The 144,179-nt window shown below is 45.3% G+C and overlaps 3 protein-coding genes across 3 annotated transcripts in view; 1 reads left to right on the forward strand and 2 right to left on the reverse strand.

Moving 5' to 3' along the window:
- LOC124034932 (dedicator of cytokinesis protein 8-like) overlaps positions 1-3,983 on the reverse strand; it is an 80,788-nt gene extending 76,805 nt beyond the window's left edge. The window contains exons 1-3 of the mRNA XM_046348326.1: positions 3,918-3,983; positions 2,628-2,896; positions 2,240-2,246 (exon numbers count right to left, since the gene is read on the reverse strand). Coding sequence (XP_046204282.1) covers positions 2,240-2,246; positions 2,628-2,896; positions 3,918-3,983 — 342 coding nt within the window. The remainder of the gene's footprint in view (positions 1-2,239; positions 2,247-2,627; positions 2,897-3,917) is intronic.
- Positions 3,984-20,056: 16,073 nt separating this feature from the next.
- LOC124036527 (zinc finger SWIM domain-containing protein 6-like) lies at positions 20,057-100,115 on the reverse strand. The gene is made up of 14 exons (XM_046351222.1): positions 99,327-100,115; positions 44,087-44,443; positions 43,402-43,550; positions 42,464-42,614; positions 38,784-38,963; positions 37,525-37,695; positions 36,564-36,710; positions 36,199-36,345; positions 35,197-35,457; positions 31,559-31,694; positions 26,876-27,033; positions 26,612-26,775; positions 26,450-26,531; positions 20,057-24,816 (listed from the first exon to the last, which is right to left on the reverse strand). The coding sequence occupies exons 1-14, from the start codon at positions 99,751-99,753 to the stop codon at positions 23,951-23,953; spliced, it is 3,396 nt and encodes a 1,131-aa protein (XP_046207178.1). The 5' UTR covers positions 99,754-100,115; the 3' UTR covers positions 20,057-23,950.
- A 3,409-nt stretch (positions 100,116-103,524) lies between these two features.
- LOC124035259 (small integral membrane protein 15-like) lies at positions 103,525-105,383 on the forward strand. Its single transcript, XM_046348706.1, has 2 exons — positions 103,525-103,707; positions 104,543-105,383. The coding sequence occupies exon 2, from the start codon at positions 104,575-104,577 to the stop codon at positions 104,797-104,799; it is 225 nt and encodes a 74-aa protein (XP_046204662.1). The 5' UTR covers positions 103,525-103,707; positions 104,543-104,574; the 3' UTR covers positions 104,800-105,383.
- Positions 105,384-144,179: the final 38,796 nt, after the last annotated feature.

The raw sequence follows: 144,179 nt of genomic DNA on the forward strand, positions 1-144,179 counted from the left end.
TGATATAGAGTACAATATATACGTATGCATATGAGATGAATAATGTAGGGTAAGTATCATTATGTAAGGTAGCATTGATTCAAGTGGCAATTGATAGATTTACATCATTTCCCATCAATTCCCATTATTAAAGTGGCTGGAGTTGAGTCAGTGTCAGTGTCAGTGTGTTGGCAGTAGCCACTCAATGTTAGTGGTGGCTGTTTAACAGTCTGATGGCCTTGAGATAGAAGCTGTTTTTCAGTCTCTCGGTCCCAGCTTTGATGCACCTGTACTGACCTCGCCTTCTGGATGATAGCGGGGTGAACAGGCAGTGGCTCGGTGGTTGATGTCCTTGATGATCTTTATGGCCTTCCTGTAACATCGGGTGGTGTAGGTGTCCTGGAGGGCAGGTAGTTTGCCCCCGGTGATGCGTTGTGCAGACCTCACTACCCTCAGGAGAGCCTTACGGTTGAGGGCGGAGCAGTTGCCGTACCAGGCAGTGATACAGCCCGCCAAGATGCTCTCTTGTGCATCTGTAGAAGTTTGTGAGTGCTTTTGGTGACAAGCCAAATTTCTTCAGCCTCCTGAGGTTGAAGAGGCGCTGCTGCGCCTTCTTCACGATGCTGTCTGTGTGAGTGGACCAATTCAGTTTGTCTGTGATGTGTATGCCGAGGAACTTAAAACTTGCTACCCTCTCCACTACTGTTCCATCGATGTGGATAGGGTGGTGTTCCCTCTGCTGTTTCCTGAAGTCCACAATCATCTCCTTAGTTTTTTTGACGTTGTGTGTGAGGTTATTTTCCTGACACCACACTCCGAGGGCCCTCACCTCCTCCCTGTAGGCCGTCGTTGTTGGTAATCAAGCCTACCACTGTTGTGTCGTCCGCAAACTTGATGATTGAGTTGGAGGCGTGCGTGGCCACGCAGTCGTGGGTGAACAGGGAGTACAGGAGAGGGCTCAGAACACACCCTTGTGGGGCCCCAGTGTTGAGGATCAGCGGGGAGGAGATGTTGTTGCCTACCCTCACCACCTGGGGGCGGCCCGTCAGGAAGTCCAGTACCCAGTTGCACAGGGCAGGGTCGAGACCCAGGGTCTCGAGCTTGATGACGAGCTTGGAGGGTACTATGGTGTTGAATGCCGAGCTGTAGTCAATGAACAGCATTCTCACATAGGTATTCCTCTTGTCCAGATGGGTTAGGGCAGTGTGCAGTGTGGTTGAGATTGCATCGTCTGTGGACCTATTTGGGCGGTAAGCAAATTGGAGTGGGTCTAGGGTGTCAGGTAGGGTGGAGGTGATATGGTCCTTGACTAGTCTCTCAAAGCACTTCATGATGACGGAAGTGAGTGCTACGGGGCGGTAGTCGTTTAGCTTAGTTACCTTAGCTTTCTTGGGAACAGGAACAATGGTGTCCCTCTTGAAGCATGTAGGAACAGCAGACTGGTATAGGGATTGATTGAATATGTCCGTAAACACACCGGCCAGCTGGTCTGCGCATGCTCTGAGGGCGCGGCTGGGGATGCCGTCTGGGCCTGCAGCCTTGCATGGGTTAACACGTTTAAATGTCTTACTCACCTCTAGTGTCAAATACAGGTAGCCGAGTCAAATAATTGACATCCAATCACATGAACCGTTATTCTCTCGTGGGAAATCCACTTATGTAGCCTAACGTAGCTGCTGCTCATTCCCTTTGCTCACAAAATTATAAATGGGTTTTAAAAAGTAAGGCCATAGAGACACATACCAGCTCTACTGGTAGTACTGTACTACACCTGCACCTGTCGACGACACAAGTTGTTCTGCTTCCAGGAACACATCCAATAGTAGCATCAGTAATTCTACATTTGTTGTTAGCCCAGCTAGCATCGACACTGACAGTTATGAATCTGATGCAGCCGAAGAGCTGCACCCTTACCTGGGAAAGCACTGAACAACAGACAGGGACGTTGGACCATCGAAGAGGTGCAAATATGATGAGAACTACATTGATTTGATGTTCATTTACAGTATATTGGGAATAGTGCCTTTCCTCAGCCACAGTGTGTTATATGTGCAAAAGTACTATCTCACAACTCAGTGAAACCTTCACTCTTGCGTAGACATTTAGAAACAAAACATGACAATTTGAAAAATAAGCCACAAGGTTTTTTTTAGGGAGAACCACTGATCTAGACGGTCCCTGTTAGGTGGAGGCAGGAGCAGTAGAGAATCAACGTGGAGATCGGTGGAATCCCAGGGAGTCCTAATAGTCCTGCTACTACTCTCCATCTGGTCCATACACAAACATACACACCCACACACATACACACTCAGCAGGGGGCTCAGCAGACAGATGTCACACACTGGGTTCTCTATTGACACTTTTCATGACACCCTGCAACATTCTATACCACAGTGGTTTACATTAACATGTGCATTTGTAAGGGTAGGGTATTAAAGTCTAAATGTTTGTCGCCAATGCTTTAAGTCTGTTGCTCCTTACTCAGCTACGTATCTCAAAAAAGTATCCTTGGATGTTCTCTGATCAGTCATACATACCATTGAGGTGAAGATATGTATAGTTACTACACCTGGGCTGCTTCCTAAATGGCACCCTATTCCCTGTACAGTGCACTATTTAGAGAATATGGTGCCATCTGAGAGACTGACCTGGCAAGGGCTGAGTCTGAAGCTAAGGCTGAGGCTGGGGGATGGCTGGGGCTGAGACTGAAGCTGAGGCTGGGGATGGCTGAGGCTTGTGCTGAGGGATGGTGGGTCTGGGGGGGGATGGCTGAGGCGGATGGCTGAGGCTGGGGGATGGCTGAGGCGGATGGCTGAGGCTGGGGCTGGGGGATGGCTGAGGCGGATGGCTTAGGCTGAGGGGGTTGGCTGCGGCTGAGGAGGATAGCTAAGGCTGAGGGGGATGGCTGAGGCTGGGGCTAGAGGGGGATGGCTTTGGCTGAGGGGGATGGGGATGGCTAAGGCTGAGGGGGATGGCTGAGGCTGAGGCTGGGGCTAGAGGGTGTGGCTTAGGCTAGGGCTGGGGAAGGTAATAATCACATTGTATAACTCAGGTTAATGAACAAAGGACCAGTTGATCAACCATAAAGAATGATAGGGAGTCACTAGGAACCAGCTCATGAATTTGATCTACTTTGGCAGGACTCCATGTAGTATAAATCTGTAGTGACTCAAGTTCAGGCTGAGAGACAGTGAGAGCGAGTGAGTGAGTGATTTTCTCAGGTGATGAGTACATGCCATCATAGAATTGGAGTTTAGACAGAGAATTAGGATTAAATCTAGTGCATTTGGCTAGGTATTATCAGTATTTCCACTAGGATAAAAACAATACACTTTATTCCTCTACAGGGTAACACGCACATGGAAGCACACAAACACAGACGGAAGCGCGCACACACACACACACACACACACACACACACACACACACACACACACACACACACACACACACACACACACACACACACACACACACACACACACACACACACACACACACACACACACACACACACACGCGTGTAACTCCATTGTTCTCCTATTGAGTGGCTATTCTCTCTTCCCCTCTCTCAGTCTGTTCATCGGTATGCAGGCAGGGTCTTGCTGTAGCAGTGAGGGCAGTGGGGGCAGACTTGGCTGTTCTGTACCCTCTACATGTCTGCTAAATGACAGTAATTCTTTTCCTGGGCTGCAGACGACTCGTGCATGTTTTATTCCCACCTCCACCATCTGCCTGGCCACAGAACACTGTAGTGGATTCAAAAACAGACCAGTTCTCCTGTCCACATCTCTCCCTATTGGGATTCTCTATCCCCCAGTCACTTACTGAGGGGGCCCAGTCTTTATTACCAGTAACACTCGGATGTATGGAGAAATAGACAGATGATGAGATGTCTCACTGTGGTCAATTGCGATAGCTAACAATGGCTCACTCACACGTGATGCGGAGAACATTCTGGCACTAAATGGCTGCCGTGCATCCTCCAGGTGGGTGCTACACATCACCGATTGGTGAGGTGAGTTACTCCTCTTTCCAATGTAAAGCACTTTCAGGTCTGGGTGGTCTGGGTTCTTGCACAAAATGGCTGCTGTTTGTGATGCTTCACCAGACCAGGATGCTATCGAACACATCAATGGTGGGAGGGTGAGTTATTCACCCTTCTCACAGAATGCAAATCTACGTCGAAGCAAAAGGAAAGGTACTGGATAAATACCATCCATTAAAACTAGGGGATATTGTAGATTTTTTATTCTGGCATTAGCAGATGGTTCGTTGGGTGGCATCTCTTTTCCAGCCATCCAAAGACAGGCTGTGCAGGCTTTTGTACTAGCCCAGCCATAACAAACCAGATTCAACTAGTCAACGAATCATCAAGCCCTTGATGAGCTGAATTTCCCCAGGACCAGGCATGATTGAAGGTCATTGTTCTTCTGTGAATGGTTTTACTGTATTGCCCAGTGTTTCCTTTGGGTTTAGTGTGTGAAACGGGGACAGTCGAGCCCATACACTGCAACATGCAGGGCAGCCAGAACTGACATTTCAATAGTCAAAGAAATGTCATTGAGGGGATTGAAATCAAAATGATCTGAAATATAATACCATCAATTCAATAGTTTTAAGTTTGGATTGTTGAGTTGCATGCACACACACACACACACACACACACACACACACACACACACACACACACACACACACACACACACACACACACACACACACACACACACACACACACACACACACACACACACACACACACACACACACACACACACACACACCTCTGCAACTCATCCTTGTTATTGCTCTCTAACACTCATTCATCAGTGAAGGTGTTAGGGACACCATGGCAACAGTATAATGGGGTTACCCTAATCCAATCCCTGGGGCATGTGCGGCCCTGACGGAGAATGGTTCTGGGCCTGAGTCCTATTCAAGTCAAGACAATGTGTCAGAGAGCACAGACACTGGAGAAAGCCGACGCTGTCTTGATTGCTCTGTTTACTCTGCCCCTCTCGCCTCGATTCAATACCCCACTTTATGTTCTCCTCCTCTCTCCTCTATTCAATACCCCACGTTATGTTCTCCTCCTCTCTCCTCTATTCAATACCCCACTTTATGTTTTCCTCCTCTCTCCTCTATTCAATACCCCACTTTATGTTCTCCTCCTCTCTCCTCTATTCAATACCCCACTTTATGTTCTCCTCCTCTCGCCTCTATTCAATACCCCACTTTATGTTCTCCTCCTCTCTCCTCTATTCAATACCCCACTTTATGTTATCCTCCTCTCTCTATTCAATACCCCACTTTATGTTCTCCTCCTCTCTCCTCTATTCAATACCCCACTTTATGTTCTCCTCCTCTATTCAATACCCCACTTTATGTTCTCCTCCTCTCTCCTCTATTCAATACCCCACTTTATGTTCTCCTCTATTCCCTCTCTCTTTCTCCTCTATTCAATACCCCACTTTATGTTCTCATACTCTCTCTCCTCTATTCAATACCCCACTTTATGTTCTCCTACTCTCTCTCCTCTATGCAATACCCCACTTTATGTTCTCCTCCTCTCTCTCCTCTATTCAATACCCCACTTTATGGGCTATTTTTCTTCCCCCTTCCCTCTCTCGTTCTACTTGTCCTTTTCTTCCCCCTTCCCTCTCTCATTATACTTGTCCTTTTCTCCCCCCTTCCCTCTCTCAATCTACTTGTCCTTTTCTCCCCCTTCCCTCTCTCATTCTACTTGTCCTTTTCTTTCCCCTTCCCTCTCTCATTCTACTTGTCCTTTTCTCCCCCTTCCCTCTCTCATTCTATTTGTCCTTTTCTTCCCCCTTCCCTCTCTCATTCTACTTGTCCTTTTCTCCCCCTTCCCTCTCTCATTCTACTTGTCCTTTTCTTTCCCCTTCCCTCTCTCATTCTACTTGTCCTTTCTTTCCCCTTCCCTCTCTCATTCTACTTGTCCTTTTCTTTCCCCTTCCCTCTCTCATTCTACTTGTCATTTTCTCCCCCTTCCCTCTCTCATTCTACTTGTCCTTTTCTTTCCCCTTCCCTCTCTCATTCTACTTGTCCTTTTCTTTCCCCTTCCCTCTCTCATTCTACTTGTCATTTTCTCCCCCTTCCCTCTCTCAATCTACTTGTCCTTTTCTCCCCCTTCCCTCTCTCATTCTACTTGTCCTTTTCTCCCCCTTCCCTCTCTCATTCTATTTGTCCTTTTCTTCCCCCTTCCCTCTCTCATTCTACTTGTCCTTTTCTCCCCCCTTCCCTCTCTCATTCTACTTGTCCTTTTCTTTCCCCTTCCCTATCTCATTCTACATGTCCTTTTCTTCCCCCGTCCCTCTCTCATTCTACTTGTCCTTTTCTTCCCCCTTCCCTTTCTCATTCTACTTGTCCTTTTCTTCCCCCTTCCCTCACTCATTCTACTTGTCCTTTTCTCCCCCTTCCCTCTCTCATTCTACTTGTCCTTTTCTTTCCCCTTCCCTCTCTCATTCTACTTGTCCTTTTCTTTCCCCTTCCCTCTCTCATTCTACTTGTCATTTTCTCCCCCCTTCCCTCTCTCATTCTACTTGTCCGTTTCTTTCCCCTTCCCTCTCTCATTCTACTTGTCCTTTTCTTTCCCCTTCCCTCTCTCATTCTACTTGTCCTTTTCTCCCCCCTTCTCTCTCTTTCTACTTGTCCTTTTCTTCCCCCTTCTCTCTCATTCTACTTGTCCTTTTCTTTTCTAGTGGTGTGGGGGCTGTGCTTTGGCAACGTGGGTGGGGTTATATCCTTCCTGTTTGGCCCTGTCCGGGGGTGTCCTCGGATGGGGCCACAGTGTCTCCTGACCCCTCCTGTCTCAGCCTCCAGTATTTATGCTGCAGTAGTTTGTGTCGGGGGGCTAGGGTCAGTTTGTTATATCTGTAGTACTTCTCCTGTCCTATTCGGTGTCCTGTGTGAATCTAAGTGTGCGTTCTCTAATTCTCTCCCTCTTTCTTTCTCTCTCTCGGAGGACCTGAGCCCTAGGACCATGCCCCAGGACTACCTGACATGATGACTCCTTGCTGTCCCCAGTCCACCTGGCCATGCTGCTGCTCCAGTTTCAACTGTTCTGCCTTATTATTATTCAACCTGGTCATTTATGAACACTTGAACATCTTGGCCATGTTCTGTTATAATCTCCACCCGGCACAGCCAGAAGAGGACTGGCCACCCCACATAGCCTGGTTCCTCTCTAGGTTTCTTCCTAGGTTTTGGCCTTTCTAGGGAGTTTTTCCTAGCCACCGTGCTTCTACACCTGCATTGCTTGCTGTTTGGGGTTTTAGGCTGGGTTTCTGTACAGCACTTTGAGATATCAGCTGATGTACGAAGGGCTATATAAATAAATTTGATTTGATTTGATTTCCATCTCCCACCTAGGATTGAATTAGTACGTTTGGATATCTTCCTGTAGAAGACCTGGCCCAGAGACAACCTAAAGTAATAGACCTGGAACTGGCATCGGGCGCACTCACACACGTACACTGGCACAACCTTGCATCGACACACTCATTCACACAAACACATGGTCACCTTATCTCTCAGTGAAAATAAAAGGAGAGGAGAAGAGGATAGGGAAGTTTAAAAATAGGGATGAGTGATAGAGAATCAATGAGAATTAGAGGGAGGAGTAGAAGAAATGAAATGTAGTATCTACATATAGGGTTTGTTCATAAATTCCTTCTGGAGTGCCAGAGTGCACTCAGAGTGCACTCTGGGCCTTCATAAATTCAGAGCATTGTTCATAAATTCAGAGGTTTTGCTCTCGGGGCATTCAGAGCGCACATTGGATGCTCTGGCCGAGGAGTAGGGTTGATCAAAGCGTTCTGACCTCACAACGGCAGTCAAGCACCCAAGCTAACTGGCTAAAGTTGGCTAGCTTGCTATCTAGCTACTTCCAGACTCAAATGAGAGAACAAATGAGAGTTACAGAACAAATGAGAGTTATTCTTTTGTTTCCTCACAGTCAATAAATGTCCATTAATTGAATGACAGACTGAAATTACAGGAAATATTCAGCCACCATTAAAAACATGTTCCCTCATTAAAAGCCTTCTTCAGGGTGCCTGGTCCAATCACAACCCTCCATACTGAGTGAGTGACTTCCATAGGGACACAGTGGCAGCTTGTTAAGGGTAACCGTTTTTAACAGTGGGGGGAAATGGTGTGTAACTCCTGTCACTGGTTCTGCATAAAAGAGAAGCAAGGGACTAGCCTGGGGCCATCTGCATTTGCGAGTGGGGGAAGGGGTAGTGATGAAATTTGCATCCCTTTGACTCCGTATCTCTGTACAGCAGAGAAAGAAAAGACGGTGACTGGTAGGGAGGCACAGCATGTCAGCGGTATAGGATATCCAAATTTGGGTTAGTACATAGTGTGAAAAGCATGTGAACCATGCAAGTTCTAAATTCTTTACTATGTGTCATATCTGTAGAACAGCAACAGACCCATGCATTTCATACATACATTTCATACATATCATACATCATTTGCCTCAAAGTACTGAGCAGCGTAGGCCAGCACGCTCAAAAGACCTAGCAACAGGTGATAGTTAAGTCCTACCGGTGGGAATTTCCCTACCACCAACCTAACACCAGTAGTTTTGTCTTTACACCGAAATACAAAGATGTTCAGTCCCCAGATGATATAGCATAAGGAAATATTGTTAATGACCATGGTTTGTTATTCTGTAGTCTTCATGACTATTCTACATTGTGCGGAAATCTTGCTGACTGAAAATATATGCTCTTGTTTATTTCTCACTCTTTCCTTCCTGTTTTTTCTGTTAATTGGACACAGAAAGCTGCAGAGGAGAGAAGGCTGGCTAACCGCAGAGCCGATCTCAGTTTCTTATTTAGCCCTGTTGTCACACATATCTCCAGCTCACGTTAAGAACACCTGCTCTTTCCATGATATTGACTGACCAGGTGAAAGCTACGATCCCTTATTGATACCACTTGATAAACCCACTTCAATCAGTGTAGATGAAGTGGAGGAGACAGGTTAAAGAAGGATTTTTAAGCCTTGAGACATGGATGATGTACTATGTGTGCCATTCAGAAAGTGAATGAGCAAGACAAAAGATTTAATAGCCTTAATAGCCAACAATTTCTCATTTACAACTGTGACCTGGCCAAGATAAAGCAAAGCAGTGCGACACAAACAACAACACAGAGTTACACATGTAATAAACAAGCGTACAGTCAATAACACAATAGAAAAAAATAGTCTATATACAGTGTGCAAATGGTGTGAGGAGGTAGGCAATAAATAGGCCGTAGTAGCGAAGTAATTACAATTTAGCAGATTAACACTGGAGTGATAAATGAGCAGATGATGACGTGCAAGTAAAGATACTGGTGTGCAAAATAGCAAAAAAGTAAATAAAAACAATTATGGGATGAGGTAGGTAGATTGGGTGGGCTATTTACAGATGGACTATGTACAGCTGCAGCGATCGGTTAGCTGCTCAGATAGCTGATGTTTAAAGTTAGTGAGGGAAATATAAGTCTCCAGCTTCAGCGATTTTTGCAATTCGTTCCAGTCACTGGCAGCAGAGAACTGGAAAGAAAGGCGGCCAAATGAGGTGTTGGCTTTGGGGATGACCAGTGAGATATCCCTGCTGGAGGGCGTGCTACGGGTGGGTGTTATCTTGACCAGTGAGCTGAGATAAGGCAGCGCTTTACCCAGCATAGACTTATAGATGACCTGGAGCCAGTGGGTCTGGCAACGAATATGTAGCGAGGGCCAACCGACTAACGCATACAGGCCGCAGTGGTGGGTGGTATAAGGGGATTTGGTAACAAAACGGGTGGCACTGTGATAGACTGCATCCAGTTTGCTGAGTAGAGTATTGGAAGCTATTTTATAGATGACATGATCACTGAGATCCTGATTGAAAGCAGAGGTGTATTTGGAGGGCAAGTTGGTCAGGATAATATCTATAAGGGTGCCCATGTTTACGGATTTAGGGTTGTACCTGGTGGGTTCCTTGTTGATTTGTGTGAGATTGAGGACATCTAGCTTAGATTGTAGGACTGCCAGGGTGTTAAGCATATCCCAGTGTATGGCACCTAACAGAACAAAATTCTGAAGATGGATGAGGGGCAATCAATTCACATATGGTGTCCAGGGCACAGCTGGGAGCTGAGGGGGGTCGATAACAGGCGGCAACAGTGAGAGACTTATTTCTGGAGAGAGTAATTTTTAAAATTAGAAGTTTGAACTGTTTGGGCATAGACCTGGAAAGTATGACAGAACTTTGCAGGCTATCTCTGCAGTAGATTGCAACTCCTCCCCCGTTGGCAGTTCTATCGTGACGGAAAAGGTTGTAGTTGGGTATGGAAATCTCCAAATGTTTGGTGGCCTTCCTAGGCCAGGATTCAGACACGGCAAGGACATCAGGGTTGGCGGAGTGTGCTAAAGCAGTGAGTAAAACAAACTTAGGGAGGAGGCTTCTGATGTTAACATGAAACCAAGGCTTTTTCGATCACAGAAGTCAACAAATGAGAGTGGCTGGGGACACGCAGGGCCTGGGTTAACCTCGACATCACCCGAGGAACAGAGGAATAGGATGAGGGTACGGCTAAAGGCTATCAAAACTGGTCGTCTAGTGCGTTGGGGACAGAGAATAAAAGGTGCCGATTTCTGGGTGTGGTAGAATATATTCAGGGCATAATATGCAGACAGGGGTATGGTGTGGTGCGGGTACAGTGGAGGTAAGCACAGGCACTGAGTGACGATAAGAGAGTTTGCATCTCTGGACGTGCTGGTTATACTGGGTGAGACAGATAAACAAAAAAATTAACAAAATGGAGTACCGTGATAAATGAACAGTCCAGCAGGCATCAGCTATGTAGCCAAGTGATCACATGGTCCAGTGAACAGCAAAAGATAGAGCAGGGACACCCTAGAGCACTATTTACATTTGAATGCTTAACAGGACAGGAAAATTGTCAAATTCACTCACTTATCAAGAGAACATCCCTGGTCATCCTTACTGACTCTGATCTGGTGGACTCACTTATTAACACAAATGCTTTGTTTGTAAAGATGTTGGAGTGTTCCCTTTGCTATCCGTATATAAAAGTAAACAAGATAATGTTGCCGTCTGGTTTGCTTAATATAAGGAATTTGAAATGATTTATACTTTTACTTTTGATACTTAAGTATATTTTAGCAGTTACATTTACTTTTGACACTTAAGTATATTTAAAACAAAATTGTTTTAGACTTTTACTCAAGTAGTATTTTACTGGGTGACTTTCACTTTTACTTTTTTACTCAAGTATGACAATTGGGTACTTTTTCCACCACTGGGTAGGAGGGTCCAGGCGCACCAGTTTGTGGCAAGAACTGCAACACTGCTGGGTTTTTCACGCTCAACAGTTCCTGTTTGTATCTAGAGTGGTCCGACACCAAAAGGACATCCACCACCCAAAGGACACAACTTTGGGAAGCATTGGATTCATCACGGGCCAGCATCTCTGTGGAAAGCTTTCAACACCTTGTAAGTCCTTGGCCTGACAATTTGAGGCTGTTCTGAAGGCAAATGGGGTGCAACTCAATATTAGGAAGGTGTTCTTCATGTTGGGTATACTCAGTGTATTTTCCACTGTGTTATTTATCATGCCTTTGGCCAATCACCATACTACTCAGTGTATTTTCCACTGTGTTATTTATCATGCCTTTGGCCAATCACCATACTATTCAGTGTATTTTCCACTGTGTTATTTATCATGCCTTTGGCCAATCACCATACTACTCAGTGTATTATTCACTGTGTTATTTACCATGCCTTTGGCCAATCACCATACTACTCAGTGTATTTTCCACTGTGTTATTTATCATGCCTTTGGCCAATCACCATACTACTCAGTGTATTATTCACTGTGTTATTTACCATGCCGTTGGCCAATCACCATACTACTCAGTGTATTATTCATTGTGTTATTTATCATGCCTGTGGCCAATCACCATACTACTCAGTGTATTATTCACTGTGTTATTTATCATGCCTTTGGCCAATCACCATACTACTCAGTGTATTATTCACTGTGTTACTCTGTGGAAAGGGTTCTACATGGAACCCAAAGGGGATTTACCTAGAACCAAAAGGGTTCTTCAAAGGGTTCTCCTATGGGGACAGCCGAAGAACACTGAGGTTCTAGATATCACCTCTGCAACTCAGCGTATGTATCACATTGTTTGAAAACACACGTTGTTTGAGAAAGAACACATTTTCTAATGAAAATCTATCTAGTCAATAACTGAACACAGCATAACTTCTATACATTTTCTTTTGAAACATTCTTTACTGTGAACAGTAGGACTAGTAGGGCCAAGTAGCAGAAAGGCATTGAGAAGAGTGTTTTTACTCTATTTATCCCTTTCCGAATAACACAATTTCCTCTTGTCAAAATGACCATCCTGGGGATGTTGAAACTGCACTTGGTTGCCCTGTTACTATGCATAACCATTCTGACTAGCTCTAATGGAACAGGTTTGACCTTTGTGACCCAATGATTGTAAAAGTATAAAAATAAATGCTACGTGTAACACTGTTCTGTCAAGTTTATAGGCCTCTAAATGTTATCCTGGCTTTTTAAAAGGTTTATTTGTCAAATGAATAAAAAGATGAGTCTGTTGTGTTTCCATTGAGTTTAACTTATGGTGTTTCCATTGGGTATAACTTATGGTGTTTCCATTGGGTATAACTTATGGTGTTTCCATTGGGTTTAACTTATGGTGTTTCCATTGGGTATAACTTATGGTGTTTCCATTGGGTATAACTTATGGTGTTTCCATTGGGTATAGCTTATGGTGTTTCCATTGGGTATAACTTATGGTGTTTCCATTGGGTATAGCTTATGGTGTTTCCATTGGGTATAACTTATGGTGTTTCCATTGGGTTTAACTTATGGTGTTTCCATTGGGTTTAACTTATGGTGTTTCCATTGGGTATAACTTATGGTGTTTCCATTGGGTATAACTTATGGTGTTTCCATTGGGTTTAACTTATGGTGTTTCCATTGGGTATAACTTATGGTGTTTCCATTGGGTATAACTTATGGTGTTTCCATTGGGTATAACTTATGGTGTTTCCATTGGGTATAACTTATGGTGTTTCCATTGGGTATAACTTATGGTGTTTCCATTGGGTATAACTTATGGTGTTTCCATTGGGTATAACTTATGGTGTTTCCATTGGGTATAACTTATGGTGTTTCCATTGGGTATAACTTATGGTGTTTCCATTGGGTATAACTTATGGTGTTTCCATTGGGTATAACTTATGGTGTTTCCATTGGGTATAACTTATGGTGTTTCCATTGGGTATAACTTATGGTGTTTCCATTGGGTATAACTTATGGTGTTTCCATTGGGTATAACTTATGGTGTTTCCATTGGGTATAACTTATGGTGTTTCCATTGGGTATAACTTATGGTGTTTCCATTGGGTATAACTTATGGTGTTTCCATTGGGTATAACTTATGGTGTTTCCATTGGGTATAACTTATGGACAACTTTCTCACTGTGTCATGCGCTTTAACTCTCTGTCCTGGAGGACATATTCATTTGGTACCTTAAATAAAGTCCTTTATATAAAGCTGGAGTTAAATAATGAGAGCTGCTCCCGCCCCGAAGTCCCCCCTTCGGCTTGAAATTAACTTCTCACTTTTATTAATGTCCCCTTATCGCTCATCGCGCTCACTGACCCGTCTCGCCCCTTCCCACTCAACCAGAGAGAGCGCTCTAGCAAGTGGTCGCTCTCTGCAAATGTAATTGAGGGCAATTTTCAAATTAAATTTTCAAAACCCTCCTCGATCTCCGTGAGGCAGGTGGCGGGAGGGGAGTGGAGAGTGGGGAGCGGATGTCTTGATCGGGTTTTGTGGGCAGGTACCCCGGGTCGAAGAGGTGGAATGATGAACGAGGGGCATTAATCTCCATGACAGGGAGAGGAGTTAGCGCCAGTGATAGCACGGCTAACGGCTTTAATTAGCATTTAATCAGATGCCCCGGGGCCGTTGGAGGGGAGAGGAGAAGATCAAACTGTAACAGCCATAGAAGAAGAGAAAGAAGACAGTCCCACTGGTGACCAAACTGCTGGCAGCACTGCTCGCTAGCATATCACGAAGAGGCCTATGATCTCTCCTCATGTATGGTGGTTTAGATTAGTACAATGACTAGGTAACTATTCTCTTGTGCCATAAAGATCCCGACCTAATATAAAGGTCTATCAAATATAAACAGCCAGAGAAGAGGAGATCCCACTGGTGATCAGAACACTACGCACTGCTGCGGAGTAGCCCTAGTGAGCATGCACACTTGCTTTTCATAGGTTGTTGTATGCTGTCCTTGGGTAGGTTCCTGGTTCAAATCTGTCTCAAAGGACCATGAAAAACTGATGCCACTTTGAAACCATCGACACCTCTTTCGGAGTCCCCCGATTAACAGGTCTTCATATATACAGTCATTGTACAAGGGGCCACTCATTTCCAGAGAGGATAGACTCAAATACATGCATCAAGACTCACCATATACCTTTTCCCATTCTAATTTAGTATCCTTGATTTCACCCTGACACTTGTGACAAGATGCATTAGGTATGTCTGTCTCTGCAAAATGTTTCTAGTGTAGAACTAATGGTTCTCCCCACTAGACATGTAGGATTAGGGTGATATCTGAAAGTGATTTGGCAGATGAGTGAGTGAGTGAGTGAGTGAGTGAGTGAGTGAGTGAGTGAGTGAGTGAGTGAGTGAGTGAGTGAGTGAGTGAGTGAGTGAGTGAGTGAGTGAGTGAGTGAGTGAGTGAGTGAGAGAGAGAGGTGTGAGTTGATGGTGATGGGGATGAAAAGGGCTTTTGGCACAATGTCATTAGAAGTATACAGTGAGACCAGTCTGTTCAGGCTGCCGTACTGTAGGGACATCATTAACACCGGTTACTGAACAGGGTCCTATGCTATGGTCAGTACCACATACACACATGGACATAGGCACAGACACAAGAACACAGCTGACCGACAATCCATTTTCTCTCAACGCCGTCAATGTTACATGCATCAAGACAACACAACAATTGGACAGGTCTAACTTCTCTTTGATTGATGTTTGTAAAGTGTACACTGGGAGTCGGGAAGCTCGTTCAGGGAGTGAATCATTTAACAAACTAACATTGACAAAACAAAAAACACGAGCAATGCACAGACATGAAACACTGAAAAGGAAACAATGCCTGGGGACAGACCTAAAGGGAGTGACATATATAGGGAAGGTAATAAAGGAGTTGGTGGAGTCCAGGTGAGTCTGGTTAAGCGCTGGTGCGTGTAACGATGGTGACAGGTGTGCGTAATAATGAGCAGCCTGGTGACCTAGAGCGCCAGGGAGAGAGTATACGTGACAATGTTATTTTCATCAGGAAGATATACATTCTGAGTATCCATGTGCACTGCCAACAAATTAACCTAATTACAGTACCAACACACACACACACAGAGAGTAGGCCTACATTCGGAAAGTATTCAGACCCCTTCACCGTTTCCACATTGTTAAGTTACAACTTTATTCTAAAATCGATTCAATCTACACACAATACCCCATAATGACAAAGCGCAAACAGGTTTTTAGAAATGTACCTTATTTACATAAGTATTCAGACCCTTTGCTATGAGACTCGAAATTGAGCTCAGGTGCATCCTGTTTCAATTGATCATCCTTGAGATGTTTCTACAACTTGATTGGAGTCCATCTGTGTTAAATTCAATTAATAGGACATGATTTGGAAAGGTCCCACAGTTGACAGTACATATCAGAGCAAAAACCAAGCAATGAGGTTGAAGGAATTGTCCGTAGAGCTCCGAGACAGGATGGTGTCGAGACACAGATCTGGGGAAGGGTACCAAAACACATTTCTGCAGCATTGAAGGTCCCCAAGAACACAGTGGCCTCCATCATTCTTAAATGGGAAGAAGTTTGGAACCACCAAGACTCTTCCTAGAGCTGGCCGCCCGGCCAAACTGAGCAATCAAGGGAGAAAAGTACAGAGAGATCCTCGATGAAAACTTGCTCCAGAGCACTCAGGACCTCAGACTGGGGTGAAGGTTCACCTTCCAACAGGAAAACGACTCTAAACACACAGCCAAGACACCGAAGGAGTGGCATCGGCCAAAGTCTCTGAATGTCCTTGAGTGGCCCAGCCAGAGCCCAGACATGAACCTTATCAAACATCTCTGTAGAGATCTGAAAATAGTTGTGCAGCGACGCTCCCCATCCAACCTAATAGAACTTGAGAGGATCCGCAGAGAATTGTAGTAACTCCCCAAATACAGGTGTGCCAAGCTTGCAGCATCATACCCAAGACGAATCAAGGCTGTAATCGCTACTAAAGGTGCTTCAACAACACTGAGTAATAAGTCTGAATACTTAAACTGTTTTTGCTTTGTCATTATTGATGAGGGGAAAAATGACTTAATCCATTTTAGAATAAGGCTGTATCGTACCAATGTGGAAAAAGGGAAGCGGTCTGAATACTTTCCGAATGCACTGGTTACACACACACACACACACACACACACACACACACACACACACACACACACACACACACACACACACACACACACACACACACACACACACACACACACACACACACACACACACACACACACACACACATAGCTTGTGCTGCTGTGTTGCTGTACCCACCTCTGTGTGTTTGTGCCTTATTACTGTTCACACACAGACAGTTTCAGTGTTTGTGTCAATATTTAATGAGTGACGGGAGTCTGGGGACCCCACGGCTGTCAGGAGTCTGTCTGGAAGTACCACCTGTTCCCAAATCCCCAAACACACACACACTAACTAATAAACAATGTTCTCTCAACACTGTGGGGAATTGGGGATGCTGTGGCAACATTGTCCATGTTACATACCTGTAAACAGGTGTTTGGTATAGACTGGTCCAGATTTGATTCACAAACTATGGATGTCATTGAATACTATTGTGATAGAGTTGAAAACTGCATACAGAACAACTGGATCCAGTGAGTGATTCTTAGTGATTTTCCTGATTGAGTTGCACTCGCTGGTCTGTTTCTATGCCGACCATCCTTTCGAGCAACCTTGTGTATCAGAATGAGATGTACTGTAACCACACAAATACAAAACCAAGGAGCCCAAAATGTACCTTTAAAAAAACTAACTTTAATTAAGACAAACAAAAAAAAGATTATAAAACAGTGATTTTAGTTACATAAATAAATTGATATCGGTGAATCAAATCTTAATTTCATAAGCATGTATACACCATGTATACATGGATCATTATAATAAATAAAGTGTGAAAACAGAAGATTCCATTTCCTACACGAACAGAAGAAAAAAAAACAGCTAGAGTGAAAGAGGAAATCCATTCATTAGAGGACGAGACACACAGGACAAAGTTTTCCACCAAACACACGAGGAAATGCTTCGTTAAAAGCACAGTGTTTACAGAGCCATTCAGTTACTAATTAAGGACACTAAAGCTGGGACCAAGGTGGCTTGGCTTTCACTTCTTGGAACGTGTTTGGTTGTTAGAACTCCTGTTTGGTTACTTCAAAACAAGGCAAGAGAGAAGGCCGTTTATTCTTGTACAAAGAACAAAAGAGAAAGCACTTCAACAAAAACCAGAAAAATAAAGAAACAAGACAAGTTATTAGTACAATAGCCGGACCTCGTACAGGAAGACACACACACTGGTCTGGTCTGTGGCGTGTTCAGAAGCATGCGGACATTTCAGCGGAGCACAACTCTTGTCCTGAAGGGTGACAGCCCTGCTGGTTTTAATAGATCACTTAGTATCACTGACTGACCTAGCTTTCACACCACTGATTAGCCAGATAGAACTCTAAAGTCTGGGAGTACCAGATAAGGAAGAGAACCAGCAGACCCCATGGCCTTCGAGGACCAGAGTTATACACAACTGGATGTTGGTCATTTCTCAACAGCTGATCAATGTTATGATGCCACGTAATGAAAAATCAATGCTCGGGTCATCATATGGTCATCATATGACATTTCAATGGAATACTGTACATCAGTCAAATACATAAATCTGTTCATTGTGTTACGTAACCCTTGAGAGAACAAGATAATATTTTCACTGTGCTCCTTGAATAGACACCAAATCAAACTGTTGATAGCAGTTCAATAATCTGAACCAATGTCTTAGTACTGACACTACCCTTGTGAGCCTACAGTAACCCTCCATTAGCAAGGCCAATGTGACGTGTTCTGTGGTAAAAAAAAAATGAAATTGAAAGAAAAAACACTAAGAGAAAAAGAGCAAGCTACAGCGGCTTCAAGTATTTCACATTACATAGAATACTCTGTATAAATGAGTTAACATATACGTTTGAATCGTCCATACACAGTACAATACATGCTTGCTCGTATCATTGTTTCCTGTACTCATTCCTTCTTCCTTTTTCCTGTTAGTTTTAGAGAAATCCCTGAGAAGGTCTTTTGACAGTTGCTGAAGGTTATACACATAGAATAGGCCTATTAAAACTGTATTATAATGGAATTCTAATTATTCTATGGTTCCACGTGCACAGAAGTATTGACACTGGCCCATTCTGGAGCTACACTCACCAATTCTGCAGATGTGTGATCATAATTTGAGCCTGTTTGCTACAGCAGGAAAATAATCCTGCAGCAACAGGAAATTTGAACTGTGTATAAAATAAATTGACATTTTTGTAGGGGTTGATACATTTTTCATAAGGGAAAATCAAGTCAGAAATTGTGGAAAAGTGGAAATGAAACCACTTTAAACACCAAAATACAACTAAAATATTTCCTGTATTTTTTATTTTTACCTTTATTTATGACGGCCTAGGAACAGTGGGTTAACTGCCTGTTGCAGGTGATCCAATTAAGATCCTACATCTGTACAACTAGAACCCTGGTAACTTTGGCACTGTAATTAGTTACCCAGCCTGTATTCTTGTGAACACAGAAACAGCCAGGTCACCAGGTTAGTTTTGTGAATACATAAACAGTCAGGTAACCCGGCTAGTCTTGTGAATACAGAAACAGTCAGGTAACCCGGCTAGTCTTCTGAAGGTTAGTCTTGTGAATACAGAAACAGTCAGGTAACCCGGCTAGTCTTCTGAAGGTTAGTCTTGTGAACACAGAAACAGTCAGGTAACCCGGCTAGTCTTCTGAAGGTTAGTCTTGTGAACACAGAAACAGTCAGGTAACCCGGCTAGTCTTGTGAAGGTTAGTCTTGTGAATACATAAACAGTCAGGTAACCCGGCTAGTCTTGTGAATACAGAAACAGTCAGGTAACCCGGCTAGTCTTGTGAAGGTTAGTCTTGTGAATACAGAAACAGTCAGGTAACCCGGCTAGTCTTGTGAATACAGAAACAGTCAGGTAACCCGGCTAGTCTTCTGAAGGTTAGTCTTGTGAATACATAAACAGTCAGGTAACCCGGCTAGTCTTGTGAATACAGAAACAGTCAGGTAACCCGGCTAGTCTTGTGAAGGTTAGTCTTGTGAACACAGAAACAGCCAGGTCACCAGGTTAGTTTTGTGAAGGTTAGTCTTGTGAATACATAAACAGTCAGGTAACCCAGCTAGTCTTGTGAAGGTTAGTCTTGTGAACACAGAAACAGTCAGGTAACCCGGCTAGTCTTGTGAAGGTTAGTCTTGTGAATACAGAAACAGTCAGGTAACCCAGCTAGTCTTGTGAAGGTTAGTCTTGTGAACACAGAAACAGTCAGGTAACCCGGCTAGTCTTGTGAAGGTTAGTCTTGTGAACACAGAAACAGCCAGGTCACCAGGTTAGTCTTGTGAACACAGAAACAGTCAGGTAACCCGGCTAGTCTTGTGAAGGTTAGTCTTGTGAATACATAAACAGTCAGGTAACCCGGCTAGTCTTGTGAAGGTTAGTCTTGTGAACACAGAAACAGCCAGGTCACCAGGTTAGTCTTGTGAACACAGAAACAGTCAGGTAACCCTGAAGGGCTAGTCTTGTGAAGGCTAGTCTTGTGAATATATAAACAGTCAGGTAACCCGGCTAGTCTTGTGAAGGTTAGTCTTGTGAATACAGAAACAGTCAGGTAACCCGGCTAGTCTTGTGAATACAGAAACAGCCAGGTCACCAGGTTAGTCTTGTGAACACAGAAACAGTCAGGTAACCCGGCTAGTCTTGTGAAGGCTAGTCTTGTGAATATATAAACAGTCAGGTAACCCGGCTAGTCTTGTGAAGGTTAGTCTTGTGAATACAGAAACAGTCAGGTAACCCGGCTAGTCTTGTGAAGGTTAGTCTTGTGAATACAGAAACAGTCAGGTAACCCGGCTAGTCTTGTGAAGGTTAGTCTTGTGAATACAGAAACAGTCAGGTAACCCGGGTAGTCTTGTGAAGGTTAGTCTTGTGAATACAGAAACAGTCAGGTAACCCGGCTAGTCTTGTGAATACAGAAACAGCCAGGTCACCAGGTTAGTCTTGTGAACACAGAAACAGTCAGGTAACCCGGCTAGTCTTCTTAAGGTTAGTCTTGTGAATACAGAAACAGTCAGGTAACCCGGCTAGTCTTGTGAAGGTTAGTCTTGTGAACACAGAAACAGCCAGGTCACCAGGTTAGTTTTGTGAAGGTTAGTCTTGTGAATACATAAACAGTCAGGTAACCCAGCTAGTCTTGTGAAGGTTAGTCTTGTGAACACAGAAACAGTCAGGTAACCCGGCTAGTCTTGTGAAGGTTAGTCTTGTGAATACAGAAACAGTCAGGTAACCCAGCTAGTCTTGTGAAGGTTAGTCTTGTGAACACAGAAACAGTCTGGTAACCCGGCTAGTCTTGTGAAGGTTAGTTTTGTGAATACATAAACTGTCAGGTAACCCGGCTAGTCTTGTGAAGGTTAGTCTTGTGAACACAGAAACAGCCAGGTCACCAGGTTAGTCTTGTGAACACAGAAACAGTCAGGTAACCCGGCTAGTCTTGTGAAGGTTAGTCTTGTGAATACATAAACAGTCAGGTAACCCGGCTAGTCTTGTGAAGGTTAGTCTTGTGAACACAGAAACAGCCAGGTCACCAGGTTAGTCTTGTGAACACAGAAACAGTCAGGTAACCCGGCTAGTCTTGTGAAGGCTAGTCTTGTGAATATATAAACAGTCAGGTAACCCGGCTAGTCTTGTGAAGGTTAGTCTTGTGAATACAGAAACAGTCAGGTAACCCGGCTAGTCTTGTGAATACAGAAACAGCCAGGTCACCAGGTTAGTCTTGTGAACACAGAAACAGTCAGGTAACCCGGCTAGTCTTGTGAAGGCTAGTCTTGTGAATATATAAACAGTCAGGTAACCCGGCTAGTCTTGTGAAGGTTAGTCTTGTGAATACAGAAACAGTCAGGTAACCCGGCTAGTCTTGTGAAGGTTAGTCTTGTGAATACAGAAACAGTCAGGTAACCCGGCTAGTCTTGTGAAGGTTAGTCTTGTGAATACAGAAACAGTCAGGTAACCCGGGTAGTCTTGTGAAGGTTAGTCTTGTGAATACAGAAACAGTCAGGTAACCCGGCTAGTCTTGTGAATACAGAAACAGCCAGGTCACCAGGTTAGTCTTGTGAACACAGAAACAGTCAGGTAACCCGGCTAGTCTTCTTAAGGTTAGTCTTGTGAATACAGAAACAGTCAGGTAACCCGGTTAGTCTCGTGAAGGTTAGTCTTGTGAATACATAAACAGTCAGGTAACCCGGCTAGTCTTGTGAAGGTTAGTCTTGTGAATACAGAAACAGTCAGGTAACCCGGGTAGTCTTGTGAAGGTTAGTCTTGTGAATACAGAAACAGTCAGGTAACCCGGTTAGTCTCGTGAAGGTTAGTCTTGTGAATACATAAACAGTCAGGTAACCCGGTTAGTCTCGTGAAGGTTAGTCTTGTGAATACATAAACAGTCAGGTAACCCGGCTAGTCTTGTGAAGGTTAGTCTTGTGAACACAGAAACAGCCAGGTCACCAGGTTAGTTTTGTGAAGGTTAGTCTTGTGAATACATAAACAGTCAGGTAACCCGGCTAGTCTTGTGAAGGTTAGTCTTGTGAACACAGAAACAGCCAGGTCACCAGGTTAGTTTTGTGAAGGTTAGTCTTGTGAATACATAAACAGTCAGGTAACCCGGCTAGTCTTGTGAAGGTTAGTCTTGTGAACACAGAAACAGCCAGGTCACCAGGTTAGTTTTGTGAAGGTTAGTCTTGTGAATACATAAACAGTCAGGTAACCCGGCTAGTCTTGTGAAGGTTAGTCTTGTGAACACAGAAACAGCCAGGTCACCAGGTTAGTCTTGTGAAGGTTAGTTTTGTGAATACATAAACAGTCAGGTAACCCGGCTAGTCTTGTGAAGGTTAGTTTTGTGAATACAGAAACAGTCAGGTAACCCGGCTAGTCTTGTGAAGGTTAGTTTTGTGAATACATAAACAGTCAGGTAACCCGGCTAGTCTTGTGAAGGTTAGTCTTGTCAAGTCCTAAGACTTGAACCAGTAACTAACCCACAATTACAGGTTTGTTGGTTTTAAGTAAATTGTGCACTGTAAAAAAAAAAATATATATATACTGTTGTTTTTACGGTAACTTACTGGCAGCCAGTTAGTTACCTGTAAGTTACTGTAAAAAAGGTTACCATGAATTCCAAAGAAACTTTTGTTTAACGGTACATTACTCTAAACTTTACTGTAAACATGATTTGTTGTTACAGTGTGGGATATTTCTGGCATAATACATACAATGCTGGTACTCTTGATAATACTCCATATCCTCATCTTACGGCCCATGTGCCATTACTGTAGTCCTGCATTGTTGTTCTTAATCTAACACAGATAGTTATGATTACTGCATCTGAAACAACACCAGTCTGTTAAGACTATTTTTCCAAAACTAGAATCTAACTAATACCTATGACACAGAGAAAACACAAGTGACGAGTCAACAGAAATACTAAATGGTGGTTTTCTCATGGAGCCGAGCTGTGCAGTGCTTCCAATAGTCAGGTCTGTGTGGTTTTAAAGCCATAGTGCCTCTTTGAGGCTGCCAATGTGTTTTTACACAAGCGCTTTCGCACAAGGGACTTTAAGCCACTTGACATATACTCAGTATAAAACCAAGATATAAAACAGGGGGATGCTAATAATAATAAACATTTCTGTTATCTGCTTTTTCCTCTCGCACACACATGGAAAAACACACGCAACATTCACAACGTGACATTTCCTCTTCTGAAAATAAAACACATAGTACTGTACACAGTAATAATAATAATAGTAATAATGTTTATAACAATAACAGCAAGAATGATAATACTGTGTGGCTCTGGAAAGAGTTTTTTCCTTCTTCTTTTGCTTTGTCTTCCAACTCTTTACTTGTCCATGTTTAAGTCCAAAGAAGTTCAAAAGGCAGACTCAAGTTAATATAAAAGTACTAGGGGCCGACCCTGGTCAGCCGAACCTCCCCCTCGGGGCCGACCCTGGTCAGCCGAACCTCCCCCTCGGGGCCGACCCTGGTCAGCCGAACCTCCCCCTCGGGGCCGACCCTGGTCAGCCGAACCTCCCCCTCGGGGCCGACCCTGGTCAGCCGAACCTCCCCCTCGGGGCCGACCCTGGTCAGCCGAACCTCCCCCTCGGGGCCGACCCTGGTCAGCCGAACCTGTCCCTAGGGGCCGACCCTGGTCAGCCGAACCTGTCCCTAGGGGCCGACCCTGGTCAGCCGAACCTGTCCCTAGGGGCCGACCCTGGTCAGCCGAACCTATCCCTAGGGGCCGACCCTGGTCAGCCGAACCTATCCGTAGGGGCCGACCCTGGTCAGCCGAACCTATCCGTAGGGGCCGACCCTGGTCAGCCGAACCTATCCGTAGGGGCCGACCCTGGTCAGCCAAACCTATCCCTAGAGGCCGACCCTGGTCAGCCGAACCTATCCCTAGAGGCCGACCCTGGTCAGCCGAACCTCTCCCTCACCAGCATCATGAGTTTCTTCTTTCCCTTATAGATCTGTTTGAGGTTGTCTATGAACTGTGTGAACTGGATGTGTCCATCTTGGGCCATGAGGAACGTCTCCCGGGTCTTCCCCAGGAACTCTATGAACTCGCTGTAGTGGCGTGGGCTGATGTGCGTGAGGCGAGAGTGCGTGGTGTTGATGTAGGCCCCGATGGTAGCATCCAGCAGCTGCCTGAGAGGAGCTTTGTCCAGTGACATCAGCTTCCCAGAGTTCCTACGGCTGTGCAGTGAGGACACCAGCCCCGGTGTGGTCAGTGTGCACCGCCGCAAAATATCCGACAGCACCGTGGCACACTTCACACTCTTCACCACCAGGGGGATGACGGCGGCCAGCTCGTTCTTTCCTAGCGAGTGACTCAGATTGCAGGCCCACAGCACGTCGTTGATGGCTGGGTGGGTATCCTGGTTGTAGCTGAGGTTTAGATGAGCCATGGCTAGCGTGGCTAGCTTGTACGCCCTCATAGGGTACCCCCTGTGCTCCATGTACCTGGCTATCGTGAACAGCTGTGTGTAGCTCATCCCCGTGGCGGCCGCATCCAGAACAATCTGGTAGGCCGTCTCGAAGGCTATGTGGTCCTTCTCGCAGAGCGTGAGGGCGGAGAGGGCACAGTTCTGGGGGTCCTTCATGGCACACTGCAGGGCCAGGGTCCGGGCGGAAGAGGCCAGGTTCTCCTGCTGGTGACAGTCCAGGTGCAGCCGGACGATGGTGGTGTTGGACATGACGGTGGTGGCCACGATGCTGGTGGCCTCAGTCGGGGTGAAGAGGGTGAACCAACTCTGCATGATGCTGTCCAACGCATACACCCCTGACACACAGACACACACACAAACACACACCACACACAAGAACGAGAAGTCAGAGATTTAGCAGAGTAATTTGAATAACAATATTTATTTTGAAGCTCTCATACTGAACTAAATATGAACTAAATACAGTGAGCTCCAGAAGTATTGGGACAGTGACACATCTGATGTTGTTTTGGCTCTGTACTCCAGCACTTTGGATTTGAAATAATAAAAAGGGGGTTCTACTAAAGTAATGTACGGAATTGTTTTAAGATGGCCATAGCAAGGATCATTCAGCTATTTGATATTGAAATGGAAGACCCCTTAAGGGGTTTATTTGATGATTGGCTGTACCGACTTCAGACCAGTCCCAAGACGCTTGTGGGGGATCGTAGAGCAAAACACCAAGTTCGCGAGAGTCTTATCTTTGATTGTAGGCCAAACCGTTTGGATACTACAGACATTTTCGTGAGAAGACCGATATTCGGGATGTCTCATGGTCTGACGAACACCGCTCTAGCTCTGCCACCTTTCACCACAGATGTCTCATGGTCTGATGAACACTGCTCTAGCTCTGCCACCTTTCACCACAGATGTCTCATGGTCTGACGAACACCGCTCTAGCTCTGCCACCTTTCACCACAGATGTCTCGCGGTCTGACGAACACCGCTCTAGCTCTGCCACCTTTCACCACAGATGTCTCATGGTCTGACGAACACCGCTCTAGTTCTGCCACCTTTCACCACAGATGTCTCATGGTCTGACGAACACCGCTCTAGCTCTGCCACCTTTCACCACAGATGTCTCCCGGTCTGACGAACACCGCTCTAGCTCTGCCACCTTTCACCACAGATGTCTCATGGTCTGACGAACACCGCTCTAGTTCTGCCACCTTTCACCACAGATGTCTCATGGTCTGACGAACACCGCTCTAGCTCTGCCACCTTTCACCACAGATGTCTCATGGTCTGACGAACACCGCTCTAGCTCTGCCACCTTTCACCACAGATGTCTCATGGTCTGACGAACACCGCTCTAGCTCTGCCACCTTTCAACACAGATGTCTCGCGGTCTGACGAACACCGCTCTAGCTCTGCCACCTTTCACCACAGATGTCTCATGGTCTGACGAACACCGCTCTAGTTCTGCCACCTTTCACCACAGATGTCTCATGGTCTGACGAACACCGCTCTAGCTCTGCCACCTTTCACCACAGATGTGTTTTACGCCCAATAGAATTAATTAATGTTAAATAATGTATTGTGTAATTTTGGAGTCACTTTTATTGTAAATAAGAATAGAACATGTATCTGAACACTTCTACATTAATGTGGATGTTACCATGATTACGGATAATCCTGAATTAATTGTGAATAATGATGAGGGAGAAAGTTAGAAGCACAAATATCATACCCCCAAGACATGCTAACCTCTCACCATTACAATAACAGGGGAGGTTAGCATTTTTGGGGTGTATGATATTTATGCCTCTAACTTTTCATACATTTGTTTAGTAGAACTCCCCTTGTATTATTTCAAATCCAAAGTTCTGGAGTAGAGAGCCAAAACAATCCAACATGTGTCACTGTCCTGACCATTCTGGAGCTCACGCTTTGTGGTATATCATAGGAAGGGAAACGTTGTCCACTTACCTACTTCAGTGGCACAGGTAACTAACCACCGTACCATCTCCCTCCTCCTCCAGTTTAACGTAGACAAGGTTATCCTCATCACCTGTGAATGAGAGACAGTTAGGGATGGTAGAGAGGTGTAAGTATGTGTGTGTGTGTGTGTGTGTGTGTGTGTGTGTGTACCTGCAGCCCCAGCTCCAGTGAGACTTTGAGCAGTGTGATGTCTGGCAGGCTGTCCATCAGAGTAGCGATCTTGAAGGCATCCTGGCCCAGTTTAAAGATGTGAGATGAGGAATGGATGTTCTTCTGGATGGACTCTAGTACAGTCTCCAGCTTACGACTATCACCTGGACCAACAGAACAACCACATACAGTGCAATGACAAAGGGACCAAAATGTATGTATGTGTGTGTTTGTGTGTGTGTGTGTGTGTGTGTGTGTGTATACCTTTGGCTGCAGTGAGCATGGTGGAGGCCAGTTCACACTGCTGGGACTCTATGTGGGTGAGTGTGAACCAGCGAGGGTAACGGTTAGGGACCACAGACACCATGTGATGGGGTCGCGACAGGTCACCTGACGAGGCTGTGGACTCCAACACAGGCAACCTGAGGAGCACAGAAAAACCACAAGGCTGATGTGGATCAAACACACACAAACACAAGCACGTGTACAAAGTATAATCAGCAAGATTGTGTCAGTGTTCTGGAGTACATTAAAGGTGTTGGCATACTGAAATTGACTTCCAACCAAGTCCTTCATTACAGAACTGAAGCAACAGTAGCATAATGACTGTTTTCTTGACTTGAATTACTGGTAATTAAGAACATAGGTCTGCTATACCTGCTGGCCAAAATATATCACAATATTTTTCTTATTTTTGAATGCATTTTCTGTTTCCGAATAATAAAAGTCTAAATATGTTATGAGTAGTGCATGACCCTAGGATGGCAGTAAGTTCATTATAAGTTGTTTTAATGTCTTTCTTTATTCTTATGGTTTTATACTCAACCAAACTGACAGATAAGTAGTCCAATTTGTAGAACTTTTAATTTACTTAGCACTTTATACAAATACCATTATAGACAGTATTGTAAATATCCATACCAGTATGTGGATCCATACCAGTGTACATTAAAAGACGATGCATCACCCAGCCCTAGTGTAAACAGGCTTTATAGGTCTTACGCATCTGCAGACAGACAGACATTGAAGTATACAATATTCTTGTCTTTATGTGTGCTACTGTGGGCAGCTCATCTCAGTTTCAAACCTCATCTTCCAGCCCAGTTGCAAAGGTCTCTCTTGCTGCCTTGGAAAGAGAAGAGAACCTGGGCAGATCTCAACCAATCACAAAGCTAATTGAGTCCATGGGGAAATGAGCGGATTCACCTTCCAGCCCTCTATGCCTGGACACACATCAAACCCATATGCACCCACCCACCCACCCACCCACCCACCCACACACATAGAAGCAACGTTACAAGACTATGCTAAATGGCAGTTTGATTTCAGAGAAAAGGGCCAGAGATACTATTGCTACGTGAGGAATACCTCCAAGTCTGGTTCTAATGTTGGTTATTAGCTGAAGTATGTCAGGCCCAGACAAGGTAAACGCCTGGCCAACAGTCTGACTAGATAAAGGTGAGCGAAAGCAAGACGAGACTTGGTGTGAAATGGAGACGTGCCGATGCAAAAGGGTCCGTTCCAAACACATCTAAAGATCTGATAAAACACTGGGGGATTCTGGACCATTGCTGGGGTGGAACTAAGCAAAATGTCTCTCCATAAAGATGGAACCCTCGTCAACACCTACCTTTGTGTCCCTTACAGAGACACACTGGTGTGGACTGATTGTGGAGATTTTATAAGCCAAGCTTGGAAAGTACTTCATGTTTGAGTCAAAATCTGAACTGTCTGGGCTATTGGCCATCATATCTGCCACCAATTCTCCTTATAGGACACATCACTGCTCTCTATACTCCTCTGTAAACTGGTCATCTCTGTATACCCGTTGCAAGAACCACTGGCTGATGCTTATTTATAAAACCCTTTTAGGCCTCATTCCCCCCTATCTGAGATATCTACTGCAGCCCTCAACCTCCTCACACAACACCCGTTCTGCCAGTCACATTCTGTTAAAGGTCCCCAAAGCGCACACATCCCTGGGTCGCTCGTCTTTTCAGTTCGCTGCAGCTAGTGACTGGAACGAGCTGCAACAGACACTCAAACTGGACAGTTTTATCTCAATCTCTTCATTCAAAGACTCAGTCATGGACACTCTTACTGACAGTTGTGGCTGCTTTGTGTGATGTATTGTTGTCTCTACCTTCTTGCCCTTTGTGCTGCTGTCTGTGCCCAACAATGTTACTACCCTGTTTTGTGTTGCTACCATGTTGTTATTGTGATGCTACCATGCTGTGTTGTCATGTGTTGCTGCCTTGCTATGTTGTCATGTGTTGCTGCCTTGCTATGTTGTTGTCTTATAGGTCTCTCTTTGTAGTGTTGAGTTGTCTCTCTTGTTGTGATGTGTGTTTTGTCCTATATTTATATTGTATTTATTTATTTGAATCCCAGGCCCCCGTCCCCGCAGGAGGCCTTTTGCCTTTGGGAGGCCGTCATTGTAAATAACAATTTGTTCTTAACTGACTTGCCTAGTTAAATAAAGGTTCAATACATTTAAAAAATATATTGTTGTTCAATGCAATGACACAGAAGCGGCATCATCTATTCCACATCAAAACGAATCCATTGCTAGTGTAAAGTACGTCACACTGCTCACTTCCTCCCATACCTAGAGCAAACTTGGGACCTCTGCCTTGTTAGCACACGTGACCGCCCTCCTGATGCGTTTTACCAGTCGGCGTCCGACGAAAAGCTAGCTATTCACTGGCACAAGTGGGAACACACATACTTTCATGAAGACACTTAGCCTTGACTTGAATCCATTTAACAGTAAGCCATAACACACCATCAGTCCCAAGCGACTGATGAGGGCAGCTCTGGTGTCAGATTGGTCCTGAGGCACTATTGCGCCCTGTCACAGCAGGGTGGGATGCTTTGAGAGAGAGGGGGAGAGGAACATATATTGTCCCGAAGCCACTCCTGCGTTGTCTTGGCTGTGTGCTTAGGGTAGTTGTCCTGTTGGAATGTGAACCTTCACCCCACTCTGAGGTCCTGAGTGCTCTGGAGCAGGTTTTCATCAAGGATCTCTCTGTACTTTGCCCCGTTAATCTTTCCCTCGATCCTGACTAGTCTCCAAGTCCTCGCTGCTGAAAAATACCCCAACAGCATGATGCTGCCACCACCATTCCATCTCTGCAAGCGGGCTGTCATGTGCCTTTTACTGAGGAGTGGCTTCCGTCTGGCCTGATTGGTGGAGTGCTGCAGAGATGGTTGTCCTTCTGCAAGGTTCTCCCACTTCCATAGAGGAACTCTGCTCTGTCAGTGACCATAGGGTTCTTGGTAACCTCCCTGACCAGGGCCCTTCTCCCCCGATTGCTCAGTTTGGCCAGGCGGACAGCTCTAGGAAGAGTCTTGGTGGTTCCAAACTTCTTCCATTTAAGAATGATGGAGGCCACTGTGTTCTTGCTGACCTTCATTGCTGCAAACATTCTTTGTTACCTTTCCCCATATCTGTGCCGACAATCCTGTCTCAGAGCTCTACGGACATATCCTTCGACCTCATGCCTTGGTTTTTGCTCTGACATGTACTGTCAACTGTGGGACCTTATGTAGACAGGTGTGGGCCTTTCCAAATCATGTCCAATCACTTGAAGTTACCACTGGTGGACTCCAATCAAGTTGTAGAAACATCTCAAGGATGATCAGTCGAAACAGGATGAACCTGAATTCAATATCGAGTCTCATAGCAAAGGGTCTGAATACTTATGGAAATAAGGTTTCTGTTTTTTACATTTGCAACCATTTAAAAAAAAAAACTGTTTTTGCTTTGTCATTATGGGGTATTGTGATGTCATTATGGGATATTGTGTGTAGGTAGATTGATGAGGAAAAACATGTATTTAATCTATTTTAGAATGAGGCTGTAACGTAACAACATGTGGGAAAAGGGAAGGGGTCAGAATACTTTCCAAATGCAAAATAGATAGAAGTGAAAGAGAGCAACTATATATCCAGTTCTTTCATAGTCTGGTCCCGGTTTCTGGTGAACATCAGTGAGACTACTGAACTCTTTACCTCCTGGTTTTCACCCTCAGACAAAGTAAACACTTCACAAACGTCATTTCACTTCCCCAATCTATCCATCACAGGAGCCGCTAGAAACCTCTTCCTGATATACAAAAGCTCCCGAAGCCACCGCAGACTATCAGAGGAGGCTACATGGAACAGTCATTTCACACTAGCTGGATACCAATCTTCATAAATTCAGGTGATATTCCAACACCCCTGCACTAGTGAAATCAGCAGGGTGTGTGTTCAGTACATACACACTACTTCCTTGAGCTGAATAGAACTCCTTAGCACTAAGCAGTGGTTTGAATAAGGAGAGGCTGTGTAAGTCTATCATAGTGTTCTAATGGGTTGATAAAAGCCAGTCTTTTTACCTGGCCTCTATATTTAACCAGCAGCCCCTGTCCCGTGGGAGAGGGAAGGTATACGCTGCTATCATATTAAACCAGCACCACATAATGAACACATTTATTATGTGACAGACAGACACCCAGGTCCCTGGAGTAGCTAGACGTGGCCACAATATTCTTCCTCACCCTGCCCTTACACAGGGCTGGGTGGGGAGAGAGGCGGGTTGGGAGGGCGGGAGGCGAGGGCTGACTAAGGTATAGTTTGGGCACTACTCAAGCCAAAGTTTTTCGGCTTGCATATTTCAGTGCCCAATGATACGTGACGTAGCTCTCATTCATTGACAATCATTAAGCGTCGCCAATGTTAGCAGTGTTCACAAAGCATCTCAATGCGAAGCCAATGGCAGAGAGGTTTTGGTATTAGCCATGTAGCTGTCCTGACACTGTTGACCAGGTGTGTGAGAGCCATCTCATAACACAGTCATTAAAATCTCGTTAACATCATTCATATTCACTGATCCAGCTCCCCCTTCCAAAAACAATATCAAAACAGAGCCACTCTGCAACTAATAATAAAAGAGAGCCTCACCGCATGGCTCTGAGTGCAATCTTGTACGCCAGTTCAGCGTCGTGAGGTAGGAGAGAGGTGAAGAGGTAGCGGGTGAAGGTGTGCATGGGAACACTCTCTCTGTGGACAATCTCTCCGTGGCCGCTGTACGGCCCACCTGGAGGGACAAGGAGAGAAGAAGAACACGGGACAGAAGACACGTGGTTCAGACAGGAAGTCAGGGTGAAACAGTTTGCTGATGGAACAAAGACAGAAATATCAGTTGCAAAAACAGGAAATGCATTTAACATTGGTGGAGTTAAGGAGAATGTTTAAATGGCTAAATTGTAATTACTTCGCCACAACGGCCTATTTATTGCCTTACCTCCCTAATCTTACCTCTTTTGCACAAACTGTATGTAGATTGTTTTTCCCTATTGACTGTATGTTTGTTTATTCCATGTGTAACTCTGTGTTGTTGTTTGTGTCGCACTGCTTTGCTTTATCTTGGCCAGATCGCAGTTGTAAATGAGAAATTGTTCTCAACTGGCCTACCTGGTTAAATAGAGGTGAAATATATATACAGTACATCACAAAAGTGAGTACACCCCTCACATTTTGTAAATATTTGAGTATATATATTTTCATGTGTCAACACTGAAGAAATGACACTTTGCTACAATGTAAAGTAGTGAGTGTACAGCTTGTATAACAGTGTAAATTTGCTGTCCCCTCAAAATAACTCAACACACAGCCATTAATGTCTAAACCGCTGGCAACAAAAGTGAGTACACCCCTAAGTGAAAATGTCCAAATTGGGCCCAAAGTGCCACCTTCCGTTTGAGGATGCCCCACAGATGCTCAATAGGGTTTAGGTCTGGAGACATGCTTGGCCAGTCCATCACCTTTACCCTCAGCTTCTTTAGCACAGCAGTGGTCGTCTTGGAGGTGTGTTTGGGGTCGTTATCATGTTGGAATACTGCCCTGCGACCCAGTCTCCGAAGGGAGGGGATCATGCTCTGTTCCAGTATGTCACAGTACATGTTGGTATTCATGGTTCCCTCAATGAACTGTAGCTCCCCAGTGCCGGCAGCACCCAGGTCCCTGGAGTAGCTAGACGTGGCCACAATATTCTTCCTCACCCTGTCCTTACACAGGGCTGGGTGGGGAGAGAGGCGGGTTGGGACATTTTCACTTAGGGGTGTACTCACTTTTGTTGCCAGCGGTTTAGACATTAATGGCTGTGTGTTGAGTTATTTTGAGGGGACAGCAAATTTACACTGTTATACAAGCTGTACACTCACTACTTTACATTGAAGCAAGGTGTCATTTCTTCAGTGTTGACACATAAAAAGATATACTCAAATATTTACAATATGTGAGGGTGTACTCACTTTTGTGATATACTGTATATACACTGCTCAAAAAAATAAAGGGAACACTTAAACAACACAATGTAACTCCAAGTCAAATCACACTTCTGTGAAATCAAACTGTCCACTTAGGAAGCAACACTGATTGACAATACATTTCACATGCTGTTGTGCAAATGGAATAGACAACAGGTGGAAATTATAGGCAATTAGCAAGACACCCCCAATAAAGGAGTGGTTCTGCAGGTGGTGACCACAGACCCTTCTCAGTTACTATGCTTCCTGGCTGATGTTTTGGTCACTTTTGAATGCTGGCGGTGCTTTCACTCTAGTGGTAGCATGAGACGGAGTCTACAACCCACACAAGTGGCTCAGGTAGTGCAGCTCATCCAGGATGGCACATCAATGCGAGCTGTGGCAAGAAGGTTTGCTGTGTCTGTCAGCGTAGTGTCCAGAGCATGGAGGCGCTACCAGGAGACAGGCCAGTACATCAGGAGACGTGGAGGAGGCCGTAGGAGGGCAACAACCCAGCAGCAGGACCGCTACCTCCGCCTTTGTGCAAGGAGGAGCAGGAGGAGCACTGCCAGAGCCCTGCAAAATGACCTCCAGCAGGCAACAAATGTGCATGTGTCTGCTCAAATGGTCAGAAACAGACTCCATGAGGGTGGTATGAGGGCCGTTTGGCATTTGCCTGAGAAGACCAAGATTGGCAAATTCGCCACTGGTGCCCTGTGCTCTTCACAGATGAAAGCATGTTCACACTGATCACATGTGACAGACGTGACAGAGTCTGGAGACGCCGTAGAGAACGTTCTGCTGCCTGCAACATCCTCCAGCATGACCGGTTTGGCGGTGGGTCAGTCATGGTGTGGGGTGGCATTTCTTTGGGGGGCCGCACAGCCCTCCATGTGCTCGCCAGAGGTAGCCTGACTGCCATTAGGTACCGAGATGAGATCCTCAGACCCCTTGTGAGACCATATGCTGGTGTGGTTGGCCCTGGGTTCCTCTTAATGCAAGACCATGCTAGACCTCATGTGGCTGGAGTGTGTCAGCAGTTCCTGCAAGAGGAAGGCATTGATGCTCTGGACTGGCCTGCCCGTTCCCCAGACCTGAATCCAATTGAGCACTTCTGAGACATCATGTCTCGCTCCATCTACCAACGCCACATTGCACCACAGACTGTCCAGGAGTTGGCGGATGCTTTAGTCCAGGTCTGGGAGGAGATCCCTCAGGAGACCATCCTCCACCTCATCAGGAGCATGCCCAGGCTTTGTAGGGAGGTCATACAGGCACGTGGAGGCCACACACACTACTGAGCCTCATTTTGACTTGTTTTAAGGACATTACATCAAAGTTGGGTCAGCCTGTAGTGTGGTTTTCCACTTTAAGTTTGAGTGTGACTCCAAATCCAGACCTCCATGGGTTGATACATTTGATTTCCATTGATCATTTTTGTGTGATTTTGTTGTCAGCACATTCAACCATGTAAAGAAAAAAAGTATTTAATAAGAATATTTCATTCATTCAGATCTAGGATGTGTTATTTTAGTGTTCCCTTTATTTTTTTGAGCAGTGTATATATATTTTTAAATGTGTTTAAAAAGAATGGAAAATGAATGCGTACAGTATACTTGTGTGTTTTTAAGTAGCTAAGACGGTGGCTTTCATAGTTTCCTCCTCCTAGTCCAGATGAGAAAGGGTCACGCATCACAAAGCGCTCTCCATGGAGTGTTGAATGGGAGACTATAGGCCTCCCTCCCCTTGCCTCCGCGGGGTTATTTTACACTGAACAGGCCCCCCAACCACAACACACCCACTAGTCTCTCTTAGGCTTTACAGCCTGGGACTCAATTACCAACCAGGCCAAAGGTAGTTGGTTGTCCTAGGCAGAGGCAGAAGTTAGGGTGGGACTGGCAGTTTGAGTGCTGGGTCTCCGAGATGGCCACCATCTCTCCCACAACCAAACCCCATCAGTCACATTCTGTCCCAGTACAAGATTATAGTACAATCTGTCTGTGTCAACACAATGTCCCCGGTGTTACTTTGTGAGGCGAGGGAAGGAGAAACTATGGAGAGAGGAGAGAGTCTTGGAGAGAGGGAAGGATAAGCTATGGAGAGACTAGGAGAGAAGAGAGACTAGGACTGGAGAGAGGGAAGGAGAAACTATGGAGAGAGGAGAGGAGAGACTATGAGAGAGAGGAAGGAAAGAGAAAAAGCCCTTTCTGCTTTCACAGCTACAGTAACACACATATCCAACGCAACCCTATGGAAGATTATTGTACACTTTAACCAATAGTGTGTCCTCACTCTCTAACAGGAAGACTGCTTGCTTGCGGAAGATCTTGACCAGCATGTCATCCAGCTCCACTTCCTGCAGCTTGGCTAATAGCTGCTCTTCATTGCGACACACCTTCTCCTGGGCATACAGCCCGTCAGGCATCACCCTCTGCTGGCCTAAGCCAATCAGAGCAGTCTCTACGGCCAGCGCCACGTATGATTCCCCCTCGCCTAGCAAACGCTGCACTGGAAACCGCTGCAGCTCCGCATGACTCACCACGCTGGAACAGTCTGAGAGAGAAGAGAAAGAGAAAAACAAGAGAAAGAGGGGAGAGAGAGGTCAATGATCAATAGTCAGTTTATCTGTTCTTTGATGTTTGGAGGCTCCCTCCTATTCCACACCACTGAGGGTCAGGCCGTCCCAAATAGAATCCTATTTCACACCACTGAGGGTCAGGCCGTCCCAAATAGAACCCTATTCCACACCACTGAGGGTCAGGCCGTCCCAAATAGAACCCTATTCCACACCACTGAGGGTCAGGCCGTCCCAAATAGAACCCTATTCCACACCACTGAGGGTCAGGCCGTCCCAAATAGAACCCTATTCCACACCACTGAGGGTCAGGCCGTCCCAAATAGAACCCTATTCCACACCACTGAGGGTCAGGCCGTCCCAAATAGAACCCTATTTCACACCACTGAGGGTCAGGCTGTCCCAAATAGAACCCTATTCCACACCACTGAGGGTCAGGCTGTCCCAAATAGAACCATATTCCATATATAGTGCTTTGACCACAGTATTTGGGACAGGCCCGAGATCTCCAGATACTTTTTTCCCATATCACTGGGCCAAGCTTAGGGTATGTCTTGACTATGTTTTACTAGGAGAGGGGAAAAGAGAAAGACAAGAGGAATGTGAGCGAATGGTGAGGGGTGAGAGGTGGAGGGACCATCTGAGTGAGGGAGATGAGAAGAAAACATTCAAAGAAAAGTAGAGAGAGAGACAGAAGACTAGATGAATATGTTTAGTACCTGAAAGGTCAAGGCATGTGTTGGCCCCCTCCTCTGCCCCCCGTCCCGTCTCAGTGAGGGTGCTGAACAGGGTGCCGATGGGATCTAGAGGGTGACCCACCCAGCCCTCCATGTTGGTTATGGAGGTGATACCTTTATGGAGCAGCTCTGTCACGAACAGGACAACACATGTAAACTACCGCTCACAACCCTATTAGGCTGCAGCAACGTCCCAATTAGCAACACTGTGTGCCTCAACTATTTATTGTAGAAACGTTTTCAGCAGGTAAAAGTCCCATTAAATTGGTGGACATCGCTTTAGTACTTAATGGGGGTATAGAACAGTGGTATAATATTCATATTCGGTCACTTAAGGGCAGTCTGACCTTTCTTATGTCTGCGGAAATGCTCCAGCTGCCTCTGCTGCTGCCGCCGTAGTGTATTCACCACGGCAATGGCCAATCGCAGCGCTTCACGGGGGTAACCATGGGAACGCAGGGCGTCCACCCGAGCACACGCCGTCGGAACGTGTTCTGAGAGCGAAAGAGACAGATGCTACGTGTCTTGATCACATTCTATAAGGATTTTGGCTTGTGACCACTCATATTGACAAAGGGCAACAGACACACACACACACACAGACGCACCGTCCACACAGACAGTCACAACGTCCAACCACACACACAGTCACAACATCCACACACACACAGTCACAACGTCCACACACACAATGTCACACACACACACACACACAGTCACAACACACACACACACACACACACACACACACACACACACACACACACACACACACACACACACACACACACACACACACACACACACACACACACACACACACACAACGTCCACACACACACACAGCCACAACGTCCACAGCCCTGCCCCACACACACACCGCCCCCACACCCCACACATACACCCCGCCCCCCACACACATACATACACCCCCCCACACACACACCCCCCCCACACACACACATACACCACCGCCCCCCTGCCCCACACAGACACCGCCCCCACACCCCACACATACACCTGCCCCACACCCCACACATACACCTGCCTCTGCCCCACACAGACACCGCCCCCACACCCCACACACACACACACACACACACACACACACACACACACACACACACACACACACACACACACACACACACCCCCACACCCCCACACCCCACCCCTACACCGCCCCCACATACACGCACACTGCCCCCCACACAAACACCACCACCCCACACAAACACCATCCACACTGTCCTCTTTACACACCCATCATCCCGATACACACCCCCCAAAAAAAACACACACACTCACCGTGCCACATGGGCCATCCGCGTGTGTCGAAGAGCGAGCCGTCCTGGTTGTCGTGGTAACAATAGTTGGCGTAGAGGCCACTGGCGATAATGTGCTGCAGGTGGCGGTCCTGCCAATGGAGGTCACACGCCTCGATGGCCCGCGTGAACACCGTCCTGTGGGGACGCAACTCTGACAGGAGAGAAACTAGCATTAGATTGAGGGGAGGGAGAGAGAGAGAAACTAGCATCCGATTGAGTGGAGGGAGGGAGGGAGGGAGGGAGGGAGGAGGGAGGGAGGGAGGGAGGGAGGGAGGGAGGGGAGGGAGGGAGGGAGGAAACATTAGATTAGCATTAGATTGAGGGGAGGGAGAGAGAAACTATCATTAGATTGAGGGGGGAGGGAGAGAGAAACTATCATTAGATTGAGGGGAGGGAGAGAGAGAGAAACTATCATTAGATTGAGGGGAGGGAGAGAGAGAGAGAAACTAGCATCCGATTGAGTGGAGGGAGGGAGATAGATTGAGTGGAGGGAGAGGGAAACTAGCAATAGATTGAGGGGAGGGAGGGAGAGACAAACTAGCATTAGATGGGAGGGAGGGAGAGACAAACTAGCATTAGATGGGAGGGAGGGAGGTAGAAACTAGCATTAGATTGAGGGGGGGAGGGAGGGAGGGAGGGAGGGAGAAACTAGCATTAGAATGAGGGGAGGGAGAGAGAGACAATAGCATTAGAATGAGAGGCGGTAGGGAGGGAGAAAATAGCATTCGATTAAGGGGAGGGAGAGAGAGAGACACTAGCATTCGATTGAGGGGAGGGAGGGAGAGAGAAACTAGCATTCGATTGAGGGGAGGGAGGGAGAGAGAAACTAGCATTCGATTGAGTGGAGGGAGGGAGAGAGAAACTAGCATTCGATTGAGTGGAGGGAGGGAGAGAGAAACTAGCATTCGATTGAGGGGAGGGAGGGAGAGAGAAACTAGCATTCGATTGAGGGGAGGGAGGGAGAGAGAAACTAGCATTAGAATGAGGGGAGGGAGGGAGGGAGAAACTAGCATTCGATTGAGGGGAGGGAGGGAGAGAGAGACACTAGCATTAGAATGAGGGGTGGGAGGGAGAGAGAAACTAGCATTCGATTGAGGGGAGGGAGGGAGAGAGAAACTAGCATTAGATTGAGGGGAGGGAGAGAGAGAGTTCAAACATTAGCTGCAGGCTAACAACAGAGAGAGAGAGAAACACAGGGGAGGGGGAGAGATCGAAAGAGAAAAGAGACCTGTCTCGCACCTTGGTTGCCATGGGCACCCTGAGGCAGGGAGTGGGTGAGGTTGGGCAGATCGTTGCCATGGTTACCGTCCTCCCAGGGACACACGTCCACGCTGTTCCACCTCCTCAGCTGTTTTAGCCACCAACACTTCTGCTCAGTCTTACAGTGGGGGTTTAGCACGATGCACATCCACAGAGCACCTGTACACACACACACACACACACACACACACACACACACACACACACACACACACACACACACACACACACACACACACACACACACACACACACACACACACACACACACACACACACACACACACACAATGTGTCCAGCGTTGTTATTTAGCGACACTAAAGAAATGGGTTTTAAAGTTCATCCAACTTTTCAATGTCTAGGGTTTAGAAAGTTATCCGATCAATTCTTTCACTCCAAACAATTTGAAGGTAGTCGCATACTTAGTAGATGCAGTCTGGAACTGACACACAATACAACTGTTCACGTACTGTCACAGACACACATCAATACTAGATTAGGTAAACAGAAACAAACTAAAGACTAAAAGTGAAGAAGTCTCAGAGGATATCACAACACATTCAGGGATATATATATATATACCTCCCTTCTCACCTCATTTGCTCACATTGTATATAGACTTGTTTATACTGTATTATTGACTGTATGTTTGTTTTTGTTTGTTTTACTCCATGTGTAACTCTGTGTCGTTGTATCTGTCGAACTGCTTTGCTTTATCTTGGCCAGGTCGCAATTGTAAATGAGAACTTGTTCTCAACTTGCCTACCTGGTTAAATAAAGGTGAAATAAAAATAAAAATAAAATAAATAAAGGACGATGGTGTCACAAAGACCAACCAAAAACACATGCACGTGTACACACACACAGCTATTACAACTACAATTGGACATTAGGCAGCGATTGATGGACGAAAGGGGGAGAAAAATGTTGAGAAACGCAGAGAGGGACAAGGAGGGAGGGAGAGAAAAAAGAAATGGAGATGAAGTAGAGAAGGAATGAAGGAAGGCTTTGTGTCTGGAGGAGAGAAGTAACGGCCCTGAGGTGGAGGGAAAAACAAAAGAAGAAAGCAGCCGAGAGGCAGCATTTGCCACACATCAAGCAGTCAGAGAAGGACTCTGGGAGAGACTGATGTCTGGACTTCAAAGCATCGTTACACTTCCAAAAACACAAACTAAAGCAGACAAACTTCCATAATGTGGGTGTGTGTTCATCTGTCTGACGAAGCCATCCCTAAAAAGCAGAGAACAAGGCCCGAAGCAAAAGAGACAACTAAAACAAAACAACAAAGGCTGGAGACAAAACAGCAGTCATTGTCATGGTAACAGACCAGTGGGATTCTGAGTTCTGACTGTCCGTCTAGTGATTAGGAGTAAACAACCAGTAATCCATTCAAAGACCGGCGCTTAGTCTCTGCGCCTACCCGCTGGGGCGGACCTCATTCACACATGACAGGAGAGCAGAACCAACATAACACAGGCTACACACACACGTGTGTGTGATCTGTACTAACGTGGGTACTTCCTATCCACAGTAGTATGGTGGATAGCATGTGTCGGTGACAGTGGCATAGGTTCATAATAAAAACAACAGCAGGCAAGGAAGATTGTTTGTTGTACAGTACATACAATTTGCCTCCAGGACAGCCTGAATTCTTCAGGGCATTCTATAAGTTGTTGGAAACGTCAAGCTGACGCAATGGCATCACGCAGTTGCTGCAGATTGGACGACGGAGCATTCATGCTGCGAACAGCCCGTTCCATCTCATCCCAACGTTGCGAACAGCCCGTTCCATCTCATCCCAAAGATATTGGGTTGAGGTCTGGGGACTGACCAGGCCACTCAAATAAACTGAACTCACCGTCATGTTCCAGGCAACGTTTTCCCCTCCTCAATTGTCCAGTGTTGGTGATCGCATGCCCACTGGAGACGCTTCTTCCTGTTTTAGCTGATAGGAGTGGAACCCGGTGTGGGCGTCAGCTGCAATAGCCCATCCGTGACAAGGACCGATATGTTGTGTGTGTTCTGAGATGCCAATCTGCACACCACTGTTGTACTGCGCCATTATTTGCCTGTTAGCTTGCTGCACGATTCTTGTCATCATCTTCAACCTCTCATCAAAAAGCTGTTTTTGTCCACAGGACTGCCGCTGACTGGATGTTTTTCGTTTGTTGCACCATTCTCTGTAAACACTAGACACTGTTGTGCGTGAAAAGCCCAGGAGGCAGGCTGTTTCTGAGATACTGGAACAGGTGCGGCTGGCACCAACGATCATACCACTCTCAAAGTCACCTAGGTCCCTCGTTTTGCCCATTCTAACGTTCAATCAAACAGTAACTGAATGCCTCGATATCCGTCTGCCTGCTATATATAGCAAGCTAAGGCCATGTGGCTCACTGTCTGTAGGAGTGATCCATTTTCGTAAACGGGGTTGTGTACCTAATAAACTGTCCGGTGAGTGTGTGTGTACTCACCGGCCAGGAAACACCCGTGCTCAGGTCTTTTCAACGCAGGTCTGACCAATCGGATTCCACGCTTCAAAATTGCTTCGATCACGTGGACTGGGATATGTTCCGGATAGCCTCAGACAACAACATTGATGTATACGCTGACTCGGTGAGTGAGTTTATTAGCAAGTGCATCGGTGATGTTATACCCACGGTGACTATTAAAACCTTCCCTAACTAGAAACCGTGGCAGCATTCGAGCAAAACAAAGCTCGAACCGCTACTTTTAATCATGGCAAGGCGACCGGAAACATGGCCGAATACAAACAGTGTAGCTATTCCCTCTGCAAGGCAATCAAACAAGCTAAGCGTCAGAATAAAGACAAAGTAGAGTCGCAATTCAACGGCTCAAACAAGAGATGCATGTGGCAGGGTCTACAGTTAATCATGGATTACACACAGTAAATCAGCCCCGTCGCGGACATCAACGTCTTGCTTCCAGACAAATTAAACAACTTCTTTGCTCGCTTTGAGGACAGTGCCACTGACACGGCCCGCAACCAAAAGCTGTGGGCTCTCCTTCACCGCAGCCAATGTGAGTAAAACCCTGCCGGCCCAGACGGCATCCCTAGCCGCGTCCTCAGAGCATGCGCGGACCAGCTGGCTGGTGTGTTTACGGACATATTCTGCAGTCTGCTGTGCCCACATGCTTCAAGGGGGCACCATTGTTCCAGCAACCTAAGAAAGCTAAAGTAACGGAGCTAAACGACTATCGCCCCGTAGCACTCACTTCCGTCATCATGAAGTTCTTTGAGACTAGTCAATGATCATATCACCTCCACCCTACCGGACACCCTAGACCCACTGCAATTTGCTTACCCAATAGGCCCACAGACGACACAATCACAATCACATTGCACACTGCCCTAACCCATCTGGACAGGAGGAATACCTATGTAAGAATGCTGTTCATCGACTCCAGCTCAGCATTTAACACCATAGTACCCTCCAAACTAATCATTAAATTTGAGACCCTGGGTCTCGACCCCACCCTGTGCAACTGGGTCCAGGACTTCCTGACGTGCAACTAGATGCACAAGCATTTCGCTACACTCGCATTAACATCTGCAAACCATGTGTACGTGAATATTAACATTTGATTTGAATGCACTCAATCTGAATTAATTATGCTGCTCATTAGTGTGTGTGCTCACCTAGTTCATCCCAAAGCTGTCTGTACTTGTCTGTCATGGTGGTGCCCTGCTGTCTCCACAGTGCCAGGCGAGGGTCGGCCATGAACTGTTCTGTGATCAGTGTTAACATCCTGGCACCGTTGGAGTCACGCATACGAAGCATCTCCCTCACCTATGGGACAAGGAGGGCAACATCCATGTGTGTAAAGGAATCAGAAAGCAGGCAGATATTAAAACCAGGGGTGTTAATGGTCAGCCAGTCTTTACATAACGGTCAAGACATTAGTGCTAACGAAATATTTCCCATTAGCCCTAGGGTTTAGGCTTGTGTCCCTAATGGCACCCTATCCCTATGTAATGCACTACTTCTGACCAGAGTCCATAACATATTCATTATGTAATGCACTACTTCTGACCAGAGTCCATAACATATTCATTATGTAATGCACTACTTCTGACCAGAGTCCATAACATATTCATTATGTAATGCACTACTTCTGACCAGAGTCCATAACATATTCATTATGTAATGCACTACTTCTGACCAGATGGGTCCAGATCAAAAGTAGGGAATTGAGTTTCAGGCTAAATATTTGACATTAGGTTAAATCTACACTAGAAGTGCATATGACAATGCAGAAGTTGACACAGCATTTAGTCTTCTCTACACAAGGAGTGTAAGTGTACATCAAGGACTAAAAACAACGTCAAACCTCAACAATGGCACTGTTTAATGTACATGCCAACTGCCATGGTAATAGGCCTTCAGACGAACAGAGGCTTTGATATGAACAGAAACAATGCAGCATTTTGATGTTAATGAGTTTGTATATGAAAGGAGTTGTGTTTCAGCTAGTAATAGTCGTCGTTTTAAAGTTGTACATAGAGAAGCTGTGAGGAGGAGAGTACTCTGTACTAGACTGAAAATATTCAGTGTCTAAAGGAGGAGGGGGGGTTACCTTACTGAACAGCAGGTTGAGTTGTTTCCCAGAGCCGTGGTATCCTCCCTGAGAGAGGAAGAGTTTCACCTGCTCCTGGACCTGCTCCTCATCCAAGTGCCAACAGTTCTCATCATCTACACTGGCTCCTGCCGTGGGATCCGGGGCCCCTGCACACAGAGATATGACACAATTTATTCATTCAATAAATAACTCTAACATAATATATCTACTTCAGGCAACTTGTGGAGCTGGGTAAACCTGAGACAGGAGTCATATTCCTCTGTATATGTGTTCTATTGTCTTCCTCTCTGCCTTGTTGGGAAGGGCCTGTGAGTAACCATTTCACCAGCTACATCGGGTGTTCACCAAGCATGTGACAAATACAATTTGATTATATCCCTCCCTCGACTTCTCCCTCCTTTCTAAGGTAAATAAAACCCAGGACTATAGTGTTGTTTAGAGATGGACAGAGTGTTTCGTTTGCAGGCAGCATCAGATTAATGAGCAGCATTGAGCTGTCTTTACCTTTAGCTCACAATCAATGTCCTCAGTGGGGCCTACGCACATACACACACACACACACACACACACACACACACACACACACACACACACACACACACACACACACACACACACACACACACACACACACACACACACACACACACACACACACACACACACACACACACACACACACCGTGGACCTGGTTGATCTCGGAGTTAGTTGACAGTATCTCATCAGCCAGTTTCTGTGCGGTGGGCAACACCTCAGTATGATGCACGGATATCAGGTACTGGACAAACTTCTGCAGCTGATCTCGGCTCATCTGGAACAGTGTCTCTGAGATGGGCAGGTGCAGTTTGACCTGATCGGGCTTCCGTACGCGGTACAGGGCCAGCGCTACAACGTGGGCGCAGTAGAAGATGTCCTTGTTGCCGCAGCTACAGGTTACTGCGGTGATCTTACAGCGGTCGAAGCTGACGCTCACGCTGCAGATTATCTCAGGCTGAGAGGACGTGGCCGGGTCTGTTACCGTGCCACTCAGATGAAACCCTGGGAAGGAAACAAAAAGAGTAAGTTTTAACAAGCCTTTATTGTACAAGCCTTCAACGTGGCATTGACTATAAAATAAAAGTGAAGGAGGGAGGGAAAGAGGAGAAAGGAGGGAGGACATAGAGGGAGAGAAAGAGGAGAGAGGGAGGATATAGAGGGAGCGAGAAAAAGAGGAGAGAGTGAGGATATAGAGGGAGGATATGGAGGGAGAGGGAGGATATAAAGGGAGAGAAAGAGGGAGGGAGAGGATATCGAGGGAGGATATAGAGGGAGAGAAAGTGGGAGGGAGGATATAGAGGGAGAGAAAGAGGGAGGATATAGAGGGAGAGAGAGGAGAGAGGGAGGATATAGAGGGAGAGAGAGGAGAGAGGGAGGATACAGAGGGAGAGGGAGGATATAGAGGGAGAGAAAGAGGGAGGGAGAGGATATCGAGGGAGGATATAGAGGGAGAGAAAGTGGGAGGGAGGATATAGAGGGAGAGAAAGAGGGAGAGAGAGGAGAGAGGGAGGATATAGAGGGAGAGAGAGGAGAGAGGGAGGATATAGAGGGAGGATATAGAGGGAGAGAAAGAGGAGAGAGGGAGGATATAGAGGGAGAGACAGAGGAGAGAGGGAGGATAGAGGGAGAGAGAGGAGAGAGGGTGGATATAGAGGGAGAGAGAGGAGAGAGGGTGGATATAGAGGGAGAGAGAGGATACAGAGGGAGAGAAAGGAGGGAGGATAGAGGGAGAGAGGATACAGAGGGAGAGAAAGAGGGAGAAAAGGAGGAGAGGGGGGATGGAGGGAGAGAGAGAGGAGAGAGAGGGGGATGGAGGGAGAGAGAGAGGAGGGAGGATATAGAGGGAGAGAGAGAGGATATAGAGGGAGAGAGAGAGAGAGAGGATATAGCGGGAGAGAGAGAGAGGAGAGAGTGAGGATATAGAAGGAGAGAAAGAGGAGAGAGGGAGGATAGAGGGAGAGAAAGAGGAGAGAGGGAGGATATAGAGGGAGAGAGAGGAGAGAGGGGAGATAGAGGGAGAGAGTGGGGAGAGGGAGGATATAGAGGAAGAGAGTGGGGAGAGGGAGGATATAGAGGAAGAGAGTGGGGAGAGGGAGGATATAGAGGAAGAGAGTGGGGAGAGGGAGGATATAGAGGGAGAGAAAGGAGGGAGGATATAGAGGGAGAGAAAGGAGGGAGGATATAGAGGGAGAGAAAGAGGGAGAAAAAGAGGAGAGAGGGGGGATAGAGGGAGAGAGAGAGAGGAGAGAGGGAGAGAAAGAGGAGAGAGGGAGGATAGAGGGAGGATATAGAGGGAGAGACAGAGGAGAGAGGGGGGATAGAGGGATAGAAAGAGGAGAGAGGGAGGATATAGAGGGAGAGAAAGAGGAGAGAGGGAGGATATAGAGGGAGAGAAAGAGGAGAGAGGGAGGATATAGAGGGAGGATATAGAGGGAGGATATAGAGGGAGAGAAAGAGGGAGGGAGGATATAGAGGGAGAGAAAGAGGAGAGAGGGAGGATATAGAGGGAGAGAAAGAGGAGAGAGGGAGGATATAGAGTGAGCAGAGAGTGAGGATATAGAGGGAGAGAAAGAGGAGAGAGGGGGGATATAGAGGGAGAGAAAGAGGAGAGAGGGAGAGAAAGAGGAGAGAGGGAGGATATAGAGGGAGAGAAAGAGGGGGGAGGCAGGATATAGAGGGAGAGAAAGAGGAGAGAGAGAGGATAGAGGGAGAGAGGATACAGAGGGAGAGAAAGAGGGAGAAAAAGAGGAGAAAGGGGGGATAGAGAGGAGAGAGTGAGGATATAGAGGGAGAGAAAGAGGAGAGAGGGAGAGAACGAGGAGAGAGGGAGGATATAGAGGGAGAGAAAGAGGGGGGAGGCAGGATATAGAGGGAGAGAAAGAGGAGAGAGGGAGGATAGAGGGAGAGAGGATACAGAGGGAGAGAAAGAGGGAGAAAAAGAGGAGAAAGGGGGGATAGAGAGGGAGAGAGAGAGGAGAGAGTGAGGATATAGAGGGAGAGAAAGAGGAGAGAGGGAGGATATAGAGGGAGAGAACGAGGAGAGAGGCAGGATATAGTGGGAGAGAGGATATAGAGGGAGAGAAAGAGGGAGAAAGAGGAGGTGGAGAGGATAGAGGGAGAGAACGAGGGAGGGGGGAGGATATAGAGGGAGAGAAAGAGGAGAGAGGGAGGATAGAGGAAGAGACAGCAGAGAGAGGGAGGAAAGAGGGAGAGAGGATAATTTTTTTTATACCTTTATTTAATCTTTATTTAACTAGGCAAGTCAGTTAAGAACAAATTCTTATTTTCAATGACGGCCTAGTGAGTTAACTGCCTCGTTCAGGGGTAGAAAGACAGATTTTCACCTTGTCAGCTCGGGGGACCCAATCTTGCAACCTTACAGTTCTGTAGCTCAGTTGGTAGAGCATGGCGCTTGTAACGCCAGGGTAGTGGGTTCGATCCCCGGGACCACCCATACGTAGAATGTATGCACACATGACTGTAAGTCGCTTTGGATAAAAGCGTCTGCTAAATGGCATATATTATTATTATTATTATTAACTAGTCCAACGCAATAACGACCTGCCTCTCTCTCATTGCACTCCACAAGGAGACTGCCTGTTACGCAAATGCAGTAAGCCAAGGTAAGTTGCTAGCTAGCATTAAAGTTATCTTATAAAAAACAATCAATCATAATCACTAGTTAACTACACATGGTTGATGATATTACTAGATATTATCTAGCGTGTCCTGTGTTGCATATAATCTGACTGAGCATACAAGCATACAAGTATCTAAGTATCTGACTGAGCGGTGGTAGGCAGAAGCAGGTGTGTAGACATTCATTCAAACAGCACTTTATTGCGTTTTGCCAGCAGCTCTTCGTTGTGCGTCAAGCATTGCGCTGTTTATGACTTCAAACCTATCAACTCCCGAGATGAGGCTGGTGTGACCGAAGTGAAATGGCTGGCTAGTTAGCACGCTAATAGCGTTTCAAACTTCACTCGCTCTGAGCCTTGGGGTGGTTGTTTCCCTTGCTCTGCATGGGTAACGCTGCTTCGATGTGGTGGCTGTTGTCGTTGTGTTGCAGGTTCGAGCCCAGGGAGGAGCGAGGAGAGGGACGGAAGCTATACTGTTACACTGGAAATACTAAAAAAGTGCCTATAAGAACATCCAATAGTCAAAGGTTAATGAAATACAAATGGTATAGAGGGAAATGGTCCTCTAATAACTACAACCTAAAACTTCTTACCTGGGAATATTGAAGACTCATGTTAAAAAAGGAACCACCAGCTTTCATATGTTCTCATGTTCTGAGCAAGGAACTGAAACGTTAGCTTTCTTACATGGCACATATTGCACTTTTACGTTCTTCTCCAACACTTTGTTTTTGCATTATTTAAACCAAATTGAACATGTTTCATTATCTACTTGAGGCTACATTTATTTTATTGATGTATTATATTAAGTTAAAATAAGTGTTAATTCAGTATTGTTGTAATTGTCATTATTACAAATACATTTTTATTTATTATTATTATAAATATGAATTAATTAAAAAAACGGCCGATTAATCGGTATTGGCTTTTTTGGTCCTCCAATAATCGGGATCGGTGTTAAAAAAATCATAAATCGGTCGCCCTCTAGAGGACGTAGAAGCCCAAACCTCTAAAACCTTTAAACAACACACACAAAAACATCAGGCATGTGAGATGTATATTAAATGAAACAATTCATTACAAAGCCATGTCCTCTCAATAAAGGCATGCCATGTGTAACGGTAGACCTTCATAAACCTTATGAAAGAGGTGCAAAGATATATTCCATATACCCCTAACATCAAATTATGACCACATTGAATACAGAGCGAAGTCCTGTGGCACGGAATCAAATCAACGGAAACAGAGACTGCAGGTTGGGTCAGCAATGGTAGCAAGACAGATACTGTGTGTTAGAGTGAATAATAGAGCTGGCTCATTTTAATAGTGTTTGATCTCCTGAGCTCTGCATTTCCAGAGGCGGGGGGTTACTATGCATCTATGAATATGCATGAGGAGGGCGGGGCTGCAAGTGCCAGTCTAGAACACACACTGATGAGCATATGAAAGAGACCCAGCCAGCGTGAGACCATGCATTTATTAATATTGGGGAGGGGCCAGGGAGACAGAGTGTGTTATTAATTCATTTATGTGCTGAGGAGAGAGTTAGAGAGATAAAGATGAAAACGTATCGGGGCCAAGTGGAGACATGCATGTATAAATCCACTTATCAAAGATCTGTGAGTGCTGTGATTTCAGGCGTGTATTAACAGGGATATCTAAGCTGCCACAGCTACTCGACATGGGGCGCGCGTGTGTGTGTGTGTGTGTGTGTGTGTGTGTGTGTGTGTGTGTGTGTGTGTGTGTGTGTGTGTGTGTGTGTGTGTGTGTGTGTGTGTGTGTGTGTGTGTGTGTGTGTGTGTGTGTGTGTGTGTGTGTGTGTGTGTTCTCCAGCCTTTCCCAGTCCAACGAGTTGAATAACAGAACATCAGAAACATGCGGCTCAAAGACAACTTGGCAGCTCTGATACACCCCTTTGGAAATGTAACACCCCTTTGGAAATGTAACACCTACTGTAATTTATCTTTAGCAGACCAGAAATCCACAACAGGCTGAATAGGAATAAAAAGTCAAACAAAAAGTTTTAAAGAATACAAAACGTATGTCAATCTCTTACAAGCAGATAAATTCCATAACATAACAAACACCAAGGTCTATCCCATTAAGACTGCTGCCGGGGCTCTTCAGTGGGTCCTCCATCCATCTTAGTTCTCTCCCTCTCTGTTTGACAGATGGGTCAGTAATGACCTTTCTTCTTTCTCTCCTGTACATCGGTTTGGCCACCACAAACTAGTCCCACGTGAAAAATGCACTTTTAATTGAGCTAATTGCTGAGCACAGGAATGTAACTATTTACACACCCTTCTCTCCCTCTTCTTCCCATCTGCTGGTTGGTATGAAATCTTCAGTATCTCATGTGCTAGCTATTAGACTGTGTTCCCCTCCCTGCCCCCCTCAGCCCCCTCCCAAAGTGCAGCTAAGGGCTGCTGTGTGTTGGAGAGGCCAGGGCAGACATTTTTAGAACAAGGCCTGTGTGAGGTTGCCCTAGAAACACCCTCATGACCACTCTGGTGAAATCACACTTGGCTTCGAGAGAGAAACATAGAGCGTGAAAGCGCAAGAAGTAGAGAGTGTGTGTGTGTAAATGCACAAGGGCCCCCAGACCACCCATACACTTGGGAGCCCACATCAAAGCACTAGCCCAGATACTCCCTCTGCGCTTTGGAAACTGCATGAGTGGTGATAAGCCAGCAAGCTCTCTTGACCAGCTACAAGCCCTCCTTCCTCACATTCAACAACATGGGGCCCCCAAAATACCAAACCCCTGCTCTCATTTCAGGGAGAAGGAGAGGCCACAGCCCCTCCAAAATTAACCCATGCAGACCCACAGGAGCAAGAATGTAGCCTTTATATATGGGGTCTTATAATAAAATTGGGTTGAGCATTCCCACATTAAGAGACCTAGTCGAGGCTGGAAAGCTGCTTGCCGAAGCACAAAAGCTCTCAGTGTGCAACCATCCACTAGGATAAATTAGATTGGGGAAATATATGTGTGATGCTCAATCAAATTAAGATTCCAAGTCGATGGAGAAAATTCAGCCACAGGGGCGGTTGGCTCATTAACATTATTTGCAGAATTGGTTAGAGTGAATGTCACTTTAAATCTAATATGACACAGTCGTGTGTGTGTGTCTTTTTCCTCAATTGGATTTGCTCAACTCCTGTGTCCTCTCTCCTCCGACTTCTCTGGCCTCCTTTAGAAAAAAGGTCAAAGGTAATCGACGAGAGGAGAGGGAAAGTGGTAGAAAATAAGCTTGTATGAAATGAGACTCCTTCTCCAATCGCGCGGCATCATGCCAATGATGTTTATAAGGTGGAATCCAAAGTATAAAAGGTGATAACTATTTTGCTAGTAGTTGTGTATCGTAAGTGGTGTATCGTAAGTGGTGTATCGTAAGTGGTGTATCGTTAAAATGTGTGCATGCTTTTCTCCTTCGAAGAAAACAATAGCTGTTTCAAATTGGGTTTGGCAGTTTAAAACTCTTCCGCAAAAATTTCAGAAAGGATACACTTGTGCTTCCTCACCTAAAGGAGGCTATCGAGGAGGGGAGGACCGTCTGTTGCCTACTAACGAATTCTCCTCAACCACTTAGAAACAGAGGAGAGAGGACGGAGGTGAGACGGCAGATTTGTCCAAATAAGAAAAGGCCTGTGTGTGAAAGAAAGAAAGATGTAGGCCTCTATAGACAAGGATAGAGAGAGGACAAGAGAAGCGAGGCTTTAGCTTTGACATTTAATCACATTACCACATGAGCAACAGACAGACAGGGAACAGCTCAATCCAGTTCTGTACCAAAGCAAGCCAGAGCCAAGGTCCATTTCAGCTCATTAGAAGACCGCGGTAGAAGGGGAATGGATCCTATGTTAGTCAGAGGAATCTTCCAGTATATCTAAAAAAGCACAGAGCTCGTTTGGAATTCCATATGGCCTGAATCAGAGGACCTGAGAGGAGATCTGACCAGCATGTGAAGAATGGTGCGCTACTGCAGGAGAGGAAAGAGGGTTGGGTGGGTGGAACCAGAGATGGGATGAACATCCCTATGGCCCCTGGTCAAAAGTAGTGCACTAGATAGGGAACAAGGCGCTATTTGGGATGGACAATTGGAGGTCTAGGGGGAAACGAAGAACCCTTTGAAAAGTGAGTGAGCAATCTGTTCAGCCCTTAGGCCTATATTAGTGATGTCATTATCTAAAACAACCTCCGAAGGGCTGGCTGTATAACTCCAGAGGAAATCTGAGAAGGAAAGATTCAGAGGTTTTAGGGCGTGGGTGTACACCTCAGTCTTACTGGGAGTGGAGGGGCTTATGTGTATTCCAGTGGTGGCTGCTGAGGGGAGGACGGCACATAATAATGGCCAGAACGGCACAAATGGAATGGCATGCATTTGATACTCTTCCACCGATTCCCCTCCAGTCATTACCACGAGCCCCAGTTAAGGTGCCACCAACCTGTGGTGTATTCCCATGTGAGAAAGAGCCAGAGAATGAGAGTGGTCCTATAAGGAAGCCCTCATACAGAGACCATAAACACTGATCAATACATTTACACAAGGGACGCTGCTTTAGGAGTGCTGTAGTGTGGGCGTGTGTGGTCTAGGTGAGGGCCAAGCTGGAATAGCACAGCTGAGCACCAAGGGTGGCCATGTTTGTGCTATGACCTCTCTGAAACATCAAAGGCCTTGTCCTCCACAGGAGCAGTCACACCAAACAGAGCCAGCTGTAGCCTAGAAAATGAACCCTTTTCTGATTTCTTACATTCTATGAATTTCAATTCCATTACTTCTACATGTGAATTTGACAGCAAATGTGCATATTGATCATCAGGAGGGTGTGTGTGGGTGTGTGTGTGTGTGTGTGTTTGGTGGTGTCATCCTGCGGCTACTTAACTGACAGTCGACTCTGGTCTAGCCGGGTGAAACAGCCACGCGATCCATCAGGAATGACTTGCAATTTCCAAACTATCACTTACAAAATGGAGTCTAATTTTGTTGGATTGGACAGTCAGACCCAGTCTGTTTTACTGGCCTGTTGAGTGATTCTGGAGCTTGGCAGAGGACGGCTGTCTGACTAGCCGTGAGACATTCAACTGAATTATTTGGACAGCAGGGTTTTAGCAAGCCTTTTTGAAACCACATGCCTGCTTTGGACTCTCGGTCTATACATCCGTCAAACCATGTGAAGAGTTATGAGGGAAATTAGAGATGTATGGAAATTAGCATGTGTAATTACCAAGAAAAGTCCCTCAAGAGAGTCTCTTGGCTGAAGATGAACGCAAGTGGTTGGTGTGTGTGTGTGTGTGTGTGTGTGTGTGTGTGTGTGTGTGTGTGTGTGTGTGTGTGTGTGTGTGTGTGTGTGTGTGTGTGTGTGTGTGTGTGTGTGTGTGTGTACTGAGGATCCATTGAAAAGCCATTGTCAGCTCTTTAAAGCAGGCTAAGTGTGTTTGTAAGGACAAGCCTCTACATCAGGAGGGGATTACAGACAGTGACACATGAGGCTAGACCTATAAACAGCTACAATGTCACGAGACGGGTACAAATCCAAACACAAAAGAAACATGAAAAATATGGTTGGGTTTTGATGACGATGGCCAAGGGAAATCTGAATGTGCTTCTCACACACCTTCGAACAGGGAATCAGAGGGGAAGTAAAAAGAGAGTGTGTGTGTTAGGGGCGACTAGTCAGGAAGTAACCTTCCCTTTGCCCCTCCAATACCGTTGGAAAAATCAACTGACAGGCTAGACTCCCCAAGCGCGCACACACAAAAAAATGTCCCTAAACCCTATCAAGGATAGTAAAACCAAACACACACACACCTACCTGACTACTAAAGTATGCTTCCTACCCCCACAAACACAGCCCCTCTTTCTTTCTCCCTCCTCACAGCTGCCTAGCCCTAAACTGACCTGCTGTGTGTGTGCTGACGTCACACACCAGACAAGAGGCACCACTCCACACACACACATATAACGGCCTTAGACGAGGGGGAAGCAGCATTCCAGCACTGTGTTCACAAACACACAGGAAGCACTCAGCTGTAGCAAAGGGTGAGGGATGGAGGGATTTGGCCGTGAGCCAGAGTTCCACTGAGCTCTTCCCCTTTCTGTTCCAGCCAGCCACAGTTTGTGAAAAGCAGCATTGCCAGTTCGGGCTTAACCCCTCCCTTCCTGGAGTCACCCAGGTAATTTACCAGCATCTAGAGTGTTCCAATTCTGATTTACCAACGCCACAACCCCCACGCCGCACACACACAAGCAGCCCACAGTCCAAGATAACGATGGCTAAAAGCACACACATACATACATTTAACAACTAGCAAAAAATATATATTTGACCTTTATTTAACTAGGCAAGTCAGTTAAGAACAAATTCTTATTTTTAAATGATGGCCTAGGAACAGTGGGTTTAACTGCCTTGTTCAGGGGCAGAACAACAGATTTTTACCTTGTTAGCTCGGGATTCAATCTTGCAACCTTTCACTTACTAGTCCAACGCTCTAACCACTAGGCTACCTGCCACCCCAATCCAGAATGCATGGGTGAGAGAAGGAGTGGGGATACCTTGGAACACACAAGCACGGCACCCCCTCGTCCTGTCACGCAGAGAGAAAAATGAAACAGATAATGGCAGCTTGGAAGACAACCCCACGAACGCCAATATCTTTGTTTGGCATTTTGCATTCACTGTAGTGGTGCGTTTCCTGCTTACTGTCCTGAGAGCCCATATCAATAAGACTACACCTCTCAAACATTACTCCTATCATCTCTTGGTTTACAGTCACACAATGAATATCCATTTATGAATGACATGGTTTCAAGTGGTAGCCTATACACAACTCCTAATTCAAAAGACAAAGAAGGCTGCAGAGGGCTCAGATGCACAACGTCCCATACACTAATTCCCCTCACTGCTCCAGGAGCTGATCATCTCCCATACGAATCACAAAGGCATGTGACCGCACATACGGTGCGAGACGCGCATATCACTACGCCGTCTTACCTTTACATTTAGGAGACTTCACAGACCTACACTGAGCCCGGTTGCTTAAATGACTCACTATTCAGTGCACTACTTTCGACCAAAGCCACTGGGGAATATGTTCAGGATAGGGTGTTATTTGAGCTCGTCTTTGTCCTTCCTGAACCTGCCTTTGTCTAGTTATGTATCCCAGAGTGGGCCGTGCGGCGCTGAACCTGTACCATGTCAGAAGTAATACATCAGACATGACATCTTCTACCCCCAAACAGAGATGACAAGTGTCATTCTTCACACTAACCACACCGGACAAAGCCAGGAACTGGAGGAAGGATGGAATGGAGGACGGGATGGGGGGGGGTGCTCACGTTTAATATCACTTGACACGCGTCATCTAGCATCTCTCAGCCCTCCGCTGAGGCTGTGTAAAAGCCTCAGCAGTCATTCACACACATCAAACAAAGACCAAAACAAACATCTCACGAGCCCAGCGCTGCTATCGACAGATACTGAGGAGGAGAAGAGAGAGAAATACAGTTTTATTCACCTGCCTGTAAATACTGTGGTCGAAACTCCTGCCTGTAGGCAATTACTGTAAATACTGTGGTCGAAACTCCTGCCTGTAGGCAATTCCTGTAAATACTGTGGTCGAAACTCCTGCCTGTAGGCAATTCCTGTAAATATTGACATTGAGGTTAAGGATATTCTCTCATGGGCAGGCGATCAATGGATAGCCAACATCGTCTCTTAACACTGTAAGCATCTTACATTATACAGTACCACTTTTCTTATCTCACACAAACACATGGAGGCAAAGAGTGGGCCTACTGAATGTGTCGATGACTTGCCTAAGAGCGGTTACTAGAATAGGGAACTGAGTCCTCCAAATAGGTCTGTAGATACTTTAGGTTTCGTCTCTCCAGCTAAACGCAGACAGCTGATCTTATCAAAACCCTTTCAGAACCCTATCCCTGTGAAATGGCTCTCATTGCATGTAAATAACTAGCCTTTATTGATGGATGATTGAGAGAAATTGCCCACTAGTAGAGAGAAGGGAATATTTCCCCTAGAGCTCTTTGTTGACATGGGAGTAGCCATGATAATGCTGGCTGGTCTAAGTGATCCCCCACAGGGAGTGGTATTTGACCATCACCAGGTAGGCAGCCACAACACACCGTCTGGCAGGTCAGCCCACCAATGATTCACAAGTCTAGCTGGTGTCTATTCTATTCTATTCAATTCCATTATATTACATTAGACAACACTATGTTATTGACTGCTTGAATCAACACCATCTGTAAATATGCTACCTCTGACTAATCATATTAATGAAATGTTTAATCTGTTGTGTGTTTGGAGATCGTCATTAGTTCCATTTGAGATGATACAGTGGATACACAGGGCAGGGATTGGGTGGGGTTGAGACCCCCCCTCCCAGATGATCAAGATGGCATCCATCCTTGATTTAGGTCAATGAGTTTGTCAAAATGAGAGAGCGAGCGACATCTCTGGACTAATGGGGTTATGGGAGCAGAACCAAGCAGCTGGTTTAAGCAGAGTTCATCATATTCATCACATTGGTTAGACAGCTAATTACAGATACAGGCCAATACACTCACATGTGGAAACACACACACACTAAGGCTGGGCGATATGGCCTAAAAATCATGGGGGTTCAAAATATGAATCTCGATTTTTGGGCCATATATCTAAAAGGAGCTTTGTTGTACATCTAACTCTAGAGTCTAAGCTGGGAGGGGGGGGGGGGTCTGCTCAGCTAGCATATAGAATCATTTATAGTGCCTTCAGAATATATTCACACCCTGAATTTGAAATTGATTCAATTGAGATGTTTTGGCCTCCACACAATACCCCATAATGTCAAAGTGGAAGTATGTTTCTAGATTTTTTTTTTTACTAATGATTTAAAAATGCATCAATAAGTATTCAACCCCTTTGTTATGGCAAGCCTAAATTTGCTTAACAAGTCACTGTGTACAATAATAGTGTTTAACATGATTTTTTAATGACTACCTCATCTCTGTACCCAAAACATACAATTATCTGTAATGTCCTCCAGTTGCACAGTGAATTTCAAACACAGATTAAACCACAAAGACCAGGGATGTTTCTCAATGCATTGCAAAGGGCCCCTCTATTGGTAGATTTAAAAAAAGCAGACAATGAATATCCCTTTAAGCATGGTGAAGTTATTAATTACACTTTAGATGGTGCATCAACACACCCAGTCACTACAAAGATACAGGCGTCCTTCCAACTCAGATTTCACCATGAGGCCAATCGTGACTTTAAAACAGTTAAAATTCAACAGCTGTGATGGGAGAAAACTGAGGCTGGATCAACCACGTTGTAGTTACTCCACAATACTAACCTAATTGACAGAGTGAAAAGGAAGCCTGTACAGAATAAAATATTCCAAAACATGCATCCTGTTTGCAAAATGGGACTAAAGTAAGTACTGAAAAAAATATGGCAAAGCAATTTTTGTCCTGAATACAAAGTGTTGTGTTTCGGGCAAATACAACACATAACTGAGTATCGCTCTCCATATTTCAAAGCATAGTGGTGGCTGCATCAAGTTATGGGAATGCTTGTAATCATTAAGCAATGGTGAGTTTTTCAGGATAAAAAAAAATAAAACAGAATAGTGCTAACCACTGTCAAAATCCTAGAGGAAAACATTGTTCAGTCGGCTTTTCACCAGACACTGGGAGATTAATTCACCTTTTAGCAGGACAATGTACTAAAAACACAGGAAGTTTATTTTAAAGTGTCTGTCCTATTTCTGAGAGATATAAGATCAGGATTTATTTTTTTAAATGGACACATATTTGAGCCCTTTTTAGGCACTACTTCCATATTTAACAGGTACCAGACTACCTTCAGGCAAGTCTTGTGGGTGTCCTAGAGCAAAACAAGCAGCATGTACATTTACATTTACATTTAAGTCATTTACATTCCATATAGGGGCCATAGTTTGTAGGTCAAACCGTACATACATTTTCGTGAGAAGAGCGATTTTTTCTGACACACTTCTGTAGCTCTGCCACCTTTCGCCGCAGATGCAGAAGGCCAACATCGATAACTCTCGCTTAATTAAAGCTACCCCCTACTTTTTTCAATTCCCGCCTGAAGACATACCCAAATCTAACTGCCTGTAGCTCAGGCACAGAACCAAGGATATGCATATTCTTGGTACCATTTGAAAGAAAACACTCTGAAGTTTATGTAAATGTGAATTGAATGTAGGAGAATATAACACAATAGATATGGTTTAGATAATACAATGAAAATAAACATACGTTTATTTTTATTGTTGTATCATCATCTTTAAAATGAACAATATCAAACAAACATTCAGATAGGATGATGGGGACAATTTCAGTGAAAAACATAAGAGGGCAACAGTAGTTGTCCAAAGTTTCAGAATGATAACTTCCAAAATGAGTGTGCTACATGACATTTATCATGAAGTCACCCAGGTGTCCCACACAAGTAGCCCAAATGTACCCAAGTGGCCAAATTGGTGAAGTTATACATTTTGAATGGAACAACTGTATTCTAACACCCCCCCCTAAATGAATTGTCCTCAATCAATTTCTTCTAAAACTGTGTGTACATCTGTATATCTAGACTTAGATTTAGCTTTCCCTGACTTAGTCACCATTCTGATTGATATATAAACAGCTGAAGATGCGCTTTACCAAAACAATGCTGTGCGTAACATGTGTGGCTCCTTCCGGTATGAATCTTCAATGGCGAATGACCCTCTTTACGCCGGAGTTTACTACATGGGTTGGTCTTCCAACACATAAACATTACATATTGCCGTTTACCTCAGCTCATTGGCTATCTACCCAGCTAGATTTCAAGACGATCAGTGGTCATTGGGTTAAAATACAGTCAATCAACGAAACAGCGGGCAAATCATTGGTGCACAATGATGTCATGACTTGTGGTCTTCAAATCGGTTTCTTTCAGTCAATACGTCCTGCGAAATGACCCATCAGGTTTGCTTGTGTTACAAACAAACCAGTTGATTGCAATGAAACCAAACATGACTGGAAAAGTCACGTTCTGTGTGTGTATTTACCTCGAATGTGTCGTCGAAAATGGAATGAGACGGAATTTACGAAACAAGCGGTTCACAAAATGTTGTGTTAGGCTATAAAAATGGATTTTATCAAACAAAAGACCATTCATTGTGTAACATGAGCATTGGGATTGCAAACAGAGGAAGATCGTCAAATGTAAACAATTAATTTTATTGCAGTTTGTGATTTTGTTACGCCTGTCCTGGTTGAAATAGTTTTTTTTTTATGGGGCTCTATCGTCAGATAATCGCATTGTATTCTTTCGCAGTAAATCCTTTTTTAAATCTGACAATGCAGTTGGATTAGCAAGATTCTAGGCTTTCAAAACATGTGAGACACTTGTATTTTCAATTAGATTTCCGTGGGGCTGTGGAAATTGACTCAAGAGGGCGTAAAATGTCAAATACACAGCATTTCAAACAGTCAGCAATAATATAATGAATTCAGAGTTCGTGAAATTATACCGAGGCCGAATATAAACCTTCCACAACCTGCTTTTTTGCAATTCACACTAATCTGGCTTTCAAGTCGGCCTATAAAAATGCCCTTTTTGCTACAAATTTAACCAGAACCATGCATAATACACATTCACTATTGACAAACCTCTTATAGCATTATTGAAAATGAACACAGGCCTCTTAAACAATCTCTCAAGCATCACGGGCTAGTGAGTAGCCAGCTATGTTTTTATATTTGAAGTTTAGCCAACTTGGATCTGCTAGCTAACATGGTTGAAATCAAGTGGCTTACCTTATTTCTCAGAATGAGAACCAGTTGCCAATTCCATATATAAATTGTGTTTTATGATTATTGCACATTTATAAAACACAGACTAGAAAGCTAGTATAACATTCTTTGGCTAAAATCTTGCAGCGGCATGTGCACACAACAAACTGAAAATGTCTTTTCCAGAATCAATTCCAGATCAATGAATTGACAAATCTAGATACCGCCCAAGTTTAACAGGCCTTCCTTCATACCCGGATTCATGGTATTACCAGCATAGCACACAAGGGGCCGCTAAACACACCAGAAAAGCACATCTTTTACCAGAATGCTAAAAGAATTAGCACAAAGTAATAGAGACTTGTTTTTTATTTTTTTTTATTTCACCTTTATTTAACCAGGTAGGCTAGTTGAGAACAAGTTCTCATTTGCAACTGCGACCTGGCCAAGATAAAGCATAGCAGTGTGAACAGACAACACAGAGTTACACATGGAGTAAACAATTAACAAGTCAATAACACAGTAGAAAAAAAGGGGGAGTCTATATACAATGTGTGCAAAAGGCATGAGGTAGGCGAATAATTACAATTTTGCAGATTAACACTGGTGATAAATTATCAGATGGTCATATACAGGTAGAGATATTGGTGTGCAAAAGAGCAGAAACGTAAATAAAACAGTATGGGGATGAGGTAGGTGAAAATGGGTGGGCTATTTACCAATAGACTATGTACAGCTGCAGCGATCGGTTAGCTGCTTAGATAGCTGATGTTTGAAGTTGGTGAGGGAGATAAGTCTCCAACTTCAGCGATTTTTGCAATTCGTTCCAGTCACAGGCAGCAGAGTACTGGAACGAAAGGCGGCCAAATGAGGTGTTGGCTTTAGGGATGATCAATGAGATACACATGCTGGAGCGCGTGCTACGAATGGGTGTTGCCATCGTGACCAGTGAACTGAGATAAGGCGGAGCTTTACCTAGCATGGACTTGTAGATGACCTGGAGCCAGTGGGTCTGGCGACGAAGCATGGCGCTTGTAACGCCAAGGTAGTGGGTTCGATCCCCGGGACCACCCATACGTAGAATGTATGCACACATGAGTGTAAGTCGCTTTGGATAAAAGCGTCTGCTAAATGGCATATATTATTATTATTATTATTATTATATTAATATGTAGCGAGGGCCAGCCGACTAGAGCATACAAGTCGCAGTGGTGGGTGGTATAAGGTGCTTTAGTGACAAAACGGATGGCACTGTGATAGACTGCATCCAGTTTGCTGAGTAGAGTGTTGGAAGCCATTTTGTAGATGACATCGCCGAAGTCGAGAATCAGTAGGATAGTCAGTTTTACTAGGGTAAGCTTGGCGGCGTGAGTGAAGGAGGCTTTGTTGCGGAATAGAAAGCCGACTCTTGATTTGATTTTCGATTGGAGATGTTTGATATGAGTCTGGAAGGAGAGTTTGCAGTCTAGCCACACACCTAGGTACTTATAGATGTCCACATATTCGAGGTCGGAACCATCCAGGGTGGTGATGATAGTCGGGCATGCGGGTGCAGGCAGCGATCGGTTGAAAAGCATGCATTTGGTTTTACTAGCGTTTAAGAGCAGTTGGAGGCCATGGAAGGAGTGTTGTATGGCATTGAAGCTAGTTTGGAGGTTAGATAGCACAGTGTCCAATGACGGGCCGAAAGTATATAGAATGGTGTCGTCTGCGTAGAGGTGGATCAGGGAATCTCCCACAGCAAGAGCAACATCATTGATATATACAGAGAAAAGAGTCGGCCCGAGAATTGAACCCTGTGGCACCCCCATAGAGGCTGCCAGAGGACCGGACAGCATGCCCTCCGATTTAACACAATGAACTCGTCTGCAAAGTAATTGGTGAACCAGGCAAGGCAGTCATCCGAAAAACCGATGCTACTGAGTCTGCCAATAAGAATATGGTGATTGACAGAGTCGAAGGCCTTGGCAGGGTCGATGAAGACGGCTGCACAGTACTGTCTTTTATCGATGGCGGTTATGATATCGTTTAGTACCTTGAGTGTGGCTGAGGTGCACCCGTGACCGGCTCGGAAACCAGATTGCACAGCGGAGAAGGTACGGTGGGATTCGAGATGGTCAGTGACCTGTTTGTTGACTTGGCTTTCGAAGAGCTTAGATAAGCAGGGCAGGATGGATATAGGTCTGTAACAGTTTGGGTTCAGGGTGTCTCCCCCTTTGAAGAGGGGGATGACTGCGGCAGCTTTCCAATCCTTGGGGATCTCGGACGATATGAAAGAGAGGTTGAACAGGCTGGTAATAGGGGTTGCGACAATGGCGGCGGATAGTTTCAGAAATAGAGGGTCCAGATTGTCAAGCCCAGCTGATCTGTACGGGTCCAGGTTTTGGAGCTCTTTCAGAACATCTGCTATCTGGATTTGGGTAAAGGAGAACCTGGAGAGGCTTGGGCGATGAGCTGGGGGGGGGCTGTTGGCCGAGGTTGGAGTAGCCTGGCGGAAGGCATGGCCAGCCGTTGAGAGATGCTTATTGAAGTTTTCGATAATCATGGATTTATCGGTGGTGACCGTGTTACCTAGCCTCAGTGCAGTGGGCAGCTGGGAGGAGGTACTCTTGTTCTCCATAGACTTCACAGTGTCCCAGAACTTTTTGGAGTTGGAGCTACAGGATGCAAACTTCTGCCTGAAGAAGCTGGCCTTCGCTTTCCTGACTGACTGCGTGTATTGGTTCCAGACTTCCCTGAACAGTTGCATATCACGGGGACTATTCGATGCTATTGCAGTCCGCCACAGGATGTTTTTGTGCTGGTCGAGGGCAGTCAGGTCTGGAGTGAACCAAGGGCTGTATCTGTTCTTAGTTCTGCATTTTTTGAACGGAGCATGCTTATCTAAAATGGAGAGGAAGTTACTTTTAAAGAATGACCAGGCATCCTCAACTGACGGGATGAGGTCAATGTCCTTCCAGGATACCCGGGCCAGGTCGATTAGGAAAGCCGGCTCACAGAAGTGTTTTAGGGAGCGTTTGACAGTGATGAGGGGTGGTCGTTTGACTGTGGCTCCGTAGCGGATACAGGCAATGAGGCAGTGATCGCTGAGATCCTGGTTGAAGACAGCGGAGGTGTATTTGGAGGGCCAGTTGGTCAGGATGACATCTATGAGGGTGCCCTTGTTTACAGATTTAGGGTTGTACCTGGTGGGTTCATTGATGATTTGTGTGAGATTGAGGGCATCTAGCTTAGATTGTAGGACTGCCGGGGTGTTAAGCATATCCCAGTTTAGGTCACCTAACAGAACAAACTCTGAAGCTAGATGGGGGGCGATCAATTCACAAATGGTGTCCAGGGCACAGCTGGGAGCTGAGGGGGGTCGGTAGCAGGCGGCAACAGTGAGAGACTTATTTCTGGAGAGAGTCATTTTCAAAATTAGTAGTTCGAACTGTTTGGGTATGGACCTGGAAAGTATGACATTACTTTGCAGGCTATCTCTGCAGTAGACTGCAACTCCTCCCCCTTTGGCAGTTCTATCTTGACGGAAGATGTTATAGTTGGGTATGGAAATCTCTGAATTTTTGGTGGCCTTCCTGAGCCAGGATTCAGACACAGCAAGGACATCAGGGTTAGCAGAGTGTGCTAAAGCAGTGAGTAAAACAAACTTAGGGAGGAGGCTTCTGATGTTGACATGCATGAAACCAAGGCTTTTTCGATCACCGAAGTCAACAAATGAGGGTGCCTGGGGACATGCAGGGCCTGGGTTTACCTCTACATCACCCGCGGAACAGAGAAGGAGTAGTATGAGGGTGCGGCTAAAGGCTATCAAAACTGGTCGCCTAGAGCGTTGGGGACAGAGAATAAGAGGAGCAGGTTTCTGGGAATGGTAGAATATATTCAGGGCATAATGCGCAGACAGGGGTATGGTGGGGTGCGGGTACAGCTGAGGTAAGCCCAGGCCCGGGTGATGATGAGAGAGGTTGCATCTCTGGACATGCTGGTTGTAATGGGTGAGGTCACCGCATGTGTGGGAGGTGGGACAAAGGAGGTATCAGAGTTATGAAGAGTGGAACTAGGGGCTCCATTGTGAACTAAAACAATGATAACTAACCTGAACAACAGTATACAAGGCATATTGACATTTGAGAGAGACATACAGCGAGGCATACAGTAATCACAGGTGTTGAATTGGGAGAGCTAGCTAAAACAGTAGGTTAGACAGCAACAGCTAATCTGCTAGCACAACAGCAGGTAAAATGTCGTTGACTAGGCAACGGGGCCAACAGATAAAACAAACAAGCAGAATGGAGTACCGTGATTATTGGACAGTCCAGCTGGCTAGCTTCAGTTGAGTTTCAGTTGAGGGGTTCCGAAGTAAATATAAATACTTTAGGAAAAATAGCTACATTGGGTGAGGCGGGTTGCAGGAGAGTATTTGGAAGCTTAGGTTTAGCAAAAAGTTTTTAAAGAGATAAAAATATAAAAAATATGTAAAACAACGAAAAAGAAACTATATATACAGGGGACACGACACGACAGGACGACTTACTGCTACGCCATCTTGGACATCAACAATGTTAGCTAATTGCTTACTTTTTTATTTTATTTTTTATTTCACCTTTATTTAACCAGGTAGGCTAGTTGAAAACAAGTTCTCATTTGCAACTGTGACCTGGCCAAAATAAAGCAAAGCAGTTTGACACATACAACAAAAGAGTTACACATGAAACAAACAAACAAACGTACAGTCAATAATACAGTAGAAAAAGTCTATATACAGTATGTGCAAATGAGCTGGGATAAGGGATGTAAGGCACTGGTGACCAGGGAGCTGAGATAGGGCGGGGCTTTACCTAGCAGAGACTTGTAGATGACCTGGAGCCAGGGGGTTTGGCGACGAGTATGAAGCGAGGGCCAGCCAACGAGAGCATACAGGTCACAGTGGTAGGTGGTGTATGGGGCTTTGGTGAGAAAACGGATGGCACTGAGATAGTCTATGCAACAAATTGGATGCAGTCTGTGGGGGGCTATTTTGTAAATGACATCGCCAAAGTCGAGGATCGGTAGGATGTCAGTTTTATGGGGGTAAGTTTGGCAGCATGAGTGAAGGATGCTTTGTTGCGAAGCCGATTCCAGATTCAATTTTGGATTGGAGATGCTTAATGTGAGTCTGGAAGGAGAGTTTACAGTCTAACCAGACACCTAGGTATCTGTAGTTGTCCACATATTCTAAATCAGAACCGTCCGGAGTAGTGATGCTGGACAGGCGGGCAGGTGCAGGCAGCAATCGATTGAAGAGCATGCATTTAGTTTTACTTGCATTTAAGAGGAGTTGGAGGCCACGGAAGGAGAGGTTTGTTAACACAGTGTCCAATGGTGTCAGAATGGTGTCGTCTGCGTAGAGGTGGATCAGAGACTCACCAGCAGCAAGAGCAACATCATTGATGTATACAGAGAAAAGAGTCAGCCCAAGAATTGAACGCTGTGGCACCCCTATAGAGACTGCCAGAAGTCCGGACAACAGGCTCTCCGATTTGACACACTGAACTCTATCAGAGAAGTAGTTGGTAAACCAGGCGAGGCAGTCATTTGAGTATCCAAGGCTGTATAGTCTGCCAATAAGAATGTGGTGATTGACAGAGTTCAAAGCCTTGTCTAGGTCGATGAATACGGCTGCACAGTAATGTCTCTTATCAATGGTGGTTATGATATCATTTAGGACCTTGAGCATGGCTGTGGTGCACCCATGACCAGCTCTGAAACCAGATTGCATAGCGTAGAAGGTACGGTGGGATTCGAAATGGTCGGTGATCTGTTTGTTAACTTGGCTTTAGAAGACCTTAGAACAGGCAGGGTAGGATAGATATAGGTCTGTAGCAGTCTGGGTCTAGGATGTCTCCCCCTTTGATTAGGGGGATGACTGCAGCAGCTTTCCAATATTTGGGAATGTCAGACGATACAAACGAGAGGTTGAACAGGCTAGTGATAGGGTTTGCAACAATTTCGGCAGATCATTTTAGAAAGAGGGTTCAAATTGTCTAGCCTGGCCGATTTGTAGGGGTCCAGATTTTGCAGCTCTTTCAGCACATCAGCTATCTGGATTTGGGTGAAGGAGAAATGGGGAGGCTTGGGCGAGTTGCTGTGAGTGGAGGGCTGTTGATCAGGGTAGGGGTAGCCAGGTGGAAAGCATGGCCAGCCATTGAAAAATGCTTATTGAAATTCTCAATTATCGTGGATTTTTCAGTGGTGACAGTGTTTCCTAGCCTCAGTGCAGTGGGCAGCTGGGAAGAGGTGCTCTTATTCACCATGGACTTTACAGTGTTCCAGAACCTTTGGGAGTTTGTTCTACAGGATGCAAATTTCTGCTTGAAAAAGCTAGCCTTAGCTTTCCTAACTACCTGTGTATATTGGTTCCTAACTTCCCTGAAAAGTTGCATATCACCGGGACTATTCGATGCTAATGCAGAACGCCACAGGATGTTTTGTGCTGGTCAAGGGCAGTCAGGTCTGGAGAGAACCAAGGTCTATATCTGTTCCTGGTTCTACATTTTCTGAATGGGGCATGCTTATTTAAGATGGTGAGGAAGGTACTTTTAAAGAATATCCGGGCATCCTCTACTGACAGGATTAGGTCAATATCCTTCCAGGTTACCCAGGCCAGGTCGAATAGAAGGGCCTGCTCGCTGAAGTGTTTTAGGGAGTGTTTGACAGTGATGAGGGGTGGTCGTTTGACCACAGACCCATTATAGACACAGGCAATGAGGCAGTGATCGCTGAGATCTTGGTTGAAAACAGCAGAGGTGTATTTGGAGGACAAGTTCGTAAGGATGATATCTATGAGGGTGCCCGTGTTTACGGATTTGGGGTTGTACCATTGTGGTTTCATTGATAATTTGTGTGAGATTGAGGGCATCAAGCTTAGATTGTAGGATGGCCGGGGTGTTAAGCATGTCCCAGTTCAGGTCACCTAACAGCACGAGCTCTGAAGATAGATGGGGTGCAATCAATTCACATATGGTGTCCAGGGCACAGCTGGGGGCAGAGGGAGGTCTATAGCAAGCGGTAACCGTGAGAGACTTGTTTCTGGGAAGGTGGATTTTTAAAAGTAGAAGCTCGAATTGTTTGGGTACAGACCTGGATAGTAAGACAGAACTCTGCAGGCTCTCTCTGCAACACCACTCCCTTTGGCAGTTATATCTTGTTGGAAAATGTTATAGTTAGGGATGGACATTTCAGGGTTTTTGGTAGTCTTCCTAAGCAAGGATTCAGACACGGCTAGGACATCCGGGTTGGCAGAGTGAGCTAAAGCAGTGAATAAAACCAACTTAGGGAGGAAGCTTCTAATGGTATCATGCATGAAACCAAGGCTTTTACGGTTACAGAAGTCAACAAATGAGAGCACCTGGGAAGTAGTAGTGGTGCTAGGCACTGCAGGGTCTGGGTTAACCTCTACATCACCAGAAGAACCGAGGAGTAGGATAAGGGTACGGCTAAAGGCTAAAAGAACTGGTCGTCTAGGACGTTCGGGAACAGAGAGTAAAAGGAGCAGGTTTCTGGGCACAATAGAATAGATTCAAGGCATAATATATAGACAAAGGTATGGCAGGATGTGAGTACATTGGAGGTAAACCTAGGCATTGAGTAATGAGAGATATATTTTCTCTAGAGATGTTTAAACCAGGTGATGTCACCGCATATGTGGGAGGTGGAACTAAATGGTTGGTTAGAATGGTTGGTGAGCAGGACTAGAGGCTCTACAGTGAAATAAGACAATAATCACTAACAGGACAGTAATGGACAAGGCATATTGATATTAGGGAGAGGCATGCGTAGCCGGGTGATCATAAGGGTCCAGTGAGTGGTTGGGTTGGCTGGAGACACGGCGATTCAGACAGCTAGCAGGCCAGGGATAGCAAGCTAGCAGAAGGGCCTTAGAAGGACGTCTCAATGTAGGAAAGTGTTTTAGCCTCCACGTGCGGTGACGTCGATAGACCAGTCGTGATGGATTAGTAGGGTTCTGAGTAGCAGAGGGGTCCAAGTCCAATTGGAAAAATAGGTATAGTGGCCCAAGAAATTGGCCGATGGATCTATTCAGCGAACAGTCCAATATGCTCTAGACAGCTAGCTGGCCACGGCTAGCAGCTAGCAGGCGGTGGCTAGCAGATTCAGGGGACAATGCGATGTAGAGGCCAGTTGAGTACCCCCCTCGAGCAGATTACGTTGTAATCCAGTCGTGAAGGATCGGCACGGTTCCGTGCCCCGTACCGGCAGTAGAAGGGGTCCGGGTATTGTAGCCCAGGAGTGGCTGATGGGCCTCTTCAGATAGCCGGGAGAATGGGCCTAGCATGGGCTAGCTTCAGGCTAATTGGTGCTTGCTTCGGGACAGACGTTAGCCAGGAGTAGTCACTCGGTGGCAGCTAGCTAACTGCGATGATCCAGGTGAAAAGCTCAAATGAACAAACTAATTGCAGAAACAGGCAAATCCAGCTCATAAAGTTATACAAGCGTAGTTAGTAGCTACGAATGTCATTTTCGGTGTGTGTGGACATATACAAGCGAAAGTGAACAAGAGAAATTGTGCAAATGAACAAAGTTGTGATAGATGCTTTTATGAAGGAAGAGCAGCATGTGTACATAATGTGACAGGTGAAATGTTCTGGGGAACTACGGTAAGCTTCATCATTTAAAATAATGTGACAGGTGAAATGTTCTGGGGAACTACGGTAAGCTTCATCATTTAAAATAATGTGACAGGTGAAATGTTCTGGGGAACTACGGTAAGCTTCATCATTTAAAATAATGTGACAGGTGAAATGTTCTGGGGAACTACGGTAAACTTCATCATTTAAAATAATGTGACAGGTGAAATGTTCTGGGGAACTACGGTAGGCTTCATCATTTAAAATAATGTGACAGGTGAAATGTTCTGGGGAACTACAGTAAGCTTCATCATTTAAAATAATGTGACAGGTGAAATGAAGAATGCGATCTTTATCTCCTGAGGTATTGCACAAGTTGCCTGCAGGTAATAACTTAAAAAAGGTAACAAAAAATATTTACATTTATTGAAAAACTGCAAATAAATAGTTGACGGTATTGAAAAAACATCCCGTTGCTATTTCCATATACCCCAGTAAACGCTATATACGGTATACCACCCAAGCCTATTCATTGATACTTCTGTTTTAGTAGTCTGCTCTGTGTGCAGTTTGAGGAGTATCATTAGAAAGGTTAACTTGTCCTCTACAGTTAAATAATGTCTCTGTATCTCTCTCCATATGACCCATTCTGTTGGACCACACCTTAAATAGCGAGTTGAATCCACTTGTCCGAGAGGCACGACGACTCCCATTGTTAGGGTGGAGACATGAGCATCTCGTCATTATATATAGATCTGTAGTGGAAATGGGAAGGTGCATAGAGCACAGAAGGAGACGAGACCAAAAAGGCAACATTAGAACAAGCAGACAAATGCAAAAAAAATGTAAATAAAAACTTGATTCTGTGATAGACATTTGGACATTCGCACAAAAAAAATACATTCGATATACCCCCTAGCCCTAACGCACACGTACATACGTATGCATACATAAACACTCCCTAAACCACAAGTTCTGACAAGTCACACAAGTCAACACAAGACAACCACAAGCAGGAAAGTTCTTAACATCAACCTTCAGCCAAAACACTTTCTCTGCCCAAAACTCTCTGATCACAAACACTCTGCATCACAGCTTTGATTTCATTGATCAGTTACAACAGTTTTAGGCCTAACTATTTGCCTCTCCTTTCCCTTCCTTCCCACCCTCTCCTCCTCCCTCCTTTCTGTTTGGTTGTATTCGTCATCACTTTGTGTGTGTGTGTGGGGGGAGGGACAGGCATTTTGAAGAATCCATATATCAGGTGGGAGGTTGTTCTGCGTCGTAGGTAATAAACGGCAGAGCAGTGAAGGCTACGAAGTCCGACAGGTTTGATTGGTTTTCATTGTCAGCGCTGTCAGTGCCTGGTTTGAAATGGTCGAAGTGGGACTCCAAAAGGTGTCCAAAAACACATTTTGTACTGAGAATGAATATCTATATATCAGTGTTACTGTGTGGCGAAATCTGCTCGGAACCTTCACCGTGCGCTGCCACTTTAAGAGGGCATGAGCAGTAAGGAATGAGGAAATAAAGAGAGCTCGTTCAGCTCTTTGGGGAGGAGCTCTTGGGTGGCGCGACAGTTTGATTGTGTGTGCTGCAGAAGTTTTGCTTGTTTTCAGCGTTTGTAGTTTATAAAGTATTTAACTCAATCATCGGTGTGATCGCTTTAGATCGTGGTTGTTTTTGTTTGGGACCGCACCCGTTATGGATCGCATGGATTAGTAGCAACATTGTTGCGAAGCTTTAACAAACAAACCAACAAACCATCGGACAGTCCGACACCGGCAGGCCTGAAGACCACGGCTAAGATTGATCTTTTTCTCTCTCTTTCTCTTCGCTCTCATTCCAGTGCTTTACCCTGCAACAGACTCTCTATTTGTTAAATGCACTGCCCATTGAAGTTCATTAGAGCTGGACTATTATTTCCCTGCCAGAAGTATTTGGATGGACATTTTAGTAGGTTACTTGCAAGTTGTATATTATTTGAACTGTATTGAGGTGGGGTGTACTAATGACATGTGGCCGAGAACACTGTGGACATTTTTAAGGCCTTTGTTGTGTCGATGAACACCCCCCACATTCATACCCTCTGCACTCACCCACTAGAAAATAATACAGATTATTGCAAATCCTATGTTGATGACTGGGTTCGTTCTTGTATGAAACTGCTGTTGAATTGCTCTGCCATTATTAGTATTAGTATTATTGTATGAGGTATTCGTGTTGGGGTTACCCCTGTGCTGTGATGTGGGTTTTATATGGTGTGTATTCTTTTTTCTCTCCACTGGCTATCTGGTAAACAGGCTACACTCTAGGCAGTCTCTTCTGCTGATGTGTGTGTGTCTGGTAGTGGTACTCTCTCTATTCTATTCTTTTTCTTTCGGCAGGGTTAATATCTGCCTGGCGCCCGAACAAAATCTTTCTTTACCCCTCTCTTAATAAATACCGCTACAACTGTACAAGTACTAGGGTTACAACAGTAGGGTATATTACCGGTAACTTTCGAAGTTTACCAGTAAACTACCAGAATTTTGGTACCTTTCAAGGATTTTATCACAAGAAATCGAGTGGCCTTTTTGGGTTCTTCAGATTATCACAGGTGTCTAATTATCTCTGGCCCTCTGTCATATATTTACTTGTGATGATGTCACGCAATCAAATAAGATGGATTTAAAATACAAAATTCAATGACAAAGATGTAAAACATTCTCCTAAATATAAACCATAAACTTAATGAATACCATTGGTGTTTAATATATGAGGGGTTCAGCTTGAAATGTCCTTCCCATTTTTTTGTAAAGTTTTTTTTACTATGTCAATATGTCTTTGTTAAATGTTTTAGCACAAAACTGGTGGCTGTTGTGAAAAAAGTAAATAGTTGAATAAGTTGCAGAGGTAATAAATAATGACATTTTCAATAATGAGGCTATTTTGTCTATCAACTAGAAACTCATGGACAATATGGTCATATATAAAACATGTAAACTGCAGGCCTACGACATGAAGGCACGAGCAGTGGTGCTCCAACTGTCAGTTGACCTTGAGGTCAGGAAGAATGTGTCAGGCCTACCAGAGTTACTCATGTAAACTGACAATATAATGCTTATCTATAAAATGAATCCTTCCGCACGCCTACATCTGTAAATCAGACTCAGTAGCCTATCTGACAAGGATTTACACACAAAAAAAAATGCATGTTGTCATAGCATCCCACCAACATCTCTGTCTGTCTGGGACTAGGCACAGCTTCTCTTCTTTCAGATGCATTTTTACATGATCATATCAAACAGTGGACTAAGCCTATAGTACTTCTCATGCTACATATACATACCCTGATACATTTAGTACTTAAATCTCTGACAGCTGAACAGTGAGGTGGGACAATTATTGTTTAAAAAGTAAAAGACAATAGACTATAAAGTTTGGCATATACTACACAACCCCACCCTACACAACCCTATACTACACACGCTACACAACCCCACGCTACACAACAATATACTACACAACCATATAATACACAACCCCACGCTACACAACCCCACCCCACGCTACACAACCCTACGCTACACAACAATATACTACACAACCCCACCCTACACAACCCTATACTACACACGCTACACAACCCCACGCTACACAAAAATATACTACACAACCCCACGCTACACAACCCCACCCCACGCTACACAACCCCATGCTACACAACAATATACTACACAACCCCACCCAACACTACACACGCTACACAACCCCACGCTACACAACCCCACCCCACGCTACACAACCCCATGCTACACAACCCCACGCTACACAACAATATACTACACACGCTACACAACAGTATACTACACAACCCCACCCTACACAACCCTATACTACACACGCTACACAACCCCACGCTACACAACAATATACTACACAACCATATAATACACAACCCCACGCTACACAACCCCACCCCACGCTACACAACCACACGCTACACAACCACACGCTACACAACCACACGCTACACAACCACACGCTACACAACCCTATACTACACACGCTACACAACCCCACGCTACACAAAAATATACTACACAACCATATAATACACAACCCCACGCTACACAACCCCACCCCACACTACACAACCCCACAACATAGACTACACAACCCCATGCTACACAACAATATACTACACAACCCCACCCAACACTACACACGCTACACAACCCCACGCTACACAACCCCACCCCACGCTACACAACCCCACAACATATACTACACAACCCCATGCTACACAACCCCACGCTACACAACCCCACCCTACACAACCCTATACTACACACGCTACACAACCCCACGCTACACAACAATATACTACACAACCATATAATACACAACCCCACCCCACAACCCCACACTACACAACCCCACGCTACACAACCCTATACTACCCCACACCACACAACAATATACTACACAACCCCACACCACACAACCATATGCTACACAACCCCACGCTACACAACCCTATACTACACAACGATACACAACTCCACACTACACAACCATATACTACACAACCATATACAACACAACCATATACTACACACGCTGCACAACCATGCTACACAACCCCACGCTACACAACGATATACTACACACGCTACACACGCTACACAAACCCACGCTACACAACCCTACACTAGACAACCCAACGATACACAACCCCACGCTACACAACCATATCCTACACAACCATATCCTACACAACCCAACGCTACACAAACCAACGCTACGCAACCCCACGCTACACAACCATATACTACACATGCTACACAACCCCACGCTACACAACAATATACTACACAACCCCACGCTACACAACCCCACACTACACAACCCCACGCTACACAACCCCACGCTACACAACCCTATACTACACACGCTACACAACCCCACGCTACACACGCCACACAACCCCACGGTACACAACAATATACTACACAACCCCACACCACACAACCATATGCTACACAACCCCACAACCATATACTACACAACCCCACGCTACACAACCCTATACTACACAACGATACACAACCGTATACTACCCAACCATATACTACACACGCTGCACAACCATGCTACATAACCCCACGCTACACAACCATATACTACACACGCTACACAAACCCAACGATACACAACCCCACGCTACACAACCATATACTACACAACCATATCCTACACAAGCCCACGCTACACAACCATATACTACACACGCTGCACAACCATGCTACACAATCATATACTACACAGCCCCACGCTACACAACACCACACAACCATATACTACACACGCTACACAACCCCATGCTACACAACCCCACGCTACACAACCCCACGCTGGGCTAGACAATCTGGACCCTCTCTTTCTAAAATGATCCGCCACAATTCTTGCAAACCCTATTACTAGCCTGTTCGACTTCTCTTTCATATCGTCTGAGATCCCCAAAGATTGGAAAGCTGTTGCGGTCATCCCCCTCTTCAAAGGGGGAAGACACTCATTTACATTTACATTTAAGTCATTTAGCAGACGCTCTTATCCAGAGCGACTTACACGAGACCAAAACTGTTACAGACCTATATCCATCCTGCCCTGCCTTTCTAAAGTCTTCAAAAGTCAAGTGAACAATTTTGAATCCCTCTGTACCTTCTCCACTATGCAATCTGGTTTCCGAGTGGGTCATGGGTGCACCTCAGCCACGCTCAAGGTCCGAAACAATATCATAACCGCCATCGATAAAAGACATACTGTGCAGCCGTATTCATCGACCTGGATTTCAGTGTGTCAAATCGGAGGGCCTGTTGTCCAGACCTCTGGCAGTCTCTATGGGGGTGCCACAGGGTTCAATTCTTGGGCCGGCTCTTTTCTCTGTATACATCAATGATGTTGCTCTTGCTGCTGGTGATTCTCTGATCCACCTATCCGCAGACGACAACATTCTGTATACTTCTGGCCCTTTTAACTAACCTCCAGACGAGCTTCAATGCCATACAACTCTCCTTCCGTGGCCTCCAACTGCTCTTAAATGCAAGTAAAACTAAATGTATGCTCTTCAACCAATCGCTGCCTGCGCCCGCCCGCCGAGCATCACTACTCTGGACGGTTCTGACCTAGGTGTTTGTAGTTGTCCGCATATTCTAGACTGTAAGCTCTCCTTCCTTAAGCATCTCCAATCCAAAATTAAATCTAGAATCGGCTTCCTATTTCACAACAAAGCATCCTTCACCCATGCCTCCAAACATACCCTCATAAAACTGACCATCCTACCAATCCTTGACTTAGCTGATGTCATTTACAAAATAGCCTCCAACACTCAGTGCCATTGGATCTCAGTGCCATCCGTTTCGTCACCTAAGCCCCATGGCTGGCCCTCGCTTCATATTTGTCGCCTAACCCACTGGCTCCAGGTCATCTATAAGTCTTTGCTAGGTAAAGCCCCGCTGCCCTAGCTCACTGGTCACCATAGCAGCACCCACCCGAGGCACGCACTCCAGCAGATATATTTCACTGGTCATCCCTAAAAGCCAACTCCTCCTTTGGCTGTCTTTCATTCTAGTTCTCTGCTGCCAATGACTGGAACGAACTGCAAAAATGACCGAAGTGGAGTCCTATCTTCCTCACTAACTTTAAGCATCAGCTATCAGAGCAGCTTACATATCATTGCACCTGTATATAGCCATCTGTAAATAGCCCATCCAACTACCTCATCCCCATATTGTGATGTTATTGCTCATTTGCACCCTAGTAGCTCTACTTGCACATTCATCTTCTGCATATCTATCACTCCAATGTTTAATTCCTAAATTGTTATTATTTTGCCACTATGACCTATCTAACTCCCTAATCTTATGACATTTGCACACACTGTATATAGATTTTTACGATTGTTATTGACTGTACATTGGTTTATCACGTGTCGCACTACTTTGCTTTATCTTGGCCAGGTCGCAGTTGTAAATGAGAACTTGTTCTCAACTGGCCTACCTGGTTAAATTAAATAAATAAAAATATGCTACACAGCCATGTGTTTTATGTATTTACTACCATTCCACTCATTCTGCTCCAGCCATTACAATGAGCCAGTCATCCTCAATTAAGGTGCCACTAACTTCCTGTGTGTCACAGCTATGGGTGTCTCTGAACCTTCCTTCATGTGTCAGTAATACGGTTTGATGTGTCCTGCTGCCGTTGACGAGTCTTACAGTGGGCTGTCAAACACACAGAGAAACACCGACAGGTGTCTTACGTAGTACACGTCTCCCACTGAGGCCTGGATGGGCCTCGTCACAGCATCCTCCAGTCTGACAGACAGTGATGGGGAATAAAGGCACTCCCCCTCCTGGGCAACCATCAAACTCAAGCCCCTGGTCTGGCTTGCCTCGGGAAGTGACAAGGCCCACTATTCCTGGCCATTGTGTTTCCATACCTCTCCCACCGCCAATCGTATTTCACATGTTTCATTCCCAAAGAGTGAGTGTGTGTGCGCGTGCGTTTCCAAACCTTCCCTGCTGTCAATCATATGTCACATCATATGTATTATTCTCTCTCTGTGTTAGTGTGTGGGGTCAGGGTGGGGGGGGACAGGCAGAACAGGTTGTGTGTGGGGTCAGGGGGGGGGGGGGGGACAGGCAGAACAGGTTGTGTGTGGGGTCAGGGTGGGGGGGACAGGCAGAACAGGTTGTGTGTGGGGTCAGGGTGGGGGGAGACAGGCAGAACAAGTTGTGTGTGGGGTCAGGGTGGGGGGAGACAGGCAGAACAGGTTGTGTGTGGGGTCAGGGTGGGGGGGCGGGGCAGGTAGAACAGGCTGTGTGTGGGGTCAGGGTGGGGGGAGACAGGCAGAACAGGTTGTGTGTGGGGTCAGGGTGGGGGCAGGTAGAACAGGCTGTGTGTGGGGTCAGGGTGGGGGGGGGGGGACAGGTAGAACAGGCTGTGTGTGGGGTCGGGGGGGGGGGCAGGCAGAACAGGCTGTGTGTGGGGTCAGGGTGGGGGGGTGACAGGCAGAACAGGTTGTGTGTGGGGTCAGGGTGGGGGGAGACAGGCAGAACAAGTTGTGTGTGGGGTCAGGTTGGGGGGCGGGGCAGGTAGAACAGGCTGTGTGTGGGGTCAGGTTGGGGGGGGGGAGACAGGCAGAACAGGTTGTGTGTGGGGTCAGGGTGGGGGCAGGTAGAACAGGCTGTGTGTGGGGTCAGGGTGGGGGCAGGTAGAACAGGCTGTGTGTGGGGTCAGGGTGGGGGGGGGGGGACAGGTAGAACAGGCTGTGTGTGGGGTCGGGGGTGGGGGGGGCAGGCAGAACAGGCTGTGTGTGGGGTCAGGGTGGGGGTGACAGGCAGAACAGGCTGTGTGTGGGGTCAGGGTGGGGGGGGGCAGGCAGAACAGACTGTTCTTTTTTCGCCCACTGACTGTTGTGTTAACATTGAGGCAGAGAGGCTCAATTGGAAGGTTGGGGCCGGGATTCGATCCCGGGTCAAGTCATACCGAAGATTTAAAAAGTGGGGGACGCGATGCCTATGCTTGGGACTCAACATGAAGGAGATGGATTGGGGGTAAGACCCAGACTATCATCCTGTCCAGGGTGTGCACTTGTACAATCTGCCTCACACTAGCCTACATAAACAGGAGATTGGCTCCTGCCCTATGGGCCGTTGTGGCTGGGACTTACTAGAGAAGCAGGGTTGGACCCAGATTGTAGTAGTAGTAGTACTGAACATAACAGTATGTCAGTGGAAGGGAGGACAGTAGTACTGAACATAACTATGTCAGTGGAAGGGAGGACAGTAGTACTGAACATAACAGTATGTCAGTGGAAGGGAGGACAGTAGTACTGAACATAACAGTATGTCAGTGGAAGGGAAGACCGTAGTACTGAACATAACAGTATGTCAGTGGAAGGGAGGACAGTAGTACTGAACATAACAGTATGTCAGTAGAAGGGAGGACAGTAGTACTGAACATAACAGTATGTCAGTGGAAGGGAGGACAGTAGTACTGAACATAACAGTATGTCAGTGGAAGGGAGGACAGTAGTACTAAACATAACAGTATGTCAGTGGAAGGGAAGACAGTAGTACTGAACATAACAGTATGTCAGTGGAAGGGAGGACAGTAGTACTGAACATTAGTGGAAGGGAGGACAGTAGTACTGAACATAACAGTATGTCAGTGGAAGGGAGGACAGTAGTACTGAACATTAGTGGAAGGGAGGACAGTAGTACTGAACATTAGTGGAAGGGAGGACAGTAGTACTGAACATTAGTGGAAGGGAGGACAGTAGTACTGAACATAACAGTATGTCAGTGGAAGGGAGGACAGTAGTACTAAACATAACAGTATGTCAGTGGAAGGGAGGACAGTAGTACTGAACATAACAGTATGTCAGTGGAAGGGAGGACAGTAGTACTGAACATAACAGTATGTCAGTGGAAGGGAGGACAGTAGTACTGAACATAACAGTATACCAGTAGAAGGGAGGACAGTAGTACTGAACATAACAGTATGTCAGTGGAAGGGAGGACAGTAGTACTGAACATAACAGTATGTCAGTGGAAGGGAAGACAGTAGTACTGAACATAACAGTATGTCAGTGGAAGGGAAGACAGTAGTACTGAACATAACAGTATGTCAGTGGAAGGGAGGACAGTAGTACTGAACATAACAGTATGTCAGTGGAAGGGAGGACAGTAGTACTGAACATTAGTGGAAGGGAGGACAGTAGTACTGAACATAACAGTATGTCAGTGGAAGGGAGGACAGTAGTACTGAACATAACAGTATGTCAGTGGAAGGGAGGACAGTAGTACTGAACATAACAGTATGTCAGTGGAAGGGAGGACAGTAGTACTGAACATAACAGTATGTCAGTGGAAGGGAGGACAGTAGTACTGAACATAACAGTATGTCAGTGGAAGGGAGGACAGTAGTACTGAACATTAGTGGAAGGGAGGACAGTAGTACTGAACATTAGTGGAAGGGAGGACAGTAGTACTGAACATAACAGTATGTCAGTGGAAGGGAGGACAGTAGTACTGAACATAACAGTATGTCAGTGGAAGGGAGGACAGTAGTACTGAACATAACTATGTCAGTGGAAGGGAGGACAGTAGTACTGAACATAACTATGTCAGTGGAAGAGAGGACAGTAGTACTGAACATAACTATGTCAGTGGAAGGGAGGACAGTAGTACTGAACATAACTATGTCAGTGGAAGGGAGGACAGTAGTACTGAACATTAGTGGAAGGGAGGACAGTAGTACTGAACATAACAGTATGTCAGTGGAAGGGAGGACAGTAGTACTGAACATAACTATGTCAGTGGAAGGGAGGACAGTAGTACTGAACATAACAGTATGTCAGTGGAAGGGAAGACAGTAGTACTGAACATAACAGTATGTCAGTGGAAGGGAGGACAGTAGTACTGAACATTAGTGGAAGGGAGGACAGTAGTACTGAACATAACAGTATGTCAGTGGAAGGGAGGACAGTAGTACTGAACATAACAGTATGTCAGTGGAAGGGAGGACAGTAGTACTGAACATTAGTGGAAGGGAGGACAGTAGTACTGAACATAACAGTATGTCAGTGGAAGGGAGGACAGTAGTAGTGAACATTAGTGGAAGGGAGGACAGTAGTACTGAACATAACAGTATGTCAGTGGAAGGGAGGACAGTAGTACTGAACATAACAGTATGTCAGTGGAAGGGAGGACAGTAGTACTGAACATTAGTGGAAGGGAGGACAGTAGTACTGAACATAACAGTATGTCAGTGGAAGGGAGGACAGTAGTACTGAACATAACAGTATGTCAGTGGAAGGGAAGACAGTAGTACTGAACATAACAGTATATCAGTGGAAGGGAGGACAGTAGTACTGAACATAACAGTATGTCAGTGGAAGGGAGGACAGTAGTACTGAACATTAGTGGAAGGGAGGACAGTAGTACTGAACATAACAGTATGTCAGTGGAAGGGAGGACAGTAGTACTGAACATAACAGTATGTCAGTGGAAGGGAGGACAGTAGTACTGAACATAACAGTATGTCAGTGGAAGGGAGGACAGTAGTACTGAACATAACAGTATGTCAGTGGAAGGGAGGACAGTAGTACTGAACATAACAGTATGTCAGTGGAAGGGAAGACAGTAGTACTAAACATAACAGTATGTCAGTGGAAGGGAGGACAGCAGTACTGAACATTAGTGGAAGGGAGGACAGTAGTACTGAACATAAGAGTATGTCAGTGGAAGGGAGGACAGTAGTACTGAACATTAGTGGAAGGGATGACAGTAGTACTGAACATTAGTGGAAGGGATGACAGTAGTACTGAACATTAGTGGAAGGGATGACAGTAGTACTGAACATTAGTGGAAGGGAGGACAGTAGTACTGAACATTAGTGGAAGGGATGACAGTAGTACTGAACATTAGTGGAAGGGATGACAGTAGTACTGAACATTAGTGGAAGGGATGACAGTAGTACTGAACATTAGTGGAATGACAGGATGAACATTAGTGGAAGGGATGACAGTGTACTGAACATTAGTGGAAGGGATGACAGTAGTACTGAACATTAGTGGAAGGGATGACAGTAGTACTGAACATTAGTGGAAGGGATGACAGTAGTACTGAACATTAGTGGAAGGGATGACAGTAGTACTGAACATTAGTGGAAGGGATGACAGTATGTCAGTGGAAGGGAGGACAGTAGTACTGAACATTAGTGGAAGGGAGGACAGTAGTACTGAACATAACAGTATGTCAGTGGAAGGGAGGACAGTAGTACTGAACATAACAGTATGTCAGTGGAAGGGAAGACAGTAGTACTAAACATAACAGTATGTCAGTGGAAGGGAAGACAGTAGTACTGAACATAACAGTATGTCAGTGGAAGGGAGGACAGTAGTACTAAACATAACAGTATGTCAGTGGAAGGGAAGACAGTAGTACTGAACATAACAGTATGTCAGTGGAAGGGAAGACAGTAGTACTGAACATAACAGTATGTCAGTGGAAGGGAGGACAGTAGTACTGAACATAACAGTATGTCAGTGGAAGGGAGGACAGTAGTACTGAACATTAGTGGAAGGGAGGACAGTAGTACTGAACATAACAGTATGTCAGTGGAAGGGAGGACAGTAGTACTGAACATAACAGTATGTCAGTGGAAGGGAGGACAGTAGTACTGAACATAACAGTATGTCAGTGGAAGGGAGGACAGTAGTACTGAACATAACAGTATGTCAGTGGAAGGGAGGACAGTAGTACTGAACATAACAGTATGTCAGTGGAAGGGAGGACAGTAGTACTGAACATTAGTGGAAGGGAGGACAGTAGTACTAAACATAACAGTATGTCAGTGGAAGGGAGGACAGTAGTACTGAACATAACAGTATGTCAGTGGAAGGGAGGACAGTAGTACTGAACATTAGTGGAAGGGAGGACAGTAGTACTGAACATTAGTGGAAGGGATGACAGTAGTACTGAACATTAGTGGAAGGGATGACAGTAGTACTGAACATTAGTGGAAGGGATGACAGTAGTACTGAACATTAGTGGAAGGGATGACAGTAGTACTGAACATTAGTGGAAGGGATGACAGTAGTACTGAACATTAGTGGAAGGGATGACAGTAGTACTGAACATTAGTGGAAGGATGACAGTAGTACTGAACATTAGTGGAAGGGATGACAGTAGTACTGAACATTAGTGGAAGGGATGACAGTAGTACTGAACATTAGTGGAAGGGATGACAGTAGTACTGAACATTAGTGGAAGGGATGACAGTAGTACTGAACATTAGTGGAAGGGATGACAGTAGTACTGAACATTAGTGGAAGGGATGACAGTAGTACTGAACATTAGTGGAAGGGATGACAGTAGTACTGAACATTAGTGGAAGGGATGACAGTAGTACTGAACATTAGTGGAAGGGATGACAGTAGTACTGAACATTAGTGGAAGGGATGACAGTAGTACTGAACATTAGTGGAAGGGATGACAGTAGTACTGAACATTAGTGGAAGGGATGACAGTAGTACTGAACATTAGTGGAAGGGATGACAGTAGTACTGAACATTAGTGGAAGGGATGACAGTAGAACTGAACATTAGTGGAAGGGATGACAGTATGTCAGTGGAAGGGAGGACAGTAGTACTGAACATTAGTGGAAGGGAGGACAGTAGTACTGAACATAACAGTATGTCAGTGGAAGGGAGGACAGTAGTACTGAACATAACAGTATGTCAGTGGAAGGGAAGACAGTAGTACTAAACATAACAGTATGTCAGTGGAAGGGAAGACAGTAGTACTGAACATAACAGTATGTCAGTGGAAGGGAGGACAGTAGTACTAAACATAACAGTATGTCAGTGGAAGGGAAGACAGTAGTACTGAACATAACAGTATGTCAGTGGAAGGGAAGACAGTAGTACTAAACATAACAGTATGTCAGTGGAAGGGAAGACAGTAGTACTGAACATAACAGTATGTCAGTGGAAGGGAGGACAGTAGTACTAAACATAACAGTATGTCAGTGGAAGGGAGGACAGTAGTACTGAACATAACAGTATGTCAGTGGAAGGGAAGACAGTAGTACTGAACATAACAGTATGTCAGTGGAAGGGAGGACAGTAGTACTGAACATAACAGTATGTCAGTGGAAGGGAGGACAGTAGTACTGAACATTAGTGGAAGGGAGGACAGTAGTACTGAACATTAGTGGAAGGGAGGACAGTAGTACTGAACATAACAGTATGTCAGTGGAAGGGAAGACAGTAGTACTGAACATAACAGTATGTCAGTGGAAGGGAAGACCGTAGTACTGAACATAACAGTACGTCAGTGGAAGGGAGGACAGTAGTACTGAACATAACAGTATGTCAGTGGAAGGGAGGACAGTAGTACTAAACATAACAGTATGTCAGAGGAAGGGACGTCAGTAGTACTGAACATTAGTGGAAGGGAGGACAGTAGTACTGAACATAACAGTATGTCAGTGGAAGGGAAGACAGTAGTACTGAACATAACAGTATGTCAGTGGAAGGGAGGACAGTAGTACTGAACATTAGTGGAAGGGAGGACAGTAGTACTGAACATTAGTGGAAGGGAGGACAGTAGTACTGAACATTAGTGGAAGGGAGGACAGTAGTACTGAACATAACAGTATGTCAGTGGAAGGGAGGACAGTAGTACTGAACATAACAGTATGTCAGTGGAAGGGAGGACAGTAGTACTGAACATTAGTGGAAGGGAGGACAGTAGTACTAAACATAACAGTATGTCAGTGGAAGGGAGGACAGTAGTACTGAACATAACAGTATGTCAGTGGAAGGGAGGACAGTAGTACTGAACATTAGTGGAAGGGAGGACAGTAGTACTAAACATAACAGTATGTCAGTGGAAGGGAGGACAGTAGTACTAAACATAACAGTATGTCAGTGGAAGGGAGGACAGTAGTACTGAACATTAGTGGAAGGGAGGACAGTAGTACTAAACATAACTGTATGTCAGTGGAAGGGAGGACAGTAGTACTAAACATGACAGTATGTCAGTGGAAGGGAGGACAGTAGTACTGAACATTAGTGGAAGGGAGGACAGTAGTACTGAACATAACAGTATGTCAGTGGAAGGGAAGACAGTAGTACTGAACATAACAGTATGTCAGTGGAAGGGAGGACAGTAGTACTGAACATAACAGTATGTCAGTGGAAGGGAAGACAGTAGTACTGAACATAACAGTATGTCAGTGGAAGGGAGGACAGTAGTACTGAACATAACAGTATGTCAGTGGAAGGGAGGACAGTAGTACTAAACAGAACAGTATGTCAGTGGAAGGGAAGACAGTAGTACTGAACATAACAGTATGTCAGTGGAAGGGAGGACAGTAGTACTGAACATTAGTGGAAGGGAGGACAGTAGTACTGAACATAACAGTATGTCAGTGGAAGGGAAGACAGTAGTACTGAACATAACAGTATGTCAGTGGAAGGGAGGACAGTAGTACTGAACATTAGTGGAAGGGAGGACAGTAGTACTGAACATTAGTGGAAGGGAGGACAGTAGTACTAAACATAACTGTATGTCAGTGGAAGGGAGGACAGTAGTACTAAACATGACAGTATGTCAGTGGAAGGGAGGACAGTAGTACTGAACATTAGTGGAAGGGAAGACAGTAGTACTGAACATAACAGTATGTCAGTGGAAGGGAGGACAGTAGTACTGAACATAACAGTATGTCAGTGGGAGGACAGTAGTACTGAACAGAACAGTATGTCAGTGGAAGGGAGGACAGTAGTACTGAACATTAGTGGAAGGGAGGACAGTAGTACTGAACATAGTAGTGGAAGTGGAGGGACAGTAGTACTGAACAGTGGAAGGGAACAGTATGTCAGTGGAAGGGAGGACAGTAGTACTGAACATTAACAGTATGTCAGTGGAAGGGGACAGTAGTACTGAACATAACAGTATGTCAGTGGAAGGGGGAGGACAGTAGTACTGAACATAACAGTATGTCAGTGGAAGGGAAGACAGTAGTACTGAACATAACAGTATGTCAGTGGAAGGGAGGGACAGTAGTACTGAACATAACAGTATGTCAGTGGAAGGGAAGACAGTAGTACTGAACATAACAGTATGTCAGTGGAAGGAAGACAGTAGTACTGAACATAACAGTATGTCAGTGGAAGGGAAGACAGTAGTACTGAACATAACAGTATGTCAGTGGAAGGGAGGACAGTAGTACTGAACATAACAGTATGTCAGTGGAAGGGAGGACAGTAGTACTGAACATAACAGTATGTCAGTGGAAGGAAGACAGTAGTACTGAACATAACAGTATGTCAGTGGAAGGGAGGACAGTAGTACTGAACATAACAGTATGTCAGTGGAAGGGAGGACAGTAGTACTGAACATTAGTGGAAGGGAGGACAGTAGTACTGAACATAACAGTATGTCAGTGGAAGGGAAGACAGTAGTACTGAACATAATGTCAGTGGAAGGGAGGACAGTAGTACTGAACATAACAGTGGAAGGGAGGACAGTAGTACTGAACATTAGTGGAAGGGAGGACAGTAGTACTGAACATAACAGTATGTCAGTGGAAGGGAAGACAGTAGTACTGAACATAACAGTATGTCAGTGGAAGGGAGGACAGTAGTACTGAACATAACAGTATGTCAGTGGAAGGGAGGACAGTAGTACTGAACATAACAGTATGTCAGTGGAAGGGAGGACAGTAGTACTGAACATAACAGTATGTCAGTGGAAGGGAGGACAGTAGTACTGAACATAACAGTATGTCAGTGGAAGGGAGGACAGTAGTACTGAACATAACAGTATGTCAGTGGAAGGGAGGACAGTAGTACTGAACATAACAGTATGTCAGTGGAAGGGAAGACAGTAGTACTGAACATAACAGTATGTCAGTGGAAGGGAGGACAGTAGTACTGAACATTAGTAGTAGTACTGAAGTGGAAGGGAGGACAGTAGTACTGAACATTAGTGGAAGGGAGGACAGTAGTACTGAACATAACAGTATGTCAGTGGAAGGGAGGACAGTAGTACTGAACATAACAGTATGTCAGTGGAAGGGAGGACAGTAGTACTGAACATTAGTGGAAGGGAGGACAGTAGTACTAAACATAACAGTATGTCAGTGGAAGGGAGGACAGTAGTACTGAACATAACAGTATGTCAGTGGAAGGGAGGACAGTAGTACTGAACATTAGTGGAAGGGAGGACAGTAGTACTAAACATAACAGTATGTCAGTGGAAGGGAGGACAGTAGTACTAAACATAACAGTATGTCAGTGGAAGGGAGGACAGTAGTACTGAACATTAGTGGAAGGGAGGACAGTAGTACTAAACATAACTGTATGTCAGTGGAAGGGAGGACAGTAGTACTGAACATAACAGTATGTCAGTGGAAGGGAGGACAGTAGTACTGAACATTAGTGGAAGGGAGGACAGTAGTACTGAACATAACAGTATGTCAGTGGAAGGGAAGACAGTAGTACTGAACATAACAGTATGTCAGTGGAAGGGAGGACAGTAGTACTGAACATAACAGTATGTCAGTGGAAGGGAGGACAGTAGTACTGAACATAACAGTATGTCAGTGGAAGGGAGGACAGTAGTACTGAACATAACAGTATGTCAGTGGAAGGAGGACAGTAGTACTAAACAGAACAGTATGTCAGTGGAAGGGAGACAGTAGTACTGAACATAACAGTATGTCAGTGGAAGGGAGGACAGTAGTACTGAACATTAGTGGAAGGGAGGACAGTACTAAACAGATACTGAACATAACAGTATGTCAGTGGAAGGGAAGACAGTAGTACTGAACATAACAGTATGTCAGTGGAAGGGAGGACAGTAGTACTGAACATTAGTGGAAGGGAGGACAGTAGTACTGAACATTAGTGGAAGGGAGGACAGTAGTACTGAACATAACAGTATGTCAGTGGAAGGGAGGACAGTAGTACTAAACATAACAGTATGTCAGTGGAAGGGAGGACAGTAGTACTGAACATTAGTGGAAGGGAGGACAGTAGTACTGAACATAACAGTATGTCAGTGGAAGGGAAGACAGTAGTACTGAACATAACAGTATGTCAGTGGAAGGGAGGACAGTAGTACTGAACATAACAGTATGTCAGTGGAAGGGAAGACAGTAGTACTGAACATAACAGTATGTCAGTGGAAGGGAGGACAGTAGTACTGAACATAACAGTATGTCAGTGGGAGGACAGTAGTACTAAACAGAACAGTATGTCAGTGGAAGGGAGGACAGTAGTACTGAACATTAGTGGAAGGGAGGACAGTAGTACTGAACATAACAGTATGTCAGTGGAAGGGAGGACAGTAGTACTGAACATAACAGTATGTCAGTGGAAGGAGGACAGTAGTACTGAACATAACAGTATGTCAGTGGAAGGGAGGACAGTAGTACTGAACATAACAGTATGTCAGTGGAAGGGAGGACAGTAGTACTGAACATAACAGTATGTCAGTGGAAGGGAAGACAGTAGTACTGAACATAACAGTATGTCAGTGGAAGGGAGGACAGTAGTACTGAACATTAGTGGAAGGGAGGACAGTAGTACTGAACATAACAGTATGTCAGTGGAAGGGAGGACAGTAGTACTGAACATAACAGTATGTCAGTGGAAGGGAAGACAGTAGTACTGAACATAACAGTATGTCAGTGGAAGGGAGGACAGTAGTACTGAACATAACAGTATGTCAGTGGAAGGGAGGACAGTAGTACTAAACAGAACAGTATGTCAGTGGAAGGGAAGACAGTAGTACTGAACATAACAGTATGTCAGTGGAAGGGAGGACAGTAGTACTGAACATTAGTGGAAGGGAGGACAGTAGTACTGAACATAACAGTATGTCAGTGGAAGGGAAGACAGTAGTACTGAACATAACAGTAGTAGTGAACAGTGGAAGGGAGGACAGTAGTACTGAACATTAGTGGAAGGGAGGACAGTAGTACTGAACATTCAGTGGAAGGGAGGACAGTAGTACTGAACATAACAGTATGTCAGTGGAAGGGAGGACAGTAGTACTAAACATAACAGTATGTCAGTGGAAGGGAGGACAGTAGTACTGAACATTAGTGGAAGGGAGGACAGTAGTACTGAACATAACAGTATGTCAGTGGAAGGGAAGACAGTAGTACTGAACATAACAGTATGTCAGTGGAAGGGAGGACAGTAGTACTGAACATAACAGTATGTCAGTGGAAGGGAGGACAGTAGTACTGAACAGTGGAAGGGAGGACAGTAGTACTGAACATAACAGTACGTCAGTGGAAGGGAGGACAGTAGTACTGAACATTATTGGAAGGGAGGACAGTAGTACTGAACATAACAGTATGTCAGTGGAAGGGAAGACAGTAGTACTGAACATAACAGTATGTCAGTGGAAGGGAGGACAGTAGTACTGAACATAACAGTATGTCAGTGGAAGGGAGGACAGTAGTACTAAACAGAACAGTATGTCAGTGGAAGGGAAGACAGTAGTACTGAACATAACAGTATGTCAGTGGAAGGGAGGACAGTAGTACTGAACATTAGTGGAAGGGAGGACAGTAGTACTGAACATTAGTGGAAGGGAGGACAGTAGTACTGAACATAACAGTATGTCAGTGAAAGGGAGGACAGTAGTACTGAACATAACAGTATGTCAGTGGAAGGGAGGACAGTAGTACTGAACATTAGTGGAAGGGAGGACAGTAGTACTGAACATAACAGTATGTCAGTGGAAGGGAAGACAGTAGTACTGAACATAACAGTATGTCAGTGGAAGGGAGGACAGTAGTACTGAACATAACAGTATGTCAGTGGAAGGGAAGACAGTAGTACTGAACATAACAGTATGTCAGTGGAAGGGAGGACAGTAGTACTGAACATAACAGTATGTCAGTGGAAGGGAAGACAGTAGTACTGAACATAACAGTATGTCAGTGGAAGGGAGGACAGTAGTACTGAACATAACAGTATGTCAGTGGAAGGGAGGACAGTAGTACTGAACATTAGTGGAAGGGAGGACAGTAGTACTAAACATAACAGTATGTCAGTGGAAGGGAAGACAGTAGTACTGAACATAACAGTATGTCAGTGGAAGGGAGGACAGTAGTACTGAACATTAGTGGAAGGGAGGACAGTAAGCAGGATACCCAACTGTTAGTACTATGATTTCCCTTTGTAGCGAAGTCAATTGCAGAAATTCAGTTAACGTTTTTTCAAAATTCTGTTACCAATAACAGAAGAGTTTTAATCAATAATTAATAAACAAAAAAACGTAGGTGTAGGCAACTACATTCAGCCAAGGGCTGATTTATGTCGGAGCAGATGGTCGACCATAATTATAATAATTTGTATACTACAAATTGAACCCCCCAAAAATAAAAGGCCAACAATAGATTATTGTTATTTTCAAATACAATTTCACAGCTTGATTACATTGAGACACAATCACATGATGAAGAAAACACTGTGTGTGTGTGTGTGTGTGTGTGTGTGTGTGTGTGTGTGTGTGTGTGTGTGTGTGTGTGTGTGTGTGTGTGTGTGTGTGTGTGTGTGTGTGTGTGTGTGTGTGTGTGTGTGTGTGTGTGTGTGTGTGTGTAAATTATTACTAAAAACACTTGTGAGATTATTTTGGCCCACCTGTCACCTGTTGCAGATCCCTACCATAACTAATTAATAGGTGTACCTTTACTTGTTACTTCTGTGAACGTTCATTACATCCGTCCTCATGAAGGAGAGAAATCAGAAAATATCTTCAAGATGTGGGTTTTGGGAAATGGAATTGACACAATAGAATGTTTCTTAAATTATAGAAGGCAAATATTTTCTCCAAAATAAAATTTTAAAAGTGTTGATATTTGTTGGCAGGGGTCTTGCCTTATTGTGTGCTGATGCATTTCTAATACCTAAGACTTTTTCTGGTAGATGCTTTGAGACTGTCACGGTCATCATAAAGAGGAGACCAACTGGGGACCGTCGCTGGAGACCCCAGACTGGGGCCCGTGACTGGAGGCCCCGGGCTGGGGACCGTCGTTTGAGGCTCCGGACTGTGAACTGACGCCGGAAGCTCTGGACTGGGTACTGTCACCGGAACCTCCAGCGACGGTCCCCAGCCCGGAACCTCCAGCGACGGTCCCCAGCCCGGGGCCTCCAGCGACGGTCCCCAGCCCGGGGCCTCCAGCGACGGTCCCCAGCCCGGGGCCTCCAGCGACGGTCCCCAGCCCGGGGCCTCCAGCGACGGTCCCCAGCCCGGGGCCTCCAGCGACGGTCCCCAGCCCGGGGCCTCCAGCGACGGTCCCCAGCGACGGTCCCCAGCCCAGAACATCCGGCGATGATCCACGCAGCGACGGTCCCCAGCCCGGGGCCTCCAGTGACGGTCCCCAGTCCAGAACATCCGGCGATGATCCACGCAGCGAGGGTCCCCAGCCCGGGGCCTACGGCGAGGATCCGCAGTCCAGAGCCTCCGGTGATGATCCACAGTTCAGTGCCACAAGAGCGGACTACGTGTAAATAAGGGGGGCGGCGTCCAGAACTAGGGCCTCCACAGAGGTTTGATGCCCACACAGACCCTCCCATATCGGTTTAGGTTTGCGGAGTCCGAACCTTTTGGTGGGGGGGGGGGGGGGGGGGGGGACTGTGTGGGCATCAAACCTCTGTATCTTTGTTTTCTTTATTATTTTGGCTAGGTCAGGGTGTGACGAGGGTGGTTTGTTTAGTTTTTGCATTGTCTAGGGGTTTTTGTATGTCTAGTGGTTATATGTCTATGGTTGCCTAGATTGATTGAGAACCAGAGGCAGCTGTTTATCGGGGTCTCTGATTGGGGACCATATTTAGGTATATTCCTTGGATAGAATAACAACCCACCAACTATGTTTAGTTGCCTGTTCTGCACTAGCCAGATTAGCTTCACGGTTCGTTTTATTCAGTATTTGTTCTTTCATTAAATAAGTATATACGCTTACCACGCTGCGTCTTGGTCTCCTCATTATGACGACTGTGACAGAGACCCATTTTCCATCCGTTTGACAAGAAATGAAAGCCTTTGTTCATTCCAATTTTTCAGGATGAAAAAAATATGTCTTAATATATTTGTATCTTTCATTTGACACCCAGTTTGACATGCACCTACAAACTTCACGTTGGTGCTCATTGGTCTTTTTACATGGAAATGATCATATACTGCATGAGTACGTGCATGCATGTGTGTGTGAGGGAGCTAGCGTGTGGTTGAGGGGTGAAAGTGGGGGCCAGAGAGAATCAGAGCTATAGAGCCAAACGCTCAGCTTAGGCAGGACTATGGCTGGAACCAAGGCAAGGGGCCAGGAGAGGAGGGAGGGGGCTGGGAACGGGAGGAGGCTGGGGCAGAACCAGGGGCCCCAAGCCAGTTGTGGCTCTGCAGCAGTAAAGCTATTCATTAGGCCTGTAGTCATGACACACTGAGCTCCCAAACAGGTGGGAGAGAGAGAGAGCGAGTTGAAAGGGTGTGTAATTAAGGCAGAGCAGCACGTATACTGGCCTTGTTTCTAAAAAAGTGTTGAGATGAGATTTGAAGACGAGGAGAGTGGTTGAGGTTTTGCCACAGGACAAGCTGCTGCTGGGAGAAAATCACTTTCCAGGCTATTATATGTCCATTCAGATGAGCAAGTCACTGTGATAAAAGCATTTGTCTGTGTGTTCAATTGAGTCAGCAGTTTTGAGCCACTGCAGTTGGACAGTCATAACTACACACTGCATATCAATGAGCTGCAGGTGGACAGTCATAACTACACACTGCATATCAATGAGCTGCAGGTGGACAGTCATAACTACACACTGCATATCAATGAGATAATAGGCTATAGTGAGGGAAATAGTGCATGAGGGAAGGACACACACACACACCTCCCCTTGATTGGCATATGCAGAGGGTGCACAGACCCTCTTCCTTCCCCTCCACAAACTAACCCCTCCACCTCCCCTCCACAAACTAACCCCTCCACAAACTAACCCCTCCACAAACTAACCCCTCCACAAACTAACCCCTCCACAAACTAACCCCTCCACAAACTAACCCCTCCACCTCCCCTTCACAAACTAACCCCTCCACCTCCCCTTCACAAAATAACCCCTCCACCTCCCCTTCACAAACGAACCCATTCCTCATTCCAACTCTCCTCCCACTCCACCCCCACCCCCCTCCTCCACAAATAAACCCCTGGTCTCCCCGCCTCTATCCCCATCGCTCCCCTGGTCCTCTTCTCTCCCCCTCTCGCTCTCGCTCTCTCTCTCTCTCTCTCTCTATGTGGGGGTTGATGGCAGAGGGAGGGTGTGGAATATAGATCATTGGGAGATGGATAGTGGACCAAGAGCTCCGCTCGATCCTGCAGGTCCCAGACCAGAGATTAACTAAATATTAACTGACACAAACACAGGGGACAGACACAGCTGCTGCTACTGCCTGTAGGACTATGGAGAATGCTGTTATCCTCCATATTCACTGGAGAGAGACGCACACATGCAAACGCAACACACACCAGCAGACACACACAATACACACAGAGACATGTTAACTGCAAAGTGCACACACACACACCAGGGGCAAGCTGGTAATCACAGTCTCTCCTCCCCCTCCCGGCCAGGGCGAATGGAGCGAATGAAAAAAGGAATAAATCTTTATTAGGAGACATGTCCCTACTCTATCGATCGACCGCTCCCTCCCTCCCCCTCTCTCTAGCTCTTTGCTTTCTTTTGTTTTTATAGGCGTGTCTGCCATCCATCCAGTCCAATAGACTCTGACTGTAAGTCACAGAGAAGGCCATTACCCATCACTCCCTGGATTACACGTGTCTCAGTACAGAGCCCTGCGGAGGCTGGGAGGAGGGCCTGACTGGGTTCTGCTGGGAGGAGGGGTTCTGCTGGGAGGAGGGTCTGACTGGGAGGAAGGCCTGACTGGGTTCTGCTGGGAGGAGGGCCTGACTGGGTTCTGCTGGGAGGAGGGCCTGACTGGGTTCTGCTGGGAGGAGGGCCTGACTGGGTTCTGCTGGGAGGAGGGCCTGACTGGGTTCTGCTGGGAGGAGGACCTGACTGGGTTCTGCTGGGAGGAGGACCTGACTGGGTTCTGCTGGTTAGGGGAACATCCAGGCCAGAATGGGCCACATCAGACAGACACAGCACACATCTAGATACATGCATCAATTATGCTAATCAAGCACTCCAAATGGTAGCCTGTAACAAATATGGCCACTGGTGTCCCCCCACTCCCCACCACTGAATGTTGCTTTGGAAAGGAATGGTGTGGTTCAGAGAGCAAAGAGCCCCAGGGCAGGTCTGGCTCATGGTACTACTAGAGCAGAGTTTCCTGTGGGAGCCTCACGGACACAGGAAGTAGAAAGGCCTACAGTGTATTTCCATTCTAGATGGATGAGCATAAATAAGATATGAGCTTCTATTAACATTACAGGAGGGTAACTAGCTCAGACTTTGCTGATTGCTACTTTGAGGGGAAATGTATTTACTATAACTGTGATATGTGCGTCTCCTAAATGACTCAAATGTCAAATGTAAATGGAGAAAAATATGAGCTTCTATTAACATGCTTACTGGAGGGAAACTGGAAGACATGAGCTTCTATTAACATGCTTACTGGAGGGAAACTGGAAGACATGAGCTTCTATTAACATTCTTACTGGAGGGTAACTGGAAGACATGAGCTTCTATTAACATGCTTACTGGAGGGAAACTGGAAGACATGAGCTTCTATTAACATGCTTACTGGAGGGAAACTGGAAGACATGAGCTTCTATTAACATGCTTACTGGAGGGAAACTGGAAGACATGAGCTTCTATTAACATGCTTACTGGAGGGAAACTGGAAGACATGAGCTTCTATTAACATTCTTACTGGAGGGTAACTGGAAGACATGAGCTTCTATTAACATGCTTACTGGAGGGAAACTGGAAGACATGAGCTTCTATTAACATTCTTACTGGAGGGAAACTGGAAGACATGAGCTTCTATTAACATGCTTACTGGAGGGAAACTGGAAGACATGAGCTTCTATTAACATGCTTACTGGAGGGAAACTGGAAGACATGAGCTTCTATTAACATTATTACTGGAGGGAAACTGGAAGACATGAGCTTCTATTAACATGCTTACTGGAGGGAAACTGGAAGACATGAGCTTCTATTAACATTCTTACTGGAGGGAAACTGGAAGACATGAGCTTCTATTAGCATGCTTACTGGAGGGAAACTGGAAGACATGAGCTTCTATTAGCATGCTTACTGGAGGGAAACTGGAAGACATGAGCTTCTATTAACATGCTTACTGGAGGGAAACTGGAAGACATGAGCTTCTATTAACATTCTTACTGGAGGGAAACTGGAAGACATGAGCTTCTATTAACATACTTACTGGAGGGAAACTGGAAGACATGAGCTTCTATTAACAGATATTCCGCCAGTTAGGATGTGTTTATTAGAAAACAGTCATGTGCCTGTGGACAGTCCGTGGAACGGAATGACACAGCTGGGGACAGTCTGACCTTTGGCCTAGTCCCCGAGGGGTCAAGTGATGAGGTCAGACTGAGGCCAGCTCCGTGGAGGAGGAGAGTGAATGAACACCTCCACCCCTTGAGTGTGTGTGAGGGGTCATCGCCAGGTAAACTGTTCATTCTGAGGGGCCAAACAAAAAAGGTGCCAAAACAAAACTAAATAACTTGCCTGGCGCCCTGAGGCTATGAGACAAGTGTGTGTGTGTGTGTGTGTGTGTGTGTGTGTGTGTGTGTGTGTGTGTGTGTGTGTGTGTGTGTGTGTGTGTGTGTGTGTGTGTGTGTGTGTGTGTGTGTGTGTGTGTGTGAATGGAAACAAGATAGGATGAGAACGAAGATTGACAGGAATGCCATCCACCCTCATATTTAGAATGCCTAGACTCTATCCAGGCTGAAACACACACAGCCATATTTACAATTTTGCCTACCTTTAACAACATATCAAATTATTTCAGATTTGCATAAAATTCTCCAAACACAACAGTAACCGTTGAGCCGTAAACAACCCAAACCAGTTGTGGTTCAGATAGGGACAGGGAGAAACCTTCACACCACCCAGCCCTCCAGTGGCCCCGGTGGTCGCTCGCCATGTTTGTTTTTGGGCAGATAGAGATGTTTGTTCTCAAATCAGTAACGACAGCAGGTAGGATAACCATCAACCACTTTACTCCAGGCTTACAGACTGAGGCACGGATGGGGGCACGAATGCGCGCACACACACACACACACACACACAAACGGGATCCAGGCAGAATGGGGGCAGGGTCCAGCTTAGTGCTTATTTCAGCAGCAGCACATTGGTGCAAAGAGGAATTAATTATCAAGAAAAAGATAGAGCCAAATGCTGAGTTTGGCATTCCTCTGCTGTTATTATTGCCAAATCGAGAGAAGAGAGGACTGGTAATAAAAGTAATGAAATGAAATTGAGAACATTTAAATGGGGTCTTGTCATTGGTGCTATAGCCATCTCTTTCCTCTTTGTTCCCTCCCTCTCTCCTCTGGTTTGAGACAAGAGCATACGAGCGCCATTCTGGGGAAGACCGAATTCTTGGAAAGTGTCATGACACAACCCAGCTACGGGCCAAGACTGGAGACAGGAAAACACCACAGGCTGGGGCTGAAGACTGAGGCTGGAGAAGGGGGCTGTATGACTGGAGAAGGGGGCTGTATGACTGGTGGTTAGGGCTGGAAGATCCATAACAGTTGGGCCTGAGGCTATAGGGTGAGGAGCTGAGGGCTGGAACATGGAAGGTGGAGAGAGGAACAACAGCTGAGGTCTGGAAGGGGAGGGGAACAGGGGCTGGAAAGAAATAATAATAATAAATAATAGCCCTTTAGCAGATGCTTTTATTCATAGGGACTTACAGTCATGTGTGCATACATTTTACTGGAAGTTGGGGAGGGGAATATGAGCTGGAAACTGGAAGCTGGAATACAGCTGAAGTATCTGAGAGCTTCTTCAGAACTAGGCTACACCCTTTGTGTATCCTCTGCCTATCTTTAATCTCCCACCTCGGTTAATGCGTTTCCATGACAAAGCAGCTGAAACGAAGCCCATCTTGTACCCAGTCAGCCACACGAATGAAACTGAGTCGTAGGATACCGGTTTTCCCTAAAACACTCCTTACCCTTGGATGGTGCTCCCAAAGACGATGGATGAATGAAGATTGTAAACGGCCTGAGTGAACTAATGAAAAGAAATAGTGCGTTCAGGTCTACTTAACTGTGTGTGTATCCCATAGACAACAATGTTATAGCAGCAGGGTCTGGTCTACTTAGTTCATTTACGATTATTGAACCAGAAAAAAGGAAATGAACAAAAAAAAACTGCGAGTGTGGTGTCTCGCTTCCTCTTCAGTCTCTGGTGTCCTCATGTTCCCTTTGGAAAGACAGTTGTTTACACTAACCCAGACCCGGTTATGTTTCTATGACGATAGGATCCCAGGGTCGGTCACATGGCAAGGGGAAAAGGGAGTCCCAGGGCCCAATCCAATCACAACAAGCTAACCAGGTTACTGGGTTAACAGAATGGTATGGGCGTATAGCGGTCATTAAAAATATTCATGCGAGTAGACCGCTGATTGGTCAGCTGATCCTCCTCAGCAAGATGGCATCAGATACAAGTTTGAGGTGGGGGTTTGTGGGTTGTCTCCAATGTATGCTTTGGCCACAAATATGAGTATAGGATGAGTCAACAACATTATTTGGGTATGAGTTAACAGAATATTTCACTGAACAGTTAGCATACTTTAAGAAGTGGCCATGAAGGAGATACATCTAAACAACCCTTAGGCCAGGTGGTTGTTTTAAAAGAAACTGTGCTCAGATAACTAACCTGAAAAAAATAATGGAATCAACCATAAGGAAATAAAGGCTCCTCTACAACAGGAGAGTGTAGAGGCCTAGAGCTTTCTTCTTACATAGTGCCCAAATGGAGCCACAGAGACTCGAAGACAACATAGTCATGCAACATTTAAGTTCCAGATCATAAATCATGCACTTCTGTGAACTAAATACCTTTCATTCAATCAATGGAGAACAAACTGGATGAACTCCATCTTATCAACAGGACCTGAAGAACTGTAATATCCTATGTTTCTCAGAGTCGTGGCTTTATGGTAGAGTAGCCAGACTGAAGCCACTCTTCAGTAAAAGGCACATGACAGCCCGCTTGGAGTTTTCCAAAAGGCACCTAAAGGACTCTCAGACCATGAGAAACAAGATTCTCTGGTCTGATGAAACCAAGATGGAACTCTTTGGCCTGAATGCCAAGCGTCACATCTGGAGGAAACCTGGCACTATCCCTACGGTGAAGCATGGTGGTGGCAGCATCATGCTGTGGGGCTGTTTTTCAGCATCAGAGACTGGGAGACAAGTTAGGATCGAGGGAAAGATGAACGGCGCAAAGTACAGAGAGATCCTTGTTGAAAACCTGGAGCTAAGCACAAGCAAAATCCAAAATCTGCTTTTCACCAGACACTGGAAGGTGAATTCACCTTTCAGCAGGACAATACCTTAAAACACACGGCCAAATCTCCCCTGGAGTTGCTTACCAAGAAGTTGGTGAATGTTCCTGCGTGGCAGAGTCACAGTTTTGAATTAAATATTTGTGCAAAGATCTTAAGAGACTTACCCAGATAGACTCAGAGCTGTCATCGCTGCCAAAGGTTATTCTAACATGTATCGACTCTGGAGTGTGAATACTTTCGAAAATTAGACGTTTCGTATTTTATTTATTCTATTTATTTATTTATTTCTCTGTTTTCACTTTGTCTTTATGTGCATTGTGTGTAGACGGGCGGGGAAAAACAAAAACAATTTCATCCATTTTTGAATAAGACTAACCTTACAAAATGTGGAAAAAGTGAAAGGATCTGAATACATTCTGAAGACACTATCTACCTCAATTTCCTTGTAACCCTGAACATGGTACGTCCTCTATATAGCCAAGTTATCGTTACTCATCGTGTATGTAATTACTTTTATTATCACGTGCTGTTACTTTTCTATGACTTCTTTATTTTTCCTTCTCTCTGCATTGCTGGGAAAGGCCAGTAAGTAAACTTTTCACTGTTCGTAAACACCACATGTAGACTAAGCATGTGACGGATAAAAGGCTTTCATTTGACAATGCCTGAAATGTCAAAGCAGGCCCCTGAAGAACTGAAGAAGCTTTTGCTGAAGAAATGAAGCAGAGAAGTGAGGTTGTGTGTTCTCAATACACACATGTTCAATGTCACTGTCTTAGTCACAGGCAGAGACATTTCAACCCATGAACACGTACGCCAATTCTCATCCTCTCATGCACATGTGAGTGGTAACCCTAAACCTAGCCGAACTCTGCTAGCCAAACCGACCTTCGCTTGAACAACGAGAAAACAGCCGTAATAGAAATCTGTCATTCATTTTGACACAGTCAAATAAAAATATGTGCCTGAAAACGAGTCATCTCGTGGAATGACAACAAAGACTTTATAGAAGAATGCCTACTTTTGACCAATCACCGATGAAGGGGTGTAGACTTCAGATCCGAACTTCAGCTTGCACAAAAATGTTGTGCCCGAACAGTAAAAAAAAATAATAATAATAATTACCCAAGTCCAAACCTAACAAAAAAAAGTCACATAATGTCATCATAATATAAGCACAAACTCTTCTGAACTATTAAGTATGCGTACGCCTTAAGAGGTCACTGTTGTTTTTTCACCTGCTAATGAGGCTAGCCCCCCACACCACCTTCCTCCATCTTTCTCTCTGGAGTGATTTACCCCTTGCTGTGCCCATGACATAGTGCCCAAAGTTCAGCTCAATGCTGCTGATAAATAAAGGTGATTTATATGCGATATGAAGTCGATGTGAAGGCCTAAATTGGGATGAAATACAAACTGATGACACTACTGCTTGTGCACTCATTATTGCTGTATAAATGCTTAAGACATGGTTTACTAGGAGGCACACAAACGTGCACACCGCAAAAGCATGAAGTCAACTACTTTCAGATAACTGCAACATGATGTCATAGTCCACTCCGTAGCTCATAATTAGGGCCAGGAGTTTTGGGGCACTTTGAGGCATTGTGCATTTACAGGCTTTCCAGCATTGTCCACTAGTGTTGCTGTGGCCTCCAATCAATCAATCAATGGCTGTGTGTGTGGGGGGAGGGGGGGGCAGAGTGACAGCTGACAGCTGATCCTATTGCACTGATGAATGCAGGTATATTAGGGCTCTAGTAAAGGGACTCAAACCTGGGTCCAGCGATTGCCACTGGATTTCTCTCTCTCAAGCAAGTGAAATAGATAAAACAAAAGTTGTTTTTTTACAGTAAACACTACACTCAAAATGCCAAAGGATAGAGACATTTCAAATATATATATGTATGTGTATATATATATATTATACAGTGTTGTAACAATGTGCATATAGTTACTGAGTCTGTACATAGCCAATGCCATATATCATTTTTGTTTTGTCATGATTTGGTTGGGTCTAATTGTGTTGCTGTCCTGGGGCTCGCTCTCTCTCCATCTCTTCTACCCATTCTCTCCTTATACTGCATCCCCCATCCCTCCCCCTGGTCTATTCTTCAAACTCAGCATTGATGTACAGGGGGGTGATTAATGTCTTTGAGAAACAGATAAATAATCAGGAGACCAGGGGGCTGGTAGTTGCCCTTAGGGGAGTAAATATGGAGCATTTTATAGCTGTTCACTGGGGAGAGTACAGACTCATTCAACTAGATTAGCTTTTACACACAACAACCTCTGCCTTCTCGCTCTGTTCATGTACTGTCTTTCATCAACACCCCAATAGTACACACACACACACACTTTGGACAAATCCTCCAGCGGTTGACAGTCCCCTCCCTCCCATGTCACCCTGCTTTTAAGCCGTTCCTCCTGTGGCAGCCTATCCCCTGGGAGAAGATTGCATCTTTTATTTATCACTTTATTTTACCTGCAAAAATTTGGGGGGCGAAAATTGCAATCAGCACAACAGGCCCTCCTCCTGCTGAGGGTTCACCTGTCATCCTCCCTCTCCTTGCTAGCATGCAGAATGAGACAGACAACACACAAACTCCTCTTTCCATCCATCTCCCTCTTTTACACACACACACACACACACACACACACACACACACACACACACACACACACACACACACACACACACACACACACACACACACACCTCACCAAATCTGAACCAACACTCATTTGCTAACATGGCAACATAGCAGGCAGCACACAAATAAGCATTAATGCGAAGGAATCTGGTAAACAGCTACGAGCTGGTGGAGGGATACTGTTGTGCACAACATATGATCCAAGACCCAAAGAGCTGGAGAAATACAGATCCTCCTGAAGGGAGAGAACCAGGGGAGGAGGGACGGGGAAAGATCCTGCATATGTAATCAAGTTTGCAGATTGCATTAGAATTCAGATGAACTGGGGAGGGTAATGAAATTAAAATGCTGAAGTGTTTCCAAGGGTGGGGAGGCAGAGTGACAGCTGAGCCTATTGCACTGATGAATGCAGGAATATTATGGCTCTGGTAAAGGGAGGCAGGAGGGTTGAGGCCACAGCAGGCTAAATGCCTATATTTATTTAGACTCGATATCCTACAAATAATGCATTATGGAATAGGACGCATAACTGTGCGATATTGGCAATGGCATAGCCTACACTAGCTCGTGCCATCTCATAGCCTACTCATTTTCTCGTGCTTGGAAAAATCTCCCACGAAAGCTGAAAAGCAGTAGAAAAAAAAGCTTACATCTCACAAAAGGTGTTTGGCAAACAAAATAGAAGCGCTGTGGCTTTAAATCGCTGTCCCTCCCAACCATTCTACATATATACAATTTATCCAGTGGTGAACAGATATGGGGGCTTTTGTTTGGTTACCCATTGGAGGTGGACAGAAAGCTGAAAAGACAAACGATCACAAAAATATGAACAAAGTGCTATGCGTTCAAATGGGAACGGCTCAGGGCAATTGTATATGCGCACTGGGCAAAAACAAAGGGAAAACTGTTCGTTACTCTGCCCCCTTCACTGGAAATGACAGAATAGCATGGAATGAATGCGGGTAGATAATGTCAATTCTCTCTCCCACATGACAGATATACCAACGTGGGTTAGCTAACTGTTATTCCCCGGCAAGCATCATATTTCCCAGTAGCCTAGCGATAGATACTCACCGACTTGCAGTACGTTGTCCACCCAGCCGCCCTCCAGCAGAGTGACACCCCGTAGGAAAGGCAGCTGAGTCTCTTCATGATTTTCCCCGATAGTTCCACTCTCTTCTCCTCCGGCGTTGAACGAAGAATACATGCAGATCTCCTTTTCGCTCCTCGGAAAGGACCAGTACACGATCCTTCTCTGGACGGGTTCTGGAATACGTTCGAACCGTTCCTCCACCCGTTGGAAGGGCCACTTCTCCGCGACTCTCCGCGCCGCTATGTCTAGCAGCGATTCGGGGTTGTGTGTTTTTCCCGATCCCCCTGGAGCGGACCCCGGACCGCCACACAGTACTCCTCCAGCCCGCTGCCCCTGTCTGCATGCCGGGTTGTAGCCGGGCCTGCAGCAGAGCCGCTTGGCCGGGGGCTGCTGGACTCGCTCCGCCATGATTGCACCGCTGTAACTTGCAGCACAGTCTCCCCGATCATATAAACGGGATACGGAAGAGAAAAGGGCACTCCAACCGATTGTTTGCCGTACATGGAGAGACGACCCTTATTTGGAATAGTAGGCGGTTTCTTTTGGGTTCGGCGAAGTCCTTTGTGTTGTCAAATTAACCGAGATGGGTGGGATCCTTGGTCATCCTGGGCCGATTCCAGCGCACAAGTGTCGGTAAAAAAGGAGCTATAGGCGGAATTCCCAAACGTCGGCAAATCCTTTGTGAAGCCATTCCGGAGCGAGAAGGCGGGGCCCCAGTGTGTGGTGGTGGGGGATACTAAAAGACGAAAATACTCTGAAGTTTGTTAGTGTTTGAGTTTAAAGGCGGGGTCTTATCCAAGGGCGGTCTTATAGTTTCCCACAGGGGTTAAAGGGGCAAGAGTTGAAGCCGCATTTTTGGTATTGAAGAAGACATCTACAACCGTAGGCTCTCTCCTCTCAATAACATCACGAGTGACTGGGTTGTTTTCTTAGCAAGTTCAGAGGGCTCAACTGTCAGTGAGGGAGAGGGCGTGGGAGGAACGTAAAGGAGATGGACGGCTCGTCCATTCTCTAATCATTTTATCAATAAGGGCCTTATTCAATTAACAATGGCCTCTCTCTTTTTCTGTCTAATGAACAAAAGTAAATACCAAGAATACATTCCAACATTGCATTCTAGCTCAAGGACTCACATGCACACACGTTTCACAAAAGTGCCTTCATTTTCTTTTCCTGTTTTGTAAGTTAACTGGGGTACCTTTTTATGAATGCCCATATTTATAAAGGGTTTGTGAATAGATTAACGTTATAACTAGCCTATAGGCCTAGACTTTGGTATAGGCTGATAGAATAACATGCTGTGTTGAAACAATAGGCTGGTTTAGAAATGGAACCATAAATACTTATATTTGTCCAGTTCGTAGCAGCCTTTTCATCCATCTCACAGCTCAAGCACCAACATGACTGAGTAAAAAAAATGTTATATTACTGATTAAATAAGGAATATTCTGTTAACAACTTACCAATACATATCATTTGTAAAGTCAACTAAGCTTAGGCCCAGAAAGGTTCACATTCCAAGTGGGCAAATCATAATTTGATCTAACTCTCTGCTTGGTATGTGCATTTGCCTGTCTGGTTGTCCTGCATGCGTTTCAGGCGAACCCCCTCTCCTCCCCTGTGTGCAGAAGCCTTTGAACTGCAGGTGTGACCAACCCCGATTTGGTTTCAATACTTCCACACAGGAAGTTCAGACAGCCTGATGCTCCTTTGTTGTGAAGTTCAACTTGTTATTTTCTCATTAAATATCAGAAAACTGGTGACCAAAACTTTTGGCCATCGATTCAAATGACATTTAACACTGCCTTCTACGGTTTAAACTCAAATAAACAAACACTGATGCAGATAATGTTACATAGGCCTGCGTTTTGAGCACTTTCCAACATTGGCCTACCCCAAACAATTGTCAAAACAGCATGGTCTCAAGATGGTTGCCTTCAAAGAAGCACACTTGTAACCAGTGTTGGGGAGTAATGAACTACATGTAGTTCCACCAGTAAGTTAACTACATTTTGCAGCAGATTGGTGGTAGTTTAACTCATTTCAAATCTAGGTAGTGTTTTCAGTAGTTAAATGTTTTTGCCAGTAGCTAACTATTGGAACTGCACTACTTTTTTTCCAAAAATAAAATATGGGGGAAGTAGGCAATCATTTCCTTTTGCAACACATTTGCCGAATTCTAATTCTCATTGGAAATGTAGTTGTGTTTAATAGGCTAATTTACACCTTATGTTAACATATGACCGCAAAATGATTTGTTCTTGCAATTTGTAGTCATTGACATTTCAGATTTACACATGATCATTTTTCAGAAAGTCATTTGGAGGTAGTGAACTACTTTTTCAAAGTAACTTTACTTAAGTAAATTATATTTACCTTAAGGGTAGCTTAAATAAAAGTTGTTCCTTTTAATGTTGAAATAAACATGTCTCCAACCCCCTGATCACACAATCACAAACTGAAATATATGTGCGTCAGGGGAGGATGACTCATAATAATGTCTGGAATGGCGAGAATGAAATAGCATCGAACACATGGGAAGCCATGTGTTTGGTGTATTAGTTACCATTCCACTGATTCCACTCCAGACATTACCACGAGCCCGTTCTCCCAAGTTAAGCTGCCACCAACCTCCTGTGGTGTGTGTACATTGTATAATCAATTAGTGAGAGAGAGCCTCAAATATCACATAATATTTGTATATCTACTCTATTGTTGATAATAGAGCCTCCCACAATGCAGGCGATTGACTGCAGCATGAAGTTGGTTAACAGCAAATGCTGAAACTTGCAGTGAATTGCAGTCAAAACTTCAAATCAAATCAAACTTTATTTGTCACATGTGGGGTCATAGTAGTACAATAGTACCAAACAAATGGGGGGGGGTCAATGTAATATTCCGGTGGCCATTTGATTAGTTGTTCAGCAGTCTTATGGCTTGGGGGTAGAAGCTGTTAAGGAGTCTTTTGGTCCTAGACTTGGCGCTCTGTGCGGTTGCAGACTTGGCGCTCTGTGCGCTTGCCGTGCGGTTGCAGAGGAAACAATCTATGACTTGGGTGACTGGAGTCTCGGACTATTTTATGGGCTTTCCTCTGACACCGCCTATTATATAGGTCTTGGACTGCAGGAAGCTTGGCCCCAGTGATGTACTGGGCCGTACGGACTACTCTCTGTAGCACCTTGAGGTCAGATGCCGAGCAGTTGCCATACCAGGCGGTGATGCAACCATGCTCTTGATGGTGCAGCTGTAGGACATTTTGAGGATCTGAGGACCCATGCCAAATCTTTTCAGTCTCCTGAGGGGGAAAAGGTTTTGTCGTGCCCTCTTCACGACTGTCTTGGTGTGTTTGGACCATGATAGATCGTTGGCGATCTTCATGCAGTCGACATTTAGGTGCAAGTCAGACAATTTTTATTCCCACAATGCAACACACTTTGAAAGTCAGTGACTAACGATGGTCACCGACTTGACAAAAGTGATCCACTCAAAAGCACCCAATAGGCCATGTTCGATAGCATCAAATCCATGATGTATTGTTGGTAAATGGTGACTGAATGAGCTACAAATAATAATGATTAGCGTGATTTGAGTAGTAGACGGCACAATATATATATATTTATATATTTATATATAAGCATTTGTGTTTAGTGAATCTGCCAGATCAGAGGTAGCAGAGATGACCAGGGATGTTCTCTTGATACGTGTGAGAATTTGACAATTTTCCTGTCCTGCTAAGCATTTGTAATGTAATGAGTACTTTTTGGTGTCAGTGAAAATGTATGGAGTAAAAAGTAGATTATTTTCTTTAGGAATGCAGTGGAGTAAAAATGGTCAAAAATAGTAAAGTACAGATACCCCCCAAAACTACTTAAGTAGTATTTTACTACTTTTTTTCTTAAGTACTTTACACAACTCTCAGTCAATCAGCAGTCGCCTGTACTATCGGCTTCAACATCGAACAATACCAATTTTGGTACCTATAATACAATACACTTTGAAAGGTAGTGACCGACGATTGTCACCGACTTGACAAAAGTGATCAGCTCAAGACCATCAAATCCATGATGCATTGTGGGTAAATGGTGATTGACTGACTGATCTACAATGTCGAACAAGCCCACTTTTGGTCCAGTAGTGCAACACAATGAAAAGCGGCTTGACAAAAGGGATCTGCTCAAACGCACGCATGAACTTTCTTGAATTTGTCTAGAGTATGAAGTCACTGGTATCCTTCTATCACAATAAAACTACAATTCCATACATGCCATGCCAGGCTGTACACGTCATAACCACGAGCAAGAACCAACTTCCTGGTGTTAGGGTGCCGGATCAGCGTGGGATAAAAACAAAAATCTCTGTTAAGTGAGTATGTTAACTTAATTATACCACTGTTATATAGCCTTGATTTAAATAGTTGTCGCTGTGTTTACTGCGAAACTAGATCAAAGTTGCTAGGGCGATGAGGCTGTTTTACAATGCAAATAAGCTAGCTAGCTACCTACCTAACGTTAGCGTAATTGATTACAGACGCTAACTGAGTTTGTTATGTAGCTAACGGTTAGTGGCTAAGCTAATGTTAGTTGTAAAGAGGCAATCTGTCTTTTGCTTCTCCAGTACTAAAGTAATGTGTATATTCAGTGCGTTGTGCATAGGCTATTTCATGCTCATGGAATAACTATTTTGGGCGTGGAACTATCTGTGGTTGAGACTTTAAAATTACAGAGGCAGTTTGACTGTTTTCCACTTGTATACCAGTACACGGTAGGTATGTAATCTAGCATACAAGACATCCAATGTAAACATAACATTGGTTAGATTTGAAATTAAAAGATGTCACCAGATTCTGAAACTGTGTGGGTGAAGCAACAGAGCCTAGGCTACTTCCATTTGACATTTTAAGTAATTTATAGCAGAGGCTCTTATCCAGAGCAACTTACAATTAGTGCAGTCATCTTAAGATAGGTGAGACCGCATCATTCGTATAAAGTACATTTCCCCTCAACAATTTATCAAAGTCGGTGCTAGTAGGAAAAGATAAGTGTGTTTATTTTGGGGGGGAGTAGCAGCACCTGTTGGTGGTGAGTAAATTGTACCCAGTCAGCAGTTTAATGTTCAGCAGGGCAACAGTGTGTAGGCAGTGGCAATGTATTGTTGCTAGCTTCTTATGTTTAAATAATAAACCTTCTCCTTGTTCCAGGTTTGGGATTAGAGGTGCTGTTGGCGATCAGGATGATTGACATGCGGGCGTGGGCGGAGTACCTGGTGGAATGGGCGGCCAAGGACCCGTACGGCTTTCTGACCACTGTCATCCTGGCACTTACACCCCTCTTCATCGCCAGCGCCCTGTTGTCGTGGAAATTGGCCAAGATGATTGAAGTGCGCGATCGCGAACAGAAGAAGAAACAGAAACGTCAGGAGAATATCGCCAAGGCCAAGCGGACCAAGAAAGACTGAGCTGTGGAGGGAGAAATAATAGCTACAGTACACAGCTATGCTCAACACTCTCTTCACTTGCAACACTGCTCCCCCTCGCCTCCTCAACCCAGTCCAGTGCAGGACCACAGACCATCACTCCTGTCCAGTGTAGGAAGGATTGTAGGCCCTACATGGTGGCCTTACAGAGCTGAGAGGGAACTGTATAGACAGAGGAGGCTCATTTGATTGGGCGATCAGCGTGTGAACCGGGATTCTGATTATGGGGGTGTTGCAGTACTTAGCATTCCATTTGTAACAACTCCATTCCAATGATTTCATAAACTACTTTGATTGTTTATCTCCATTTTAAATGACTTGTTAAATTTCTGAATCACTTGCATGTTTTTATTAAATGAAGATCTAAATAAAATAGGCTTGTAATTTCTTGCAAAACATAATTCCCCATAACCCTGCCTGTATGACGCTTAATTGAAAACGGTTGAGTTCCGACCTGACTTGATGCGCAGGCATTGTACTGCATCAACCACTGGTTTTATGTCATCAACTGTTCAGTCGGGCATAGACTGCTATATCATAGCTGATAATTAAACACCTATCCAATTGTTTTGAGATCTGGTATGAACTCGGGCAGGAACTTGACCAAGATGTGTTCCAGGCAGTTGTCATGCATGGGCTTCATGTAGTTAAAAACAATATTTGGTTAAAAGGTTTGTAGTGTCAGATGATGAGGTGTATATCATACATATGTAAAGACATTTTTAAAAATGTGTCACACTGAAAATATTTATATGTATGCCATTTGGGCAAACACTTTATCCAAATCAACTTACAATAGTGTGTGCATACCTTTTTATATGGGTGGCCCCAGCGGGAATCAAACCCACCATTATGACATTGCAATTGCCATGATCTACCAACTGAGAAACACTACCACCTACTTGCCAGCAATTACATCACATCCCAGTTTGCTCAAGCCTGGTAGTTTAATTTACAATCCACAAAAAAATCATCAAATATACCTTGATTACCTACAACACAACTTGTATACAAAGCCTTTATAGTTGGAGATCAGAAAATGTGTCTTCTACACCCCATGAATGCCACGCGCTATATCAAGTATTCCCCGATTCAACACAAAAGGTTTTTCATGTAAGAGAGCTCCCATTAGTATACATCATGTCTGTTGTATTCATTACTGCAAACCGTAATATAACGTGTTGTGGTTGGAAACCACTTATGTCAAACTTGTTTGAAATGACCGGTTTCCATTGCCAAGCATTTTGCTAAGGTGTGCACTAATGAATACGATCCAGTCCACCTTCCAGCCCCAAGTTCCCTATACTAAAGGAGAGGGATTATGAAGCTTCCTTCCTCTACCTTGCTGCTTTCAATTGACCAGTCTTTTCAGGTGGGTCACTGAACAATGGTGGTGAGGATGGAAGGAAACTTGTGAAGTTCTGTTTCGTGTATATACTGTGCTGTGTGTGTGTACCATTGTGTGCGTTAGGTAACAGTATCATGGCAAGGAAATAAGGATCCAAACATAGGCAGACATTTCTTAATAAGGTAAACAGTTCACACAACAGCAGGTTTTTAAAAGACCATAGAGTTCAGACTGCTTCAGGTTTTATGTTTTACCCTGGAAATTCTAGTATCGCAATACTGTTTTTTTGTGTGTGTGTGTGTGTGTATATCTTGGCTGTGGGTGTCCAGGAGTCAGGCTGGAATATGTTAGCTGTTCTGACATGCTCCTCGCTGGTCACTGGCTAGCCGAAGCTGAAGGCGGCATGGCACTGGGCTATGGTCTGAGTAGGCCAAGCCACCAGCCCCTCCTCGTACTCCTTAGGAAGCAGCTGTCTCTCTCCTCCACCTCCCTCGCCTTGCCTTCTGTGTGCTCCCTGTAGTTCTGGTTCCTCACCAGCTACTGTGAAGGGCGCGCACACACACACAAATCAAATTTATTTATATAGCCCTTCGTACATCAGCTGATATCTCAAAGTGCTGTACAGAAACCCAGCCTAAAACCTCAAACAGCAAGCAATGCAGGTGTAGAAGCACGGTGGCTAGGAAAAACTCCCTAGAAAGGCCAAAACCTAGGAAGACACCTAGAGAGGAACCAGGCTATGTGGGGTGGCCAGTCCTCTTCTGGCTGTGCCAGGTGGAGATTATAACAGAACATGGCCAAGATGTTCAAATGTTCATAAATGACCAGCATGGTCGAATAATAATAAGGCATAACAGTTGAAACTCTAGCAGCAGCACGGCCAGGTGGACTGGGGACAGCAAGGAGTCATCATGTCAGGTAGTCCTGGGGCATGGTCCTAGGGCTCAGGTCCTCCGAGAGAGAGAAAGAAAGAAAGAATTAGAGGAAAGCACACTTAAATTCACACAGGACACCGAATAGGACAGGAGAAGTACTCCAGATATAACAAACTGACCCTAGCCCCCCGACACATAAACTACTGCAGCATAAATACTGGAGGCTGAGACAGGAAGGGTCAGGAGACACTGTGGCCCCATCAGAGGACACCCCCGGACAGGGCCAAACAGGAAGGATATAACCCCACCCACTTTGCCAAAGCACAGCCCCCACACCACTAGAGGGATATCTTCAACCACCAACTTACAAACCTGAGACAAGGCTGAGTATAGCCCACAAACATCTCCGCCATGGCACAACCCAAGGGGGGGCGCCAACCCAGACAGGATGACCACATCAGTGAATCAACCCACTCAGGTGACGCACCCCTTCCAGGGACGGCATGAGAGAGCCCCAGTAAAGCCAGTGACTCAGCCCCTGTAATAGGGTTAGAGGCAGAGAATCCCAGTGGAAAGAGGGGAACCGGCCAGGCAGAGACAGCAAGGGCGGTTCGTTGCTCCAGAGCCTTTCCGTTCACCTTCCCACTCCTGGGCCAGACTCCACTCAATCATATGACCCACTGAAGAGATGAGTCTTCAGTAAAGACTTAAAGGTTGAGACCGAATTTGCGTCTCTGACATGGGTAGGCAGACCGTTCCATAAAAATGGAGCTCTATAGAAGAAAGCCCTGCCTCCAGCTGTTTGCTTAGAAATTCTAGGGACAATTAGGAGGCCTGCGTCTTGTGACCATAGCATACGTGTAGGTATGTACGGCAGGACCAAATCAGAGAGATAGGTAGGAGCAAGCCCATGTAATGCTTTGTAGGTTAGCAGTAAAACCTTGAAATCAGCCCTTGCTTTGACAGGAAGCCAGTGTAGGGAGGCCAGCACTGGAGTAATATGATCACATTTTTTGGTTCTAGTCAGGATTCTAGCAGCCGTATATAGCACTAACTGAAGTTTATTTAGTGCTTTATCCGGGTAGCCGGAAAGTAGAGCATTGCAGTAGTCTAACCTAGAAGTGACAAAAGCATGGATTAATTTTTCTGCATCATTGTTGGACAGAAATTTCTGATTTTTGCAATGATACGTAGATGGAAAAAAGCTGTACACACACACACACACACACACACACACACACACACACACACACACACACACACACACACACACACACACACACACACACACACACACACACACACACACACACACACACACACACACACACACACACACACACACACACACACACACACACACACACACACACACACACACACACAGATTTAATATCAGACACTCTTTTTGAGGGGATATTTAGGAGTCCTCTAACAACTCATCCATAAGAGCTCAAACCTGAACGTCACACATCAGCGGCAGCTAAAGCTACTATCCAGTCCATGGTGTTAGTTTGCCTTGGCAGAGCCAGAGAGCCATGGCCAGGGAGGGATGTCTGGACTTCTTGCTGTTGTGTGTTGGCAGGTGAACTAGCTGGCTGTGAAGGGAGAGGGGAGACCAGGGCCAAACAGCTCTGCTTTGGGGAGCGAGGCGAGCATATGCAACCGCTTTTCCAGCCTGTTAATGACATGATTTAATCCAATGAATTTTTGTCAACTTGGACAGGGACAAAATTAAGCGTTAAGGAAGGGGGGCATAAAGTGCCAGGGGAGCGGTTTTGGCTACACCACTGTCCAGCTGTGGACGACTGCACTGGGCAGACAGTACACCGAAAATTGGAATAGAATGTTCTGGCAACACTGAGGTAGGAACAGCATTGACCATTGGCATGGAGTATACAGAGAGGGGCTGCCTGGGTATTAGCCTTGTAGAGGCTTTCCCATAGCCTCCATGTTTGAGAATAGGAAAGTTAGCAGGCTAATCCTTTGATCCTGCTCTGTGACGTACGCATAGCCTTTGACGTCTAGCTATGGGCCCTGGTCTAAAGTAATGCACCACATAGGGAATAGGGTGCCATTTGGGACACCACCAAAATGAGAAGTGTGACTGTTGAGCCCATAGAGATAGATAGAGGGCTCATCTTTATATCTGTGCCATTATAGCGTCTGTGACAGCATGGGCAGCGCCATTGAGGCAATCTCCCTTTTGAAGTAGTCAATTATCTTCTTCACGATTGGCTGATCCTTCCTGATGACCCGGTTGGACATGACTCCAACAGGGTCACCAGGAGGGATCAGACAATGAAGTTCAAAGTCCCACCCAGTTGACTACATTAAAATGGTGGAAGTCCTCAATGGTGCTACCCATGCTAACACAGCCTTTTAGCCACTAGAGGCCTCTATCATTCTCTATGATTTACTCCCACCACAACCTGTCCCATCGTCTGCCAAACAGACAGATGGACACAGAAAGACAGAGCTATTTACTCAACACCCGTCCCCCAAAATTTCGTGGCTCTGTTGAAAATGGAGAAAAAGCTAAACAAAGTGTTTCTCCTAGACTCTTCCCTCCCCTTACCCAGTCCCCAAGAGTTCCCACAAACACAGCAGGGGTACGCACTTCAATGAGGGGGCTGCTTCCTTGCTTCCTGGAGAAGGGAACAGACAGACGAGAGTTAGAACACCCATACCACTGCACAAACAAAATGAACAGTTACCGGTCATTTACACTATAGAAGCAGCACTAGCTTGGCCACGCCAGTCTCGCCCTCATGTGGGTGCTACGTATCAACAGCCATTGTCAGTCAATCCAGCAGGGGTTGAAAGCTATGGTCAGTCGCGTCGCAATATCGCAGAGGATTTGAATAAAGTTCAGCTTTCCCTAATCTTAGTCCGGCCCTGTTCAGCTCCCTCGCCCTTGCTCGGATCGCTCAACGGTCCCCTTCCCACTCCGTTCTCTCGCTTTCCTACCATTGAAAGGGAATAGCGGGCCTCCCGGGTGGCGCAGTGGTTAAGGGCGCTGTACTGCAGCGCCAGCTGTGCCATCAGAGACTTTGGGTTCACGCCCAGACTCTGTCGTAACCGGCCGCGACCGGGATGTCCATGGGGCGACGCACAATTGGCCTAGCGTCGTCCGGGTGCAACTCCACCACAGGAGTCGCACCAGCGACCGTCTCTCCCGAGCCCGTACGGGAGTTGTAGCGATGAGACAAGATAGTAGCTACTATAACAATTGGATGCCACGAAATTTCATTGATAAAGGGGTAAAAAAAAGAAGAAAAAAAAGAAAAGAAAAAAAAGAAAGGGAATAGCTTCAGATGTTTCACTGTGCGATGCCGCTTCATAGTGTAAACGGTCCGTTACACGTGACATCCAATGTAACGGTATTGAATCACTTGTTTAACTGTGTAGTTAAAGTAACACAATATCTAACTAAATAGTAAGTGATCTGAACATAATTTTGCCTGTTTGCTTTCTTTAGAATTCCAGTGTGATACATGACACGATAACATCTAGAATATGGCATCTCTGTGATTTACCAGTCTAAGCAGAGAGGATACTGTAGTAATGTACACATTTAAACTACTATACAGCATAAAGAAAGAGACAGTAGATCTCTTCTACTCTGATCCTTGGATTAACCTCTCTCTCTCTCCATCTATCGCTCCCTCCTTCTCCAAAGCAAGTCAGAGACAGAGAACTTTTCCTATCTAGTTGTCTGGAAAATGGAAACAGTTTTTGAGATTGTCAGATAGGGTGCCCTTGATACATTCATGAATACATTTCTGAATAAATAGTTGATTCATGTTTGTTCCAGTACAGTTTGTTGTTGCCTAGCACTATTGTGTAATCTTTACTACAGTGGTATTCCGAGCCCCAGATTCACAGGTCCCTTGACTTAGACTGTAGCATGGAGACTAGCAGGCATCCATATAGCATACAGCTAAAATGTCAGTACCCCACCCAGAGATGTCCCCACATTACCATCCCACTCTGAGGATATGCTGCCTTCCAGGTACTCAAACTCTGAAGCGTTAACCACCACCACCACCCACTTGGCCCAGACTATCCACCCTGAGAAAACAATGAGAGAGAGAAAGAGAGATCATTTTTAAAACATCAATACAGGAAAATAGACATGTAATCAAGTGCATAAAAAACAACCCACACAGACAAACACAATTGAGATCTCACACACATGCATGCACGTACGCGAAAAACGCACGCACACACACACACACGAGGGGTGACAGTGTTCTGACAGGCCATGGATGATTAGCTCGTGGCCCTCAGGCCTGCTCCTCAGATCTCTCAGAGTGTGTCCAAATCTGGGCTAAGCCTTATGTAAATCAGCCCCCCTAAATGTAAATCAGCCCCCCTAACCCACCAACCACAGCCCCCCTAAATGTAAATCAGCCCCCTAACCCACCAACCACAGCCCCCCGCCCCTCACTGACACCCTCATCTAATTGCAGCCCTCCGCTAACAATGCCCTCCAAATCAACGTCAAGCCGTATAGGAGAGGATAGGTCAGATATCACAGGCAACAGAAGGGAGATGAGCTGAGAGGCATACTAAAACCCTCTGTCCCATTCTGTATTCTACAGCACTACTAGCAGGACCAACACCAATTATTTGGGGGGGAACTGCTGATTAAACAAGTCGAGCAGGCACAGTGACATCCAGATGAAGAGAGGGATAAAGGGATGAAGGGAAAATGATTGAGCAGTAAAGGTTCTCACAACATTCCTTAATGATGTCTGTTTCACATTCCCAGAAGTGTGTGTGTGTGAGAGTAAGAGTGAGAGTAAGAGTGAGAGTGAGAGTGAGTGAGAGTGAGAGTGAGAGTGAGAGTGACGACCGTAGTTCGAATGAGACCAAGATGCAGCGTGAGGTAGGTTACTCATATTCTTTAATGATAACCAGGAAAAACAAGAAAGAGAAAACCAACGAAACGTACAGGCTTGTAGGGCTCAACAGCAACAATACAAGAACAAGATCCCACAACATAGGTAGGAAAAAAAGGCTACCTAAGTATGATTCCCAATCAGAGACAACGATAGACAGCTGCCTTTGATTGGGAACCAAGCTCGGCCAAACGCAAAGAATTACAAAACATAGAATGCCCACCCAAATCACACCCTGACCAAACCAAATAGAGACATAAAAAGGCTCTCTAAGGTCAGGGTGTGACAGTGAGAGTAAGAGTGAGAGTAAGAGAGTGAGAGAGTTCGAGAATGAGAGAGAGAGAGTGAGTGAGAGTGTTAGAGAATGAGAGAGAGAGAGAGTGAGTGAGAGTGAGAGTGAGTGAGAGTGAGAGTTAGAGGTAGAGTGAGAGTGAGAGTGAGAGTGAGAGTGAGTGAGAGTGAGAGTGAGAGTGAGAGTGAGAGTGAGAGTGAGAGTTAGAGTTAGAGTTAGAGTTAGAGGTTAGGCTCTACATTATGAATGCAGCGGCTAGAGAGAGATGATCTGTGGCGAATGCAATGCACATTTGCTGTTGTGAAGGATGAATGGATGGACAAGCTTCAAGCAACATCAATCTGTCAACATTCCATCACCATTCCACTCCAGCCGAATCCATTATTCTTCACAGAGCTGAAGACAGTGGACATTGACAAATGGCACCACTACACAGACACACACGTTGGTCCAGGGATAACAGATAGATTAGACGTGTGGATGGATGAGGCCGTAGAGGACTATGTCCAACATACATGGCCTCTTCTCTTCATCTCCTTTCCTTCGTTTGCACAGATCTTAAGACACAGGACAGGTGAAAGCAATCAGATTCAGGCCATGTAGGTCTATTTGTTTCACCTGTCACATTTTCCATCACATCAGTGCAGATCAAATCAAATCAAATTTTATTTGTCAAACACATGGTTAGCAGATGTTAATGCGAGTGTAGCGAAACACTTGTGTTCTAGTTCCGACAATGCAGTAATAACCAACGAGTAATCTAGCTAACAATTCCACAACTACTACCTTATACACACAAGTGTAAAGGGTTAAAGAATATGTACATAAAGATATATGAATGAGTGATGGTACAGAACGGCATAGGCAAGATGCAGTAGATGGTACTGAGTACAATATATACATATGAGATGAGTAATGTAGGGTATGTAAACAAAGTGGCATAGTTTAAAGTGGCTAGTGATACATGTATTACATAAAGATGGCAAGATGCAGTAGATGATATAGAGTACAGTGGGGCAAAAAAGTACAGTATATACAGTGATGCAAAAAAGTATTTAGTCAGCCACCAATTGTGCGAGTTCTCCCACTTAAAAAGATGAGAGATGCCTGTAATTATCATCATAGGTACAGTTCAACTATGACAGACAAAATGAGGAAAACAAATCCAGAAAATCACATTGTAGGATTTTTTATTTATTTATTTGCAAATTATGGTGGAAAATAAGTATTTGGTCAATAACAAAAGTGTATCTCAATACTTTGTTATATACCCTTTGTTTGCAATGACAGAGGTCAAACGTTTTCTGTAAGTCTTCACAAGGTTTTCACACACTGTTGCTGGTATTTTGGCCCATTCCTCCATGCAGATCTCCTCTAGAGCAGTGATGTTCTGGGGCTGTTGCTGGGCAACATGGACTTTCAATTCCCTCCAAAGATTTTCTATGGGGTTGAGATCTGGAGACTGGCTAGGCCACTCCAGGACCTTGAAATGCTTCTTACGAAGCCACTCCTTCGTTGCCCGGGCGGTGTGTTTGGGATTGTCATGCTGAAAGACCCAGCCACGTTTCATCTTCAATGCCCTTGCTGATGGAAGGAGGTTTTCACTCAAAACCTCACGATACATGGCTCCATTCATTCTTTCCTTTACACGGATCAGTCATCCTGGTCCCTTTGCAGAAAAACAGCCCAAAAGCATGATGTTTCCACCCCCATGCTTCACAATAGGTATGGTGTTCTTTGGATGCAACTCAGCATTCTTTGTCCTCCAAACACGACAAGTTGAGTTTTTACCAAAAAGTTATATTTTGGTTTCATCTGGCCATATGTCATTCTCCCAATCTTCTTCTGGATCATCCAAATGCTCTCTAGCAAACTTCAGACGGGCCTGGACATGTACTGGCTTAAGCAGGGGGACACGTCTGGCACTGCAGGATTTGAGTCCCTGGTGGCGTAGTGTGTTACGGATGGTAGGCATTGTTACTTTGGTCCCAGCTCTCTGCAGGTCATTCACTAGGTCCCCCCGTATGGTTCTGGGATTTTTGCTCACCATTCATGTGATCATTTTGACCCCACGGGGTGAGATCTTGCGTGGAGCCCCAGATCGTGGGAGATTATCAGTGGTCTTGTATGTCTTCCATTTCCTAATAATTGCTCCCACAGTTGATTTCTTCAAACCAAGCTGCTTACCTATTGCAGATTCAGTCTTCCCAGCCTGGTACAGGTCTACAATTGTGATTCTGGTGTCCTTTGACAGCTCTTTGGTCTTGGCCATAGTGGAGTTTGGAGTGTGACCGTTTGAGGTTGTGGACAGGTGTTTTTTAATACTGATAACAAGTTCAAACAGGTGCCATTATTACAGGTAACGAGTGGAGGACAGAGGAGCCTCTAAAAGAAGAAGTTACAGGTCTGTGAGAGACAGAAATCTTGCTTGTTTGTGGTGGACCAAATACTGATTTTCCACCATAATTTGCAAATAAATTCATTAAAATCCTACAATGTGATTTTCTGGATTTTCTTTCCTCGTTTTGTCTGTCATAGTTGAAATGTACCTATGATGACAATTACAGGCCTCTCTCATCTTTTTAAGTGGGAGAACTTGCACAATTGGTGGCTGACTAAATACTTTTTTGCCCCACTGTACATATACATATGAGATGAGTAATGTAGGGTATGTAAACATTAAATTAAGTGGCATTGTTTAAAGTGGCTAGTGATATATTTTTTACATCAATTTCCATCAAGTCAGTATGTTGGCAGCAGCCACTCAATGATAGTGGTGGCTGTTTAACAGTCTGATGGCCTTGAGATAGAAGCTGTTTTTCAGTCTCTCGGCCCTCGCTTTGATATACCTGTACTGACCTCGCCTTCTGGATGATAGCGGGGTGAACAGGCAGTGGCTCGGGTGTTTGTTGTCCTTGATGATCTTTATGGCCTTCCTATGACATTGGGGGGTGTAGGTGTCCTGGAGGGCAGGTAGTTTGTCCCCGGTGATTTGTTGTGCAGACCTCACTACCCTCTGGAGAGCCTTACGGTTGTGGGCGGAGCAGTTGCCTTACCAGGCGGTGATACAGCCCGACAGGATGCTCTCAACTGTGCAGCTGTAGAAGTTTGTGAGTGCTTTTGGTGAGAAGCCAAATTTCTTCAGCCTCCTGAGGTAGAAGAGGCGCTGCTGCGCCTTCTTCACAACGCTGTCTGTGTGGGTGGACCAATTCAGTTTGTTCGTGATGTGTAAGCTGAGGAACTTAAAACTTACTGCCCTCTCCACTACTGTCCAGTCGATGTGGATAGGGGGTGCTCCCTCGGCTGTTTCCTGAAGTCCACAATCATCTCCTTTGTTTTGTTGACGTTGAGTGTGAGGTTATTCTCCTGACACCACACTCCGAGGGCCCTCACCTCCTCCCTGTAGAACGTCTCGTTGTTGTTGGTAATCAAGCCTACCACTGTAGTGTCGTCCGCAAACTTGATGATTGTGTTGGAGGCGTGCATGGCCACGCAGTCGTGGGTGAACAGGGAGTACAGGAGAGGGCTCAGAACGCACCCTTGTGGGGCCCCAGTGTTGAGGATCAGCGGGGTGGAGATGTTGTTACCTACCCTCACCACCTGGGGGCAGCCCGTCAGGAAGTCCAGTACCCAGTTGCACGGGGCGGGGTCGAGACCCAGGGTCTCAAGTTTAATAATGAGTTTGGAGGGTACTATGGTGTTAAATGCTGAACTGTAGTCGATGAACAGCATTCTCACATAATTATTCCTCTTGTCCAGATGGGTTAAGGCAGGAACAATGGTGGGCCTCTTGAAGCATGTGGGAACAGCAGACTGGGATATGGATTGATTGAATATGTCCGTAAACACACCAGGCAGCTGGTCTGCGCATGCTCTGAGGAAGCGGCTGGGGATGCCGTCTGGGCCTGCAGCCTTGCGAGGGTTAACACGTTTAAATGTTTTACTCACATCGGCTGCAGTGAAGGAGAGTCAGCAGGTTTTGGTTGCGGGCTGTGTCAGTGGCACTGTATTGTCCTCAAAGCGAGCAAAGAAGTTATTTAGTCTGTCTGGGAGCAAGACATCCTGGTCCGCGGCGGGGCTGGTTTTCTTTTTGTAATCAGTGATTAACTGTAGACCCTGCCAAATACCTCTTGTGTCTGAGTTGTTGAATTGCAACTCTACTTTGTCTCTATACTGACGCTTAGCTTGTTTGATTGCCTTGCAGAGGAATAGCTACACTGTTTTTATTCGGTCATGTTTCCGGTCACCTTGCCCTGGTTAAAAGCAGTGGTTCAGCTTTCAGTTTTGAGTGAATGCTGCCACTAATCCACAGTTTCTGATTTGGGAACGTTTTAATCCTTGCTGTGGGTACGACATCGTTGATGCGCTTTCTAATGAACTGACTCACTGAATCAGTGTGAAGAAAAGGAGACGAGGAAAGGAAGAAGACGAGGAAAGGAAGAAGTCCATAATGCTATTGAGATACAACCATAATAATCAGGCTAAATAGCCTACCTCTCTTTAGTTCTTAGCTATAGTCAAGACTAATGGATCATTTTAAAGGCAGAAAAAATCTTGTAGGGTAAGAGTTGAGACCCCTGGTCTAGACCCTTGGTGTACAGTAGTTACTAAGCTATATAGACCCACTGCAGGGTAGCCTACATAGTAGCTGGGCCTATCAATTGGTTCAGCCCATGAGAATAGAGATTGTATAATCGTTCTATTTGTTTACATACATGTCTTTATCATTCAGCTTAGAGCAGCTTCATAGAAAAACCGCCACGACCTACAATTCAAACATAAGCCTGGCATCTCTAGGCAATACCAACAAATACATTAAAACAGGTAGTAAGCTAATTATAAACAGGTCTTATCCACATTTGCATTGGGTGTGTGTGGTGGAGGATAAATTTATGGTGGAATTATCCTACAGTCCCTACAAGCGTTGTATTTAGCTAGCGCTTAGCTAATAAGAATGAATAGAAGCAATCACTCCCTCTTTATCTAACACATCTACCTCTCTCTCTCTCTCTCTCTCTCTCCAACACCCTCCCTCTAGCATGGCTTACATGTACATTTGACATTTTACTCATTTAGCAGACACTCTTATCCAGAGTGATTTACAGGAGCAATTAGGGTTAAGTACCTTGCTCAAAGGCACATAGACAGTTTTCACCTAGTTGGCTCTGAGATTCAGTTACCGGGCCAATGCTCTGAACTGCGAGGCTACCTGCCGCCCTAGGTTCCCTAGGGTCCCCTCCCCTCCCCTCGCCTCCCCTGTCTCCCCTCGCCTTGCATTGCAGGCATGACTAAATCCTTCCACCATGGCTTTTATTCTTGGATTTCAATAACAAATATGTACATATATATTTATGAAACAAGCCCATTCCTCCCACCACACTGAAACCCGTGCCCACATGCACACAAACACACACACATAGACACGCACACACACGCACACACACACAGACACGCACACACACACACGCACACACGTGAGGTCCATCCATCCGTCTGTACATCTGTCAGGGCTAAACCTCTCACCGCTGTCTGTTTCAGGGTAAGATAAACACATTTTAATATGCACTCCATCCAATTACAGCTGCAACAGAACCCACAATCAAAACAGATCCTCCTAAATAACTATGGCTTGATTTCTGAACGTTGACCTTGTTGTAATACAAATACTCCTTCTAATAATACATAATACAGGCTATAATATAATAATGCACAACAATACTACCCAAACAGGCTCACAGAGGAGGAACATAATAGGCTACACACACTGTTACATGTTCTTGTGCTTCACCAGAGAAGAGAGTTAACCCATCATCACATGAAAAATGGATCTACGCCAGTTTGAAGAAAGGAGCATTCTGAGACAATAACGTGAAAAATCCCCCACAGTATTTCTGTCAGCCATTTTCATCACAACCACCTCAGAGCGGAGCTCTCAGTCTCAACAAAGCATGCAGGCAGGCTACACACTGGGTATGCCTACCTTTAGTGAATAGACTATATACCTTAGCCCATGGGCTAGGCAACCCTGGTCCTGGAGTGCTGCAGGCACTTCATATTTTTGATTTAACCGACCTGGTGAGTGGGGGAGGGGTGTGCGGTGCTCTTTCTCTCAGCGGGACCATATGACAGGCCTGCCTCACCCACCCTCACTAGGGGGGCACAGAGTCACCCATCACCCATCACACACACACACACACACACACACACACACACACACACACACACACACACACACACACACACACACACACACACACACACACACACACACACACACACACACACACACACACACACACACACACACACACACACACACACACACACACACACACAGAAGGCCCAGGTTAACCTGCAGGATGGAAGGGAGGACACAGTGCTGCTCACCATGAAGGACGAACGCAGCGCAGTGGAGAAGAGTGGAGAGGGGAAGGGGCCACGTACAGTCAGATGAAGTCCCTCCTCATGAATATTGATGAGCCATCTCACCTGTCTGAGCGATTCATCTGCCAGGCTGCGATGAGTCCAGGGGGAGGAGGGAGGAGCAGAAGGGAGGAGGGAGGAGGGGAACGGATGTTTGAGGGGTTGCTGTGGCAGTAGGGACGGCAGCCAGTCAGTGATTCTCCTCTGTTACGAGGGATGAGCTGTGTGTGCTCGTTGAACCCTGAACAGACCCTGTTAAACTCCATCACCTGCTTTAACACACCCCTAAGCCTCCGCGTGCGCGCACACGCACACACACACACCACTCACATACATACACGCAAACACACATACACACACGCACACACACACCACCCACAGTCCCAGAGAGGTTCTATTGACGGGGACCTTGTCCCTTAGTAATGCCAGCCTCTACAGGGCCGGAAGCCTTTTGTGGCAAAATATTTAGTGGCCACCCTCGACGGCAGAGAGACATTTTTTTATTTTTTAAGTAAATTTCCTGCAAAAGGGTCAATGCAGATAGTTAAATAGTTAACCAAATAGCTACCCGGATGAACTATTACCAAGCGGTGATGGAGCCAGTCAAGATGCTCTCAATGGTACAGTTGTATAACTTTTTGAGGATCTTGCGGTCAAATGCCAAATAATTTCAGCATTTCAGAGTGGGAAGCGGCCATTAATGTCGTGCCCTCTACACGACTGCGTTGGTGTGTGTGGACCAATACAGATCCTTAGTGATGTGGACGCAGACGAACTCTCGACCCACTTCACTACAGCCCCTTTGATGTTAATGGGGGCATGCTCGGCCTTCCGTTTCCTGTAGTCAGCTATCAGCTCCTTAGTCTTGCTAACGTTGGAGAGGTTTTGTCCTGATACCACACGGGCAGTTCTCTGACGTCCTCTCTTCAGGCAGTCTCATCGTTTTCGGTGATCAGGCCTACCACTGTTGTGTCTTCAGCAAACTTAATGATGGTGTTGGAGTTGTGCGTGGCCACACAGTCGTGGGGGAACAGGGAGTAGAGGAGGGGACTAAGCACGCACCCGTTTTGAGGGTCAGCATGGTGGCTGTGTTGTAGCCTACCACCTAGGAGTGGCGCATAAGGAAGTCCAGGATCCAGGTGCAGAGGTAGGTGTTCAGTCCCATGGTCCTTAGCTTAGTGATAAGCTTGGAGGGCACTATGGTGTTGAACGCTGAGATGTAGTCAATGAAAAGCATTCTCACAGGTGTTCCTCTTGTCCAGGTGGGAGAGTGCAGTGCGGAGTGCAATAGAGATTGCCTCATCTGTGGATCTGTTGGAGCAGTATGCAAATTGGAGTGGGTCCAGGGTGTCTGGGATTACGGTGTTGATGTGAGCCATGACCCAACCTTTCAAAGCATTTCATGACTACAGATGTCAGTGCTATGGGGCGATATTCATTTACCCTGGCATTCTTGGTACAGGGATTATGGTGGTCTGCTTGAAACATGTAGGTATTACAGACTCTGTCAGGGAGAGGATGAAAATGTCAGTGAAGACACTTGCCTGTTATGCAGGTGAATGAGGACCCAAAAGCGACTTGGCGAAAACAGAGTCTTTATTCCAGTAAAGGAAATAGGCAATACTCCTGGACAATCAGAGCAGAAAACAAAACATAAAAAACTAATTCCACTCGTAGTGACGAGGACAGACTAGAGACTCGACCATTAACTGTAGGTTGCCTCGGGAAGGCACCGACCATAGCAGACTCAGACACCTGCTCACACGCAGCATCTGAGGGAAACAAGACACGACAGGGCGAGACAAAGACACAGCACGGCGAACAATATACAAGGATCCGACAGGACAGAAACGGAAAACAAGGGGAGAAATAGGGACTCTAATCAGAGGGCAAGATACGGAACAGGTGTGAAAAGACTAGATGATTGAGTAGGGGAATAGGAACAGCTGGGAGCAGGAACGGAACGATAGAGATAAGAGAGAGAGGGAGGGAGAGAGAAAAAAGGGAACGAACCTAATAAGACCAGCAGGGGGAAAACAAACAGAAGGGAAAGCAAAATGACAAGACAATATAAGACAAAACATGACAGTACCCCCCCACTCACCGAGCGCCTCCTGGCGCACTCGAGGAGGAATCCTGGCGGCAACGGAGGAAATCATCAATCAGCGAACGGTCCAGCACGTCCCGAGACGGAACCCAACTCCTCTCCTCAGGACCGTAACCCTCCCAATCCACTAAGTATTGGTGACCCCGTCCCCGAGAACGCATGTCCATGATCCTACGTACCTTGTAAATAGGTGCGCTCTCGACAAGGACGGGGGGGGAGGGAAGACGAACGGGGGTGCGAAGAAAGGGCTTGACACAGGAGACATGGAAGACAGGATGGACGCGACGAAGATGTCGCGGAAGAAGCAGTCGCACAGCGACAGGATTGACGACCTGGGAGACACGGAACGGACCAATGAACCGCGGAGTCAACTTACGAGAAGCTGTCGTAAGGGGAAGGTTACGAGTGGAAAGCCACACTCTCTGGCCGCAACAATACCTAGGACTCTTAATCCTACGTTTATTGGCGGCTCTCACAGTCTGTGCCCTGTAACGGCAAAGTGCAGACCTCACCCTCCTCCAGGTGCGCTCACAACGTTGGACAAACGCTTGAGCGGAGGGAACGCTGGACTCGGCAAGCTGGGATGAGAACAGAGGAGGCTGGTAACCCAGACTACTCTGAAACGGAGATAACCCGGTAGCAGACGAAGGAAGCGAGTTGTGAGCGTATTCTGCCCAGGGGAGCTGTTCTGCCCAAGACGCAGGTTTTCTAAAAGAAAGGCTGCGTAGTATGCGACCAATCGTCTGATTGGCCCTTTCTGCTTGACCGTTAGACTGGGGATGAAACCCGGAAGAGAGACTGACGGACGCACCAATCAAACGACAGAACTCCCTCCAAAACTGTGACGTGAATTGCGGACCTCTGTCTGAAACGGCGTCTAACGGGAGGCCATGAATTCTGAACACATTCTCGATGATGATTTGTGCCGTCTCCTTAGCGGAAGGAAGCTTAGCGAGGGGAATGAAATGTGCCGCCTTAGAGAACCTATCGACAACCGTAAGAATCACAGTCTTCCCCGCAGACAAAGGCAGACCTTTAATGAAGTCTAAGGCGATGTGAGACCATGGTCGAGAAGGAATGGGAAGCGGTCTGAGACGACCGGCAGGAGGAGAGTTACCTGACTTAGTCTGCGCGCAGTCCGAACAAGCAGCCACGAAACGGCGCGTGTCACGCTCCTGAGTAGGCCACCAAAAGCGCTGGCGAATAGAAGCAAGAGTACCTCGAACGCCGGGATGACCAGCTAACTTGGCAGAGTGAGCCCACTGAAGAACAGCCAGACGAGTAGAAACAGGAACGAAAAGAAGGTTACTAGGACAAGCGCGGCGACGCAGTGTGCGTGAGTGCTTGCTTAACCTGTCTTTCAATTCCCCAGACTGTCAACCCGACAACACGCCCATAAGGAAGAATCCCCTCGGGATCAGTAGAAGCCACAGAAGAACTAAAGAGACGGGATAAGGCATCAGGCTTGGTGTTCTTACTACCCGGACGGTAAGAAATCACAAACTCGAAACGAGCGAAAAACAACGCCCAACGAGCTTGACGTGCATTAAGTCATTTGGCAGAACGGATGTACTCAAGGTTCTTATGGTCTGTCCAAACGACAAAAGGAACGGTCGCCCCCTCCAACCACTGTCGCCATTCGCCTAGGGCTAAGCGGATGGCGAGCAGTTCGCGGTTACCCACATCATAGTTGCGTTCCGATGGCGACAGGCGATGAGAAAAATAAGCGCAAGGATGAACCTTATCGTCAGACTGGAAGCGCTGGGATAGAATGGCTCCCACGCCTACCTCTGAAGTGTCAACCTCGACAATGAATTGTTTAGTGACGTCAGGAGTAACGAGGATAGGAGCGGACGTAAAACGTTTCTTGAGAAGATCAAAAGCTCCCTGTGCGGAACCGGACCACTTAAAACACGTCTTGACAGAAGTAAGAGCTGTGAGAGGGGCAGCAACTTGACCGAAATTACGAATGAAACGCCGATAGAAATTAGCGAAACCTAGAAAGCGCTGCAACTCGACACGTGACCTTGGAACGGGCCAATCACTGACAGCTTGGACCTTAGCGGGATCCATCTGAATGCCTTCAGCGGAAATAACAGAACCGAGAAAAGTGACGGAGGAGACATGAAAAGAGCACTTCTCAGCCTTCACGTAGAGACAATTCTCTAAAAGGCGCTGGAGTACACGTCGAACGTGCTGAACATGAATCTCGAGTGACGGTGAAAAAATCAGGATATCGTCAAGGTAGACAAAAACAAAGATGTTCAGCATGTCTCTCAGAACATCATTAACTAATGCCTGAAAAACAGCTGGCGCATTAGCGAGACCAAACGGCAGAACCCGGTACTCAAAATGCCCTAACGGAGTGTTAAACGCCGTTTTCCACTCGTCCCCCTCTCTGATGTGCACGAGATGGTAAGCGTTACGAAGGTCCAACTTAGTAAAGAACCTGGCTCCCTGCAGAATCTCGAAGGCTGATGACATAAGGGGAAGCGGATAACGATTCTTAACCGTTATGTCATTCAGCCCTCGATAATCCACGCAGGGGCGCAGAGTACCGTCCTTCTTCTTAAAAAAAAAAAACCCCGCCCCGGCAGGGGAGGAAGAAGGCACTACGGTGCCGGCGTCAAGAGACACAGACAAATAATCCTCGAGAACCTTACGTTCGGGAGCCGACAGAGAGTATAGTCTACCCCGAGGAGGAGTGGTCCCCGGAAGGAGATCAATACTACAATCATACGACCGGTGAGGAGGAAGGGAGTTGGCTCTGGACCGACTGAAGACCGTGCGCAGATCATGATATTCCTCCGGCACTCCTGTCAAATTGCCAGGTTCCTCCTGAGAAGTGGGGACAGAAGAAACGGGAGGGATAGCAGACATTAAACACTTCACATGACAAGAAACGTTCCAGGATAGGATAGAATTACTAGACCAATTAATAGAAGGATTATGACATACTAGCCAGGGATGACCCAAAACAACAGGTGTAAAAGGTGAACGAAAAATCAAAAAGGAAATAGTCTCACTGTGGTTACCAGATACTGTGAGGGTTAAAGGTAGTGTCTCATATCTGATACTGGGGAGATGACTACCATCTAAGGCGAACATGGGCGTAGGCTTCCCTAACTGTCTGAGAGGAATGTCATGTTTCCGAGCCCATGCTTCGTCCATAAAACAACCCTCAGCCCCAGAGTCTATCAAGGCACTGCATGTAGCACCCGAACCGGTCCAGCGTTCGGGTGTGATCCTCCGTTCCCTCTCCTTAGTCGAGATGCGAATACCTCCCAGCTGCATGGGCTCAGTCTCTGAGCCAGAGGAGGGAGATGGCTGCGATGCGGAGAGGGGAAACACCGTTAACGCGAGCTCTCTTCCACGAGCTTGGTGACGAAGATCTACCCGTCGTTCTATGCGGATAGCGAGTGCAATCAAAGAGTCCACACTGGAAGGAACCTCCCGGGAGAGAATCTCATCTTTAACCTCTGCGTGGAGTCCCTCCAGAAAACGAGCGAGCAGCGCCGGCTCGTTCCAGTCACTAGAGGCAGCAAGAGTGCGAAACTCTATAGAGTAATCCGTTATGGATCGATCACCTTGACATAGGGAAGCCAGGGCCCTAGAAGCCTCCTTACCAAAAACTGAACGATCAAAAACCCGAATCATCTCCTCTTTAAAGTTCAGGTAATTGTTAGAACAATCAGCCCTTGCCTCCCAGATAGCTGTGCCCCACTCTCGAGCCCGGCCAGTAAGGAGTGATATGACGTAAGCAACCCGAGCTCTCTCTCTAGAGTATGTGTTGGGTTGGAGAGAGAACACAATATCACACTGGGTGAGAAAGGAGCGGCACTCCGTGGGCTGCCCGGAGTAACAAGGTGGGTTATTAACCCTAGGTTCCGGAGGCTCGGCAGACCAGGAAGTAGCAGGTGGCACGAGACAAAGACTCTGGAACTGTCCAGAGAGGTCGGAAACCTGAGCGGCCAGGTTCTCAACGGCATGACGAGCAGCAGACAATTCCTGCTCGTGTCTGCCGAGCATGGCTCCTTGGATCTTGACGGCAGTGTTACGAGAATCTGTAGTCGCTGGGTCCATTCTTGGTCGGATCCTTCTGTTATGCAGGTGAATGAGGACCCAAAAGCGACTTGGCGAAAACAGAGTCTTTATTCCAGTAAAGGAAATAGGCAATACTCCTGGACAATCAGAGCAGAAAACAAAACATAAAAAACTAATTCCACTCGTAGTGACGAGGACAGACTGGAGACTCGACCATTAACTGTAGGTTGCCTCGGGAAGGCACCGACCGTAGCAGACTCAGACACCTGCTCACACGCAGCATCTGAGGGAAACAAGACACGACAGGGCGAGACAAAGACACAACACGGCGAACAATATACAAGGATCCGACAGGACAGAAACGGAAAACAAGGGGAGAAATAGGGACTCTAATCAGAGGGCAAGATACGGAACAGGTGTGAAAAGACTAGATGATTGAGTAGGGGAATAGGAACAGCTGGGAGCAGGAACGGAACGATAGAGAGAAGAGAGAGAGGGAGGGAGAGAGAAAAAAGGGAACGAACCTAATAAGACCAGCAGGGGGAAAACGAACAGAAGGGAAAGCAAAATGACAAGACAATATAAGACAAAACATGACACTTGCCAGCTGGTCAGCGCAATCTCTGAGTACGTGTCCTGTTAATCCATCTGACGACCGTCAGAGCCGACATAGTAGGATACGATCTTAGTCCTGTATTGATGCTTTGCCTGTTTGATAGCTGTTCAGAGGTCGTAGCGGGATTTCTTATAAGTGCCCCTATTAATTTCCCATTCTTTGAAATTGGCAACTCTAGCCTTTAGCTCAGTGTGGATGTTGCCTGTAATCCATCGCTTCTGTATGGGATATGTACGTATGGTCATTTTTGGGACGACATCGTTGATGCACTTATTAATGAAGCTGGTGACTGATGTGGTAAACTCCTCAATGCCATGGAATGAATCTCAGAACATGTTCCAGTCTGTGCTAGAGAAACAGTCCTGTAGCTTAGCATCCACTTCATTGGACTACTTCCTTATTGGACGCATCACTGAACATGTTCCAGTCTGTGCTAGCGAAACAGTCCTGTAGCTTAGCATCCGCTTCATTGGACTACTTCCTTATTGGACGCATCACTGAACATGTTCCAGTCTGTGCTAGCGAAACAGTCCTGTAGCTTAGCATCCACTTCATTGGACTACTTCCTTATTGGACGCATCACTGAACATATTCCAGTCTGTGTTAGCGAAACAGTCCTGTAGCTTAGCATCCGCTTCATTGGACTACTTCCTTATTGGACGCATCACTGAACATATTCCAGTCTGTGTTAGCGAAACAGTCCTGTAGCTTAGCATCCACTTCATTGGACTACTTTCTTATTGGACGCATCACTGAACATGTTCCAGTCTGTGTTAGCGAAACAGTCCTGTAGCTTAGCATCCACTTCATTGGACTACTTCCTTATTGGACGCATCACTGAACATGTTCCAGTCTGTGCTAGCGAAACAGTCCTGTAGCTTAGCATCCACTTCATTGGACTACTTCCTTATTGGACGCATCACTGAACATGTTCCAGTCTGTGCTAGCGAAACAGTCCTGTAGCTTAGCATCCACTTCATTGGACTACTTCCTTATTGGACGCATCACTGAACATGTTCCAGTCTGTGCTAGCGAAACAGTCCTGTAGCTTAGCATCCGCTTCATTGGACTACTTCCTTATTGGACGCATCACTGAACATATTCCAGTCTGTGTTAGCGAAACAGTCCTGTAGCTTAGCATCCACTTCATTGGACTACTTCCTTATTGGACGCATCACTGAACATATTCCAGTCTGTGTTAGCGAAACAGTCCTGTAGCTTAGCATCCGCTTCATTGGACTACTTCCTTATTGGACGCATCACTGAACATATTCCAGTCTGTGTTAGCGAAACAGTCCTGTAGCTTAGCATCCACTTCATTGGACTACTTCCTTATTGGACGCATCACTGCTACTTCCTGTTTGAGTTTTTGCTTGTAAGCAGGAATCAGGAGGATAGAGTCATGGTCAGATTTTCCAAATGGAGGACGAGAGAGAGCTTTGTATGCGATTCTGTGTGGGAGGTAAAGTTGATCTAGAGTTTATTACCCAAAGCTACTGTTCTGTCCTGCCGATGCATAGAAAAACAGTTAGATGTATATTATCCATGTCCTTGTTCAGCCACGACTCTGAGAAACAGGATATTTCAGTTCTTCAGGTCCTGTTGATAGGATAGTCTCGAACGGAGCTTGTCCAGTTTGTTCTCCAGTGATTGTACGTTCGCCAATAGAACGGAGGATAGAGGCGATTTATCTACTCGCCGGCGTAGTTTCGTCAGGGTGCCCGCATGTCGGCCTCTCTTGCACTGTCTCTTTCTCTTCCAAGTCTCTAAGATTAAGGCCTGATCCCAGGTAAGTAGTATGTCCTGCGCCGCAGACAAGAAGTAGAAATCCAAATAGAAATCCTTCATCCAAATTTTTGGTCAAAGGAAACAGGAGAGAGATGGAGGAAACATGTTAAAAGTTTTTAAAAAATAGCTAAGATCAGTGTAAAAAACACAAAATTGCATAATTGTTTAGGAGCCATGGTTACTACAAGTTTAGATAGCTGGCTAGACTAACTTACCAATCTAAAAATTGTTAGCTGACATGGCTAATTCAATGACTGTGTGAAAAACTGCTGATGCACCAAATATCTGAATTGCATCTTGTGTATTCTACTATTCTAACTCTAACAGTTATTTGAGACCTCAACTGAGTTCCCAATTATTATTTTTTTATTATTATTAACATCCATCCATCCAGGCAGTACTCCAAATCTTGAATTTAAGACAAAAAAGTTGCCACCAAATGTTCCATATTTTATTGTATTTTTTTTTCTCCAGAAACCTTGACCAGGACCTTTCTCCTGCCTTAGCTGTGTGCTGTAGAGTGAATAGTCCTGTCCTGTCTAAACCCTCTGTATGGCAATGGACAGCTTCATGAAGACAGAGTGACCTGATAAGAAGAAGAAATACGGGTGCCGTCCCACCTCACCCACCCAACCTGCCAACTAGTGTAGTATAGGTTACCCTACCCCCCTAGTACCCTACCTTACCCACACCTTCCCCTAAATATCCTCCCTGGAAAAAGTTGCTGCAAGGGGCAGTTGCCATGGTGACTGCTTTGCCCTGACGGGATGAGGTTTGATGGTTGTAACTAACAGTGAGTGATCTGGAAAACAAAGAAAAGCAAGGAAAAGAAGACATGGGTTTTAGAGGTAGGTCAGTTTCATGTCTGTGTTCATATTTGAACTCACAGTGTGAATGAACTGTGACCTCAGGCTGGTTTCACAAGGCTAGAAAATGTCAGAAAAGCACAAACACACAGACACTACTGCTTGCACACTCAACATTGGTGTATAAGTGCTTAAGACATCGTTTACAAGGATGCACATACACATACTTTTCAGTCAGATAAATAGCCTAGATTATGATGCAACCTTCATATGTAATCTGTAGCGGTGATCTCCACTCCGAAGCAGCCTGTAGTGTCATTGTTCACCTAATAACACACTCTAAAGGGCAGTCGGTATCATTCACCCCTCAAACCACTGCATCTTACTGTTATGTTGTTGTGGAACATCGACTATACACCAGGTAGTGAATCCAGTCTTGTATGGTTACTGACCTCTTTCTCTCTCTGAGCTGTATGTTGCTTCTCCCTCCCAGCACATGATGTCCATGAAGAGAGCTGTCCACCCCTTTCTATTCTCCTCCAACCATCACACCATTCAACTAACCCCTCTCTTTCTGCTTCCTTCACCTTCCCTCTATGTGTCAGCTTGCCCCCTCACTCTCTCTCTCTCTCTCTGTACTCATCCGTGTCCTCCAACCTCTCATTTCATCCTCTATCTGCCAGCATGCCCCCCTCTCTCTCTGTACTCATCCGTGTCCTCCAACCTCTCATTTCATCCTCTATCTGCCAGCATGCCCCCTCTCTCTCTGTACTCATCCATGTCCTCCAACCTCTCATTTCATCCTCTATCTGTCAGTATCCCCCTTCTCTCTCTGTACTCATCCATGTCCTCCAACCTCTCATTTCATCCTCTATCTGTCAGTATCCCCCTTCTCTCTCTGTACTCATCCATGTCCTCCAACCTCTCATTTCATCCTCCATCTGTCAGTATCCCCCTTCTCTCTATTTATCCCTCTCTTCCGCCACATTATCATTTCACCCTTTTTGTCAGTAATCCTCCCTCTCTCCCCCTACCGTCTCATTTCACCTTCTCTGTTAGAATTCCATGTGCATCTCTCTCCCTGTATCTCTCTCCCTGTATCTCTCTCCCTGTATCTCTCTCGCTGTATCTCGCAGCCTGTCTGGTTTAAGAGAATACTGTGAATTCAATAAACAGAGAAGGTTTGAGGAGGGGAGGAGGCTGTCTGTCTTTTCTGTCTGACCTATCTGACAGACAGAAGTGTAAAGCCCTATCAGTCCAGAACTAATCTAACTGACAACAGAGTGAAGCCAGCCAGCTCCATGCAGCACACAGCTCAACTGAAAAACATAATCTAAATAGCCTTATTTGTTTTCTCTCTCTCCACACTAAAGGTCTCTCCATATTCAATCTCCTGTTGAAATAGGGGACTCCTGGGTCAGACTAGGAGGTTGTCTCTAGTGGTGAAGCAATAACCATTGAGGCCAGCCTACAGCGTAGCCTACGTAGCCTACATGCTACCACATCTACTGAGCCACACTCACACAGGCCTGGCTTATATAGCTCTTTTCTGTCAATCCTGTCCTTTTGGGGCAGGACCAAAGGAGAGGGCAAACCAATGAGAGAAGCTTGTCAGAACTGGCTTCACAGGAAATACACAAGGTTCAGTAAAATATATGAACTCCAATTTACTTCTATGGTCATAATGTAGGCTTATTCCTAATGCATTTGTAATACAGCCAAGTTATTAACTCTGAGCCAGTTCCTATAAAATAACACTTACGGCCTGGCTAGTGTGTGTCCATATCACTGCTAGATGAAATGTAGTTTATGAAAGATCAATAAGGAAGGTTGGTCTGAATGCTCATTTAACTTCAACCAGGTAGGCTAGTTGAGAACGAGTTACCATTTGCAACTGCGACCTGTCCAAGATAAAGCATAGCAATTTGGCACATACAACGACACAAGGTTACATATGGAATAAACAAAACATAGTCAATAATACAGTAGAACAAAAGAAAACAAAAGTATATATATACAGTAAGTGCAAATGAGGTAAGATAAGGGAGTTAAGGCAGTAAATAGGCCATGGTGGCGAAGTAATTACAATATAGCAATTAAACACTGGAATGGTAGATGTGCAGAAGATGAATGTGCAAGTAGAGATACTGGGGTGCAAAGGAGCAAGATGTTTATGTACAGGTGTAGTAATCTGTGAGCTGCTCTGACAGCTGGTGCTTAATGCTAGTGAGGGAGATATGAGTCTCCAGCTTCAGAGATGTTTGCAGTTTGTTCCAGTCATTGGCAGCAGAGAACTGGAAGGGAAGACGACCAAAGGAGGAATTGGCTTTGGGGGTGACCAGTGAGATATACCTGCTGGAGCTCGTGCTACAAGTGGGTGCTGCTATGGTGACCAGTGAGCTACGGCGGGGCTTTACCTAGCAGAGACTTGTAGATAACCTGTAGCCAGTGGGTTTGGCGACGAGTATGAAGCGAGGGCCAACCAACGAGAGCGTACAGGTCGCAATGGTGGGTAGTGTATGGGGCTTTGGTGACAAAACGGATGGCACTGTGATAGACTGCATCCCGTTTGTTGAGTAGAGTGTTGGAGGCTATTTTATAGATGACATCACCGAAGTCGAGGATCGGTAGGATGGTCAGTTTTACGAGGGTATGTTTAGCAGCATGAGGGAAGGAGGCTTAGTTGCGATATAAGAAGCCAATTCTAGATTTAATTTTGGATTGGAGATGCTTAATGAGTCTGGAACGAGAGTTTACAGTCGAACCAGACACCTAGGTATTTGTAGTTGTTTACGTATTCTAGGTCAGAGCCGTCCAGAGTAGTGATGCTGGATGGGCGAGCAGGTGCAGGCAGTGATCGGTTGAATAGCATGCATTTAGTTTTACTTGCGTTTAAGAGCAGTTGGAGGCCACGGAAGGAGAGTTGTATGGCATTGAAGCTCGTCTCGAGGTTAGTTAACACAGTGTCCAACGAGGGGTCAGAAGTATACAGAATGGTGTCGTCTGCATCGAGGTGTACCAGAGAATCACCAGCAGCAAGAGCAACATCCTTGATGTATACAGAGAAGAGAGTCGGCCCGAGGGTTGAACCTTGTGGCACCCACATAGAGACTGCCAGATGTCCGGACAACAGGCCCTCCGATTTGACACACTGAACTCTATCAGAGAAGTAGTTGGTAAACCAGGCGAGGCAATCATTTGAGAAACCAAGGCTGTCGAGTCTGCCAATAAGAATGCCGTGATTGACAGTCGAAAGCCTTGGCCAGGTCGATGAATACGGCTCCACAGTAATGTCTCTTATCAATGGCGGTTATGATTTCATTTAGGACCTTGAGCGTGGCTGAGGTGCACCCATGACCAGCTCTGAAATCAGATTGCATAGCGTAGAAGGTACGGTGGGATTCGAAATGGTCGGTGATCTGTTTGTTAACTTGGCTTTCGAAGACCTTAGAAAGACAGGGGAGGATAGATATAGGTCTGTAGCAGTTTGGGTCTAGAGTGTCACCCCCTTTGAAGAGGAGGATGACTGCGGCAGCTTTCCAATCTTTGGGGATCTCAGACGATACGAAAGAGAGTTGAACAGGCTAGTAATAGGGGTTGCAACATCAGCTATCTGGATTTGGGTAAAGGAGAAATGGTGGGGGCTTTGGCGGGTTGCTGTGGAGGGTGCCGGCCAGTTGACCGGGGTAGGGGTAGCCAGGTGGAAAGCATGGCCAGCCGTGGAGAAATGCTTATTGAAATGCTCAATTATAGTGGATTTATCGATGGTGACAGTGTTTCCTAGCCTCAGTGCAGTGGGCAGCTGGGAGGAGGTGCTCTTATTCTCCATGGACTTTACAGTGTCCCAGAACCTTTTGGAGTTAGTGTTACAGGATACAAATTACTGTTTGAAAAAGCTAGCTTTAGCTTTCCTAACTGCCTGTGTATATTTCTTCCTAACTTCCCTGAAAAGTTGCATATCACGGGGGCTATTCGATGCTAATGCAGAATGCCACAGGATGTTTTTGTGCTGGTCAAGGGCAGACAGGTCTGGAGTGAACCAAGGACTATATCTATTCCTAGTTCTACATTATTTGAATGGTGCATGCTAATTTAAGATGGTGAGGAAGGCACTTTTAAAGAATAGCCAGGCACCATCTACTGACGGGATGAGGTCAATGTCATTCCAGGATACCCCGGCTAGGTCAATTAGAAAGGTCTGCTCACATACTGTAAGTGTTTTAGGGAGCGTTTGACAGTGACGAGGGGTGGTCGTTTGTTCGCAGACCCATTACGGATGCAGGCAATGGGGCAGTGATCGCTGAGATCTTGATTGAAAGCAGCAGAGGTGTATTTGGAGGGCGAGTTAGTTAAGATGACATCTATGAGGGTGCACGTGTTTACGGATTTGTAGTCGTACCTTGTAGGTTCATTGATCATTTGTGTGAGATTGAGGGCATCAAGCTTGGATTGTAGGATTGCCGGGGTGTTAAGCATGTCCCAGTTCAGGTCACCTAGTAGCACGAGCTCAGAAGATAGATGGGGGGAAATCAATTCACATATGGTATTGAGAGCACAGCTGGGGGCAGAGGGAGGTCTATAGCAAGCGGCAACAGTGAGAGACTTGTTTCTGGAAAGGTGAATTTTTAGAAGTAGATGCTCGAATTGTTTGAGTACAGACTTGAATAGTAATACAGAACTCTGCAGGCTATCTTTGGGGTAGATTGCAACACCGCCCCCTTTGGCAGTTCTATCTTGGCGGAAAATGTTATAGTTAGCAATGGAGATTTCAAGGTTTTTGGTGGTTTTCCTAAGTCAGGATTCAGACATGACTAAGACATCCGGGTTGGCAGAGTGTGCTAAAGCAGTGAGTAAAACAAAGTTAGGGAGTATGTTAACATGCATGAAACCAAAGCTTTTATGGTTACAGAAGTCAACAAATGAGAGCACCTGGGGAGTGGAGCTAGGCACTGTAGGACCTGGATTAACCTCTACATCACCAGAGGAACAGAGGATAAGTAGGATAAGGGTACGGCTAAATGCTATGCGAACTGGCCGTCTAGCACGTTCGAAACAGAGAGTGAAAGGAGCAGGTTTCTGGGCACGATAGCATAGATTCAAGGCATAGTGTACAGACAAAAGTAAGGTAGGATGTGAGTACATTGGAGGTAAACCTGGGCATTGAGTAATGATGAGAGAGATATAGTCTCTAGAGACATTTAAACCAGGTTTTGTCATCGCATATGTAGGAGGTGGAACAACATGGTTGTTAGCCGTGTATGGAATGTCATTCACTATTTGCCTCATTACCTACACTACCATTCAAAAGTTTTGGGTCACTTAGAAATGTTCTTGTTTTTGAAAGAAAAGCACATTTTTGGTCCATTAAAATAACATCAAATTGATAAGAAATGTATTGTAAATGACTATTGTAGCTGTAAATGGCTGATTTGTAATGGAATATCTACGTACAGAGGCCCATTATCAGCAAACATCACTCCTGTGTTCCAATGGCACATTTTGTCATTTTAAAAGGCTAATTGATCATTAGAAAACCCTTTTGCAATAATGTTAGCACAGCTGAAAACTGTTGTCCTGATTAAAGAAGCAATGAAACTGGCCTTCTTTAGACTAGTTGAGTATATGGAGCATCAGCATTTGTGGGTTCGATTACAGGCTCAAAATGGCCAGAAACAAAGACTCTTCTGAAACTCGTCAGTCTATTCTTGTTCTGAGAAATTAAGGCTATTCCAAGCGAAAAATTGCCAAGAAACTGAAGATCTCGTACAATGCTATGTACTACTCCCTTCACAGAACAGAGCAAACTGGCTCGAACCAAAATAGAAAGAGGAGTGGGAGGCCCCGGTGCGCAACTGAGCAAGAGGACAAGCACATTAGAGTGTCTAGTTTGAGAAACAGACGCCTCACAAGTCCTCAACTGGCAGCTTCATTAACTGGTATCCGCAATACACCAGTCTCAACGTCAACAGTGAAGAGGTGACTCCGGGATGCTGGCCTTCTAGGCAGAGCTCCTCTGTCCAGTGTCTGTGTTCTTTTGCCCATCTTAATCTTTTCTTTTTATTGGCCCGTCTGAGATATGGCAGAGTCACCTCTGTGGAGTATCTGGCTGCTCTAACAAGGCAGGAAAGACAACAGGGAAAAAAACATGTTTACAGATTCCCTGCAATCATGAAACACCATTGGTGACACAAGACTCAAGAACTGTCAGAAAAGTGAAGAAACATTTTTGCCCATCAAGACCTGAACCCAGGCAGCTGTCAAAACAGGGTTTGCTTTATAATTTAATCGTTGGGAAATAAAGTCTGATCGATTTCAAGTTTAGTTTTGCAGCTATGCTAACCAGGTGTTAACAACAACACTAAATTAGCCAAAATTACCTCGATAACGTGTAGTCTAGCTATTAGCATGTGTCGCGTGAGTTTTTTCACCATTGAAATTCCCCTCTATAACAATAACAAAGGATTGTATGCCTCTATCAGTGCATTACAGACTAATGTAAGCCTACTATTCCTAATATGATGAGTAGATTGGATAGTGATCATTTAGGTTATTAATTAGTGTGCAGTAGCATAGGTTTATAGGCTGTCAGATACATTTCTTTCCTTTGCACAGAAGAAATGTGGCCTTTCATAAACATTTCATGCAATTCTTCTACACTTTATATGACTGGAGACATTAGCAGAATCTTTTTTAATATGATGGTATTCTAGGCCTACTCTGACACTGACAACAGATCAACCAAAATGACCTCGTTTTGAAAGAAACCATGTATTCTAGGGAAAAGGGTCCTAGCTAAAAGGGATATGTAGCTTTTGTCAAATTAATGTCAAAAGTTATATTTTTGCATTTTAGCTACGTAACGTAACTTTTTTTTCCAAACCTGCTAAATTATTCTAATCTACTATGAAATGTCAAATATTACTTTCATTTGACAAAAGCAGGAACCATTCTAGCCATGACTGTGAAAAGGGGAGAAGCAAATTGTACAATATGATGTCCATATAGCCTGAAGGACATTATTATCCAATAAAAGTCCAACACAATGATAATGTGATAACTTCATTCATGAGGGAAGATGTATGGACATTACAGCATAGGACAAAGGCCTCAATGAGATAACACATCAGGTTATCCAAGCCCAACAATAGATTCCATCTTTAACACTAAAACACCTTGAATGAATTTAAAACAACCCTGATAGTGTAGGTGACCTGAAGAAGACACCCATGTCGACTGGATTCCCACTGTGAAAATGAGCAATTCTGCAGCAGCATCAGTTTCTACTTTGTCCTTTTCCAGATATGAAAGAAGAAAACCCTCAGTTATATGAGATGGTTGTCATAGGCTGTGCTTCGGACAATCTGAATGACTTTGCTGTGTCATTTACGTAGAGAGCACCTTCACCTTGTCATCATGACAAAAGTGCAGCCTTAAACTATTAATATATGTCATGTATTTTGTCACGTTTATTAGAATAACTGGACCAAAGCGCAGCGTGATCTGGATTCCACATCTTTTTATTTCTAGGTGAAACTCACAGCAAAACTAAAACAACAAATCTCAAAACGAAACGTGATGCTAACAATAGTGCTAACAGGCAACTATACATAGTCAAGATCCCACAAAGCACAAAGGGGAAATGGCTGCCTAAATATGATCCCCAATCAGAGACAACGACAGACAGCTGCCTCTGATTGGGAACCATCAGACAATTGTTGATATTGTAAACATTCTGTACTTTAATAATAGACTATTGTTGTATAGGTGAAATTAAAAGTATTTTGTAATCTCTGTTTTGCCTAGCCCCATTTAATAAAAATATTTATTATAGCACAACTATTGTATTTCTTTTACAATTTAAACACATTTAGCATAGACAATGTAATTGTTGTGATAGTTTTAGGCAAAACATCTTCATTATCACAGCGGCACCACCAAGTGCCACTCAGACCTTCTGGGGAAAAAAAGTATCTGGCATTGAACTTGGTTGTAGTTGTATGTTTAAAGCTAAGGACCCCATCATCTCCTGCTTCAAGACATTTCACAACCTCGATCACAAGGGTTGGATTTGCACTAAACAATTTCATGTCAGCACAAGGCATGTACAAAATCCAGTATAATGATTAGCCTCAAACATTGTCTACTGGTATCGTTTTTAAAATGAGAACATATAGCTGAACAATTCAAACAATGTGTGAGTTAAACTATTCTCTAACAGTAGCAAACATTACATTAGTAGCTCATTTGAGTTAGGGGCTGCAGGGTAGCCTAGTGGTTAGAGCGTTGGACTAGTAACCGGAAGGTTGCAAGTTCAAATCCCTGACCTGACAAGGTATAAATCTGTCGTTCTGAACAGTCAGTTAACCCACTGTTCCTAGGCTGTCATTGAAAATAAGAATTTGTTCTTAACTGACTTGCCAGGTAAAATAATACATCATTTTTTATGCATATTTTGGGATGTATTTACAGTGTCTTCAGAATGTTTTCAGACCCCTTGACTTTTTCCACATTTCATTAGGTTACATGGTGACAAGTTTCCCTCCAGATGTGATGCTTGGCATTCAGAGTTCAATCTTGGTTTCATCAGATCAGAGCATCTTGTTTCTCATGGTCTGATAGTCTTTATGTGCCGTTTGGCAAATTCCAAGCGGGCTGTCATGTGCCTTTTACTGAGGAGTGGCTTCCGTCTGGCCACTCTACCATAAAGGCCTGATTGGTGGAGTACTGCAGAGATGGTTGTCCTTCTGGAAGGTTCTCCCATCACCACAGAGGAACTCTGGAGCTATGTCAGAGTGACCATCGGGTTCTTGATCACCTCCCTGATCAACGCCCTTCTCCCCGATTGCTGTTTGGCCGGGTGGCCAGCTCTAGGAAGAGTCTTGAAGGTTCCAAACTTCTTCCATTTAACAATGATGGAGGCCACTGTGTTCTTGGGGACCTTCAATGCTGCATAAATGTTTTGGTACCCATGACCAGATCTGTGCCTCGACACAATCCTGTCTTGGCGCTGTAGAGACAATTCCTTCGACCTCATGGCTTGGTTTTTGCTATGACATGCACTGTCAACTGTGGGACTTTATATAGACAGGTGTGTGCCTTTCCAAATCATGTCCAATCAATTTAATTTACCACAGGTGGACTCCAATCAAGTTGTAGAAACATCTCAAGGATGGTCAATGGAAACAGGATGCACCTGAGCTCAATTTCGAGTTTCATAGCAGATGGTCTGAATACTTATGTAAATAAGATCTCTTTTTAATTTTTAATGAATGTGCAAAAAATTCTTACAACTTGTTTTTGCTTTGTCATAATGGGGTATTGAGTAGATTGCTGAGGATTTTTATATTGTTTATCCATTTTAGAATAAGGCTGTAACGTAACAAATGTGGAAAAGGTCTAGGGGTCTGAATACTGACTTTATATGTCAACTTACCCTCGTTCTCTCACTTGCTGTTTTTCAGCAGCAGTTTTTGACAGCCATCCACCTCCCCACCATCACCAGCTATAATAACCTTAAGACTCGTCATTGGAACTCCTTTTCCCCAGCGGGTTTTTATTTATGCCAGCAGCACTGCGTAGAGCACCTGCCATCACATCATCTGCCTCTGAGGATCTTCCCTTGGAGATGTCATATTCAATCTTTGTTGTTCATTCAGTTAAGCCTGTACTCGATTGAACTTGGCATGATGATGGGTATTGGAAAAACAAACTTAATTGAAAGCCCATGCATGGCAACGTTGCTAATCAATGAAGATTATGTCCCAAGCAGCTCTGGCCATAGGCCTCCATGATAAACTCAGTGCTGAAAAGAGGCCTACATCTTCCTTCATCTACCCCTAGGGACAGCTTGTGGTGGAGTAAACAGTCTCCCTCTGCTGTTACTTCTTCCATGCATACTGTATGTGCAGCCTGAATGAATGCTCTGATGACACAGAGCCATCTGTTCTTGTGTTAAGTGTGCTGAGGCATAGAGTGTTGAGAATTCACTAGCTCTCTCTCTCTCTCTCTCGTTTGCACGCACACACAGTCGCACAACAACAACCAAAGAATATCACAACTGGAAGCATAAAACGCACACTTACTTCCTGGAACAGGGCCTCAGAATCACCTGATGTTTGGTGTGGCGTTCTTTTATGTTTTTAATCAGGCCTGGATGAGATCTTTAAGGTCAGGTCCCTCCGCAAGGCTCACAAAATCATTTTAGATCCAAGCCACCCCCTGTACCCGGACTTTGAAATACTCCCCTCTGGGCGCAGGTATAGGGCACACCTTAGCAGTAAAAACAAAACCAGACAATCATTTGTGCCAGGTGTGATATCCCTCCTAAATAGCTCGGGCTAATGTTCCTATCGACTCAGTAAGGCCAGCAGGCTAGTTTTTATTATTTTAAAAATGTTTTATTGGTATGTAACTGTTATGAAAGTTGTCTTGTTAATTTTGTCTTGTATTTAAATGCCACTTTAAATGTGTACATGACACTGCAAAAAAACATTCCCCATGGGGACATTTAAAGTCAGTAAGTAAGTAAGTAAATAAGAGAGAGACAAGTCAATATCTCTTTTCTCTCACACATCGTGGTGCACCTCTGAAGCCCTCGGATCCAAATCAAAGTTTATTGGTCACAAACACAGAGTAACAGATGTTATAGTGCTTCTGTTACTAGCGCCTAACAATGCAGTAAAATGGCAAATCCATTTCAAAACCTGAAAGAACAACAAGAAATCAAGAAATGTATACGTATCTACACCAGATGAATGTACACAAGATATACTAGGAATGATATGTACAGCATTAGATATATTAGAGTGAGCTATGTCAAGAATCCAGCAGATAGATAAACACAGTACAAGGCTACTTAGCAAAATTGATACAATTTCATTAAATTAGCTTCCGGACTTGAGAATATCAATAATATGTCTGTGAATGGTGTGTGTAGACAGTATGTGAATAGAAAAGGTCTGTATAGCAGTAGTTATATAGGATGAGTCTTGACTAAAATACAGTAAAATAAATCTGAAGTGGGTAAAACTGTATGTAAACATTATTAAAGTGATCAGTGCTCAATAACTATGTACATAGGGCAGCGGTCTCTCAGGTGCAGAGTTGAGTACCGGGTGGTAGCAGGCTAGTGACAGTGTTTAAGGTTCAGGGCAGGGTACCGGGTGGTAGCAGGCTAGTGACAGTGTTTAAGGTTCAGGGCAGGGTACTGGGCGGAGGCCGGCTAGTGACAGTGTTTAAGGTTCAGGGCAGGGTACTGGGCGGAGGCCGGCTAGTGACAGTGTTTAAGGTTCAGGGCAGGGTACTGGGCGGAGGCCGGCTAGTGACAGTGTTTAAGGTTCAGGGCAGGGTACCGGGTGGTAGCAGGCTAGTGACAGTGTTTAAGGTTCAGGGCAGGGTACTGGGCGGAGGCAGGCTAGTGACAGTGTTTAAGGTTCAGGGCAGGGTACTGGGCGGAGGCCGGCTAGTGACAGTGTTTAAGGTTCAGGGCAGGGTACTGGGCGGAGGCAGGCTAGTGACAGTGTTTAAGGTTCAGGGCAGGGTACTGGGCGGAGGCCGGCTAGTGACAGTGTTTAAGGTTCAGGGCAGGGTACTGGGCGGAGGCCGGCTAGTGGTGACTGATGGCCTGGAGATGGAAGCTCTTTATCAGTTTCTTGGTCCCAGCTTTGATGCACCTGTATTGTCTTCGCCTTCCAAATGGTAGTGGGGTGAACAGGCCGTGACTCGGGTCCTTGTGGCTGAGGTCCTTGATGATCTTCTAGGCCTTCCTGTGACACTGGGTGCTATAGATGTCCTGGAGGGCAGGCAGTGTACCCCCGACAGAGTTGGGTAGGTTATTTTCTAAATGTAATCCGTTACAGTTACTAGTTACCTGTCCAAAATTGTAATCAAATCAATTTTATTGGTCACATGGTTAGCAGATGTTAATGCGAGGGTAGCAAAGTTATTGTGCTTCTAGTTCCGACCATGCAGTAATATCTAACAAGTAATCTAACAATTTCACAACAACTACCGTCTACACGGAATGGATAAGAATATGTACATATAAACATATGGATGAGCGATGGCCGTGCGGCATAGGCAAGATGTAGTAGATGGTATAGAGTACTGTATATACATATGGAGTACATATACATACATATCAGTAACGTAACTTTTGGATTACCCAAACTCAGTAACGTAATCTGATTACATTCCGTTACTTTTAGATTACTTTCCCCTTAAGAAGCATTAGAAGAAGACAAAAATGTTAGTTACCATATGAATGATATCTATTGCAGGATAAATCAATGTTAAAGTTTACATAGCTGGCCATATATGGATGTTACATTTTACTTTATGGGTTGGTTTTGTAGGCTTCTTCTAACCCATCACTTTCTGCTACATATACTACTATGATTAAATTATATCTTTACATTACAATCCAAAGTCTATCAGAATTCCAATCATTCCAATAAGTGTTATACCCCTTGATCTTCAAGAATAGGACTTGGAAATATGGAAGTATACAGTAGATTAGCCAAATAGTTTTCCCTGAGCATGACCCTAAATCTAAGGATTTATTAGCCAGCCCTACTCTGTTGTTTATGATTTGCTTGTCATGGAAGACTGATTGGGCTCATAAATGCTGCGCTCATGGAATGGCATGCTCTGAGCACTACTGAAAAGTGCTATTTACATGTGAAAATGAATGCCATATGATCCATGGGCCTGGAGAAATGTAACCACTCTCAGATAAATAAACATAGCTATGGATGTTTTAACCATGTTATGAGGCTATACAGTGTTTGTTTACATTTACAACATTGGGAAAAAACAAGCTTATATTTTATATTCTTCAGGAATCAATGGATGTGTATACTGTATATATATATTTATACGTTAAAAAAAGTGTCCATTAGACCTATCAATTATTTTTTTTTTATCAGCATGAAATAAATTGAGCAATAAAAGCCCCACTTTTATTCCATAGACTGTGATCCACACTGTGCAGCTGCTGCAAGAGCACATTTTTCACTGGCTGTCCACTGGTTTCAAAAACAATGATTGATAGGCAGCATTATTGGGTTCAAATACACGTTTCGATTTGTGAACAGCCATCCACAACAACCCCAATCCGTAAGGTGCAAATAGCTAAATGAAAGAGCAGCAGTGTGATTCACATCAATGCACTATGTAGATATGAATAATAGGTGATATCCATATCATCGTAGACTACACCACTGCTGCCATCCTGACCTCCAAGCATTTATTTCAATTGGATAATCTTTGGATGTCGACAGCAGTTGCACCATTGGAAGACATAGCTTGGACTGTAGCCTACAAAGCCTATTCCAGCAATCCATCAAACACATTTGGTGTGTCATCAGAGTGGTCTCTGATTTGTAGTCAGATTCTCTCATGTGGAACAAATTTAAACTTGCGCCTTGTTTCAATGCTGATTTGAATGTCATTGAGGAAACAGAGAAGTATTAAATATTTTTTTTTGCAAACACCCTTTCTGAATTTAAAAGTAATCCTCAAAGTACTCATCTAATTTTTCAAAAGTATCTGTAATCTGATTACAATATTTTAACTAGTAACGTAACGGATTACAGTTACCACTTTTTTTCCCTTACATGAATCGGATTACATGTAATCTGTTACTCCCCAACCCTGAACCCCGATGATGGGTTGGGCTGACCTCTCCACCCTCTGGGGAGCCCTGCGGTTGCGGATGGTGCAATTGCCATACCAGGTGGTGATACAGCCCGACACGATGCTCTCAATGGTGCATCTGTAAAAGTTTGTGAGGCTCTTAGGGACCAAGCTGAATTTCTTTAGCCTCCTGAGGTTGAATAGGCGCTGTTGCGCATTCTTCACCACGCTGTCTGTGTGAAGGGACCATTTCAGGTTGTATGTTATGTGCACGCTGAGGAACTTCAAGCTTTTGACCCTGTGTCCATCTATGTGGATGGGGGCGTGCTCTGTCTGCAGTCTCATGTAGTCCACGATCAGCTCTTTCGTTTTGTTGATTTTGAGGGAGAGGTTATTTTCCTGGCACCACTCCTCCAGGTTCCTCACCTCCTCCCTGTAGGCTCTCGTCATTGTTAGTAATCAGGCCTACCACTGTTGTCGTCGGCAAACTTTCGCAGTGAGAAACAAAGGAGATGTGCTGATAGAATTTTTGGGAGCGTTTTCCTCAGATGTCCTTATTTAAGTCCCCAGCTACAATAAATGCTGCCTCAGGATCTGCAGTTTCCAGTTTGCACAAAGTCCAGTGTAGTTCCTTGAAAGCCGTCGCGGTGTCGGCTTGTGGAGGGATGTACACGGCAGTGACCATAACCAAAGAAAATTCTCTCAAGAGGTAATGCGGCAGTTGATGGTAAGGTATTCCAGATCGGATTCCTCCTCACACAGCGCATGGACCAATAGATTACAACTGAATAGCATACAGTGCTAAGTGAATAGCACAAAGAAAAGACATCCTTTTCACCTGCACATGAAAGGAGGCTGCCTTTCCCCTGTCCACTATTGAGCAGCCATTGATTCCAAGACAAAGGCTACACCTCCTCAAAGAGGCATGAAAAAAATAGCAATCATATAGGCAATTATTTTACAATCTGCCTGCAGCGGGCGATAATGTCAGCTCTCCTCTCCCTAAATAAAAGGAGGGGAAGGCGTCAGTGCTGCAGCCCTACCATTAAGACAAATGGCCCAATCCCCAGAATGCTTTGCTTTCATCCAGGCAGTGTGATAGGGTGTCCCTGCGGTATGAGACTGAACCAGTCTGGGGACACACAGAGAGACACAGAGGGGCACACAGAGATGCACAGAGAGACACAGAGATATAACAGAGAGACACACAGATGCACAGGGAGGAGGCACAGAGAGACACATGGAGCACAGAGAGGCACAGGGAGGCATAGGATTAATAGGCTCTGTGTTCATATTGACAGAGCATTGGAGCCTGGTAGACAGATCTAGACTATGTTTGCCTTCAGCCAACTCCTTTCTCAGGCATTCTGGGGATTGGGCCATTTGTCTTAATGGTAGGTGACCACCAGGCAGTTCAGGCTAGGGGCATGGAAGTAGGCCTACTATTAATTTACAAGGCATAGATAGAGGTTCTGTGTACTCATTACATTTATCATATAGTCAGTATGTTTCTCCTTTAGCATGAACATGGCAAATGAGTTAGCTAAAGCAAGAGTGTCTTTCTGTAGTGTACAGGCAGAGGCAGGAGCACCAGCAGCAGAGCAGAGCAGAGCTGGGCCGAGCAGTGTAGGATGCTGCTGGACCCAACCTTTCACACAGTAACACAACCACTCTGATATTCTACAGAGCTCTGCACAGGCATCAAAAAGAGTACAGAGAAATGAAAGAGATGGATGATGTTCAATGGTGTAAAGTACTTAAGTAAAAATACTTTAAAGTATTTCCCGACACCCAAATGTACTCGTTACATTTTCAATGTTTAGCAGGACAGGACAATTGTCAAAATCACACACTTATCAATAAAACATCCCTGGTCATCTCTACTGCCTCTGATCTGGTGGACTCACTAAACACAAATGCTTAGTTTGTATTATGTGTTGCCCCTGGCTATCCGTAAATAAAAAATAAAAATGAAAATTGTGCTGTATGGGTTTCTTAATATAAGGGATTTGAAATGATTTATACTTTTAATGTTGATACTTAAGTATATTTAAAATCAAATACTTTTAGACTTTTTGATGCTCTCGAACATGGACCATTGGACATGTTCGAGAGCATCACTTTTGTCAAGTTGATGGTCACCGCCTTTCAAAGTGTGTTGCATTATGGGAACCCGACGGTGCAGCTGAGGAAGGGAGATAAAAAGTAAGTGATGGAGAGGAGAGAGAGAAGGGAGAGGATAGAGAGAGAAGGGAGAGGATAGAGATGGAAGGGAGAGGATAGAGAGAGAAGGGAGAGGATAGAGAGAGAAGGGAGAGGATAGAGAGAGAAGGGAGAGGATAGAGATGGAAGGGAGAGGATAGAGAGAGAAGGGAGAGGATAGAGAGATAAGGGAGAGGATAGAGATGGAAGGGAGAGGATAGAGAGAGAAGGGAGAGGATAGAGAGAGAAGGGAGAGGATAGAGAGATAAGGGAGAGGATATAGATGGAAGGGAGAGGATAGAGAGAGAAGGGAGAGGAT

Source organism: Oncorhynchus gorbuscha, linkage group LG05 (assembly GCF_021184085.1).
Source record: "Oncorhynchus gorbuscha isolate QuinsamMale2020 ecotype Even-year linkage group LG05, OgorEven_v1.0, whole genome shotgun sequence".
Lineage (NCBI taxonomy): Eukaryota > Metazoa > Chordata > Actinopteri > Salmoniformes > Salmonidae > Oncorhynchus > Oncorhynchus gorbuscha.

Coding starts and splice junctions, on each gene's coding strand:
- LOC124036527 (XM_046351222.1), bottom strand. CDS start 99,753: ATGGCGGAGCGAGTCCAGCAGCCCCCGGCCAAGCGGCTCTGCTGCAGG. Junction 42,615..43,401: donor TCAACCTGCTGTTCAGTAAG/GTAACCCCCCCT, acceptor CTTGTCCCATAG/GTGAGGGAGATGCTTCGTAT. Junction 24,817..26,449: donor TACCTGTGCCACTGAAGTAG/GTAAGTGGACAA, acceptor TCTGTGTGTCAG/GGGTGTATGCGTTGGACAGC.
- LOC124035259 (XM_046348706.1), top strand. CDS start 104,575: ATGATTGACATGCGGGCGTGGGCGGAGTACCTGGTGGAATGGGCGGCC.